The 106,895-nt window shown below is 42.2% G+C and overlaps 5 protein-coding genes, 1 long non-coding RNA gene and 1 pseudogene across 9 annotated transcripts; 3 read left to right on the plus strand and 4 right to left on the minus strand.

Moving 5' to 3' along the window:
- Positions 1 to 11,678: 11,678 nt before the first annotated feature.
- LOC307064103 lies at positions 11,679 to 46,843 on the plus strand. Of its 2 annotated transcripts, XR_013811274.1 has the most exons (7): positions 11,679 to 12,230; positions 14,368 to 14,452; positions 21,268 to 21,359; positions 22,811 to 22,927; positions 43,060 to 43,185; positions 45,292 to 45,361; positions 46,709 to 46,843. It is a non-coding gene; the product is annotated as an uncharacterized lncRNA (long non-coding RNA). The 2 variants fall into 2 exon arrangements; XR_013811275.1 differs by lacking the exon at positions 14,368 to 14,452 and having other exon boundaries at positions 21,263 to 21,359.
- Positions 24,132 to 28,293, minus strand: LOC307064755 (protein FAM170A-like; the record flags this gene model as incomplete). Its single annotated transcript, XM_079721459.1, has 3 exons — positions 24,132 to 24,958; positions 25,738 to 25,878; positions 28,224 to 28,293. The coding sequence occupies 3 exons, from the start codon at positions 28,291 to 28,293 to the stop codon at positions 24,132 to 24,134; spliced, it is 1,038 nt and encodes a 345-aa protein (XP_079577585.1).
- LOC307064101 (lipoyl amidotransferase LIPT1, mitochondrial-like) lies at positions 37,974 to 39,191 on the plus strand. Its single transcript, XM_079720588.1, has one exon. It carries the CDS (start codon positions 38,040 to 38,042, stop codon positions 39,159 to 39,161), a length of 1,122 nt encoding a protein of 373 aa, XP_079576714.1. The 5' UTR covers positions 37,974 to 38,039; the 3' UTR covers positions 39,162 to 39,191.
- On the minus strand, positions 45,613 to 55,818 carry LOC307064102 (MIT domain-containing protein 1-like; the record flags this gene model as incomplete). Of its 2 annotated transcripts, XM_079720589.1 has the most annotated exons (7): positions 45,613 to 45,708; positions 45,810 to 45,870; positions 46,623 to 46,738; positions 47,576 to 47,662; positions 47,746 to 47,882; positions 49,503 to 49,604; positions 55,668 to 55,818. In XM_079720589.1, the coding sequence occupies 7 exons, from the start codon at positions 55,816 to 55,818 to the stop codon at positions 45,613 to 45,615; spliced, it is 750 nt and encodes a 249-aa protein (XP_079576715.1). The 2 variants fall into 2 exon arrangements, with proteins under 2 accessions (XP_079576715.1, XP_079576716.1); XM_079720590.1 differs by lacking the exon at positions 47,576 to 47,662.
- A 474-nt stretch (positions 55,819 to 56,292) lies between these two features.
- On the plus strand, positions 56,293 to 72,807 carry LOC307064643 (large ribosomal subunit protein uL30m-like; annotated as a pseudogene). The gene is made up of 6 exons: positions 56,293 to 56,367; positions 60,733 to 60,810; positions 62,257 to 62,339; positions 72,143 to 72,289; positions 72,497 to 72,577; positions 72,656 to 72,807. The product of its transcript is annotated as a large ribosomal subunit protein uL30m-like (transcript).
- A 15,848-nt stretch (positions 72,808 to 88,655) lies between these two features.
- On the minus strand, positions 88,656 to 96,422 carry LOC307064153 (lysozyme g-like protein 2; the record flags this gene model as incomplete). Its single annotated transcript, XM_079720639.1, is given in 6 exon segments — positions 88,656 to 88,774; positions 90,146 to 90,278; positions 90,280 to 90,285; positions 91,169 to 91,365; positions 92,368 to 92,508; positions 96,413 to 96,422. Coding segments are annotated over 6 exon segments (606 nt in total).
- Positions 96,423 to 97,002: 580 nt separating this feature from the next.
- Positions 97,003 to 105,432, minus strand: LYG1 (lysozyme g1; the record flags this gene model as incomplete). Its single annotated transcript, XM_079720640.1, is given in 6 exon segments — positions 97,003 to 97,131; positions 97,339 to 97,453; positions 99,269 to 99,354; positions 99,358 to 99,404; positions 100,335 to 100,439; positions 105,390 to 105,432. Coding segments are annotated over 6 exon segments (525 nt in total).
- Positions 105,433 to 106,895: the final 1,463 nt, after the last annotated feature.

Here is a 106,895-nt window from a genome sequence, read left to right on the forward strand (position 1 = left end):
ATCTTCACTGGAGACTTGTCTATTCAAGTTCTTTGCACTTAAAAAATCAGTTATTTGTGGGTTTTTTTGTTGAGTTGTGGAAGTTCCTCAGATATTTTGGATATTAATCCCACATTAGATATAAGATTTTCAAATATTTTTCCCATTCCAATAGGTTGCCTTGTCATTCTGTTGATTGTTTCCTTACCTGCATGGAAGTTTGAAAATTTGATGTAGGCCTATTTGTCTACTTTTGCATTGTTGTATGTGCTTTTAGTATCATATCCCAGAAATTATTGCCAAATGTAATGTCCTAAAATTTTTACCCTATGCTTGCTTCTAGGAGTTTTATAGTTTTGGTCCTGTACTTCTTTCTTTCTTTTTTTTTTTTTTTTTTGCGGTACGCGGGCCTCTCATTGTTGTGGCCTGTCCTGTTGTGGAGCACAGGCTCCGCACGCGCAGGCTCAGCGGCCATGGCTCACGGGCCTAGCCGCTCCGCGGCATGTGGGATCGTCCCGGACCAGGGGAACGAACCCATGTCCCCTGCATCGGCAGGTGGACTCTCAACCACTGCGCCACAGGGAACCCCTGTACTTCGTTCTTTAATTTATTCTTTTGCAAGTAGATATCCAGTTTTCCAATATCATTTGTTTAAGAGATTGTGTTTTCCCCATTGTGTATTTTTGGCACCTTTGTCAAAAATCGTTTGGCCATATAAGCAAGGGTTAATTTCTAGGCTCTCTACTCTGTTAAGTTGGTCTAAATGTTTTTCTACAAGTACCATACCACTTTGATTGCTGTTGCTTTGTACTGTGTTTTGAAATCAGGAAGTGTGAGGCTTCTAACTTTGTTCTTTTACAAGATTGTTATGGCTACTTGACGCTCCATAAGAATCATAAGATATTTTTCTGCTAGTGGGATTTTGATCAGAATTGCATTCAATTTGTAGATTTCTTTGGGTAGCGTGGCCATTTTAACGATATTCCAGTCCTTGAGCATGGGATGTCTTTCCATTTATATACAAATACAATCTTCCTTGATATCTTTAAGCAGTGTTTTGTAGTTTTCAACGTACAAGTTTTTCACCTTCTTGGCTAAGTTTATACCTAAGCATTTTCTCCTTCTTGATGCTGCTGTGAGATTATTTTCTTAATTCTCTTTCAGATTGATCATTGTTAATGTATAAAAATGCAACTGCATTGTGTTTGTTAATTTTGTATTCTGCAACTTTGCTAAAATTATTTCTTGGGTTCAGCAGGTTTGTTTGTGTGTGTGTGTGTGTGCGTGTGTAATCTTTAGGAATTTTTGTGCCTAATATGTCATCTGTAAACAGAGATCATTTTACTTCTTCCTTTCAAATTTGGATGCCTTTTATTTTATTTTTGTGTGTGTCTGATTTCTCTGGCTAGGACATTTAGTACTACGTCGAATAGTAGTGATGAGAGTGGGTATCTTTTCCGTCTTCCTGGTCTTAGAGGAAAAGCTTTAAGTCTTTCACTGCAGAGTATGATGTTAGCTGTCAGTTTTTCATATATGGCTTTTATTATGTTGAAGTACTTTCCTTCTATTAATAGTTTGCTGTGTTTTTATCAGGAAAGGGTATTAAACTTTTGTCAAATGTTTTTTCTACATCAGTTGATATAATCACATGGTTTTGTCTTTCCTTCTGTTAATTTGCTGTATTACAATGATTGATTATCATATGTTTAATCATCACTGCATTTCATTTGGGCATGGTGTATAGTACTTTTTTGTTGTTGTTGTTGTTGTGGCCTCTCCCGTTGTGGAGCACAGGCTCCGGACGCACAGGCCCAGCGGCCATGGCTCACGGGCCCAGCCGCTCCGCGGCACGTGGGATCCTCCCAGACCGGGGCACGAACCCGCCTCCCCTGCATCGGCAGGCGGACGCTCAACCACCGCGCCACCAGGGAAGCCCGTATAGTACTTTTAATGTGCTGTTAAATTCAGTTCTCAAACTTTTGGGGGTTGTGAATCCCATTGAGAATCTGTGAAAGACATAGACTCTCTCTCGGGTAAATGAATTTCAGCACATAGAATATTTTAGAAATAACTTTGAAGGCTTCGTAGAGTGCCCGGAAGTTCTTCTTGGGGTCCTCTAAGGACAACTAACCTTTGTTGTCTGATTACCATGCTAAGAACTATGTGATGCATGTTACCTGAGTCATCTCAATTAATTCCAGCAATGACCTGATGAGACAGGTTCTATGTTATACTCATTCTATAAGATGAGGAAATGGAGGAAGTAAGCAGAGGAGCTGAGATGAAAACCTAGACAGTCTGGTGCCAGAGCTGGAGACCCATGGAGTTCAGTTTGAGACCCCTTGGCTTGGAGAATTTGATTTGATTCTAGGCTGAATTCTAATCTGAAGGAGCATCAAGAGTATTGGACAATGACGGGGGTTCTGAGTCCCCAAGGGACTCAACGGTGTGATCCATAGATGAGCAGCTTTTGACATCACCTGAGTGCTTGTTACAAATGCAAGCACTCAGTTAACACCCCAGAACTCTAGAATTTTAACAAGATCCTTCAGGAGATTTGTGTGCACATTAAAGTTTGAGAAGCATTGGCTTAGGCCCTGTGGCATTAACAATTTTGACACCCTCTGAGACCATTTCGAACTTAAAATTAAATTTTTGGTAGCTTTGGGTGATATTGCTTATTGGTTCCTGGTGAACTGACTGATAGTGATGGTTGTGGGGAAGGTGATATTGGGAGAGGTGGAGTCAGCCCTAAATGAGTGTGTGTGACAGCAACATACTTGCACCCAGTATGTCCCCCTTCTCCGAGGTCACTGTAAGATGTCTTTCGAATATTCTTTTAAAATGATAGCATTCTAGAATTGAGAAACAAATGGATGAAAGTGCCATTCTCACTTGTTAGCTGCATGCCTGCCAGCAGCACAGGCTGATTCTGGGTAGTACTAGGCTATGGAGAGCCATGAAAGCTTCAAAAGGAAAAGCTTTCATCTCTCGTGAATATTTCCTGCCAGGCACCATTGCTGTGGTAGGTCTTTAAGGACCAGTGGGGGTGTGTCACTCCTGGGGAGCAGGTGTCCTCTGAGCTGATTGCCTGCGGCCCCCTCCTGATACCCTTACTCTATGACCCGATTTCTGACCTCCAATGTTGGCTATTGTCTTAGAGCCCTGCTCAGCTTTGGCGTCAGTGCCTCCCTTGGAATCAGTTGCCTCTTGGATTGTTACCATCTTCAGTTGGATTCTGCAAGTAATCCCTTTCTTGTTTTTGAACTATAATAAGTTGAACTTCCTATGGCTAAGTGATGGCATATCCCTAAGCCAGAGCTTTTACCAAGCAGTAGTTCTTACACTCAGATCTCTCCTCATGTGGGACCTTCTTTGTCATCGAGAGCAGTCATTATGATTAATTCAGAGGATCACAGGAAAGGACTTTTTTTTTAACCCTTTCAGGTACATTCTGGAATGTAGGAACATCCTGTAGAATAGTGAGGTTAAATGAGTACAATGTCCTCACAGACAGGTTTTTTTGATGAGAACTCGAGTCCAGCAAAGAGTTTGTAGTTAATTTAATAGGTTCTGGGATAGAGATTGGACTTTTGTGATGATGAGTGAAGAGATTATCATTTGGATACTAGGAGAGCTGTGTGTGCTTTTCTTTCTCTGAGCATGGAGCGTGAAATCTATTTAGAGGTGTAACCATGAGCCCCAAATGAGAAGTCTCTTAGAACAAGAAACAAAAAAGGCACTGCTAATAATTGTGATTCCTGTACCAAGAGTGCTCTGTGAAAGTGGTGCTAAGAATTCCCCTTTAAAAGCATCATATGTCATTAGATTTTAAAGTTCAGTACAACTTCCTCAACTGATAAAGCTGGAGGACGCACTGTTTCAGAATGTTTAATATGGGGTTCTATATTTGAGTTAACTAGACGGGGAACACAGAGAGAAAATGGAAATTATAGACATTTATATGATTACCACTGAAGTATATTGATATTTGGCATGGAAATATTATCCCCTAAAATGCAAGGAAATGCACATCCTGGACATTAGACAAACACAGATACCATTGAATATGTGGGTCCTGAGAATTTTGCTTTTCCTTTAATTACTCATTTGAAACAAGTGATGACTGAAAGAGTAAGCAATATGTAGTCAGCTCTTCAGCTGGGGGAATATTTCAGTGTGAGATGTGGATCCATTAAGGTCTTTTGATGTGTAGATTAATTTTTTTTATTAATTAACCATTGTGCAGAAGTCAGAGCAAATGGCTGTTTTCCACAGGAATAGAGGAACCAGTGCAAACCTTGGAAATGTCAATGTGCCGACCACCTTGAAAAGGTTGTTCAATGGAAGGTCTTTTTTAAAAGAAATTTCGGTATAGTTGATGTACAATAGTATATAAGTTATGATGTAGTGTTTCACGATTTTTAAAGGTTATACTCATTTACACTTATCATAAAATATTGGCTATATCAATGGGAGATCCTAAATTGCCAGTTTACTTACAGTGCCTGGGAATGTTTCTTCATTGGGAAACACCTAATATAATTAAACTAAATTAAATTAATTCATACTCGGCTTAGTTCCAAAGAAGAGTCAAGCTATTACAGATGTTGCTTTCCTAAAACATAGGATAATTCAAGGTTGCCTAAGGAGACAAAGTGCATCAGTTGTGGAATCATCTATGTGTCATCTGCTGATGTTTCACTAGTGATCATTGAATCATTCAGAATTCTATAAACAATATTCTTCCACCAGGGTAAAGAAGTCCGCACTGCAGTTCACCGTTTCTTGGCAGTTGCGAAAAATGCAATCGGAGAAGTTGTCAGGGACCTTAATTAAAGCTCCCGGAGTGACTCTTTTGCATATGCAAATTATCCTCACTGGAGAAGCCTCTGTTTACATACTGAAGGGTCTGACAAATACTGATTGCAACTGTCCGTGTATTTTGGGGTGTTTGTCTCAAGTACCACAAACACGTTTATTCTGGTGATATTCTGAAGGGAATGGTATGAAAATAAACTCTCTAATGTTTCACAAGCTGATGTGTCAGCAGCCTTGAAATTGAGAAAAATGAGCTTTGAAAGGAAGAAATGGGTGAAGTTGGGGCAGGTGATTGGGGACCAGGAACAAGGGAAAGATAAAACATCAGTGAGTCACAGTGGTGGAAGGGCACTGACATTTGAATGGAAGAGAGTCCAAGAAAAAAGGAAATTAGAGAAACAAAGATAAATGAACAGAGAAGAAGTATTTGTCAATTTTTTCATCAGGATTTAAACTTTTTAAAAAGTATTTTTCTTTCCTTTTTGCGTTAATGTTTATAAGCACTTGTTGATGCAACTGGCACTGTACTAGATGCTTTATTTTAAATTTTATTATTACAACCCTGTGAGGAGGCTAATAGTGTTTAAATGTGTTTAATAATGATTAAATGTGTGAGCCCTAGAGTTTGATCGTCTGGAGTTGGAATACCTGAGGTGTCACCTATTGGCTGTATGATCTTGGGCATAGTAAGCTTTTTGTACCCCAGTTTCTTCATCTGCAGAATAGTGGCAATAATAATAATATATAATAATAATTATTATTAATAATAGAATACCAACATTATCATATTATTATGATATACTATATAACTGTATATTATTATTAACCTAATCTCTTAATATTATTATATTAGTAATACTATTATTATTATTAATATTATTATTACTATATCTCGCTTTCCGGGCGGCTGGGACGCAGGTGGGCCTGGCGGGTCCGCGCGGCCTCGGGGCCGGAACCCGGGGTCCCCGCCCACCCCAGCGTCCGCCGCGCGCCCGCCGCGCGCCCGCCGCGCGCCGAGCCCCACGCCCCGCGCTTCCGTCCTGGGTCTCGGTGGCCGGAGGCGCATCCGGCTCCGCGGGACAGGCGGGCGCCGAGGTCGCTTGTGTTGGGGGTAGTGGTGCGGCGAGGATCCGGCGCCTCCGCGGAGCATGGCGGGTCAGGGGCTGGGGGCGCCGCGCCTTGCTATGCCCTCCGCACTTTCCCGGCTCTGAAGCCTTGAGAACACGGCCAGGCAGCGGTAGTTTAATGGGGAGTTTGCCTGCTGGGAACTAGGGACCTGCTGGGGTCTCAGTTCTTGGCTGGCCCCGAACACGAGGTTGCCAAGCGTGTGACGGCAGCAGGTAGGAGTGAGCCGCTGGTGCAGTGATGAGCAGGGAAGGAAGGACACTGGCTGTTGGCCTGTGAACCTAGGCAAGAATGACCAGCCAACACAATCCAGACCAAGGTCCGTGGGCCCAGCTCGGTCCTGTGCGGCTGGTCAGTGGAATCGACCTGCAGGTGTGGCTCTTGTCACTCTAGGGCTGGCTTCAGGACAGATGAGGCCAGGGAACCGTCCTGGATTCTCCAGGAGGGTGCTCCGGAGTGGAGCCGGGGGGCTGTGCCCGGCTCAGCACGGTGGCCACGCACGTCCAGTCTGCCGGCCAGGGCAGTGGGGAGCCGGGGGAAGTCATGGCCTTGGGAGTCTCCTCCTGCTGTAAAAGAACCCGCAGGCTTATAAAATAACTTTTGTGTGGAATGTTGGTGGGTTGAAAAGCAGTTCTGTGTGCTTTTCCCCCTCAGTGTAGATCAGCAGTGCTGAGGCAGCAGGCGTCATACAGAAGTGTGAGCAGAGACCATCTGGAATCCCCGAACTCCAGGGAAACTAGAGGTGACAGCCAGCCTAGTGAAGAGGACAGGAGCTGGGGGCGGTGGCGCTGGCAGCAGCCCAGCAGGCACCCCTCGTCTCAGGGCCCTAGTCCTGGATCCAGCCGGGTGGTCAGGGGAGCTGCAAGGTCTTCTGGGTGAGCAGAGCCCACAGTCCTGAGCTGTTCTTCGCTGTGTTTGCGTCGTCTCCCCCCATCCAAGGGGAGAAATCTAGATGAGGTTTAAGAATCAGTGCTTTAAGAATGTGGATCTCATAGGTGAAACCTCGGAACACATGTTTTCAGCACAAGGTGTTAAAGTGAATGGAAGGATTCAATGCCTTTTCCAGGAGAGTGTCTCCATGTGGGCAGAATTAGAGAATAAATGGGTCTTGAATTAAAAATATATATATATAAATATATATATATATATATATGTATCATAAGGTTACGGTGAGGATTAGAAGGTTAATATATGCAAAGAGTGTACACATGGAAGCACTCAATAATGACTGGCCATTGTTATTACCATTTATATTAATATTCCAGTTAAGTGGTTGAGCATCAGAAAAATCAAGTCACATTCTTCAGGTACACCAGTTAGTTTCAGACCCAGTTGAATGTGACTTTAGTGCCTGTGCTTTTAATCACATCCCATAAGGAGACAGCAGAGCTATTTTCTAACTGCAACATTAACTGACTCTTTTTTAAGTTACTTAAACTCTCTGATTTTGTTTGGGTTCCCCCCTAAAGCAGATTCTATGACAAGGGCTTGATGAATGGTCCCTAGGGAATGTGATTTTTCTTGAAGTGTATATTAACGATTTATTAAATAACGACTGTAGCCAAATCTGATAAAGCAGGATAAGCACAGCAGATTGGGAAGAGTGCAACAGGGAAGAAAGGAAGCCAATCCAAGGATGCAGTTTTAAGAGGGTGGCCGGGTGCAGCTGGGGCTCAATGCTAGCAGGGCCGCACTGGAGTTATACAGAATATGCCTCAGAATGGTCCACCAGGGATGGGGAAAGGTGAGTGTTTATTTCCCAGTTCCTATCCTATGTTAATCAAGCGTTGCTCCAGGGGTGTTAATTTCCTTGTACTTACAGTTTTGCACATGACCCATCACAGCCCAGAATCTCAGTGGACAGAGAAGCTTGGGCCAGAAAGCAAGTGACGGGCAGTGCAGCAGAGGTGTGTCATTTTGTCAAAGGTTATATCTGCGGCACAGCTGGTTGCCACAGCCATTTGAGCAAAGCCGTGCGCCAAGGGGTTATAAAGGTGTTTAGCACCTTCTGCCTACTGGAATACACATATTGATTCCATGAGATATTTGCTTCACGTTTGCATAGGTAAATTTTCTGTCATTCACACTCAGTTATTGAGGTGATTCAATGAGATGTGTGTACAAGTGCTCTGAAAGCTATGTCATGTAGACTATTACACTACACATGTGATGTTGAGATCTCCAAAGCTGAAGGTCAAGCAGTGGTTGAACAATTTTTTTAACCCATTAGTCTGTAGGTACTTTTGAACTCAACACCTCTCTCATTTCATGTAAGTAATAAACCTTTCATACCTTCTTGTTGTGTGTCATCAGTCTTGACTTTCCAACCAGATTTTGGGTGGGGGGTTTATTCTGTTTCTTCAGAGTGGTTACAACACAAAGAAATCTGGATTTCAGCCGAAAAAAATCACCTCAAGACCGCAACAGGGCATACTTCACTGAATTCCAAACTGATTGCTGATGTGATCCTTTGGATTGGAAAAGTCCAAACAGTTCATCTGCCCCATCCCTGGTCATTTGGCTAGTGGCTGTCTTGGATGCTGGACCCTAATATTCTAAGGTAAAAATAGAAGAGCAGAGAATAAAAGTTTATGCTGACTAGGTTAAAATCTGAGCCAGTCTGGCACTTTCTGTCTTGAGTGGAAATCAATCTGTGTTCTACTTTCAGAGCTAAAATACAGTTATGAAATGTTGAATTTTCTTTTTTAAAAAAATATCTATCTATCTATCTATCTGTCTATTTATTTGGCTGTGCCAGGTCTTAGTTGTGACCTGCAGGGTCTTTGTTGCAGCGTGTGGGATGTTTTAATTGCGGCATGCGGGATCTAGTTCCCTGACCAGGGATTGAACCTGGGGCCCCCGCACTGGGAGCATAGAATCTCAACCGCTGGACCACCAGGGAAGTCCCGAAATGTTGAATTTTCAATGTTATTTTTCTGCTTTGTGTTTGAATTCTCACTTCTTCACTTACCTGCTGTGGGATGTTGGTCACAATACTTCACCTCTTTGGGCTTCAATTTCCTCATTGCAAACTTGAGATAATATTAATAGTAAATCCAAAGAACTGTTACGAGGATGACTGTAATGTGTTTGGAACATAAAGACATTCAATTCATGTTAGCTGCTAATATTATTGTTATTATCATTATATGTTTTGACAAAGATCTGTAGGTTTATTTTTTGAGTGTTTAAATGTAATGGTTATTTCTATTAATTGAATTTAGTGATGAGCTGCTCTAATCTGACATTTATATGAAATATAGAGGCTCTTAGAATTATCTTGATGTCTTGACTGAGAGAGAAGTTTAAATGCTTTTGACCCTCTGGGGAGCCCTCTGACATCATGAAATCACATATCCTTTCTAAAGTTGATTTTCTAAACAGAAAATTGATAGCCCGGTCCATAACTGATTTAGAAACAATTGGAAAATGTCAGGTAACTTGCAAAGGAATAATGATTTTGCTGCTGCTACTGTGGATTAATAGAGGTTGTTTCCCACTTAAAGAGCTGCAAGTGCCTTGTGTTCTTATTCCAGGTACTTGACATGTACCCTGTGAAGGTGATTTGGGCACACATGGTACCTATGTAACAGATCTCTATCTCATAGACTTATGTAAAAGAATGTAAGTGTAGCCCAGTGTAATAGTCTGACCGCATTTTTAAAGCATTTTAATTAATTTATTTTTATTTTTTAAAATTAAAAAAAACTTTTAAAAATTTAAAAATTTTTGTATCTTTAACGTTTTTTAAATTAAACAAATTTAAAAAATATTTTAGATTTTATTTACTTTAAATTTTGTCTGACCCCATTTATTTGATGTTTGCTGACATCTTAAACCTCATCCTTCCCTCCTCCCCTTGTGCCCCACTTCCGGGAAATCTGATAAGAAAGTCTGAGTGAGGGCTTCCCTGGTGGCGCCAGTGGTTGAGAGTCCGCCTGCCTATGCAGGGGACGCGGGTTCATGCCCCGGTCCGGGAAGATGCCACATGCCGCGGAGCGGCTGGGCCCATGAGCCATGGCCGCTGAGCCTGCGCGTCCGGAGCCTGTGCTCCGCGACGGGAGAGGCCACGACAGTGAGAGGCCCGCGTACCGCAAAAAAAAAAAAAAAAAAACAGCAAAAAAAAGAAAGTCTGAGTGCTTCCACCTTTGGTGTTGATGGGAGGTTCAAGCCACACAAGCCCCTGCCTGTGCACAGAGGCCCTCATACCAGCCTCACCCTCTAACCACCATAAAAGCCCCCGCAGGTCTTCTTCCAGCTCTCACAAACCATTTTCAGTCCAGCTTATGAAGGCTACCCTGCTCTCCCCAGAAAGCCTCATTAAGTAAGTAATAAACCTTTCATACCCTCTTCCTGTGTGTCATCAGTCTTGACATTCCAACCAAATTTGGGGTGGGAGATCCATTCTGTTTCATCAGAGTGGTTACAACGCACGGATATTGGCGTGTACTGAAAGGAACCAGGGTTTCTTGGAGAACTAAGTCCAGGTTTGGGGCAAGGACAATACAAGGTAAGTCTGGGATATCTTGTCATACTGTAAAGCAGGGAAGTGCTCCAAGACTAATGGGATCATGTCAAAAGAATAACAGAAGCCAGGATGAAGGGGCTTCCACTTGTCAAAATGGGACAATTTGAGCATTGAAAAGAAGAATGATGGTACGAGATTATATCACATTGAACATAAATCTAGAGTGATAGAAAGAAGAGGGGAAAGAGAGGGAGAGAGAAGAAATAAGTAGGAAAGCTCTTCTTTACAGAAGATTATAGTAAATGTAGAAAAAGGAGAGAATTTTTTTAAAAAATCACCATTTTGCACCTGAATGCAATTCAAGCAAAGATCATCAAAGAATACTAAAACTTTTGAGTAAAATGTTGGAGGTGGCAAGAGGTATTATCCCATGGATTATGTGTTTCCATTGCCAAGGAAAATTAACCTTTAGAATGGATACCTGACACAATGGGAGGCATACAGTGTTCCCTGTATGCTATGTAGTACTTATGCCAAAATATTTAACCTGATTCTCGTAGTGAAGAACAATTACATATAGAATGTGGGGCATAATATAGGACAACTGTCCTGAATTTTTCAATGTTGTGAAAATAGAAACAGAAACAAAAAGAATGCTCTTCAGGAAAAGATGTAAGATACTAAAAGACAGGGCTTCCCTGGTGGCGCAGTGGTTGAGAGTCCGCCTGCCCATGCAGGGGACACGGGTTTGTGCCCCGGTCTGGGAAGATCCCACATGCCGCGGAGCGGCTGGGCCCGTGAGCCATGGCCGCTGAGCCTGCGCGTCCGGAGCCTGTGCTCCGCAACAGGAGAGGCCACAACAGTGAGAGGCCCGCGTAGAGCAAAAAAAAAAAAAAGATAAGATACTAAAAGACATAATCAAAGGCAATGTGTGAACCTTGATTTGACCCTAGATTGAAAAAGTAAAACAATTAAAAAAAACAATTTTGGTCAACTGGGGAAATTTGAATGTGGATATATGAAAGTGATACTCTGATTATATAGGAGAACACTCATTCTTAGCAAATGTGTGATCTTTAGGGATGAACTGTCATGGTGTCTGGAACTTATTTTCAAATGGTAGAGCAAGAAAGTATATATATATATATATACATATATATTTTTTTTTTTTTTTTTTTTTTGCGGTACACGGGCCTCTCACTGTTGTGGCCTCTCCCGTTGCGGAGCACAGTCTCCGCACGTGCAGGCTCAGCGGCCACGGCCCACGGGCCCAGCCCCTCTGCGGCATGTGGGATCTTCCCGGACCAGGGCATGAACCCGCATCTCCTGCATCGGCAGGCGGACTCTCAACCACTGCGCCACCAGGGAAGCCCTGAGTATATAATTTTGAAAAGCTCCTCCCACCCAAGGAGTTTCTTCAGACCCCGAGGAAAAGTCTCTAGTTGGGAGGGGAGATGTTTTCCCGTACATGTATTGAGCACCTCATATGTAACAGGTGCAAGTCACCATTCAAAGCGTCCTTTATGTGTGTCATTTAATCCTTAATGATGATAACACACACTTGTATAGAACTTCCTCTGTGCCAGACTCTGTTCTAATTAGTTTACATACATTCACCCATTTAAATCCTCATCACGAAGTGTATGAAGTTGGTAATATAATGATCTTCCTTTTGCAGGTGACCACTGAACCTTAAAGGAGGAACAAACATAGTGCCCTAGGGCCTAGGGCTGATCTCAATATTCATAAACCAGGACAGGACAATCATCTTCTCTTGACAGATGAGGAAGATGGGGTTCTAACAGGCTAAGGAAAACTGCCCACAGTCACAGAACAAGTAAGTAGCACACTTGGAAATCAAACTCACGTCTGATTTGTTCCAGAGCCCCCATTCTTTCCATTTTGCTGCTTTGCCTCCCAGAGACGTTTTTGCTTTGTCATAAACCGCAGAGCAGAGCGTGGCACTTTTAACGAAGGAAGAGTTTGCCAAATGAAAAGCAGATTAATGAGATATTTGGGATGCTTTGCAGTAAATAAATCTCAGAATTCTCATGTTCTCCCACTCACATCGTTAAAACCATAACAGTAACAATTACCTCAGCCTGGTTGAGGCCGTGTGGGAGTGTCTGTCGCCCTGGGAAGACACTGGGGACCCACAAAACTTTCCTTGAGCTGACTGAGCCATAGGTCAGAAATTGGATATATCAGAGGTTGGCTTTCCCCGTCAGAGCCTCGCCTTGCCCCTCCTGTTTCTGGCTGTGTCTTGAAACGCGGTTACCTGAGGAGAGGAATAGAGCTTAAAATTGGGTCAACATTAAGAATATTAGAAATGTCAATGTCAACCTGTTCTCCGAGACTTAGAGCACCATTTGAACACGATTGCCCGAGACTTGAGTAGAGTCTATCTTTTTTCTTTTTAATAATAGGTAATCTTAGCTATTCCCTGGGAATTAAAAAATACCCCTTTGAAACTGAGAGGCCAGAGCAGAAATGTAATTATTTCTATATGATACACAACTGAATTTAAACCCAAATGCTCACATTTATATTCAAGAGGAATGTGCGTCTACTTAACGCTGGTGTTGAGGGTCTGGGGGATGTGAAGACAAGCAAGTCCCGGGCCCTTTGTCTAAGAGCTAGGAATCTACTAAGGGAAATGGGGTGTAAGCTGTAATAATCTGTGCTGCGAGGGGAAACATAGCATTTACTGCCCATCCGCCACAGGCCAGGCATTGTGTCCAGTACTTTATACAAGGCCATGGCAAGATGGATGTATTAGCCCCATTTCTAGGGGAGGAAAGCAAGACTCAGAATAAGTTGTCCTGGACCAACAGCACTTTATGAATATGGCTGAGATTCGGACTCAGGTGACTCTAATGACAGACCTGCACTCTTTCCCCTAGGATTTACTGTTAATTAAGCAGGATCCACTTAATGGTCTAACGTATTAGGTATCCTTCATGGGATTTAAAGATTCACGAAATTAGCTCACCGAGTTGCATAACGTTTTGAGATGACAATTTTTGACCTGGGGTATTTTTTTTTTCTTTCTTTTTTTTTTTTTTTTTTGTGGTATGCGGGCCTCTCACTGCTGTGGCCTCTCCCGTTGCGGAGCACAGGCTCCGGACGTGCAAGCTCAGTGGCCATGGCTCACGGGCCCAGCCGCTCCGCGGCATGTGGGATCTTCCCGGACCGGGGCACGAACCCGTGTCCCCTGCATCGGCAGGCGTACTCTCAACCACTGCGCCACCGGGGAAGCCCCTGACCTGGGGTATTTTGAGGAGTCTTGGGCGAATCAAATAATTTTCAGCTTTTTCCAAGGAATGTACAAAACAGAAAACTTTACCCATTTCTTGTGCTTTTATGTTGGTGGGGTGAGGCTTATGGATGGTCTTTGGGTGAGGGATAGAAGAGGTCTGGATAACCCAGATAGCTCCATTACTTGGTGAGAAATAATGGTTTTGAAGTCTGACTTGGCTACTTTAAAGTGGCTGTATCAGCTCAGTAGGAGTTAGCAGTTTGATGTGGCTACCAAAAAGCCAGTCTTAAGAGAAGTATCTCTGGTGGGGGAGGTAAGAACCCCACTCTGCTTTGCCTTGGTCAGACCTTAGTTGGAATACTGTGTTAAGTTCTGGGGACTGTAGACTAAGATAAATATAAAGCAACTAGGACACACATTCAGGAGAAAGTTTGGATCACAATGTGGAAATGAAATCTGGACGTTTAGGGAAATAGGGCTGTGCAGCTGAAGAAAAGACTTGAAGGGCTGAGATAACAGTCTTCAAATATTAGAAGGATTGTCTTGTGGAAGAGGAATGTTGATTTTTTTTTCTCTGTGGCCCTAAAAGATGCAACCAGAAGCCACAGGCTCTGGGGAAGTGGATTTGTCCTTACAAGGAAGAATTTTTTGTTCTATCTGCCTAAATCTGTTTTATCTGCCTAAATATGTTGAGGTTTTTTTGTTGTTGTTTTAGAAAGTGGTGGATTCCCAGTCCCTGAAGGTCCTAGGACAGGTGCCAAGTAATTACTTGGTGGAGCCATGGCAGAGGAAATTCAAAGGTACCGTGGATTGGATTTCACAAACATCAAAGTCCTTCCCAACCCTGAGCATCTCAGTACCTGTGGACTGTCCTTCCAGGCTTTGCCTCCACCTTTGTCACTAGGGTTGGGGTATGTTTTGGGGGGATGGATAGATGGATGGGTGACGGGGAATAGGACGAATGTACAATGGCAAAGCAGTTACTTGGTCCATTCAAATTTGGTCTGCCATTTTTAAATTTTGCCTTTCCTATATACTCATTTGCTTGCCCTAAACTCTGGGCACCTGGAGGCCTTTGCTGTAACTGCTTGTGATCCTCAACATCGTACCCCATCTCATGCAATTGGGTTCTTATAAATGTTATTTGACAGTGATTTTTATCAGGTATCAAGTATTGTCAGGCTCCAATAGTAAGCGAATCTAACTTCGCTGTATGTACAAACGCTAGGTTTGTAAAGCTTGTGGCTGCCTCCCCTCTCTGGGGAAAGACAGAAGCTGAATTCTTTTCCAAATTTCAGTGAGATGGAAATTTTGGGACACCCATGAGACAGAGAACCAGTCAAAGGGCTTCACACTTAAAAGTAGCCTTAAAAATTACCCATGTGCCAGTTGCACTACTCCCAGCTCCCTGTCAGGTAGCAATCTTCAACTGTTTTGAAAGATCTCTAGCTCTTTTTATCCAATTAAGGACTGCAAGTGATTGACAGAAGGTTTTTGCTCATAGTCTACAGCTGAACTCTTGTGTCAGCAGTAAATATTCCAGCAGAAGGAGTGGGGGTTTGATCATTTTACTGCTTTCTGCAGGGCAGACTCTGTGGGCTCATGGCAACATCTAATCTTCAGTGACCCCAGTTGTCACACCCAGGAGTAGGTTTCTCTCTAATCCTTTTCAGAGCTATGAACAGCAGGGAAACATGATTTATAGACCAAGAGGCATTTTCATCATGGGATTTGTGAGCATTTCATATCGCTTTCCTCATTATGGATACACTGCCCATCCTTTGGAAGAGACACTAAGGTGTTGGTCAGATCCTGTTAACCTCATTTACTTCCATGAATTCATGTCAAGTGTATTATGTTCATGGAGGAGATTTTCAAAACCCTACCAAATGGGTTTAGAGGAAGATGGGGCTAACTTCAGATGACTTCTTTAGGCCAGAGGTTTTCCTAGGCACCAGTAATCATCTGATTCTGCTTTCTAGGGCTGCTTCCCTTACTTACAATTCATACATAGAAGCTAAGTCCTTGATGCAAAGGTGTTCTTTACAGCTGTGGGTTTTACCTCAATCTCTGGGCTCCTTTAAAAATAAACTTCGAATATTCTTCTCAACCCTAGTTATTTGAACTCTCTGAGTCTCAGCTCAGTTTATTAACCTGATTAATTTGCAGTGGATCTCTATGTCTTATGTCCTTAATACATTGCTTCACACAGGGGCACCAGCTCAGGAAGATTTTGTCTGTTGCAAATTTATGAGGAAGTTGAATATTTATTTTTGGTACTTTTTCACCACCTCCCCAACATCTACCTCCTGATCAGATACCATTTCTTCTTCTTCTTCCTGTCTCTACATTTCCAATGCCATTAAAAAATGGCCCAATTCTCAGCCTGTTTTCCCCTAGTCCTTGCTAAAACAGTGGCTGATGATGGTTTAAGTTAAGGCACCACTTCTCATGAGGTTACTTGTATTTTAATAAAAATCTTTGAAGGGTAAACATTCAAAGTCCTGATTCTCTATGGTTAAATTTTAGGCAGTGTAAAAAATAGTTTTAGATGGAGAAGAAGGGAGTTGGGTGGATTACACAGGACATGGGATGAACAGGGCTGTCACTTGTTTTGTTTTTTGCGGTACGCGGGCCTCTCACTGTTGTGGCCTCTCCCGTTGCGGAGCACAGGCTCCGGACGTGCAGGCCCAGCGGCCATGGCTCACGGGCCCAGCGGCTCCGCGGCATGTGGGATGCTCCCGGACCGGGGCACGAACCTGTGTCCCCTGCATCGGCAGGCGGACTCCCAACCACTGCGCCACCAGGGAAGCCCGAGGGCTGTCACTTTTGTTCAGTTACATGAACATGGTGACAGGCAAGCATAAATGCAGAGATGGCATTCCTGTGCTGGTATGGGGAAAAGGAAGAGAGGCCACTGGTCAGGACATTGTTTTGCCTAGGGAGGAAGAAGATCCAGTACTTTGGTAATTTATTTAAGCTTTTGGGTTTTTTTTTGCGGGATAGAGGAGCAAGTAGGGGAGCTCATACTTGAAGCCGAATCCGGCCTCCGTACCCTGACACTGAATTAAATCTCAAGACAGAGTTGTGGGTGAAGTAGAAAAGAATAGCTTTATTGCTTTGCCAGGCAAAGGGGGCTAGAGCAGGCGATTGCCCTCAAAACTCTGTGTCCCTGACCTGGAGAGGGTAGTGAGGAGTTTTATAGTAATCGTTCAAAGAGGAAGGCATGGTCAGCTCATGGACATTTCTCTGATTGGTTGGTGGTGAGGTAAGTGGGTGTCAGCATCATCAACCTTAGGGTTCCAAGTGGTTCTGGGGTCTGTGTGTTTGTGGGTAGCACACCATTAACTTCTCCCACCTAGTGGGGGTTTCAGTATCTGCAAAACAGCTCAAAGATATTGTTACGTGTATCCCTTAAGGGGGAACCAAGACTCTGCCCCAAGGCTGCACTAGTGTTTCTTTTGACTATTCCTCCCTTGTCTCGCATCCCCTCCCTTCTCTAATTAGCAACTGTTTGAACCTGCTCCTTGGAACTCAGGGAAGGTCATGGAGGCTGAATGAAGCCTATTTCCTGTCATCAAGAAATGGGGGACACCGATACAGGCTTTGTGCCCAGGAGCCCACAGGGTCCTGCTAGGGATCATACTCAGTGCAAGGAGATGTGGAAAATGCAGAGATAAGGAATCACGGCCTCTACTTTCCAAGGGCTCCTACTCTATGTTGTGGGGGAAATCAGACACATTCATTAAGAGTCTGCCCGATTGAAAACTGGACAGGGACATGTAAAAGTATGAGATTAGATCATTCCCTAACACCATACACAAAAATAAGCTCAAAATGGATTAAAGACCTAAATGTAAGGCCAGAAACTATCAAACTCTTAGAGGAAAACATAGGTAGAACACTCTATGACATAAATCACAGCAAGATCCTTTTGGACCCACCTCCTAGAGAAATGGAAATAAAAACAAAGATAAACAAATGGGACCTAATGAAACTTCAAAGCTTTTGCACAGCAAAGGAAACCATAAACAAGACCAAAAGAGAACCCTCAGAATGGGAGAAAATATTTGCAAATGAAGCAACTGACAAAGGATTAATCTCCAAAATTTATAAACAGCTCATGCAGCTCAATAGCAAAAAAACAAACAACCCAATCCAAAAATGGGCAGAAGACTTAAATAGGCATTTCTCCAAAGAAGATATACAGACTGCCAACAAACACATGAAAGAATGCTCAACATCATTAATCATTAGAGAAATGCAAATCAAAACTACAATGAGATATCATCTCACACCAGTCAGAATGGCCATCATCAAGAAATCTAGAAACAACAAATGCTGGAGAGGGTGTGGAGAAAAGGGAACACTCTTGCACTGCTGGTGGGAATGTGAATTGGTACAGCCACTATGGAGAACAGTATGGAGGTTCCTTAAAAAACTAAAAATAGAACTACCATATGACCCAGCAATCCCACTACTAGGCATATACCCTGAGAAAACCATAATTCAAAAAGAGACATGTACCAAAATGTTCATTGCAGCTCTATTCACAATAGCCCGGAGCTGGAAACAACCTAAGTGTCCATCATCGGATGAATGGTTAAAGAAGATGTGGCACATATATACAATGGAATATTACTCAGCCATAAAAAGAAATGAAACTGAGCTATTTGTAATGAGGTGGATAGACCTAGAGTCTGTCATACAGAGTGAAGTAAGTCAGAAAGAGAAAGACAAATACCATATGCTAACACATATATATGGAATTAAAAAAAAAAAAATGTCATGAAGAACCTAGGGGTAAAACGGGAATAAAGACACAGACCTACTTGAGAATGGACTTGAGGATATGGGGAAGGGGAAGGGTAAGCTGTGACAAAGGGAAAGAGAGGCATGGACATATATACACTACCAAACGTAAGGTAGATAGATAGTGGGAAGCAGCCGCAGAGCACAGGGAGATCAGCTCGGTGCTTTGTGACCGCCTGGAGGGGTGGGATGGGGAGGGTGGGAGGGAGGGAGATGCATGAGGGAGGGGATGTGGGAACAGATGTATATGTATGACTGATTCACTTTGTTATAAAGCAGAAACTAATAAAAAAAAAAAAAAGAAAAAAAAAGAGTCTGTCCGATTGAAGGATGTGAAAAGAGTTATCACAGAGGTACAACTAACATGCTGGGAAAATGTGTGGTCCATTCTCACTGGGATATCTGGAAGGGCTTCCTGTAGAAAGTGGGATTTTAATTGAACTTAAAAACAATTTGTACTTTGAAAAATTATACTCTTGAAAGAAATGAGTTGAGCAAGCGCCTGTCCTCTGATGGAGGGAGGGAAGTCTGGCCTAGTTGAGGCGGGAAGGTGAGTGTTACGCTTAGTCTGGAAAACTCGGCAGGGTCTTCAGCCCTACGGGGCTTTGAACGTTCGGTTGACTATTTTTGGTTTTATTCTTCTCGCATTGGGAAGCCATTTAAGATTTAAGCAGGGGAATAATATTCTTCAAGAAAATAACTGTGACCAGGATGAATTGAAGGGAGGGAGAAACGACATACTCATTTATCTACAATTTGGGGAAGAGAGGAAGATTATCTCTAATTCATTAGATGTGCATTGTATCAGCAGGAGGGAAATAAGCAGCATATCTTGATACATAAATCCTCCTCCCATATATGCATTCTTTTTCACCAGGGAGCAAGTATTTGGCAGCCAAGTTATCTTTAAAGTAATAATAAGAAAGCTATTTGGAATAAATGTTTCAGAACCATTTGTTACTTTGCACAGACCTATGAGCAAATAGGATTGAGCTAAAGCATTTACAGTGGTATGTGGTTCTGCAGGGGCCGCCACCCTATTATATATACTTTTATCTTGGCTAAACTCCAGCTGTTGCCACTGCTATTAGTCAAAGAACTGAAGTGTCAACGAGCTAATCAAAATAGCAAAGTGGGAGTCGAGTTTTTCCGCCTGTTTCCTAAAGTCTTAGGAAGATTGTTTCCTTTTTATTCCTTATATTCAGAACATAAAAGCCTCCCAGACATCTAATCTTTACTAGGTCAAACATTTCAAAAGGCAGTGGGATTATTTTCCAGTTGCTTTTCAGTTTAAGGCAAGTGTTTTAGGGGCTTCCAAAGCCTCCCTCCTGAATCAATTTATGAAAACAAAAACAAAAACAAAAAATGAAGGAAAGGCATTATTAACCCAACTACATTGTCTTGGTGTAAAAATCCTAACATATAGCATAGTGGGAAAAGGTTCTGAATCATGACCTAAGAGATGTGAGTTCTAGACCCAGTTTTGTGAGTGCATAGCTTGGTGGTTTTGTCAAGTCTCCTATTTGACAGGGAGGGATTAGAATTTTTCTGTATGGTTTCTGTACTATTCAGTAGTATTGTTCACAATTACTTTTGCCTAAGGAGTTTAGAAAATGGAGAGACACATGATAATGTTGCAGGAAGAGGGACCTCTTCCAGGGCCCAAGAGTGGGCTCTTGTCTACCACTCAGAAAAGAATTTTCTGAGGAGACACACGTGCTGACAAAGCAACAGACTTTATTGGGAAGGGGTGTCCGGGCGCAGAGCAGCAGGGGAAGGGAACCCAGGAGAACTGCTCTGCCATGTGGCTCGCAGTCTCAGGTTTTATGGTAATGGGGTTAGTTTCTGGGTTGTCTCCGGCCAGTCATTCTGACTCAGGATCCTTTCTGGTGGTGCACACATTGCTCAGCTAAGATAGGTTCCAGCGAGAAGGATTCTGGGAGGTTGGTAGGACATATGGACAGGAGTCTCCTCTCTCCTTTTGACCTTTCCCTAATTCTTGCGGTTGGTGGTAGTTGGTTAGTTCCGCGTTCCTTACCAGGACCTCCTGTTTTAAGATAACTCGTGCAAGTGGTTACTATCGGGCCTGGTCAGGGCAGGCAGTTTTGGGCAGTGGTTTCCCTAAAAATAAGATTGTGGTCAACAATTTTGGGTGGAAGTGATGTGTGTTACTTTTGGGCCAGAACTCACACTGCCAGTGTGAGGCTCCAGAATTCTTTCTCTCTACAAAGATGACTGAGAGAGGTGGCTTTGTCAAGCTGGGGGCAGGAATAAGGAAAAGGAAGAGCAGAACTCCTAGGCAGCCCATGATGGGCATGTACAAGGAGCGGGAAATGAACCTTTGTTGTTTTAAACCACTGAGATTTGGAGGAATTATTCAAGCTTATTCCTTTTTCTTTGTTTGTTTGTTTCTTTTGCAATATGCGGGCCTCTCACTGATGTGAGAGGAAGATAATAACAATGACAAGTAGCAAAAGCTCTGAAATGGAGACTATACTCCATTATAGCCAATTAATGGGAGTGGGAAGCTCGGGCTCACTGTCCAGGACATAGAAATAAAAGGTGAGGATGTTCTGAGGGATCTCTTGGATCTCTATAAGCCTTCATCATTTCTTCTGAGTAGGGTTGACAGATAAAATATAGGCTGTTCAGTTAAATATGAATGTCAGAAAAACAACGAGTACATTTTTAAGATAAGTATGCCCCAAATAGTACATAGGATCTACTTATACTAAAAGTGATGACTTACTATTCATGTGAAGTTCAAGTTTAACTGGGTATCCTGTATTTTTATTTAGTAAAGGTGACAGCCCTACTGATGATCCACAATGGAGGCAGTTCAGGAACGGTACATGCTGGCTCTCGGACAGTCAGAAATGGCTTCAGCAGATCCAGGTACAGTATGAAATTCTTTTTGGATGTAGCTCAGAAGCCATGGCCAGCCCTTGACTGCAAGTACTGCCTCGGGTTTCCCTGAGGTGGGGTAAACCGTCCTCTTAATGGCCTTTTGGTAAGTCTGGAAGACCATATCCAAGGGGAGCCCCAAAGTCAGTTTCATCCTCACAACCATGTTTCCAATTCCTGGAATTGGCTGCATGTGACTCACAAGAGCTGAGGAGGTTTGTGAAAATTGGGAGTGTCATAGCTTGAACCCTGTGTAGGTAAAGTTTTGGTGTTCTGAGAGTTTTAACAGGAGCAATGTGAAAGACTCCAGGTCCCCAGGTAGATAGAAATAATCCTGTTCTACTTCTGTGTATGTGACAAGTCTCGAATAGTTCAGAGAGCAAGTATCTGGTCTTAGAAAGACTGATCCAAGCTTGGATGTTTCTGGTGACAAGGCAAGGTCGTGAGTTTGAAGTTGACCTTTTATGGTTGAGGAGACAATAAGGTGGTCAGAAGGTCAATCATGGAGGAGACCTTGGCTTCATCCATTGTGCAGGCTTGTATATGTGGTTCTATGTAGATTGTGTTTCAAAGGTGGAGCTTGTTTACAACTATGAACATTCTCCGATGTGCTTTTTGGACCTTCATACCCAGAGCGAGAGCAGTGCCGAGGCTCTAGAAATGCCCTGGATATTCTGAGCTGTCAGTGGCATTTCCCAGGTACTGTTCCCTTAGTGCCGCTCCTTGAAATGTCCAAAGGGATTATCATGTGTCTTGTGGCGGGTCCTAGCATTGTGAAAGGAAGCTGCTGCACCTGGCTCAGAGGATTTCGGATGTGGTGGGAGGAGTAGTAGTACTACGACTATAGATTGTATCACAGCATATCTCTTCCATCTTGAGAGTGGGGTTGGGGGGTTATGAAGGGGGACTTTTATTGTACTTTTATACATTGTACCCTTGAAACTAATTCAATTTTTAAAAATTAATTTATTTATTTTGGGCTGCATTGGGTCTTTGTTGCTGCTAACGGGCGTTCTCTAGTTGCAGGGAGTGGGGGCTACTCTTCACTGTGGTGCACGGGCTTCTCATTGCAGTGGCTTCTCTTGTTGCGGAGCACGGGCTCTAGGCACGCAGGCTTCCGTAGTTGTGGCACGTGGGCTCGGTAGATGTGGCACACGGGCTCTAGAGCGCAGGCTCAGTAGTTGTGGCGTGCGGGCTTAGTTACTCCGTGGCACGTGGGATCTTCCCAGACCAGGGCTCGAACCCATGTCCCCTGCATTCGCAGGCATATTCTTAACCACTGCTCCACCAGGGAAGCCCAATAATTCAGTTTTTTATAAAGAGAAGATTCCTAATATTATTCCAAAATTTTAAAAATATGTAGTTGGATAACACTATGAAAAATTAACTGATATATTCTTTTATTATTTCTCTTTGCTCCCTGGATTTTTCTCCCCATCCAGTCAGCTAGGCACTGTGAGTTCACTGCATTAGGAAGGTAAAGACTCAGCAGAAATGAGGGAGAAAAAAAGAAAATTCTCAGCTTTGGAATGTTCACAGCGGAGGCCACAGTAGAACAGGTGAGAATTCTGTGAACAAAAGATAAATGTCGTCTGAAATGTAAAAAAGTATTCTCTGCACTGGGAGGCAACAGAGGGAGGGAGGGAAGGACTGAAGGAGAGAGATCAGTGTGGCCAGGGACATGGAGACTGTGCTTGAGGACGATATGCCCAGGAAGAGAATCAGAATCTGGAGAAGATTCAGCCTGCACGTGATCATTGCCTCCAGCCAGCACCCTCATCTCAGACGTTGGGAAATTCAGACAGAGAGTGGGAGTACGTCAGGAGGGCCACGCGCAAAGTCTGTGTGGCAGGGGTTGTGGCCATTCCCTATTTGTGAGGAGTCCCCAGCAATTTGCAGGCCTCTTCTGGAAAATGCTGGCGGACGTCTCTCTAGTGCTTATGTGAAAGCTTGTTCACAAACCTTGAAAGATACAGATGTAGATGACAGATAGATGCATAGATAGAAAAATGTAATTAAATAAAAGCTCCAGGAAAGGTTTGGAAAATGCCCTTTATTGCATGAGACGTTTCTATTGTTATACGATGTTAGACTGAGTGCCGGTCCCTTCATCCTCCTTCAGACCACGGCATTCTGGCTGCTACTATCCCGAGGGTCCTTTCTTCTCCCTGGAAGGGATAAAACAAATGAGGTAGAACAGGAAGAGACAAGAAGCACTCCAAGCTCTGCTGGTCAGGGTTACCCTCCAGCATTGCCTTAATGCTCAGAGCCACACACACCACAGTGAGCTTGGCTCCAGATCAACTACCACGCAACGAAGGTTCTGGAACATTTCCATATCTCGGGGGACCTCATTTCCACGTGACTCTCTTTCATATTCCCCTTTGTCACAGAAGGCTAGGTCCAGTGGTCAGGGTGAGATCTCGGCTCAGGCCCAAGGCTCTCAGACCTCAAAGTTGTGGTCCTGCAAGGGCCCCTGTCCTCTCTTCAGACCACTCCTGGCTCTCTCTGCCGAGAAGGAGCTGCTGGCAGTATGTCCTCTAAGAGTTGAGGTCCATCGTGCAGACCCTGAGAAAACTCCTAGGAAAAGGCTCCACATTCTTGTTGAAGTCAACAGAGCTCAATTCCTTTGGAAGTGCTGGGTGTGTCCCATTTGATGCAACTGCAGAGCCATTAGGTCAACCAGCACATGTGTGCGGCCCCTTCCCTTAGACTCCTCTGGGCCCTCGTGACATAGGCTCAGAAGACTGCCAGCCTCAAGCCTTACCTCTTCCAAGGCCACACCGTCTCCAGGATCTTCTGTCCCATGAATCTTAGTTGCTGTGTGGAACTCAAAAGAGAGAAAAGACCCTGCCTGCGGGGTCTCTTTGGGCTGGGGCCTTCTAGCTTCTCTTCCTCGTCCTCCTCGTCCTCCTCGTCCTCCTCGTCCTCCTCGTCCTCAGAGGTGGTCTCGGGTTCCACACTGCCCTCCTCCTCAGGGGTGCTCTCGAATTCCACATTGCCCATCCACTGGGCCATGTTGAGATGAAAGACACGGCAGCTGAAGCCCTCCAGGACGCCGCCCTTCACGTGCTGCTGGAGGATCTCCAAGGTGGGGAAGACCCGGCAGCAGGCCATGCACCTGAAGCCGGTCTCCATGGTCACCATCCAGTCCGGTGTCTTGGCCCTGGGTTTCTCCTGGACTGCAGGTGACCCTGATGGGCTGCCTGGCTCTGCCCTTTCCTCATCCTCTTTCTCCTCCCCAGTGGGCTCACTGTCAGACAGGAGGCTTTCGGTGAACACATCAGAGGGGTAAGTGCCTACTGTGCACGCATCCTCAGGAAGGGTCACTTCTTCTATCGTCAGCTGCTTTTCAGGCAACTCCAAGGGTTTCTTTGTCTTCCAGGAGACAGCTACACCCTTGTTCACTTGTACCTGCATGTAGTATATTTTCATGCCCCTTTCCTCTTTGTCTGGGTGCAGATCGTTCTTACAGGGTGAAGAGGGTGAGGAGGAGACACAGTGTGATGGGGGAGCGGTCTCTCCTTCTTCCTGAACCTGGTCTAGGGGTGCTGTAGGCTGGGCAGTGTCTCGATATGATCTCCGGATTCCTGAAAAAGGAAATTAAAAACATAATAACATGCATGGGCCATGCCGGAAGCTGAGGGAGCAGGTGTGGTAGACGAGAGAGGGACATTTGCATGACGTAGCTATGTCGTGAGCTTGGTGTCTGTTGGTCGTAGGACGGAGCGGTGTATCTGGTGTCATCTGTGGGCTTTTCATGTGCGTGGGGGGGAAACTGGAGCGGTGTCTGTATACAGGGGTGTGGAGTATGGTGTTGAGGGCTGTGGTATGTGAGCGATGCGGCTGGATGCGTGTACGACGAGGAGTGTGAGTTTGGGAATATCTGTGGTGCATTACTTGTGGAATGTGGCTGTGGTGCTTGGGGTTTCTGTGTGCACTGAGAAGGGCTGTGCCTGGAGGGCGGATGTATGTGTGAGCTGTGTGCACCTGAGCTGGATGGTCCTGCTCTCAGGCTGGAGGTCTATGATGCAGAACTCTGTCCTTCTCTGGAAGCCAAGGCAAAGACAAAGCCTACATTTTCCTCTGAAGATGCTTAATCTGGTCCCTCTTCCCTCCACCTCAAGCCCAGACCTTTCCGGCCCCTGCTCCTTGACTTCCCCACCATGGTAGTACCAGGATTCACACACACCCCCAGACTCAGCTGGCATCCACGCCCTCGGAACAGCTCAGCCATCCTGCCCAGGCTCCTCCACAGAGCCCTCATCACGTCTGATGACCCTGGGTTTCCTCTCAGCCTCCCTGGGATCTGTGTGCCTCCTGCCTCACAGCCAAGCACCCCCTCACCTGAGGAGCCCCGCGCCCTTACCAGCGTAGATGAGCTTGCGCCGAGAAGAAGCACAGGAGAAGTATGTAGAGGCAGAGGAGACCTTCCCTGCCCCTGGGCTGCAGCCTTGGGCGAGCACAGTGGATCCAAGGTGAGGGTGATCCTCTTGTGACTTCGAGATTCCTGAGGGAGGAATGAAAGGCTCAGGGTGGGTTCATCAGTCCTCTGTCCAGAGGTATTTACCGAGTGTCTGGCACGTGTCAGGTGCAGTGAATACACACAGTTGAGAGTGTGGTTCCCAGTGGATACTGCAGTATTTAATTCAAATCAGTACTTACTCTGTCACTGTCTTGTTGGTAATGTAGGCCTCGGTGGTGACTGTGAGTATGTGGGAAGAGTGAGTGATGTGTATCAGTTAAGTCTGTGGTAAGTGTAGGGTTGGCATGGGGAATACGGTGCAGATGTGTCTTATCTGTGTCTGTGGCCTTTGTGTGCATGGTTTCTGTTCACAAGTCAGGAATTCTGGGACATGTAACTTTTCCTCATTACATGGTGTGGCTTGTATTTATGGTGTGTGTTCATCCATTCATTCATTCACCAAGATTCATTAAGCAGCTACTCCTGTGTATCTGGCACTCTTCCATTGTTCTAGTCTCTGGTAATGCTGCACATTCTAGTAGGGGAAGACACAGACTAAACAAAAATACAATAAATATATAATACCGGAGCTGGTGGTAAGTATATAAGGGTTGCCAGACTAAGCAAAGAAAAATACAGGGCACCCAGTTAAATTTCAGTTTCAGATAAACCCAGAATAATTTTTTAGTGTAAGTATTCCCATGCAGTATTTGGTTTTACTTATTTTTAGTGTAAGTATGGCCCATACAATATTTGGGACATACTGATACTGAAAAATTACTTGTTGTTTATCTGGAATTCAAATTGAACTGGATAGCCCATATTTTATCTGGCAACCCTGACATGGGTTAGTGAGACTGTGGTTTACTGTGGTTTGTACAAAGCGGGTCTGGCATTACTCAAGAATGTGTTATAAGTGTGGTGTGTATGACACGTGACTGGTTCTTATAGAGGTTTTTAGAGATGGCTGAAGTTAGCTGTGTTTGTGCAAGAGTTGAGATACATATATATATAGTGTGTGTGTGTCATATATATATATAGTGTGTGTGTCTGTATACATATCTCATCTCCAGCGTTTGGTGTTGGAGGAGAGGATTGTGATACAGGTGGGTTGTATGAGAACGTAGTACAGAAGGGATGCATGTATATACCTCCATGTGCTGTGTGTGGTTTAATAAGGAAGTTATATGTGGGGTGTGTGATATTTTTGCTGTATCAGAGTGTACATGGGTGTATGAGTTACTGTCTCATAAAACACCCCTAACAAGAATTCTGTATACACTCTTACATACACCGAGTGTCATCTAGGTCCAGGCAGGGTGACAAGAACTTTACCACGCAGACTTTATATCTGGTAAGCACTCTACCCCCATTCATCCTGCTCTTCTCTGCACTACCACACACACACACACACACACACACACACACACACTCACACACACACACACACACACAGAGGAACATAGAGCAAAATATTTTGAATGGTCAGGGGCAGTCATTGCCTTCCCCAGCCTGTCCCAGGCACTGCCTGAAAATCTGCCTGCTGTCTAGAGCTCCATTCCCAGGGCCCATCCTACAGTCTCCAGGGCCCTGGGCCTGGTAGGAGCTTCTGGGCTCTATTCTGGGGCAGAGGCCTCTAGCTGGAGCTCTGGGGTGACCACCCCTCTCCCAGGGCAAGCTACTCGCCTACATTTAATGCACGCAGGCACCACGTGGCCCGTGGCTCTCAGAGCTCCCCGCAGGACCCTGAGGCCATTTGTCACCCCCGCCCAAGCGGTCTCAGTCTCTGGAAAACCCTTCCCTTCCCTTGATCTCCTTTGGGAAATTCTTCCTGTTGAAGGAATAAAACCTCCTTGCTTTCAATATGACACCATCCCTAGACAAACTGTCTTCTTTCGAAGTGCATTCCACTTGTCAAGATATTTTTCAACAGGGCCTTCAACTCATGGGGCTTCTCCTTCCACTTTGGTAAAAGAGGCCAAGCAACTCATGGGTCTCTCTCAGCATCCTTGCATCCTTCACATCCCCCACCTCATGACCCCAGGGAAAGATCCAAGAGAAAGAGAGAAATCGGGGACTGAGAAAAGCTGCACCTCTAGGTCTGTGCAAGCAGGATGCAGCCTGCTGTGAGTCCGACAAAGCTCCAGGCCCGGCTGCCCCAGGAGAGAGTCCTCAGACCAGCGGAGCTGACCTCCCATCTCGCAGGGGGCATCTGGCCGTTCTGTGCCATCTCACACCACAGGGACCCTCCGGATAGATACGGCAGCATCAGTGAGACAAGGTCTCTCGCTCCCTGCTTCACAGGTGACACGTTCTCAGTCCCCCGCTTCCTAGAGAAGGTTCAGTTTGGCAGAAACCCATGTGCCCCAGACAAGTTGCCCCCCACATACCTCCTCCGTTCTCGGCAGTTTCCTGGGACTCTTCATTTTCCAGATGTTTCCTCTTTTGTCGCCGTTCCATCGTCCCAACTAGAAGTCTCCCTTAGAAGATGCCTCAAGAGATGTCCAACTCCTCCTCTTCCCTACAGGTTGGCCCTTCTTGGCTCTTGGGCGATCCGTTGCAATGATTCAATGCAAATAAAAATAGTCAAGTCTCCTAAATGGCTGAAAAACTTGTACCACTTAGTGAACCAGCAGTACTGCCTAGTGTTCACCAGGGCTGTTACGTTTGCAGGGTTGCCAGGCGCACATCGGAATTCTGTGACCTCAGTGATGACATCAGAGCATTCAGTGGACCTAGGTTGAGCACAGTGTCTGCAATAGCACAGGCCCCATTTTCAAGAACAATTCCTTTTTCCCAGCCGAACCTTTCCCGTGAAAGGGAAAGGTTCATACCATATCTATTATAAATTGTATCATACCATGTCTATTATAAAATTCACATTTTGATTGGAGATCTTTTAATGTCTTTTCTAGAGAGATTTAATATGAATATTTTAAATGGTCTCCAGTTTCCCTGTGGATTATTGACATTTTAAACTCTGCACTTCAATTTTCCCTCAATACGTGTAATTTGGTCACGGCTATTTCTGTACTTAAAGATGAGGAACTATATAATTGATTTCTTCATTTTTTTCCCATCTCTTTCCAAGCTACTGCATTTGATTGTGTCTTATGAATGAGTGAAAAATGCTAGTCCTTGAGTCAGGACATTGGGCCCTTTACCAAGTAACTCAACCTATCTGGGCTTCAGCTTCTGTATGTGCGATCAAGAGGCTTGGACTGGCTGACTTTTCAAATGCTGTGTTTCTTTGATTCACTCTCACTTACTGATCTGCTACTTAAGAAGAGGGTCTGTTCTCATAAAGTAACAACAGTCTTTTCCTAACCTTGGGTTGGGCGGAGTTTAACTGTTCGTACTCAGTTTGTTAGTTATATTTCCTTCTACGTATGCTTAGGTCTAAATAATTTATATGGCTCTTGTGACTATTTTTGGATCTTCTTTTTTTCTTATTTTCTTTTACAGTTTCTAATTTGGTATTGCCAGTGTAGAGGAGCCTGATTGATTTTTAAAATTTATTGATCTTGTATGTGTGTGCCTTGTTGAACCGTCTTATTAGTTCCTGCTAGTTTATCTGTGGGTTCTTTTGGGTTTCCTAGATAAATGAGCATATTAAATGTAAATAATGTGTTCTTTGGATAAAGTTTATTTTCTTTTCTTTTTTTTTATTAGTTTCTGCTTTATAACAAAGTGAATCAGTTATACATATACATCTGTTCCCACATCCCTTCCCTCATCCATCTCCCTCCTTCCCACCCTCCCCATGCCACCCCTCCAGGCGGTCACAAAGAAACGATTTCTAGGGAAAAAAAAAACAGCTAGATGCATGGTGGTTCCCTGGGGGAAAGAGCTTGGGAGCATGGGTTTTGGGCATACCTGTTTCTAAGGCAGACAGTTCCATGTATGGAATGAAAAAATACAAATTTTGAAGTTATATACAGAAATGGTATCTGAAGCTATGGGAATGAAAGAGGTTGCTTATGGTGAATGTATAGTGTGAGACAAAGCAACTACAACACTTAGGAGCTGGGCAGCGCAGGGGGAGCTGGCTAAGGGGACTGAGGAGTTGGCAGAGTTGGTGGAAAAGCAAGACAGGATAATGTCAAGATTGCCCACAAAAGTCTTTAAGGTGGAGGCAGTCAGCTGAAAGTGTAGATGAGGACTTGAAAGGTCCAGTGGATCTAGCAACATGAATGGCACTAGTGACCTTAGCAAAACCACTTTTTTCTTTAATAGGGACTTGGCTCAAATATTTACAGACTGGTTTTTCACCTCCATGAATGTCCAACAGGACATTTGATAGTGTGTTGGACGCTGAATTTGGGATGTCCTTCATTGTATGTGATGCCCCATGCATTGCAGGATGTCAAATGTCATAGCACAATCCAGTCATTGAGATGATAACAAACGCAAACGTTAATTACTCTGATTGAGAACTACTGCTGCTAAGATATCAGAGAATTGGAATCCCAAAATCCAAGCCAAGCCATAGTTTTAGCAGCACACCTGGGAATGGAAATCCACAAAGACTTCCTGGAAGGGGTGGAATGGAACAAGTTTAATCAGGACAACAGCCTCACTTAGGTGTTTATTTGTTTCGTGGAAGAATTCTACAAGCAGAATCCTAAAGTGAACATTTTGCAGAGTTCTGCCGTTGTTTCTGATGAGAAACTTTCCATATAAAAATAATACAGTTCCGGAGAAATAAGGACATTAGGAGACCTTAGATTCAACATACCTATAAAATAAGACGTATAATACATGCATTGGTATTGCATCTAATGGTGTTGTCATTGATGCCAGTCACAATAGTTATCATTTACTGAGCTGTCGTGTAAGTGGCTTAGTTGTGATTCCCTAGAAGCTGCTTGAGACAAGGACCCAGATGCACATGATTTTTGAGAGTGTGCTCTTTAAGGTAAGCCTGTAAGGGAGTCAGGGAAGCAGAAGGAATCATCGAAGAATGAGCGCTCAGATAAATTCATGGCCTGACTCACAGGGTGCTCTGGAGGGATTATACTGCAGAGTTGTCCCACTGTCCCACTTTGAGGCAAGAGGTGGGACTATTGTAGCCCTAGGCCAGTCAGGCATTGGTTGCCGCCTCCAAGCCAAAGTCGGCAGGCTGGTGGGCAGGGAGGCAGGGTGAATCACTCTGGTGTGCCTGTGCCTGCTAGCTCCTTCATTCACACCAGCTGGAGAATGGATGATGAATTAAGGGTAAAGGGGACCTGGGTGGGGTGCTCACAGTCTTTATTACAATGCCAGACACCTAACATATATTATTTCCCTTTTATTTTGAAACAATCTCAAATTTACAGCAAAGTTGCAAGCATGGTACAAAGGGCTTTCCCTCTCCTCCCAACCATTTGAGAGTAAGTAGCTGACCTAATTCTCCATCATCCTTGAGTACTTTTTTTAATGATTTACAGAATTTTATTATTTAAAAAAATTTTTTTAATTGAGATATAATTGACATATGACATTATATTAGTTCCAGGTGTGCAACATAATGATTTCATATATATTGCAAAGTGATCACTGTAAGAAGTTAACATCTATCAACACATAGTTATTTTTTTTTCCTTGTGATGAGAACTTTTAAGATATATTCACTTAGCAACTTTCAAGTATACAGTACAGTATTTTTATAGTCACCATGCTGTCCATTTACATCCCCAGGACTTACTTATCTTATAACTGAAAGTTTGTACATTTTAATCATCTTCACCCATTTTGCTCACCCTGCAAAAAGCACTTTTGGTGGAATAACAGGACAGAATCCATGTTGGAGTAGGTTGGAAAACAAATGGGAAGTGAGGAAGTGGATACTGGATGTGTAGCAACTCCACAAAGAAGCTCAACTCTGAAGGGGAGTAGACAGCATGAGAGATGGAAGATGAGATGGAGGTCGTGTTTGAGTGTCAGCAGAAGGATCGAGTGGAGAAGCTGAAGAAGTAGGAGAGGGATTAAGGATGACCACAGGATGGAAGTCTAGGAGCAGGGAGGACGGATCCATTCTTGAAATACACTTCGGTAGGAAATTAGGGGGGGAAAAATTGTACCACCTCAGATTCCAGAGAAATGGAATTTAGAAAGATGTAATATAAGCAAAGGGCAACAGAATTGCGTGGCTCTTTTTAATGATAACTTGGAAAACTCCTACTGGGACTAACTGCACGGAATCCATTCCCACCTGCATAATCCAAGAAAGACTAATTACTGAGAGTGACTTCAATCAAGAGGGTAATAGTAAATAAATAAGGAGCCACTGTGTCTTTATTGTAGCTTTATATGGAGCCCTGGTCATCGTATCGGCATCACCAAATTGTGAACACTGGAGCTTCTTACTCCAAGATGCAAGCCTTGATGGTTTCTATTCTAAGCCAAAAGAGAGATTGATTTCTGTGGAAGACTGAACCAGATGAGCACAAATTCTTTGGGCTCCTTCCATCAAGAGGTGGGGTCCATTTCTCCACCCCTTGACTCTGGGCTGCCTTTGCTGGTGCTTTGGACAACAGAATGTGGCCAAAGTGCTCCTTCCAAGGCTAGCCCTGAACGGAGGTGCCCCATCAGCCAGCCAGCACCAGCCGCCAAGGGCGTGAATAAGGCCGTCCTGGACCACCCCGCTCAGCCAGCCTGTGCTGAGTGAAGGAAGCCACGTGAGCAAGCCTTGACCATATAAATGTTAGAATAAATCGTTGTGTTAAGCCACTGGCGTTTGAGGCAGTTTGTTACGCAGCTATAGTTACCTGGAACTTTGCCTGTCGGGGGAATTTCCCATCTGGCTAAGCCACAAGAATTTTCTTGCCAGCTGCACCGAGGGACACCCCAAGTGGTAACGTTCATTGCCCTCAGTGTGTGTGTTCTCCAACCCACTTCTTCCTACCTGTTACCATCTCTGTATTGGGAATACCAGCGTTTATTCCTTTAAATGCCATTTAACTTTTAAAACCGATTTTAGTTTCGTCCCCTTCCAAGTGGAGTTGCCTGCCCTTTGGACTATGAGACGTGCAAAGCCCCGCGCAATGCCTGGATGTTCAGTAAAGAACATCCGACCCGACTGCTCTAGGTACCAAGCGGGCTCCTCTCCAGACTGACTCAACCCCGCTCCTACGTGTTCCCCGCTAACGCTCTGGGCTGTCACGCAGGGAACCTCCATCTGCCCTGGGGCTCTAGGACTTTCCATATTGTTGATACTATTATTCGAACGTGGGCGGCGTCCCTGCCTCTCCTCTGGTTCGGCGCCAGCTCGGCCGGTCAGAAGGACCCTCCGGCACCCCCCGGCCCCGCCCCCAGGCAGCGCTTCCGGTGCCCCGCCCTCCGCGGGCCGGGGTGACGGGCGGGTCGGCTGCGTGCGCAGCAGGACGGGACTGTGGGTCGCACGCGTCCTTCCCCCAGGGGCCCGCGCGCTGCTTGGCCGCGACCGGAAGCCTCAGGTGCGTGAAACCGGAGGCGGGGCAAGGCGGGGCGGGGCAGGCAGCGTGGGCCCCGAGGACGGGCAGCGGGCGGGGAGCTGAGACCCTGGGGCGGTGCGCACGGCTGGCGCTGCAGGCCCTGAAGTGTCCGGTCAGAGCTTGGGAAGACCTAGCTCCACGGTTAGGAACGGATTATCCGGAACACTGGAGGGTCAAAAAATTAGACATGTTGGGTGCCAGCCCTGTGCGCGCCCACCGAGAACCAAAAAGGCGAAATCAAACAGGCACACGGCTGTCCTGAGACTGGCTAAGTTCTGTACTAAGAGGTGGCAAGATGGCAAGATAAAACTTGGGGAGGATTTTTTGAAGGAGCTGGGCCTGCCTAGGAGGGTAGGTGGGGTCCTGTTATTTTTTGCTTTCTGTTCGATGATGGAGAAGCAGGTTTGGTAAATGCAAAGTGGTGGTAGAAGTGTCCCCGCCACCCCTGAACATGGAAATATGATTGTCCTCTGATTAAAAAACGCTAAAAATTAATAATTAAAAGGTAAGAGTAGAGATATGCTAAGTTAAAGAGACAGAATTTTATCAGGCCTTCAGGACTTGACAGTATCCTGCCAACTAAAAAAAGACTGTACGTCATGCAGCTGGAGGTCTGATCTGTTTTTGAAGCATGGAGTAAAAGAGAGGTGCGCCTGACCGGATGAATCCAGGCCTCCTCTGGGAGAGACAGGGTGTCCTGGCGTTAACAGTGGGATCTCTCCGGAGCCCAGGAGCTGAGAGGCGCTTTCCTCAAGGCTCATTCCACCAGACAGTGAAGTCGTATAACTCCATCCTTTTGTCCGGATTCAGTATTCACCAAGCAAACTTACGATGAGAGGGTAGTTGGACAGGCCGATCTGAATATCCGGTTGATAGCCTATAGTTCTCTTTGTAAATTAATAAATTGGCATTTAGGTTTTCTCAGACATCCCTGTGTTCCCACTTTCTCTCACTCTGTGTGTGATTCTTTCTCGTCCTACGAGGCTCAGTGGAAATGTTACATCCTCACAGGGTCCTATTTGTTTATGTGTTCAGGTGCCTAGAACAGTTTCTGGCACATAGTAGGCGCTCAGCCTAACTCCCTCGACTTTCAGTCTGCTTCTCTCTTTTTTTTTTTAATTGGAGTATAGTTGCTTTACAATGTTGTGTTAGTCTGTGCTGTACAGAAAAGTGAACCCGCTATACGTATACATATATCCCCTCTTTTTTGGATTTCCTTCCCATTTAGGTCACCAAAGAGCACCGAGTAGCGTTCCCTGTGCTATACAGCCGGCTCTCATTAGCTGTCTGTGTTATACGTAGTCGTGTGTATATGTCAGTCCCAATCTATCCCACCCCCCCTTTACCCCTTGGTGTCCATAGGTTTGTTCTCTACGTCTCTGTTGATATTTCTGCTTTGCAGATAAGGTCATCTGTACCATTTTTCTAGATTCCACATATATACGTTAATATACGATATTCGTTTTTCTCTTTCTGACTTACTCTCAGTCTGCTTTTTTGGTCACTTTTTTGATGAAGCCTAGCCTGACAACCCTATATGAAATTGCAGCCTGGGGACTTCGCTGGCGGTTCAGTGGTTAAGGCTTGGTGCTTCCACTGCAGGGGGCATGGGTTCAATCCCTTGTAGGGGAACAAAGATCCCGCATGCCTCGTGGCCAAAATAAATGAATGAATAAATAAATAAATAAATAATAAATTAAATTAAATTAAATAGCAGCCCAGTTCCTCTCACATACACGTTTCCTACGTTCCCTTTCCTTTTTCATATGGTCCTCATCACCTTCCTGGATTTGGTTTACTGAGGAATCCCAAGTGCCAAGAACAATGTCTGTTGCGTAGTAGATGCAAGCTCTCTTGAATTAATATCTTTGCTGTGTTTCACTCACACCGTATCCACAATGCCTGGATGAATACAGATATTTTGAGCACTATTAATACATTAATTGGATCAATTCTGGAGCCCTTAGTTACCATCTCTTCAGCTCTGTGCCATTGGCTGCTGGTAGCCAAAGACTCTTAAGTTCAATGCAGTCAAAACGGACCAGGTATCTTCACCCCATATCTCCTCTTCCTATGAAATCTGTCCTAGGAAATGTCACCTCTTTCCACCCATTTCCCAGGCCAGAGGTCAAGGTATGCATAAAATTAATAAAAGAGGTAACATCCTGTGTACTTTCTATGTGCCAGGCACTCTCATAAGCACTTTACATGTATTAGTTCATTTAATCCTGATATGAGTCCTGTCATTACCCACATATTACAGATAAGGGATCTGCGGCACAGAAAAGTCAACTAATCTGCCTTAGCTGGGAAGAGACAGAGTTGGGATTTGAATGCTGGCTCGTAATCATACCATAAAGGACCCTTGACTTCCTTCTCTCACCCTCACTGAACCAATTACCAAATAGCAAGATTCTCCCTGCTTAAATCTCTAGGCAATGTCTCTGAAGTATACATCTGTAAAACTCTTCAGCACCTCCTCATCACCCTCAGGGTGAAGTTCAAGTATTTAACATGGATTTTTTTTTTTTTTTTTTTTTTTGGCCGGAGGCTTGTGGGATCTTAGTTCCCGGACCAGGGATCAAACCCATGCCCCCTGCAGTGAAAGCACAGAGTCCTAACCACTGGACCACCAGGGAAGTCCCTAACGTGTATTTTAAGTCTCTTCATAATCTGATCTCTACTTCTGCCTCCTTATCTCTTGCAGCTCCCCATTCCTGCACTCTTAAATACCAGCCAATTGAATTAAATTCTTCGAATTCTTTGAATGGGTCTTCTTTTCCTCCAAGCTATTGTACTTTGTTGGAATACTTTTCCTTACCCCTTCTATGTCTCAACTTCAATGTCACTTCCAATCATGAGAGGGTTAAATGGCCTTCTAATGTACTTACCCTGTCATAGCACTTATGACACCGTATTTGAATTATCACCTTCCTTGGATTTTAGTGTCTCCCACTAGATAGTGAGTTCCTTGAAGGCAAGGACCAGTCTGTGACCTTAATGTTCTTGTGTCCATCCCGTCTCAGTGTCTGCTACCCTCGTTCAGGCCCTCATTGTCTCTAACTGGGACAACTGCATGGGTCGGTTAAACCGTCTCCCTGCCCCTAGTCTATCTGTTTTTAATCCATGCTCAACACTGCCAGCAGAAGCAGTTTTGTATAATGGCTGACTTAACACTTTCCCACTTAAAACACCTCACTAGATCCAGCTGCTTTTAGAAAAAGGCCAAATGCTTTAGAATTACATGAATTTGTCTCCTCCCCTTCTTTATTCTACCTTGTGCCTAGTAGGCACTCCATAAACATTTGTTCCGTGAAGGAGGGACTGTATCAAATTGGGTCAAACAGAACCAAGAACAAAGAGTTTAACCAAAGAAACGGCATCTGGCTGCAGAGGCTTCCTAGGACAGCACAGCCAGAGATTTCAGCGGAGCTGGAAGACTGGTAGTGGAACTCCTTTGAGGAGGGAGTCCCCAAGACATGCCTTACTGTTGGAGGACTGTCTTTGCATTTGCCTGGAACATGCTACTCCCATCAACGTGGTAAAAACCAGATTTCGAGACTCAGTTCAAGTATCCCTTCCTCTGTTACACCTCTCCTGACCTTTCTAGATAGAGTGTAAATTGGTTCAGCTTTTCTGTAGCGTTATTTATCAAGATATGTCAAGAGTGATGAAAATATGAAGACTTGTTACCCTAGGAATTGTGCATCTAGGATATAACTACAAAAGAATGTGGCCTAGTTCTGGGCTTTAATAACCCAGTCCTTCCCAGGTCTGTAACCTAAAGGAAAATTATGAGCATTCTAAGAAATGAAATCGGAATAGAATGGTTTCTTTACAACCATAACTAGTCAAAATACTTCATTATTATAGCTAGTATTTTCAGCCTTTTCATCAGCACTGCTAACACAAATAATGTGTAAAGTGTCAAAACATAATAAAATTGTTCCTAGCCTTTCTATTTAACCTTGCTACTCTGACCACCTCTCCCCTGACTTCAGGGGGTCCATCCTAATATTAATCTAAATAAAACAGGCTGCCAGTAAACATGTATCTCAAAGTTAAATAGGAATTATTTTTAAAGTACTCCAAGGACATAATTAAAGCTTTTCAGACAGATGTTCATGAATACATTGTTAATAACATAGAAAAACTAGAGACAATCTAAACTTACAAACTGAGAGATTGGTTGAGTAAACGGTGGTGTTATCTTGACAATGGAATGTAACACGACATTAAAACAGATGTAAAAATAGGTTTAACATTGAATGAAATGAGTATGGTTCCACTTTTGGTGGGGAAAAGTGTGTGTGTGTATTTTACACATGCACATAAAAAAAATGGGTACACACTGAAGTGTTAATTGGGATTTTCTCCGGGTGGTCATGTTATGGTTTCTTTTATTTTGCTCTTTTTGCTTGTCTGTATTTTCTCATTTTTCTCAAATAATGTGTATTACCTGTGAATTCAAAATAATTTGTTTGTCTTTGAGATATATTACATAATATATTTTCAGCTTTATTATTTGAAAAATCTGTGCCCTTATTCCATTTCAACTAAAACAGTTTCCTTTGAGTACTCTGTTGTACAATTTTTGCTAAAGACTAATGATAAGGCTAAAAGGCAAGAAAAGCAACCAGACTGGATACTTAAATAAGTTTGGATTAAATAACCAAGAACTGATAGCTACAAACTAGAATTTAATTTTCTTTTTCTCAATCATTAATTTGTTTGTCTTCCATTTTTAAAAGCATGCTGATCCCATTTTCAATGAAGAATTGCTTCCAGTTACTTTGTAACCTCAAGGTCCCAGCAGCTGGTTTTAAAGACACAGTTAAAAGTGGGCTCATTTTACAGTCAGTTTCCAATGATGTTTACCAAAACCTGGCTGTAGAAGACTGGATCCATGACCATATGAATCTAGAAGCCAAGCCGGTTCTTTTCTTTTGGAGGAATTCTCCCTCTGTTGTAATTGGTCGGCATCAGAACCCTTGGCAGGAATGTAACCTGAATCTGATGAGAGAAGAAGGTGTAAAACTAGCTCGGAGGAGAAGTGGAGGAGGAACAGTCTACCATGATATGGGTAACATCAACTTGACTTTTTTTACAACCAAAAAAAAGTACAATAGGATGGAAAATCTAAAATTAGTTGTGAAAGCTCTGAAGGCTGTCCAGCCGCAGCTGGATGTGCAGGCTACCAAAAGGTTTGACCTTTTACTTGATGGACAGTTTAAAATCTCAGGAACAGCTTCCAAGATTGGCCAGACCGCTGCTTATCACCACTGCACTTTGCTATGCAGTACCAATGGGACCTTCTTGTCATCTTTGCTGAAGAGCCCTTACCAAGGGATCAGGAGCACTGCCACTGCGAGCACACCTGCCTTAGTAAAAAATCTTATGGAAAAAGATCCCACTCTGACCTGTGAAGTAGTGATAAATGCTATTGCCACAGAGTATGCTGCATCTCATCAAATCGATAATCACATTCACCTAATAAACCCAACAGACGAGACACTGTGTCCTGGAATAAACAGCACAGCCAAAGAACTACAGGCCTGGGAGTGGATATATGGCAAAACTCCAAAGTTCAGTGTAAACACTTCCTTCAATGTGTTATATGAACATTCACACTTGGAAATTAAAGTATTCCTAGACATAAAGAACGGAAGAATTGAAATCTGTAATATTGAAGCACCTGACCATTGGTTGCCGCTGGAAATACGTGACAAGTTAAATTCAGGTTTTATTGGTAGTAAATTTTGCCCAATTGAAACGACTGTGCTTACAAGTATATTACATAGAACATGTCCAGAAGATGATGAACTACACAGTAAATGGAATATGCTCTGTGAAAAAATTAAGGGAATAATGTGATTCCAAGTAAATTTCTTAATATTGACAGTTTCATTGAGAGAATTTAAAATGTTTACAGTACATTGTATGTCTCTTAAAAAAAAAAGATCTAGTCTCCTTCAGTAACTTCTCCCTATTTGAAATTGTCTATCACCTATCCTAGTCCATATCTTCCATTGACCTCTAAGATACTCCCTCTCTGTCTTTATTGATTTTAATAACCTGGCTGCATCTGTATTTCACCTCCTTTCTCTGTTACCATCTTGGGGTTGTATACCATATGGGACACTCTGACCTCAGAGTTAGTTCTCTTTCTTACCACTAGGGAATATAACCTCCGCTTCTTGCCACCTGATACCTTAAACTCTAAAATTCTCCCATTTCGTTGTTTCCTTATCCTTCCATCCTCTCCCATTAAATCAAGCTTATTGCACTTTTCTAAGCCGATAACTTTTCCTCGGTCTCTTGCTTCAACTCCATTTCTTACCAGCATTCTCATTTGTTTCTCTTGACCTATCATAGCCACCCTTTTTTTTTTTTTCCAACAATTGATTTCCACTCCTATACCCAGATGGCAGGCAATGCTAGAAGAAAATTCACATCATCTATAGTTTTCAACTTGTATTTCTTTGTTCTGTTGGTGCCAGATTCGACTCACCTGTTGACTCCCCCTCATCCTTCAGAGGCCTTATTCATAAATGTTCCCACTCTTCGTAAGCTCAGAATTCCATTACTCTTAATCTGGTCACAAACCTTGATTTATAATTTGAGAGTGGAGGCTTTCAGAAATGAGCTCCTTCAGCGTCCCCATGTTCTCTACTTCAACTTTTCTCATTTCATTCAATCTCAAAGAATTGGCTTGAGAATTGGCTTGTGGCTTTTCTCTCCAGCCTGTTTGTGCTTTGTATGTACTGTCAGTTATTTATCTCCTTTATCTTGCCTAACTCTCTCTCGACTTTTACTGGATCTTTAGCCTTAGTGAATAGACACGCTCATGTCTCCCCTTTCCCGAAGACTCCTGCTCAAGGCTTTACTCTGTTTATCTCCTACTCTCTTTATCTCTATCACTTCATTGCCAAACTCCTTCAAAGGGTACCACCACTGCCAACCATTTCCTGTCTCTACAGTTCACTCACATACTCCTCTTATTTCTACAGTAGTTCCTACGTGTTTATTGAGTGTCTACTCTGTGCCAGGTACTTTGCTAGTTGTTGGATGTTCATGGTGAGTGAAAGCGACATGCTCACTGAGCTTAAGAAGTGACAGTTTATAGTAGTGGTTTCAAACTTTTTAAAAACTGGAGTAAAAAATGTATTTTATACTGTGCACCAGCACACACATATGTTGCCTATACCTAACAAGTTTCACAATACGATGCTTATCCTTTACTACTTACTTATCTGATATTTTATATTCAATTTTATTTCTTTAAAAATTGACTTTATGACCCATTAATAGGTCAAGACTTGAGTTTTTTAAAACTAGGGAAAGAAATCAGTAAATGCTTACAAAGTGAGAAAAGTATGAAAGAAAAGTCCGGGCAGTTAGACAATATGGGCTCCCTAGCTAGAGCGATCAGGGACCTGACATTGAAGCTGAGCCCTGAGGAATGAGAAGTGGAGCAGGCAGGAGAGTAATACGGATTTACCGGTTATCTATTGCTACGTAACAAACCACTCCAAAACTTGGTAGCTTAAAATAACAACAGTCATTTATTCAGTCCAAGATCAAGGTGACAGCAGGTTTGGTTTCTTCTTTTTTTAAAAAATTATTTTTTAATTTGGCCACACCTGGCAGCTTGTGGGATCGTAGCTCCCTGACCAGGAATTGAACCCGGGCCCCAACAGTGAAGCGCCAAGTCCTAACCACTGGACCGACAGGGAATTCCCAGGTTTGACTTCTTCTGAGGCCTGTCTCCTTGGCTTACAGGTGGCACCTTCTTGCTGTGCCCTCACACAGTCTTTCCTCTGTGTGCGTATCTGTGTCCAGATGTCCATTTCTTATAAGGACACCAGTCATATTGGATTAGGGCCACCCTAAAGATATCATTTTAACTTATTTCTTTGAAGACCTTATTTCCAAATATGGTTACATTCTGAGGTACCAGGGGCTGGGATTTCAACGTGTGAATTTCTTGGGGGGGGGGCTGCGGTTTGCACAATTCAACACATAACGGGGGTTCCAGGACTCAGAGACCTTCAGACATCTTCGCCTGAAACAACCAGTGTTTGGCTATCACATTAATTTCAGACCTCTTAGGAGATCTCCTTTCATGTATCTCAGTGGATCCAGATCCCATCCTTGTTTCTGAGTGGCTGTGGGGAGCAGGGGTGGACATACAGGGTTTTGCTGCAGCTGGTTCTCTCAAAATGGGAGCAGGGTAAGGGAAGGGGATTTTTCAAGTTGCTCCTGGGACAAACACAGGTGCCAGGCTAGCTGTTCTTCATCTGAGGCAGGTTTCATGGGCAGGCCCCATTGTTCTTTGCAATATTAAATACCAAGTAAACACAATTCTGAAGGGGTTGTTCATGGGCCCGTTTTTAAGCACTACATTTGTCACAACAACTGAAAATTATTTTCTAAGAAAGGTATAAAAACCCTGACATGATGTGCTTGGTGCCATAAAGCAGCCATGATTTTCTGATACCCTTTGTTTCTCGAGAGAGAGGATGACATCAGGTGAAGGCTGTTAAGGGCTTCAGGTTCCAAAAGGGAAATCTGACGGGCATTCCTGGAACACATGGATTAAAGGCATGTTTTGCAGGTCGATTCTGCAGAACTTTCTGTATGTCTGCATATGAGGATGAAGGGGAGGGAGGAATCAAGAATGACTCCTAGATTTCTTACTTGAGCAACTGGACGGATGGGGGTACACGGGAGCAGTGGGGGAGTGTGTATCCAAAGTTCAGTTGGGGCCTGTTATGTTTGAAATGCTTGTGTGTTTCTGAGATGCCAGGTGAAATGCCAAATAGGCAGCTGAATATGTGAGATTAGAATTCCAAGGAGGAGTCTTGGCTTAATAGGAGTTGACAGCATATAAAGAGTATCATATATCATGAAAATGGATAATTGTGGACTTTTGTAATTCATCTAAAGTTTAAAGTGTTTAGCATCCAAGTCCCCTATGTTTGGGGAATCCTCCAACTTACAAATCTTGGTGGGAGGTGGAGCCCACCTTTTGGAGGAGGCCATCAAGAGGATGTGACCGCCAGTTGTCCTTCAAACTGGACCCAGGCAATCAGAGGCTCCTAACCTCCTCCCCTGTCCTTGGAATGTATGTTCTGCCCACTGTACCTGTACCAGGAGCCCACCAGGTCTGGCTTAACTCAAGCTTTCCCCTGCTGCCATGCAAAGCAGGCTGCCACCGTAAGGGCATTAGAGAAGCTGAGTACCATTTATGGATACCCTTGTCCAATAGACAGTGACTGGGCAGTCACATTTTAAAGGTCATGATATGCAAGTGTAAAACAAAGAATGTTGCCCACCATCCAGCTCTACAAGGCTCAAGTCATTAGCCACTGCAGTCGCTGACTGATGGTGCACCCTGAGGAATTCAGGACAAAAAACAGGATGAGAACATATATGCTTTGGAAAAACGGGCCCCTTAGATAGTTAGATATACCTCAGGAAGATTTTTAGAGAACCCAGATTCTTGCATCTTCGCATACATAGAAAAAGCACTAACATCAGTAACTAATATATCTGTTCCTCATGACCAGCACTAACCTTCTACTGAGATGTATACTTGACTGCACGGTTTCCCTGGCCAAAATTACGTATATACTGGCTTCTTCCCCTGTGTCTTGGGGAGCAGTCCCCTCTGGGCTACCAAGAGGCTGTTTCCCAGGCTATAGTCCTCACTAAGTTTTCCGAATAAAACTGAAACTAACAACTCTTATGTTGTGCCTTTTTCTTTCAGTCAACATAAGATTGGGTGAAGGAACATGACACTGATGGAGGTTCTGTCTCTCCTACAAGCTACAACCAGCAGAGTCGGTAGAAAGGAAGAATGAAACATTAAAGCAGCAGATTGAATTACTAACAGGTAAAACCCACCTTGGCCAGATGGACTAAAGTACTATCCCAGGCTTTAAGACATTTGAGTGATCAAACAGTAGGGCCTGTTGCCCCACAGGCCAGATGGGAGACCCTTGCTTAGACACACGATACCCACATTAAGGTATGGAAATTGCAGGAGACAGCCATTTCCCTCTCACTGTGGATCTACGAGCTATGCTGCTGAGAACACCAAGCCCCATCACACCTGGGAAGGGAGTTTGCAATGGGATTTGTAAAGGAACCTCCCACCAAGATGGGTGAGTTACTTTGCATCCCTGTTTGAGGAGGAATGACTCATTCTCCACTGGGATGCTGATGTCCTGCTGCAAACCAGACCCATCCAGGTACTACACCTGGAACAGAACACACATCTTTGAAAAAGGGGAGAAGGTGGGAGTCCTGGTCTGGCAGTTCCTGCCCCGTCCATCTCCTCACACCTGATAGTGCTTCCTCCCCCAGCCAACATGGAAGGTACACACAACTAGGTCAAGTTTCTAAAGCTGCAGCCACATTAACGTCTAATTATCAGGCCACAAGTGTAATTCTTTTTTACTTATTTATTAATTTTTTCCCCACAAGTGTAATTCTTATAGGGGAAGACCTCCGCATACAAGTTCCTACTAAAAAAAAGGTTACTATCTAGTACCTAGTTTAGGAGAACTCCAATATTTAAAAGGTAGGGTGGAGGAGAAGCAAAGTGTGTTCCATGGAAGTTGAGATTCAAGAAGGGAGCGGCCAGGGACTTCCCTGGTGGTGCAGTGGTCACCAATCCGCCTGCCAATGCAGGGGACTTGGGTTTGAGCCCTGGTCTGGGAAGATTCCACATGCTGTGGAATCCTAAGCCCATGCGCCATAACTACTGAGCCTGTGCTCTAGAGCCCGCGAGCCACAACTACTGAAGCCCGCGCGCCTAGAGCCCGTGCTCCGCAACAAGAGAAGCCACCGCAATGAGAAGCCTGCTCACCGCAACGAAGAGTAGCCCCCGCTCGCCGTAACTAGAGAAAGCCTGTGTGCAGCAACGAAGACCCAATGCAGCCAAAAATAAATAAAATGAAATATAAATAAATTTTAAAATGGTGTGAATTCAGAACACAATGATAAAAAATTACAAAAAAAAAAAAGGGAGTGGCCAGCTGGGTCTAATATACTCCTGAAACAAGTAACATGAGGGTTAAAAAGTGTCCATTGGATATGGTGGTATGGAGGTCACTGCTGACCTTGATAAGAGCAATTTCAGTGGCGTGACTGGGTAGCCGGATAGAAGTGAATTGAAGTGTGAATAGGTGGTGAGGAAAGGGGAAAAAACTGTATAGAGAACTCCAAGAAATTTGTTCATGAAGAACAAAGAAACAGGGTGTATCTGGATGGGAATGTATGTACCGCAGGAACAACCCAGTAGAGATTGCTCAAAGGACCAAATCCTTGGTCAGGTCAAACTTGCTGAAAATGTGGCAATATTCCTTATATGTTAGGACCATTAACCCTTTTCCTATATGTTGTAAATTTGATCTCATATGTTTTTAACTTTTTTATGGTTCCCTTTATTCAAGTTTTAAATATTTATATGATTATTTGCTCTTTACTTTCCTTGATAATTCCTGGGTTTTGTGTTATGCTTAGTACATTCAGTGGAGTTAAAAAAAAAAGTGTTTGGATATTTCATTGCATTAGCTCTTTAACCCATTTAGAATAATTTCTCTATGTGGAATAAGGTAGAGATCTAATGTTACCTTTTGCAAACTTTTATTGGCTCGTCTACTCGTTTCCCACTAATTTGAAAGACCTTTATTATCTATTATGTGCCCATACACACATCCACTTTCTCTCAGGTGTGTTTCTGGATTCCTTATTCTGTCCCAGTGACTTATCTGTCCATTCTTATGCCCAAACATTAATATATATATATATATATATATATATATATATATATATATATATATGTAAATGTAAATAGGTAAATGTCTGCTAAAGACACTTAATTGTAACAAAATTATCGGTGGTTATTTTTTTCTGGTTGTTAGGCTCACAAGCCCATCTGTCTCTTAAGAGTACTCTAATTCATGATTTTTCTTCCTGGACTCTACATTCTCAGGGACAAGATTAAAGCATCCAATTCATCTTCTTAATAGGTGCTCATTACGTGTTGATTCACTCTCCAACAGGCAAGTAGAGAAAATCTGGTAAAATGTTTAAATTAACCATATGACTTGAAACACTATAACTCTACTGAGTAATATATTTATAAAAATACTTAGGGTTGGTCACACAACTGAACAATGAATCCATAAATTAGTAGGAATGTAAAACTTTATTGTTAAATTCATACATTATAGGAATGATCTGTCCAAAGTAAAAAAAAAATTGAATATTCATTTAAAATAGAAATATATAATGTAAATTAGGCTACTACCCATCATATTTTTTGTGTGTGCTTATTATGAAAAATGTCCACTGTTGTTTCATGACATGGTCTTAAATCAAAATCACAATATCCAAGGGAAAAACGACTCTTAAGAAGAGGAGAAGAGAAATTCTTTAACAAAAAGGACCAAAGCCATTTTGTTAAAATAAAAAGAGTGCTACACAGTCACTCATAAGACTATATCCTACCTGTGGTTTCTTAAAATAATCAAGTCCCCTTCCGATCTTAATCATCCAACCATTGTTGAACCTATTGAAATTAGTATATAGTATTACATTCCAGACATTTAAGTCAGACAATGACCAAAGCTATAATGTACTAAGTGTCAGCTAAATTTCCCCCTAACAAATAAAATCACTTCCTCCAGTGGCAAGAGTTGAACCAAACCTGGGTTTACCTATGGGCTGTGTCTACAGTGAAACAAAACATCCATTAGCTGATAAGGAGTTTAACAATTCAATTAAACCTTCCTCCTGAATTTCACCTTGCTGATAAAGCTTCCCAGTTCTGCTAAGAAGTGGCTTCCAAGTGTACTCAGGCAGACTGTGGTGATGTTTCAGGGGTTCCCCTGCCTAGAGGTGGGGGACATAAGCAGGGGGAGCCCTGGCAGGCATGACACAACGTCCTGTCATGCCTACTAGAATATTTAAAAGACCATGAGAAGTAAAACCACATTAAATAAATATTAGTATCACTAGAAAAGGAAATTATCCCAATGCCATAACACTGTGTATAGCTGAATGACAGAAAAGTACTTCCTCTTCTCACATGACACAGAACATGTAAATTTTATTCCATTAGGAAATAGGAAACTCACATACAGGACAAAATAAGCCAGATTTTTTTTTTTCTTCAAAAGTGAAAACATATGAAAATTGAGCTTTATTTAAATCTTTAATATTTAAATTGAATATTGTATGTAATTATATATAACTTATTATGAGAAATAAAAGTAAGTATTTTTCAACTGCATAAAAATTAAAATATTACTATACACTAACCTAATTTCCCGGTCGTGTATCAAAGAAGAGTATTCTAATTCCAACTGCACTCCATGATTCCTGAGTGACTCTCTTATTTCTTCCAGGCCACTACTTTGCTGTTCTTTCCCACTGCCCTGTTAATAGGAAAAATACAACTTTTTGCCTCAGTTATTAATATTTTAAATTATTCCTAAACAATGCAATGTGTATCATAGGTGAATTAAAATGAAAAGATTCTATACTAGTTTCATTGTCCATTATTGCAAACAAGCAACCGAAGAAGATGAAGTAGTTTAAGAGCAACTGTTTTTATCAAAATAATTGTTTTTTTCTCTAACGTGAACATAACACAACTCTGTCCTATCTCCTAAAATGTATTTTATTACATTAGCATTCTGTGGCTTGGCAAATCCGTAAATATTTTTTATAATTTCTAGAGATGCATGTTTTTTCATAGTAAATTTCTCAGCATGGCACAGGACTCGTTTACTAATAAACCCAGATATCTTTAGTTTTTCTGTAAAAGGAAGTGAAAGTGAATAAACCTATATTCAATTAAAGAATAAATAAAATATATTTTAATGGTGCTGTTTCGTTATTCAGATGGGGCTTCCTTCTTCTCAAATTAATCATAGAAATATGAATTCTTTAGAGGCATTCCTATTTAAATCAAAATCAAGATGACAGAAATTGTCAGTAATGCAGACAGTGTGATTGCCTCATAGAATATCCAAGAAACTGAGAAACTACTTGAACAAGAGAGTTTAGCAAAGTGGCCAAATACAAGATATGACATACTGAAATCAACAGCATTTTTCCCAAGGTGTTTTATGCCGGTTGTTAGAGAATAAGTTCATTCCCAGTGAAACAGCTCTAACTGAAGCATGATGTCCAGGTTTGCCTTGAACTACACTCTGCAACTGAGTAAAGCTCATGACATTAAGAGACAGTAAATGCCTTCAGATACCTACCTCATCCAGAGAGGTGAGGAGATGAATAGTTTTTATCTTACATGTTCTCTTAACCAGCATCTCACAAAATCGAAAGAAGTTATACAGCTGAAAGACATTAGGAGGCGTTATTACTAACTCGTACATTTAAAACAATAACGTTTCATCGTACGGGAGTACATTTCACCTACCTGATGAGTGTGTCTAATGTAAGGATCTTCTATCCAAACTTCCGTAACTGTTTCATTCAGGTATTCTTGAAAAAGTGACTCATAACTGAAACCTGTTGCATTCTCTTCTATTTTAATTTGCTTGTGATATTTTCCAGCTACAAAACACAAGCTTCAATAATAAAATCAGGGACTACTTCCTTTCTTTTTAGACATACTATATTTACACCCAGTAATAAATCAGCATCAGATACAAGTTAATTTTTTTTTAACTCGTGCAGTCAGCAAACATTTTCGAATGCCTACTCCATGCCAGGCACATTGCAAGATGCTACACATGCAAAGGTAAATTCCATGTGGGATTTTTTGCCTTCAAGGAGGCCGGGCAAGTGGGAAAGTCCAGAGATTTCTTGGAACAGGTTCTTGAACTAAATCCTACAGACCAGGCAGTTTATTCAAGAGGGAACCATATGTATAAAGATACCTAATATTCCTGCCACCATGAGTAGAACCACAAGCTATGATTCAGTGGCCATCTGGTCCTTCTCTTCAGATTTAAGTCTTTTTATGACTTGCAACTGAATAGCTGAAGTATTAAATATATAAATGCAATATAATATGGAGTCTAGGAGTCTTTCTTAGAACTTGTAGAGACCGTGTTAAGCAGAAATTTATAGTACTTCTTAATAACCCAAGCCAAAGCCTAGAATGCCACAGCGTCAGCAGGGTAGTTCCATTGTTTTTGTTTATTCAAAATGGCTAATTATTGAATAAGTTATCGAAGACCTTTACGGCTTTTTTTAAACATATGACCCTTAATGGTAGTTCCTAATTTATATGGTGGTTGCATTTTTAAACCTTGTTTGAAAACCAGTAGCTTGGATTCTGTTCCTAATATTTCCAAAGATAGAATGTTACCAACCGTGCATCGGTTTTCAAGCCAAGCTAGCCACACAGGTTAATTTAACCCACAGTATTCAAACCACAATGCTGATGGTACTATATTTCATCCAAGTTTTAGAGGGAAATTGCATTGTAGATTTCAATTTGGGGTGAAGGAAACAATTTTATTCCCACTCAACAGAGGACCTCAATGCGGGTAGTCAGGATGTGCGCTAGTACAGAATACCAGGAAGAGGTGGGGAGAGGGCTGGAGTAAAGAGCAGCTGAGGGCCGGGGGCACTGGGTTTTTTGAGGGCAGTAGTTCCACTGACTGTAGAAAGCAGCAGCTGTGCCCTTCAGGTGGCAATGGCCATTTGTTTCTATATGTTTGTAAACTGGATCCTCAGGAGTAGAGAACCAATTATGAATAGGGAACCATACCTCCTGCACCTCTAATCATTAGAAATACCTAACTCCTGAACTGTTTTGACTCACAATGAAAATCTCAAAGAAGTCCCAGGAGTTTCTTGAGCTACTTTAATATTTCGGTCATTTTATAAAGGGAAATACAAATAAAATACAGGATTTATATTCAGTATTCCTCTGTAGTATTATTGAAACTGGAGTCTACACATAAGCTTCACGGGGATCTATGAACTCCTTAAAATGGCATGCCAAGTTCTGCAGTACGTCGAGCTGTCCTCAGATTCTCAGGAGGGTATCTGACCCCCACCTTCCCCCGACCAGGGAAGAAAAAGGTTAAGAACAGCTCGTGTGCAGACGAAAGGAAATGCAGAGTAGACCTGCAAGCTCCAAAGGGCACAGCCAGAAACACTGGGTGAAATGGGCTTTATCACAATAGCACATACACACACTCTCCAAAACAGCCTCTTTACCTTCTTTTTCTTGATCCAAGTATTTCTTTATGTTTTCTGCTCTATCCATGTAGTCAGAAATTCTTTTTCTGAGATTACATTTCTTTGTTACATCTTTGGTGCCTACAAATTTAAAAAATACACTTTCAAGTTTCAAAACAGGCTTCCCATTTGGTACAAGCAGTATTTCCCATTTCCCAAGTTTTCCACGGATTTCCTGTCCTTTGGCATGGTCTGTCTTGGTCCTAAAATGCACAGATAATAGGCCCAAATTTAGCTTGATCATGTAGGGCCTTCATTTTTTTCACTAAGCATTTGAAGCAGCTTTATTTAGGAGTGGGGACTCAGACACCATGTCTCACTGCTGAGACTTCAAATCTGGTGAGGAAACAAAGGTGGCTTATTACATGTCACTGAGTCTGAGCACTATTTTGTCCTAATTACCCATAAGTTTGAAATCTAAGCATAATCAAAAGAGAGCAAACAATCAAAAGAGAGCAAATAATATCTATCTTTCTTCCAGAAAACCAGTTTCTGTTCCAGACTTCCCCTTTATGGTTTATGCTGAATCATTTTCCCAGCCACCCCAAAAATGGAAGGTATTTTTGAATATACATTATCAAATAAAGTCTTACTCCAAGCCCCACCCCCAATCAGTCACCAAATCAATTCCTGGCTCCTTCCTTCCTCCCTTTTAATATTGCTTTTATTTTCCATTATAATTTCATTTTTAAACCCTGAGTTTTAAAACATTTTATTTTGAATTAACTATGTATTTATGGAAAAGCTACAAAAATGGCACAGAATCCCTTCACCCAGATGCCCCTAGTATTAACATATCACACAACCATGGTACAGTTATCAGAGTAAGTAACTTAATATTGACACGACACTATTAGCTCATCTACAAACCTAAAGAAAGTTAGTGGGAAAATCCGTTTTCTGGTCCAGGATCCCACATACCATGTAGTTGTTATGTCTCTTTAGCCTCCTACGATCTGTAACAGTTCCTTTAGTGTGTCTCTGCCTTTTATGACCTTGACATTTAGGAAGAGTACGTGGTCAGTTATTTTGTAGAATGTCTCTCATTTGGGGCTGTTGTGTTTTCTCATGATTAGACAGACTGAGGTTATGCATTTTTTTAGCAAGAAAATCACAGAAGTGTTGTGCCCTTCTCAGTGGGTACACGATGTTGATGTGTCTTATTCCTGGTGACACTGACTTTGATCACTTGGTTAAGGTGGAGTTCACAGATTTCTCCACTGGAAAAATCATTATTTTCTCTTTTGTATGGAATCACTATCTTGTGGGAAGATATCCTATCTCTCTCCACTCTTCATCCGCTAATTTTAGCATCCGTTGATGGTCTTTGCCTGCAACAATTATTACTGCAGTGTTTGCCAAATGGTGATTTTCTATTTCCATCATTCCTTTTTAATTTATTAATCGGAATTCCACTGTAAGGAAGAGCTGCCTCTGCTCTCCCATCTACTTACTTATTCAACTAATGATTTATATCAATATGGACTCATGGATATATCTTTTATTCTATGGGTTGTAATCCAATACTATCAATATTTTCTTGCTCACATTTTCTTGCTCAAATTTTAAGAGTTCCATCATGTTGGCTCTTTGTCCTTTTGACGTAACCCCTCATTTTTTGAGCACTTCCTTACTTTTTGGTGCAAAATGTTTTATTTTCCCTGCCCCAGCCCTGGAATCAACCATTTCTCCAAGGAGTGCTGGTTCCTTTTATTGGAGAATGGTATCAAGAAATCATATTTTGGGTACTAACTGCTACTCAGGGAGTCTTATCACTACCTCTAGACCCTTTCCGTCAATGCAGGTAGAAAGTACGTGGAGGTTTACTAACACACACATACAACTCTATTTCTATGTCTGTCCATCTGTATCTACATTAAAAACCATGAATTCATGCTGATAACTTTGATCCCACAGGGTTCATTCTAGCCTTCCTCCTTTCCTTACCTGTAACTTCTTTTATTATCCACAATATATTTACTGGCTTGTTCAAGCCTAGTATAGACATAAAATAGTTTGAGAATTCCTAACCCATACTGTTGTGAGAAAATAATTTACCAATTAAAATAATACAATGTTTGTATACTGTTCACTTTGTCTTTAACTTTACAGAATACAGCCAAAATACTATTTTCCAAAGATGCTTAGGTTACCTATTTCTTTCGCTCTCCTTTATGTGTAACAATTGAATAACTTAGAGAAGTTATTCACTCCCTCCTCATCCTGCTACCCTACTCCCATTTCCCCTTTCTTTCCACCTCTTTCCCACCCACCGCATATTAAGTAAGTAATTTCATTAGTTTCTGGTTTTATCCTTCCTGTGTTTCAACAAATGAGTAGACACATGAAAATCTTCTTATATCTTTGTCTTTACATGCAGATTACCATACTATAGCTACTCTTTGTCCTTTGCAGTTTTCACTAAACAGTATATCCTGGGAATCACTCCATATCACTTGACAAAGATCTTGCTCAACCCTCTTTACAGCAGTATAGTACTCCACTGTTTGGCTGTACCATGGTTTATGCAACCACTCTCCTACCCAGGGGCATTTAAGTTGTTTCCAACACTTTGTTGATATCCATATAATTACTGAAATCTTTCCCTTTCAAGTTCTTCTACTGCCAAAATTAATATCATTTAGACCCCCACTTTCTCATGCCTATACTACAGTAGCATAAGAAAATCTTAATATACCCATATATCATCCATAAATATCTTGTGGAGAATCCTGTTTTTTTGTCCTAAGGTGATATGAGAACTCACACTCTTCCACTACGTTGATATATGTGCCTCTAAACTCAAAAACTTTGAACTTTTTGTCAGGATTCAGCATTTTACGGACTCTTTACAAAGAGGCAGTATGAAAAGTGGTTAACAGCAAAGCATCTGGAGTCAGGCTGTTCTAGTTCAAAACTTGCTTTGTCACTTTTGCCTATGTGACCTTGGCCAGTTATTCAACCTCTCTGCAACCTCATCTGTAGCACAGAAAGAGTAACAGTACCTTAGAGAGTTGTGGAGATGATTAATTATGAAAGAGACTTGCATGTAGGAAATACTCAATAAATGTTGTCAATATGATTATCATCTACATAATTTTTTCCATACACCTCCCTCTCAGCTTCCTTTAGAACATTTTATCTAACATCTCTTTTCTTAAGCTCTACTGTTACTGTGCTCCTGCCTATAAATATACTCTATTTTCCCTGTCCTCTACAAATATAGTACTCCTTTCTTAATCATCATCCTTGATCAGAGTTTGATACTATAGACCCATTCTTCAAACATGCCTTGGTTTTCCAGGCTTGAAATCATACAGCCATCTTCAATTCCCATTCCAACATCTAATCATGTGCCAGTGCCAGTAATTCAATGTCCAAACTGTCCCCTCCCTTTCCTAATACTGGTGTCACCCCCCTGGTTCATTCAGGCCCTTATCACCTCTCGTCTTGACTTCTGCAGGAGCTCCTTAATTGGTCTGCTTGACTTCAGTCTTCAGGTTAATGTCTCTCCTACGCTCTTGCCATATTCACTCATTTACTCAAGAAATATTTACTGAGAACTTACCACATGCCAGGCATTGTTCTAAGCACTGGAGACGTAGCAGTTAAGTCCTCCCCTATCATTCAAATGAGAGGAAAGACAACAATAAAAATAAATTGGTAGGACTTCCCTGGTGGCACAGTGGTTAAGAATCCGCCTGCCATGCACAGGACATGGGTTCAATCCCTGGCCCGGGAAGATCCCACATGCCACGGAGCAACTAAGCCCATGCGCCACAACTACCGAGCCTGCGCTCTAGAGCCCGCGAGTCACAACTACTGAGCCCGCGTGCCACAACTACTGAAGCCCACGTGCCTAGAGGCCATGCTCCACAACAAGAGAAGCCACCACAATGAAGCCCACGCGCTGTAACAAAGAGTAGCCCCCGCTTGTCGCAACTAGAGAAAGCCCACGCGCAGTAACAAAGACCCAACGCAGCCAAATAAATAAACAAATAAATAAGCAATGGGAAATTCACAATAGGCACAAGGTAGAAGCAATCTAAGTGTTCACTGACAGATGAATGGATTTAAAGTAAATAAATAAATAAATTGGTAAAACACGTATGTTAGATTGTGGTAAGTGCTATATAAATAAAATAAAGCAAGGAAGAAGGATAAGGGAGTCCTGGGATGGGGGTTGTAATTTTACACTGGGGTCAGAGAATGTCCTCACAAATAAGGTGACATTTGTGTAAAGACCTGGAAGAGGAGCGGGAGTAGGTCATGCAAATATCTGGGAGAAAAGCATATTCCTAAGAGAGCAGAGCCCTGAAATGCAACTCTCATTACATCACTCCTTTGTAAAAACTTTAAATGGTTTCTCCTTGTCAATGGAATGAGTTAAAATCTCCTGGCAGTCAAGGCTATCCGCAGTGTGCTCCAAGCCCCAGTCTACCTTTAATCTTTACTTCTCACTCTTTCTCCACACACCTATGCCAAAGCGAACTGAACCACTTATTTGGTAAAAGAGTACAGACAGAACACTTTCAGCTGAATTTCTGAAGTTCTACTCATCCCTCCAAAACCCCTATCAAAAACCACCCACACCTTTCCATCCCCCAATGACTGTTAACTGTTTAAATCCTCATTGCACTTGTCCATATGGCTCCTGGCACTTCTTCCCTGTGTTAGAGTTATTTGCATTTACATCTTAACCTGCAAGATCACGTCACTGTCTCTCTAAGCCCCACAGGATCAGTGGAGCACACAGGCGCAGAACTCCTGTGATGCTGCTGCTTCAGCGTCGAACGATGTACACCATCTCTCTTTCTGAGAGTCAGTATAGTAGAGTCTTTAAAGCCTTGGGTTTCAACTGTGACTCTACCAATTGTGGCAGAACTAGAAAGCGAACTTTGCTTTTTATGCTGTAAAATGAGGATAACATCACCTCCTACTTCATAAGGCAATTGTAAGAATGAATTGAGATCATGCTTTTAACGTGCTCTGCACACTGCCTGGCACTCAGCACTTACAAATGATGTTACTCTCATTATCATCACCGTCATCACTGTCATCATCATCATCATATCGTCCCTGCCCAAGGTAGAGTTTTACCATTCTGAGAAAAGTGCTGAACATTGAAAAGCAGCCTCTACTATCTCAAAGCTTCTGAAATCAGAAACACTCAGGCTAAAAAGCACAGAGGGGAGATCTGAGGCCAGACTAAGAGCCCCAGGGGCTGGGGAGCAGGGGCTGGTCTTAAGTCAATTTAATACATAATTACTAGGTGTTTACTACCTGCCAGGGATTGTACTGGGTGTTAAGGGTTACCTGTGTACCTCTCAACATTGAATAACCATGTAACAGGAAGTCTTAACTGTCTCCTCTCACAATCCTATACATTTCTCACACCGAATTTCAGTATACCCATTTCTCATTAAAAAAAAAATCTTGTTTTTAAACTTTTAATGAAGGGACTTCCCTGGCGGTCCAGTGGTTAAGACTCCGTGCGTCCAATACAGGGAGCGCGGGTTTGATCCCTGGTCCGGGAACTAAGATCCCACATGCTGCGGGTCACGGCCAAAAAAAAAAAATTTTAATGAAAATGTTTAATGAGAAAAGTAAGAAAAAGGGTGTAACGAACACACTTATTACCCTCCACCTAGATTTAAAAATTGTTAGCATTTTGCCATATTTGCTTCAACTTTCTTTTAAAGTAAAATCAAATTCAGACATCATGACTATTCTTCCCCAAACACTTCTTCAGGCTACATCTCTAAAATTAAGAACAGATTTCGAAAAATACCATACTGCCTAACAAAGTTAATTTAACTGCTACCCAATCCATAGTCAACCTTTCCAACTTGATCCCAAAATGTCTTTTACAGTTCATTCAAACCCAAATCCTTTCAAGGCTTATCTATTACATTTGGTTATGTCTCTTAAAATTCTAGGATAGTAACCCCTCTTTTATTGACGACATCAATCTACTAAAGATATCAAAGAAATCAGTCCACCTGTCCTGTAGACTACCCTACGTTCTGTATTTTAAGGCTTTCTCGCTGTGCACAGTAAGCGTTTTAATCTTTCACTCCCGCCCAGACACAGCAGATTGCAGCTCCTTTTCCTCTAGTCCTCCCTCCCCGGCTCACTGCTCACCTTTCAGAACCTGCAGGAGCATAACAATCCCCTCCTGGTAACACAGCAGAGCCTGCGGGTACCGGGACTCGGACTCTAGTTCCAACCACCGCTTTATCACAGTGACTGCAGCTGTGCTTCCGGAGTCCTGGCCCAGGAGAGACCCCGCCATAATGCCAGAAACTCCCTTCCGCCCCAACCTCCCCCTAGGCGGGCGGTTCTGCAGCGCTCCCGGGAGCGGTCACGTGACTCCAGTGCTCCTGCGCTCTCTTTTTATGGCGCCTGGGTGGGAGGGACTCGGCCGGAACTAAAATGCCAGGGTGTGTGCACTGTGAAGGCCGGGTTTGAGTGTGCCACTCTGTGTCCTTTCTCTGCTCCGGTTCCCCTGAGTGGTGAGCTTCAGGCTGAAAGACACTTAGGAATTGCTGGTGAGTGGGGAATGAGTGGCCGAAAGTAGTGCATTTTTGCCAGGAGTACATATCTGGGAACCCTGTGCAGGTGCGGATTGATTTTCTCCATTCAGTTCTGTGTTTACGGGTCACAGTAACCTGAATGGAACTACGTCCAGGTACTGTCCCTTGGGCTCCCGAAAAGCCACTGGCCGGCTGGATCCCGTTTCCCAGTTTGTGGAGTCCCGGGACGCGGCATGTGGAGCCCCGCCTCCTGGAGCTCGAGGGCAGAGCCGCCTCGGCTGGGCAGTCTGGCGGGAAAGGGAGTTCAAGTATGTTTTAACATTTAATGTGCTTCTGCTTTATGCATAACTTCGGCTTTCCTCTGGGGTCAGCCTAACTTGAATTGTTGATGGAGATACAAAATTGCCTAATTTAAAAATTGCCGCATTTTAGAACGTAAATCCTCTGAAGTTGGCAGTTAAAATATTTACCGTTTTACTAAAAGCCGTGATTTTGCAACCGCGTTTTGATCGCCACCTACCCAGAGCTGCTTTTTCCGCGGTTTTTTTGTTTAGTTCTGTTTATTCCAAGAGGCACTTCGGACGCCTACCTAGAAGGCATTAGGAGTTCAAAGAGACATTTCTTGCCTTCAGAGTTGTCGCTTTATTGAAAGGGAAATCCTATGTTCTGCATTTTCAGTAGTGCCCCCCCATTTACCATTATGTCTCTTTAGAAAAGGAATTAGTTTTTTTTAAAGAACAGTTACACGCATGGTCGTTGTAAAAGAGTAACAACAAACCTATCAGACATTACGGGGGTGTGGGACGTCGGGGAGGGGCGGAAATAGCCCTGGTAGCCAACCCTCCTCTCCCTGGGTATGCTAACGTTTCTCTGATAGCCTTCCAGAGTTCTTCTCTGTTCACACACACATTCACAGACATCTTTTTTTTTTTTAATTAATGGAAGTGGGATCATACTTCTCATATGGTGCGTTTATTTTCCTGTTTTTGTCTTTGCAAGAGAAACTTAATTGTATGGTGAAAGACAGTATAATTGCTTCAAGGTCCAAGAGTTATGTGCCTAATTATTAAGAATAACCTTTATTGAAACTTACAAGTTTTGACTGTCACACATTCTGAAGTATGTAAATGACACTTCATTCATTCAGCAAAAATTAATTGAGTGGCTGCTACGTGGCAGTGCTGCTTTAGGTAGATGCTTGGGATACATCTGTGAATAGACAGAGCAAGCCTAAAACGAAAGAAAATTTTAAAATCTTTGTGCTTGTGGAACCAACATGCTGTTGGGTGGGAACAGACAGTAAACCACAAACCTAACAAAAAATTAAATTATGTTAGAAGATGTTAAATGCTATGGAAAGAAAATCAAGGAGAGTAAGAGAGATTGGGAGTGCTGACAATTGTAGTGTGGGTCAAAATGTTAAATAATGGAATCAGGGTAGAACTCATTGAGAAGATGAGATTTAGGCCAGAAATTGTAGGATGTAAGAGAGTTAACTATGCGGATAGCAGGGGCATTCCAGGAGAGGGAACAGTCAGTCAAGGGAGTATGCCTGCCTGGCAGGTTCCAGGACCTGCAACGGGGCCAGTGTGTGTAGCGATTGAGCAAGAGTATGGAGGTGAAATCCTCAAGGCGCGGGTTTAGCACTGGCTGTCACTCTGATTGAAATGGAGAGGCATTGGAGCTTTTTAGTCTTGTAATAAATAAACTTTTAATTTTGGAATAACTAGATTTATGGAAACGCTATGAAAATAGTATGGAGTTCCTACATACCCCCCACACCAAGTTTCCCCTTTTACTAACATCTTACATTAGTATGGTACATTCGTTATAACTGATGAGCCAGTATTGATACATTATCAACTAAAGGTCATACTTCATTCAGATTTTCTTAGTTTTTACCTGATGTCCTTTTACTGTTCCAGAATCCCATCCAAGATACCACATTATGTTTAGTTGTCAAATGCTTCTCTTGACTATGACAGTTTGACTATGACTTTCCTTGGTTTTGATGATCTTGACAGTTTCGAGGCAGTCAGGGATTTGAGGAGGTCCTAGTCAAGTATTTTGTCCAATGTCCTTCAATTGGAGTTTGTCTGATATTATTCTGTTAGAGAAGTGTTAGGGGTTTTTGGAAGGAAGACATAGAGGTGAAGTGCCATTGTCATTCCATCATATCAAGGATACATGCTATCAACTTGACTTTTATCACAATTGATGTTAATCTTGATCACCTCCATGACATAGTGTTTGTTAAGTTCCTCTAATATAATGGTATTTTCCCCCCTTTCTATACTATATTCTGGTAGCAAGTGTTTAAGTATAGCCCATGCCTCAGGGTTGATAGCTTTACTCCACCTCTTTGAGAGGGGAGTATCTACATAAATTATTTGAAATTCTTCTGTAAGGGAGATTTGTTTGTTCTCCCTCATTAATTAATTTATTCATCTATTGATATCAGTATGGACTCATGGTTAGTTTATGTTTTGGATTATAAACCAATACTTTGTTACTTATTTTGTTGCTCATATTATTTCAGCTGTAGCCACTGGGTAGCTCTTTTATTTGGCTTCTGGTCCCTTTGACATACCCCCATCATTTTGATTTTTTGAGTAGTTCCTTTCTAGCACTAGGTGCTCCAGACTCATCATTATATATTCCCTGCTACAGCCATATAATCAGCCATTTCTCCAAGGAGTCCTGGTTGTTTTTTTTAGAGAATGCCATTAGAAACTAAGATCTGGGCACTGGGCATGCTCATCGCTACTGGGATGCCATTGCCTTTAGGTCCTCTCAGCTAACAGAGCTAACCCATGTGTGTATATGTATCTATAATTATTTCTATATCCAGCATATCTATATTAAGCTAAACATGAGTTCCAACACTAATCCTCTGTCATTGGATCACATGGATCATTGTAGTCTTCCTCTCTGGCCTGTGTGTAACCTCCTACTCTAATAATGAGAAACCTGGCTCATTGGAAGGTTTTGAGCTGAGGAGTTGACATTATCTGATTTCGGACTTAATGAGATGATTGCTGCTGTGGAGAAAAGACCTTGGGGAAGTTAGAATAGAAGCAGGAAGGCCAGTTAGGAGGCTCTTGTTGAAATCTAAGTGATAAGAGAAAGATTTAACAAAGAGTGAAGCTAAATAAGTTGGGTTAGTACCTAACGCTTAACTTGGGAGGAATGAGTATGGTAGAGAAAATAATTTAGCATTGTCTATTTGATTGGAGGGCGGGAGGATTAAGCGTCTCTTCTAAAGAAGCCTTGATACAAGGGATCTAAACAACCGGCCAAGCAAACTGGATGATTTGAACTAGAAATTGCTCTGCTGTTTTGTAATGTGTGAGGTCTGAAGTCTGAATGGCAGTTATGAAATTCTGATGTACTTCTGAATTCTGAGTTGAGCGGACCATGGATCTAACCCATTAACTGATTCAGACATTCATCAACAAACACTGGGTGCCTACTCTCCATCAGATGGTGTGCCAGATGCTGAGAGTAGAAGACGAACAAGACAAAATTCTTGTTTTCAGGGCGCTAAGGATATAGTAGTTAACTCTTCTAAAACTGATACGTAATTAGTTTTGAGGGACTGGTTCGGTTGCTGAGACTTTTTCTGAAGTCAGGCCCTTCTAATGGGACATCTCGCATTGATTCCAGTAGCTTCATTGCTTTGTCCACACCACAGGAAAGACCTGCAGAGCTTGAGTGAGCCAGAATCTGGTGGGCACTGAAATACAGCACTTGCCCTATTTTGGCATGTTAGTGTATTCTTATTATAGCTTTGTAATAATTTAATGATATTATAATAGTAAAAACTACCATTTATTGAGGGCTTCTTATGTGCCAAGTACTGTTTTCGGTGTTTTCAGAGTACTTCATTTGCAAGATAGGTATTATTTTCTTTCTGTTCTTTGGGGGAAAAAAATTGAAACATACAAATTAAGTAACCTGTCCAAAATATACATGTAGTTCATGAACTTAATCTTTCTGCATTCAGTTTAAGTTTAAGTCAGTAGGCTATAATTGTTTTTTGTCTAAATAAACATGACTTTTAGTTTATAAATGCAATGCATGTTCGTTAAGAATAGTCTAAAAATATAAATAAGCAAAAGAGAACATTCTGCTTTATTTAACAGAAGGGTGTTATGATTTAGTGAAAATGTGCTGTATTAGGTATTAGGAGGTTTGGGTTCCAGACCATATACTCTCTTGAAAGCTGGATGCCCTTCGGTAAATGATTGAACTCTCTGGGATTCATTTTCCTCATAAATAAAGTAAGAGCGTTGTCAGTTCTAATTAGGAGTTTGGATTTCTTCAGTCTCTTCCAGCTTTTCAATTTTTTTTTGATTCTATAGCAAAGCATTCTTTATATCTGCCCTTGCTGTTGAAGATTTTTTAAATGATAGTAACTTCCATTGCCTATTTTTGTTGAATCAGCCTAGGGTGTAATTTAACTCTTTGGTGAAAATGGGATATGGTTAATGTATAATTACTTCCTATGGTTTTCTTGAACTCTCAATAAAACATCTATTGTAACTTAATTCTTGTCCTTTGTGTATTAAAACAATCAAGATTTTGCTGTTAAACTTCATCCAGTTTTTCAGTTTGAGCTATCCATTTCTAAGACATACCTGACCCACAGATCTGTTTTCTACTTCTCACAGCCCCTAAGGAGAACAGTCACCACACTCATGGCAGGGATTTTGCGCTCAATAGTTCAGAGGCCCCCAGGCAGACTACAAGTAAGTATTTCTTTTCAAGAATTATCTTTTTTTTTCCTATTCCTTAAGAACTTTTTCTCTCTTTTCTAATTAACAAAACATACAGGCAAGTTAAAAATTTAAGTTTCTTATATATATATATATATATATATATATATATATATATATATATATACTTTTTTAATGTCAAGGGTTAATTTTATTTGTGGTATATCTGCTGTTTTATCCCTAAAGATCTGAAATCACAAAAGACCTTTTCCTGGAGACAATGCTGGTAAAAAATGTCTAGTGTTGATTCCCCATGGCCCACCTTAATCTTTTGAAAGTTTTAGATGTTTTTTTTCCTTCAGTTATGAAAAGTCCATTTTCAGTAATAGAAAATTAGAAAAATGTAGAAAAGCAGAAAGAAGAGAAACAATTTCCCAGAGACCATTAATGTTTGTACTTTCATGTATTTCCTTCCAGTCTTTCTTTTAGAAATTTCAGTGGTGCAGCCTAATCTATTCATGAGGTCCAGAGTCTAGATAGGACCTGCTGCTGCCTTTAGATAATAATAATGCCAGGTGCTTTACGCACTTACCTTAACCTCAGATTAATCCTGGGTGGTAAGTATTATTTCCTTTTTATAGCCTAGGAAACCGACCTCCGAGAGGATAAGTATCTCATATGTCACAGCTGGTACGTACAGAGCAGGATTAGAGGCCCAATGTTCCTGGTATGTCAAAGCCCATGTCCTTCACCAGTCTCCCCCTAACCCCCAATTCCCTCCTGCTTATTCTCCCATTGTTGATACCATCTCTGCAGTACAGGGAGGGCATGAAGGGAATGATTATTTCCCACCCAGAGGAGTTTCCTGGTATGAAGGATTAGCAGTGAATCCTTTTTCTTCGGCAGCCTGAGAGAAACACAACTGGAAGATTGTAGAAAGGGAACAAGAGATAGGAAATAGGAGTTGATGGCATTCTTGGGACTAGAAAGAAAACTGGAAACTCATTTTGGCTTTCTTTTACCCTGTATTGCTGAAGCTGAATTATTGTATATTGTCTAGAGCACACTGACAAACTACAACCTACAAGCCAAATTCAGCCCACCACCTATTTTTGTAAAAGTTTTATTGAAACATAGCCACACCAATTTGTTTACATATTGTCGACAACTGCTTTCGCCCTCCTGTGGCAGAGCTGAGACTTGGCTGTGGAAACTGTGTAGCCCCAGAGCTGGAAATATTTACTGTCTGGTTCTTTACAGAAGAATATTGCCAACTGCTGGTCTAGAAGTTTATATTTTATGTGCTTTTTCTTTATGTTAGTGGTAAGATGAGATGTATTCATTCAGCTAGGGGGCTGAGATAAATGTTTAATAATTACAGGTTAGGTGAGAACAGATTTTGTCACCTAAAAATTGGTAGGTTATGATTTCTGCACTAGATAGAGTTCTAAAAATCAAATGTTTTATGGCATATTTTAGATGATGACAAAAGGTGTGGAGCCCCTTGTTTGTACAGATTGGATTCATCACAAATTTACGAGAATTCAAGAATTCCAGATAAAGTAAGTTTTTACGTTACTGTTTTTGAAAAACATGTTACTGTTACCGAGTCCAAGCTCATTCTGCTCACCGCGGGACAGGCCAATAAATTGGGAGATGAGGTGTTAGGGCAAGGAATAGCGACTCTTATTTGGAAAGCCGGCAGACCGAGAAGATGGCAGACTAGTGTACCCAAAAACCATCGTATTGAGGTCTGGATGCCAGTTTCTTTTATAGAACAGACAGGGGGAGGAGGTGAGGAAGTAAAGTAAAAAGGCCATTTGTCTTGGAAAATCTCCTCCCTGGACCTGCATGGGGAAGGGATGTGTTAATTTCTTCTTTTCTGTAGCCATTCACAGGTGGGCAGGGTCAGAATATCTGTCTGTGAGCTGAACAAAGGCCTTTTAGTTTAACAGGCAGAGGGGCAGGGTTCCTTGTGGCAGGCCATTATCTATGCTTACAGCTATAACAAAAGCAACGAAACGCAAAGGTTAAAGTAAAAGAAACAGAACCAACATGGAGTCAGAATTCTCTCTTCCCTGTTACATTATGTTTTGAAGGTACCGATTTTTGTAATATTGAAAACTTTCACATTAAATTATTTGTGGGTATAGGTAGAAGCGTAGAGTTTAAAATGTAGGATTTATGTGGGAGGGATAAATTGGAAGATTGGGGTTGACATATACACACTACTATATATAAAATAGATAACTAATAAGAACCTACTGTATAACACAGGGAACTCTACTTAATACTCTATAATGGCCTATACGGGAAAAGAATCTAAAAAAGGGAGTGACTATATGTATATGTATAACTGATTCATTTTGCTGTGCACCTGGTATTAACACAACGTTGTAAATCAACTGTACCCCAATAAAAATTTTAAAAATAAAAAAAATTATTTTTAATTAAACATAGTAGGATTTATGTAAATGATTATTAAAAATAAATATGTGCCACTGACCTTTTAAGTACTGGGTTTTGGTCTCAGAATCTGTTTAGTCCTGCTTATGGCTTCTCCCTTGATATTTTGTGTTTTCATATCACCATTGTCCTGAGAAAACAGTGTTTCTTCCTCCTGCTCAGACTGTCTGTGTGGCTCTTGGTTTTCACTTTCTCTATCAGCCATTGCTAATTTGGATCTTCTTCTCTGCTAGATTTGTGTCTACCTATCATTCTTTTAGAAAACACTGACTAAGCCCTCAATAGATTTCTGTTTTGTTTTGATTTCTCCAATTTTTTTTGTACTGTGGTAAAATACATGCAACATAAAATTTAAACACTTTTAAGTGTACATTTCAGTGGTATTAAGTACATTCATATTGTCTTGTGACCATCACAGCCACCATCTCCAGAATGCTTCATCTTGCAAAACTGGAACTCTGTACTCATTAAACATTAACTCCCCATACCTTCTCCCCCCAGTCCCTGGTAACCACCATTCTCCACTGATTTTTTTAAAAGCTAAAATAGTACTACCATTGACTATTTAGATACCTTTAATGTGCTTGATGTTCTTTTATCAGAAATCTCTTTTTTTTCAAGTCATCGTCCACAACTGCATTGTCTTATATGTTTTCATGTTTCTTAGACTGTAAACTTCTGGAAGAAATGATAGATACAGATGTTAGCATTTGTTTAACATGTCGGGGGAGTGATTTTGATCGCTGGTTATAGTGAGCCTGAAAACTTTTAAACTTTATAGAAATGACTCTGAGATTTGCATCTCCAGCCCTTTGCCTATCTTCTGAACTTACTCCTATATTCTCCTGTAGTTTCTAGACCTTGCTGCTTAGATAACCTGTAGGTATTTCAAGTTATCCAAAATTAGACTCATTGTCTTACAAATGAGGTTGTCCTCCAAACAACCAAACTAAAAGAGGGTGCTTGTCCTGTATTAGTGATGTCAGTTAATGCTACCATCCTCTACCTGATTTCCCAGACTAGAAGCCTCTAAGTCAATCTCAACCCTATCTTCTCCCTCACCCACCACAAATCCATCTATTTTATTACCTGAAGTCCCCAAATCAGCCTCTTTCTGTTACAGCTGCTGTAATTCAGACTCTTAAACCATGGCTCTAAGTGCTTCCTGAGTTTCCTTGTATCAGTCTCCACCTCCAGTTCATTTGAAAGAGTTTTCTTTCTGAATCTATTTTTGAAATGTCATTTTGCTTCAAACCTCCAATAGCCTTATATCCATTCTGGAAATTTCTATAGACTCAGCATAGTTAAGCTTAGTTTAACTTCTCCCCGTGCATTGCTTTTCCTATTTTTTTCTACCTTAGTCACACAGAACCACTTACTTTTCCTGAATATTTCATGCTCCTCACACTGTTTCTTTAATTCTTCTCTCCTTTTCTTTGGCACACCTACCCCATCAAAATCTCTAGAAAAATACCCTTCATCCTACCCACCTGGAGGCAAATACTGCTAACACCCTCCACATACTTTTCTGTTAAATATTTTTGAAGATGTGCATCATCTTGGCTATAATGCTTCTCCAGCTGCTTTCATCATTTAGCAATGTAATGTGAACCTTCTGTGGATAAGTTAATGATTGAATAATATCTTTTTTGATTAAAGTACCGTCTTTTTTTTTGGCCTTTCTCAGTCTGATTCCCCAAAGGTATGACTCTTGACCTAATGTTTTTGACACCTTTATACATATAAGGATAAATATATATATATATATGTATATATATATATATATACACATACACACATACACACACATATATATATAATTCTTAGAATCATATTTAGAATTTAGGGGAGAGACCTTCAAGATGGCGGAGGAGTAACACGTGGAGATCACCTTCCTCCCCACAAATACATCAGAAATACATCTACATGTGGAACAACTCCTACGGAACACCTACTGCACGCTGGCAGAAGACCTCAGACTTCCCAAAAGGCAAGAAGCTCCCCACATAACTGGCTGTGTGGCTGACAGGGTCTTCATGCTCCGGCCAGGTGTCAGGCCTGTACCTCTGAGTTGGGAGAGCCTAGTTCAGGACATTGGTCTACCAGAGACCTCCCGGCTCCACGTAATATCAAACAGCGAAAGCTCTCCCAGAGATCTCAGTCTCAAACCGAACACCCAGCTCCACTCAACGACCAGCAAGCTACAGTGCTGGACACCCTATGCCAAACATCTAGCAAGACAGGAACACAACTGCACCCATTAGCAGAGAGGCTGCCTAAAATCATAATAAGGTCACAAACACCCCAAAACACACCAGCAGACATGGTCCTGCCCGCCAGAAAGACAAGATCCAGCCTCATCCACCAGAACACAGGCAACAGTCCCCTCCACCAGGAAGCCTACACAACCCACTGAACCAACCTTAGCCACTGGGGGCAGACACCAAAAACAACGGGAACTATGAACCTGCAGCCTGCAAAAAGGAGACCCCAAACACAGTAAGTTAAGCAAAATGAGAAGACACAGAAACACACAGAAGATGAAGGGGCAAGGTGAAAACCCACCAGACCAAACAAATGAAGAGGAAATAGGCAGTCTGCCTGAAAAAGAATTCAGAGTAGTGATAGTAAAGATGATCCAAAATCTTGGAAGTAGAATAGAGAAAATACAAGAAACGTTTAACAAGGACCTAGAAGAACTAAAGAGCAAACAAACAAGATGAACAACACAATAAATGAAATTAAAACTTCTCCAGAAGGAATCAATGGCAGAATAACTGAGGCAGAAGAACAGATAAGTGACCTGGAAGATAAAATAGTGGAAATAACTACTGCAGAGCAGAATAAAGAAAAAAGACTGAAAAGAATTGAGGACAGTCTCAGAGACCTCTGGGACAACATTAAACTCACCAACATTCAAATTATAGGGGTCCCAGAAGAAGAAGAGAAAACGAAAGGGACTGAGAAAATATTTGAAGAGATTTTAGTTGAAAACTTCCCTAATATGGGAAAGGAAATAGTCAGTCAAGTCCAGGAAGCGCAGAGAGTCCCATACAGGATAAATCCAAGGAGAAACACTCCAAGACACAAATTAATCAAAATATCAAAAATTAAATACAAAGAAAAAAAAGCAGCAAGGGAAAAACAACAAATAACATACAAGGGAATCCCCATAATGTTAAGAGCTGATCTTTCAGCAGACATTCTGCAAGCCAGAAGGGAGTGGCAGGACATATTTAAAGTGATGAAAGGGAAAAACCTACAACCAAGATTATTCTATCCAGCAAAGATTTCATTAAGATTCGACAGAGAAATTGAAGCCTTTACAGACAAGCAAAAGCTAAGAGAATTCAGCACCACCAAACCAGCTTTACAACAAATGCTAAAGGAACTTCTCTAGGCAGGAAACACAAGAAAAGAAAAAGACCTATAATAACAAACCCAAAACAATTAAGAAAATGGTAATAGGAACATACATATCGATAACTATCTTAAATGTAAATGGATTAAATGCTCCAACCAAAAGACACAGGCTGGCTGAATGGTTACAGAAACAAGACCCGTATATATACTGTCTACAAGAGACCTACTTCAGACCTAGGGACACATACAGACTGAAAGTGAGGGGATGGAAAAAGATATTCCATGGAAATGGAAATCAAAAGAAAGCTGGAGTAGCAATTCTCATATCAGACAAAATAGACTTTAAAATAAAGACTATTGGGGGGCTGCCCTGGTGGCACAGTGGTTGAGAGTCCGCCTGCCAATGAAGGGGACACAGGTTCGTGCCCTGGTCTGGGAAGATCCCACATGCCGCGGAGCGGCTGGGCCCTTGAGCCATGGCCACTGAACCTGCACATCCGGAGCCTGTGCTCCACAATGGGAGAGGCCACAACAGTGAGAGGCCCGCGTAAAATTAATTAATTAATTAATTAAAAATAATAGTAAAATAAAATAAAATAAAGACTATTATAAGAGACAAAGAAGGACACTACATAATGATCAACGGATCAATCCAAGAAGAAGATATAACAAGTGTAAATATTTATGCACCCACCATCGGAGCACCTCAATACATAAAGCAAATAGTAACATCCATAAAAGGGGAAATCAACAGTAACACAATCATAGTAGGGGACTTTAACACCCCACTTTCACCAATGGACAGATCATCCAAAATGAAAATAAATAAGGAAACACAAGCTTTAAATTATACATTAAACAAGATGGACTTAATTGATATTTATAGGACATTCCATCCAAAACCAACAGAATACACTTTCTTCTCAAGTGCTCATGGCACATCCTCCAGGATAGATCACATATTGGGTCACAAATCAAGCCTTGGTAAATTTAAGAAAATTGAAATTGTATCAGTATCTTTTCTGACCACAAAGCTATGAGATTAGATATCAATTACAAGAAGAAATCTAAAAAATACAAACACATGGAGGCTAAACATTACACTACTTAATAACCAAGAGATCACTGAACAAATTAAAGAGGAAATCAAAAAATACCTAGAAACAAATGATAATGAAAACACGACCCAAAACCTATGGGGTGCAGCAAAAGCAGTTCTAAGAGGGAAGTTTATAACAATACAATCCTACCTCAAGAAACAAGAAACATCTCAAATAAACAACCTAACCTTACACCTAAAGCAATTAGAGAAAGAAGAGCAAAAAAACCCCAAAGTTAGCAGAAGGAAAGAAATCATAATTATCAGATCAGAAATAAATGAAAAAGAAATAAAGGAAACAGTAGCAAATGCAGTAAAACTAAAAGCTGGTTCTTTGAGAAGATAAACAAAATTGATAAACCATTAGCCAGACTCATCAAGAAAAAAAAGGGAAAAGACTCAAATCAACAGAATTAGGAATGAAAAAGACGTAACAACTCACACTGCAGAAATACAAAGGATCATTAGAGATTGCTACAAGCAACTATATGCCAATAAAATGGACAACTTGGAAGAAATGGACAAATTCTTAGAAAGGTATAACCTTCCAAGACTGAACCAGGAAGAAATAGAAAATATGAACAGGCCAACCACAAGTAATGAAATTGAAACTGTGATTAAAAACCTTACAACAAACAAAAGTCCAGGACCAGATGGCTTCACAGGTGAATTCTATCAAACATTTAGAGAAGAGCTAACACCTATCCTTCTCAAACTCTTCCAAAAATTGCGGAGGAAGGAACCTTCCGAAATTCATTCCATGAGGCCGCCATCACCCTGATACCAAAACCAGACAAAGATACTACAAAAAAAGAAAATTAAAGACCAATATCACTGATGAACGTAGATGCAAAAATCCTCAACAAAGTACTAGCAAACAGAATCCAACAACACATTAAAAGGATTATACACCATGATCAAGTGGGATTATCCCAGGGATGCAAGGATTCTTCAGTATATGCAAATCAACCAGTGTGATACACCATATTAACTAATTGAAGGATAAAGACCATATGCTCATCTCAATAGATGCAGAAAAAGCTTTTGACAAAATTCAACACCAGTTTATGATAAAAATCCTCCAGTAAGTAGGCATAGAGGAAACTTACCTCAACATAATAAAGGTCATATATGACAAGGCCACAGCCAACATCATTCTCAGTGGTGAAAAACTGAAACCATTTCCTCTAAGATCAGGAACAAGACAAGGTTGTCCACTCTCACCACTATTATTCAACATAGTTTTGGAAGTTTTAGCTACAGCAATCAGAGAAGAAAAAGAAATAAAAGGAATCCAAATGTAACAGAAGTAAAGCTGTCACTGTTTACAGATGACATGATACTATACATAGAGAATCCTAAAGATGATACCAGAAAACTACTAGAACTAATCAATGAATTTGGTAGAGTAGCAGGATACAAAATTAATGCACAGAAATTTCTGGCATTCCTGTACACTAATGATGAAAAATCTGAAAGAGAAATTAAGGAGACACTCCCATTTACCATTGCAACAAAAAGAATAAAATACCATGGAATAAACCTACCTAAGGAGCCAAAAGACCTGTACGCAGAAAACTATAAGACACTGTTGAAAGAATTTAAAGATGATACAAACAGATGGAGAGATATACCATGTTCTTAGAATGGAAGAATCAGTATTGTGAAAATGACTGTACTACTCAAAGCAATCTACAGATTCAATGCAATCCCTATCAAACTACCAATGGCATTTTTCACAGAACTAGAACAAAAAATTTCACAATTTGTATGGAAACACAAAAGACCCCGAGTAGCCAAAGCAATCTTGAGAAAGAAAAATGGAGCTGGAGGAATCAGGCTCCTGGGCCTCAGACTATACTACAAAGCTACAGTAATCAAGACAATATGGTACTGGCACAAAAACAGAAATATAGATCAATGGCACAGCATAGAAAGCCCAGAGATAAACCCACGCACATATGGTCACCTTATTTTTGATAAAGGAGGCAAGAGTATACAATGGAGAAAAGACAGCCTCTTCAATAAGTGGTGCTGGGAAAACAGGACAGCTACATGTAAAAGAATAAAATCAGAATACTCCCTAACTCCATACACAAAAATAAACTCAAAATGGATTAAATGCCTAAATGTAAGGCCAGACACTATAAAACTCTTAGAGGAAAACATAGGCAGAACACTGTATGACATAAATCACAGCAAGATCCTTTTTGACCCACCTCCTAGAGGAATGGACATAAAAACAAAACTAAACAAATGGGACCTAATGAAACTTAAAAGCTTTTGCACAGCGATGGAAAATATAAACAAGATGAAAAGGCAACCCTCAGAACGGGAGAAAATATTTGCAAACGAAGCAGCTGACAAAGGATTAATCTCCAAAATATACAAGCAGCTCATGCAGCGCAATATCAAAAAAACAAACAACCCAATCCAGAAATGGGCAGAAGACCTAAGTAGACATTTCTCCAAAGAAGATATACAGATTGCCGGCAAACACATGAAAGAATGCTCAACATCGCTAATCATTAGAGAAATGCAAATCAAAACTACAATGAGGTATCACCTCCTACCAGTCATAATGGCCATCATCAAAAAAATCTACAAACAATAAATGCTGGAGAGGGTGTGGAGGAAAGGGAACCATCTTGTGCTGTTGGTGGGAATGTAAATTGATACAGTCACTATGGAGAACAGTATGGAGGTTCCTTAAAAAACTAAAAGTAGAACTACCATATGACCCACCAACCCCACTACTGGGCATATAACCTGAGAAAACCATAATTCAAAAAGAGTCATGTACCACATTGTTCATCGCAGCTCTATGTACAATAGCCAGGATATTGATGCAACCTAAGTGTCCATCAATAGGTGAATGGATAAAGAAGATGTGGCACATATATACAATGGAATATTACTCAGCCATAACGAGAAACGAAATTGAGTTATTTGTAATGAGGTGGATGGACCTAGAGACTGTCATGCAGAGTGAAGTAAGTCAGAAAGAGAAAAACAAATACTATATGCTAACACATATATATGGAATCTAAAAAAAGGGGGGTTTTGAAGAACCTAGGGGCAGGACAGGAATAACTGCGCAGACATAGGAAATGGACTTGAGGATGTGGGGAGTGGGAGGGGTAGGCTGAGATGAAGTGAGTGGCGTGGACATATATACACTACCAAATGTAAAATAGCTAGCTACTGGGAAGCAGCTGCATAGCACAGGGAGATCAGCTCGGTGGTTTGTGACCACCTAGATGGGTGGGATAGGGAGGATGGGAGGGAAATGCAAGAGGGAGGAGATATGGGGATATATGTATATGTATAGCTGATTCACTTTCTTATAAAGCAGAAACTAACCATTGTAAAGCAATTATACTGCAATAAAGATGTTGAAAACAATAAAAAATAGAACTTAGGATCATATTCTTAGAATTAGTAGTTACAGAATATATCATATATACACACTCATCATGGTGTAGAAGAAAGAAATACAAGATCCTGTTACACAGTGGTGTGGAAATTTGGTTTTTTTGCTCAATATATTATGACCATCCTTCAATGTTAGTACTTACAAAGATAGTAAACCTTATTTGTTTTAATGGTAGCATTATAGCCAGTAGGATTCATCATAATTTATTTGCATCGTATTTTATTTAGTTATATTATTTTTAGTTTTATTTAGAATGTATGCATAATTTATTTAGCTATTCTCTTGAGGAATATAGATCTGGCCTTTAAAATTTTCAGTATTGGGCTTCCCTGGTGGCGCAGTGGTTGAGAGTCTGTCTGCCAATGCAGGGGACACAGGTTCGTGCCCTGGTCTGGGAAGATCCCACATGCCGCGGAGCGGCTGGGCTCGTGAGCCAGGGCCGCTGAGCCTGTGCGTCCGGAGCCTGTGCTCCACAACGGGAGAGGCCACAACAGTGAGACGCCCGCTTCCCACAAAAAAAAAAAAAAAAAAAAATTCAGTATTACAAATAGTGTTATACATACATCCTTATTTGGGGTTGCAGTGAATACGTACTTTTTATAATACTCATGTGTTATTGTCATTGTAAGTTTTTGTTTGTCCCCCTACTTGAATGGGGGAGGGGATGCAGCCCAAGGCCCAGCTCATAGAATGCAATATATTCTCTTGACATTTGAACTCTTTAGTGTCATCTGGTTGCTCCTGCTTTTCTCTTAATAAAAGCAAAACATAACAAACCCTTGCCTGTGTGGTATTTTTCTTACAGTATGAAATTCTTAGACTCCATCTATCTGAGTAATCAGCCTGGTAGAAATGTTCAATTTGAGGGTTAGGATTATAGAGCTATTAGGGATGAAATCATTATGTAGTTGTTTGAAGTGTTTTTAAGGAAAAAACAATAAAGGAGGTACATAGAAGCTGTGTAAATTGAAAATTCACCGTTTATAATTCTTCCTTTCCAGGTTTTTCAGCCTTCACCTGAAGATCATGAAAAATATGGTGGGGATCCACAGCAACCTCATAAACTGCATATTGTTACCAGAATAAAAAGTACAAAAAGACGTCCATATTGGGAGAAAGATATAATAAAGATGCTTGGGTTACAAAAAGTATGTAACTATTTTAGTCATCTTTAGTGTTGTTTAAATTTGCTTTAAATTTTCCACTTTTAAAACTTTCTTTAAATGTATTATTTCATGTAATATATTTGGAAGTTTGATTTAGACAGAATGAGCCTACACCTTCACCTTTTCCTGTAACATGGGACCATCTGTGCTTTTGAAATTGATCCATAACATTGTTTCCTTTGTTTGTAGGCACATACTCCTCAAGTTCACAAGAATATCCCTTCAGTGAATGCAAAACTGAAAGTGGTTAAACATTTGATACGGATTGTTGTTTGTTATTCCAGCAGTTTCTTAAGCCGTGTTACCTAGTATAACTCTAAAAGCATTCCCTTATGTCACAGAATCAAGCCCCTGAAGCTGCCACAAGGTCTCCCAACAAAGGAGGACATGTCCAGCACGTGCCTCAAGAGCACTGGAGAGCTGGTGGTGGGGTGGCTTCAGAACCCCACGGACCAGGAAGTGAATAAGTCCTGATGGCCTCGCAGCTTCAGAGTAAAAAGTGCAAGTCATTTCTATTTAAAGATGGTGAGAAAGTGTTCTCATTAAAATATGTTTTAAATTCTAGTCATTTTCACTGGCTAAACATGGTGTGATTCGTCCTTAGGTAGGCTTGGAGGTTTTAGTGCTATTAATTGGTTTAATTCTTTCCCCTTTCCCTCCAGTAGTTTCACTGGAAAATGGGTAAGGATGGCAGTGTTTGAACATGTGGGTTCAGATGTCACCTTAGCAATCGTTGTTAACTTTTTTTAAAAATTGTTTTCTCGTTTAATTGAATTCAACACATTCTATGAGTGGCCCTTTGAGTGAAGAGTGTGTTATGTGTTGGAGAAATCCAGAGCTGACCAGAATGCGGTCCCTGCCCTAAAGGAGCTTAGTCTGTTCCCCTGGAGAACAGAGATTCAGCCAGAAGCATTAGACACTGGGTGCAGCTGGACCAGCTGCTCTGTGCTGTGGTGTCTATAAATACGTATGTGGACTTGGCTTCATTTTATCCTTAAATTTAATACCCAAAACAGTATCTGTTTTCTAATTATAAATCTCATTTGGCCTAAACTTTATTGATGTTCCTTGAATTCCTAGAAACCTCTGCCAACAGTTGAGGTTGCTATTTAAAAGAAAGAGAAGGGAAAAATCATCTAGGGAAAGTTGTTTTATTTCCTTTTATTTCTATTTCAGATACCTGGAGGGGTGGGGAGAAGTAAGAATTTTAAGAGAGGTTCAGTACTGGGAAATTCTGTGGCAGCTAACTAAAGATGATGCTGAGGACTCAGGATTCTATTGCTCTTTGTTTTCCTTGTCTCGTAAAATTTGGCTCAGGCAGCAGTGACATTGGCATACTCACTGCTTGTGGTCCCAGCATCTGTCCTGTCATAGAGTTTTGGCATCAAGGAGAAGTGCTGTGTGAAGTGAAGCCAGATATCATTAATTAATAAGCTTCAAGGCAATCACACTTTCAATTCCACAATTATTGAATATCCAGTATATGTACGGCCTGGAGAGGATATAAAGCAGAAGGACACTAACTTCGAAGGGCTGGGTCTAACTGGAGAGAGACCTGTGTGCCTCAAAAGAAGCTGTCCTTGCTGGAGTTGGATTGAGGCCAGCTGTATAAATATTGATAAAAGCAGCCCCTGCTAATGTTTTGCTGCCTCTTTTACTAGGCTAATATTAATGTTTAAAACGGGGAAAAGACAGTTGCTTAATTTTTACCCAAAGAGTCTAATAAAGTTTTGGTAAGTAATTTTAACCTCTGCTGCTCATGACTAGAGGAAAATACCTGAATGTTAAGTTGGATATTTAGAAATGAAATTGCCCAGAAGAGGAGAAGCCTGTAGGGAGATGAGCATAGGCTAGAGCATTTGTTTTCTGTTGTCACGTAACGTATTAACCACAGTCTCAGCCGCTTAAAACCACACGTGCTCATCACCCTGCTGTTTCTCTGGGTCAGGACTCTGGGCACAGCTTAGCTCGCTGATCTGCTTAGGGTCTCACAAGGCTTCAAGAAAGACCTCAGCCAAAGCTGGGTTCTCCTCAGATCCTTGACAGGGCAGGTATCTGCTTCCAAGTTCTCCCAGGTTGTTGGCAGAAGTCATTTCCTTGTGGTTATAAAATTCATGGCAAGTTGCTTCTTCAAAACCAAGACTGGAGTGAGAGACTTTAATAAGATGGGTGCTACCCTCTTAGGTAATCATATAAATGCAGTGGCCTAGATTCTGTCTCCTTTGTTGCATTCCATTGGTTGGAAGCAAGTCACAGGTCCAGCCCACACTCAAGGAAGAGGGGAATTCCACAAAGGTGTGCCCACCAGGGGCCAGGATCAGGGAGGCCTCTGTAAAGTCAACCTGCCAAGCCCAGTCAGTCCATCCTTAAGTTGGATCCAGGGGATTCCCCAGAATGGTACTCCTTTGCCTCCCATCATTTCAAACCTTACAAGGACTTCTTCTGTCCTGTCTTTGTGTCTCAGAGAATTGCTTTATTTCAGAAGGTTTTTCTGGCCACTCCTAGGTGACCATTGGCCTTTGGTCAGGCTCAGGGGAGACAAAAAGTTACCCAAGCACTATTTTTAAGGGCCATTCCAGTTCTCAAGGTCTTCTCAATCTAAATGGTGCCTCTTTCAGGCCAAACACGTGTTTTCTTCATCTTTTCTTGTTAACAATACTAACTAGTATGCTTATCATTCTGTCACAGTTTCACCAAGGACAATTTGGAATTGCGCTGGCCATTTTAGGGAGCTTTTGACACGAGCAACATTGTATGTTTGGGAGGTACTTTAGAACAAAAAAGAACAAAAAGTGAAGAAACCTCCATGAAGACATTATTTGTTTTTCTTTAAAAAAAAAAAGACCATTTTATTTAATGTAGAGGATATTTAATATCCTCTCCTTCCTTTCTATACTTTGAGGAGTATTAAATACTGGCTTCTTGATCACACAGCTTGATAAAAATATCAAGGGTCCAAGTTACTGTCTAAACCATCTGTTGCTCTCTTTTTATGTATTTGTGTCAAAATCTGTTTTATACATTTAAACTTTTCTCAGCTTTAAGACCTTGGTAAACAATTAATTAATTAAAACTGGAAGTCTGGACAGTTTCTAAATAAGAAACTGATATAAAACATTAGTCACTAAATAAAATTTTTACCCTTATTTCTCAGAATGGCAATCCATTAACAAACGATGAAAATGCCTTTGAATAATATTATTTATGTTTCTTTTTCCCTCAAAATTATTAAAATGATATGAAATGAGTGCTCATGGGGAAAAAAATAGCCAAACAATTCATTTTCTGTTCTCTAATTTTCTTTATTTTCTGGAGAAAAGAAAAATAGTTGATCACTTCAGTTAAAGAGGATATAAACAGTTAATTATACCAGGCACAGTAATTACAGAGAAATACAAATATGTATTTAACATAATGGATATGATTTTCTGCTTATTAACATGGTAAATTTAGTGATATGTACATTTTTTATTTAATATACTGATAAATTATGTTTTAAATCTATAGGTATTCAATATAAGCTTTAAATGTCTTAAATATATTTACACATGCCTAAATACTTGCATATAAAGGTATATTAGTAATGACTACAATCTGTGCATGAACAATGTAAAATAAAAGTAAAAATAGAATTTGGATAAACTAAGGTATTTTTCATCAAATTATTTCCTATTTTGGGGTACTTATCACATATCTTGTCTTCTATAAAAACTAGTCTTGGGCTTCCCTGGTGGCGCAGTGGTTGAGAGTCCACCTGCTGATGCAGGGGACACGGGTTCGTGCCCCGGTCCGGCAAGATCCCACATGCCGTGGAGCGGCTGGGCCCGTGAGCCATGGCCGCTGAGCCTGCGCATCCGGGGCCTGTGCTCCGCAACGGGAGAGGCCACAACAGTGACAGGCCCGCATACCGCAAAAAAAAAAAAAAAAAAAAAAACTAGTCTTGATTTTGCCTTTCCCAAAGTCATATCTAGATTCAAAATAATAAAATTGTTAGGATGAATTTTATGCCTACACTATCTGTGGATTTTCTAAAGTGGCCATTAGATGGCATAAATAAAGATTTGCTGTTAACCACATAAAAGTAAGAGCAATAGGAATGATTAAGTCTGTCCAAAGTTTCTCCAAACTTCAATTCTATTGCAAGAATTTTTGTCTACCAAGCTTATTTTCTTTTAATTAATTAATTAATTTATACTTTGGCTGCGTTGGCTCTTCGTTGCTGCGCACGGGCTTTCTCTAGTTGTGGCGAGCGGGGGCTGCTCTTCATTGTGGTGCGTGGGCTTCTCATTGCGGTGGCTTCTCTTGTTGCGGAGCACAAGCTGTAGTCGCACGGGCTTCAGTAGTTGTGGCACATGGGCTCAGTAGTTGTGGGTCACGGGCTCTAGAGTGCAGGCTTAGTAGTTGTGGCGCACGGGCTTGGTTGCTCCACGGCATGTGGGATTTTCCTGGACCAGGACTCGAACCGTCCCCTGCATTGGCAGGCAGATTCTTAACCACTGCGCCACCAGGGAAGTCCCTACCAAACTGAATATTAAAACAATCGTGACAAATTAAAAAAGGAGTTGATCTTCCTAGGTTAGTTATATATAAGTAAGGTCTATTAAATATCTTTCAGTGAATATGTTTTTCAAGTTAAAAGAAACATAGTCCTAGGACACAAAGACTGGTACAATCAAACTATCTTCCAAAAGTTTCCTCCATTGTTCTGGATTCACAAATCCTCCTCTTGCCCCACCCCCTTTCCTTTTATTATAAATCTGAACAGGCACTAGGGAACTGCTTCAGTTAAATGGAAATCACCAGAGGCCCTTTGCTTATCTCAGTCTTTCTTTAGCTCCAGTAGCCAAAACATATATATATCCATCTTGTCTAAGAACCACAGCAGTGACAACAAAAGTGTGAAAACTTCAGCTGGTTTAGTTCTAGGGTCTCCACTCATCTTAATGGTTTCCCATGCTGTGCTGTATAGATTCTTCCATTGACAGTAAGCTCTCAGCATCTTTCAGCTAGTCACCTAACCTATGAAGTACTGGTGCTCTTCTGTCACGCATCACTGCCCCGCTCTAAACCCAGCCACCTCCTTCCCTCTCCCACAAAGGGACAGCCCATAATTGCTTGCCTCAGGGAACTATCCATACCCTGCACTGACCTTCTGAAGACTCCCTTGGATAACTCTGATTTAATTGTGTATGTAGATTATTCATACTTAGAAAGTAAAATTAAAAGTGTCATCAGACTCAATTTACCCTTGAATTATAAGGTTTTCTCAAAAATTGTACCCATTCAATACCCTCTCCCAGATCTGCCAAATAACAAAAGTAAATATACTGATAGGATACGTAGATGATTTGGAGATAGTCCATGACATTGAAATGCTTTAGAAACAAATGCCCAGGGCCTCCCTGGTGTAGCAGTGGTTGAGAGTCCGCCTGCCGATGCAGGGGATACGGGTTCGTGCCCCGGTCTGGGAGGATCCCACATGCCGCAGAGCGGCTGGGCCCGTGAGCCATGGCCGCTGGGCCTGCGCGTCCGGAGCCTGTGCTCCGCAAAGGGAGAGGCCACAACAGTGAGAGGCCCGTGAACAGCAAAAAAAAAAAAAAAAAGAAAGAAACAAATGCCCATCACACGAGCCCCTATAAAACTGACAGTGAATTAAAGAGCTTTGACATGCTTTTCTATATGTAAGGAGTTGACCATGATAAAAAGTGAAATTTAGCAAATATTGTGATATTAAAAATATCAAAAAGTAGTGATATTACCCATAAAGCAGAGAAAAATTGGCAACAGTATTGAACCAGCATTAGTAGGGTAACTTTAAAGATACCACTGAGGAGTTTTCCACTGCATATCCTACCTGCCAACAACACAATCCTGACAAGACTGGACAGGATGCTCATGTCCCCTTTGAACACCTTGATTTCCTCTAAGCTGGTGGAGGGTGGTTTGTACTTCTTGCTGCATTTATGAACTACAGGGCAAGCACAACTGTGGCTATTAGGATAAACAAAAAATCCATCCGATTCTCTAAAAGACCCAGCTGGATTCTGGGACATGCTTTCATTGCCTGGGTTTTATAATCTGGGACCCTGGCTTTAAGTCTTGTCACAAGACTCATGATCCTTTTGCTTCTGGTCATTGCCTGTGTTACAGTTGGTCAGTGTATCCTGTCCAACAACTTAAATGCTGCCGTGCAGTCGTTGGCACATCAGATAACTCAACAACTCATCCTACAACTAGCCCTAGTCCAACAAAGACTATGCCCTCTGGACATCCTCCTGGTCTTAACTGACAAAATCTTGACCAGCGAAAATCTGGACGTCGTGGATTAATGCCTTGTGGTCTGACTTTGTCTGCCCTTGACTGAAGAGGGGCATTAGAGAAGAGCAGCTCTGACAGCCAGGAGCTGGCCTGGAAAGCCTCGGTGTGTCTAGGAGACGACTCAGCACTGACAGGTGTTTCCTACTGAACGTAAGCAATTTCACAGGTCACCAACATCAGATGAAGCTGCTCTGTGACTGATGGATCAAGGCGAAAACAAGCTCACTCCATAATCACATCCGAGTGCAGACGAAAACACAAGCAGTGTTCAAGCTGGAAAAATGAGGCACATCCCCTATTCCGGGTAATGTGGGGCCTGCTGCTCCTCGTCACACAGCTTTAGCCTCGCTTCATTCCTCTCACCTTCTAGATGAGATTCATGAAGACACCAATCATAGAGCCATCTCTCTTTTCCTGACAGCATCCACTCCAGAGCAAACCGTGCTTCTTTGAACACTCATCAAAATCATCTAATAAGAGCCCAGATCCTTTAAAGTCCATCCCAAAGAACTTTTCATGAGATGCAATAAAGGGAACTTATCCAGCTCCAGGTGTGTCTGGTGGTCTGTGGCCAGCCTGCACTCCCGATACTAATTCTTGTGGCTCTCGGGTCTAAGCTGCTGAGGATCATTCTACTCAGCCTCGAACTCCTTAGAGTATCTCTTTGCTCCTTCCTTCACCACAGGTAACCCAGTCTGCTGGTTTCCCAGCCTGGAGAGCTTGCCAGAAAAAAAACTCAAGTGGATTTGTTATAAAGCAGAAACTAACACACCATTGTAAAGCAATTATACTCCAATAAAGATGTAAAAAAAACAAAAAACTCAGGTGGCACCAGTCCTGCTTTCTCTTCTGTGCAGGAGGTCATCATTTCCCTGCTTTCTGTGTTCCTTTTTCCCAGGAAGGCTGGTACAATTCCAGGGCCTCAGGACAGCTTGGCCTGACATGTCAAGGGAATCTCTAGGGAAGAGAATGTGGGATAAAGCCTTGGGGGTGAGAAATGGGGTGCGGGAAACAGGACAGGAGAAACCGTCAGGTTCCGCTACCCCGGCCAGGACACCTTGCCCCTGTTCCGCCCTAACTGAGGCTTGTACCCTGTCCCCTGCAGCCCCAGGGAGTCCCGGGCAAGCTCCTTGATAACGGCAACTGTCAGCAACTGTGTGTCGTTATCCTAGCTGTGAGGTGTTTTCATATATGTACATGTACATTGTCTTCCAAAGCTGGCATTCTGCTATTTGGGGAGCTTGGAGAAGATACTGCATCCTCTGTGCCCACTTCAGTGTTCACGGTCCTCTTTCTGAGCCCCCATAACCCCAGCCTCCACCTTCTCAGAGGGCACTACAAGGTCTCCCAGCCTCTGCTGGTGTGCCTTCCACAGGCCCGTTTCCCTTCACTGCAAACGTCCAGGCTCCCGGCAGGTCTCCCTCACTGTCTCCCTCCTCACCGGCGGGCCCTGCCCCCTACCACACTTTTCCACTGCATCACTGGCTCTTGTTCTGCCGCCAGGGCCCTCTCTGCCAAGGCCCCTCCATTTTCACTGGCATTCCTACCCCCACGACTCGCCTTAACACTTTGCTCGGGAGTCCCCTGGCCACTGTGTCCTCATAATAGTCACTTGTCCTCTTTCACTCCCACTCATCCCCACCGGCTTCTTCGTCTTGGCCACCAGGGTCTTCTCTGTCCTTGGACCCACCTCCTCTCCACTTTCCCCTTGTTCACCATCAACCTTAGGCTTCTTTCTGACACCAGAGCCCTTCTGGCCCCTGGACCACCGTCCTAGTGGACCATCTCCCCAGCTCCCACCAGAGCACGCTCTTGTTCCCCAACTAGACACCACTTTGTCTCTGGGGCTCTATTCTGTAACCCCATGTTCATAGCAGCATTATTTAACAATAGCCAAGACATGGAGACAAGCTAAGTGTCTATCAATGGATGAATGGATAAACCAAATGTAGCATAGCTATACATATACATATATATATATACATACACACATTATATATATATTCAATATATATATATATTATTCAGCCATAAAAAGAAGGAAATTCTGTCATTTCCAACAAGATGAATGGACCTTGACAGCATTATGCTAAGTGAAATAAGTCAGACAAAGACTAATACTATATGATCCCACTTATGTGGAATCTAAAAAGAAACCTCATAGAAAAAGAGACCAGATTTGTTGTTACCATAGGCAAGAGGTGGGGGAGTGGGAATTGGATGAACGTGCTCAAAAGGCCTAAACTTCCAGTTGTAAGACAAATACTAGGGAAGTAATGTACAATGTGATGACTCTAGTTAACACTGCTGTGTGATGTATTTTGAAAATTGGTAAGAAAGTAGATCCTAAAAATTCTCATCACATTAGATTCTTTTTTGTGTGTGTACATCCGTATGAGATGACGGATGTTAACTAAACTTTTTAATCATTCCACAATATGTGTAAGTCAAATCATTATGCTGTACACCTTAAACATACAGTGTTGTAGGTCAATTGTATCTTAATAAAACTGGAAAAAAACTGAACTAAAATGAATAAAAGAAAAAAAGAAATGTAGTCATTGAATTAAGGCCTTGAGTCTTCAGGAATACCCAGGGAAGGGTCAGCTGTTCAGAAAAGTTACCTCCAAGCCACGGTCTGCTCTCCTCAGGTCATCAATTCAGTCTGATGGGGGAAGCAAGTGGGAAAGTGATGGTTCTCAGGGAGCAGCAGCCTGTCTGGAGCACAGAGAGAGGTGGTGCCCCAGGAAGGGAGCTGGGATTGGGTAGAAGAGGTGCAGGGCAGAGCCCCTGAAAGAGGGCACCTGGAAAGGCACATTTTGCCCACCTAAAACTTGCCACAGAGTATGCGTTGGGATCATTTTCGTGCTATAAAATAAAACAGTCCCTTAATCTCCTGTGATGTTTTATAGCCAAAATCCAACAGCCAACTGAACCAGCCTGTACGGCTTTGCTGTCCTACCTGCATCAGCCCGAATCCCAATCCGTTTCCTGTATCTCCCCAGGCATCTCTGAGGACCCGCCCAGCATGGCTCTCCCAGGAGATGATGGCCGCAAGGGTCGTTGAGTCCACACAAAACCATTACCCAGCTTCTTGGATGCTGGCTTTGCTGGCTAACATCCTTCGAAGATCCTTTGCTTCAGTCTTTCGGAGGCAGTGACCCCTGAGGACAGGAGAAGAGAGAGGGTGCTGTCTCCAAAATGGAGCTTGCATACCCAAGGGAGAGAGCATGGTACACTGGGGTGTGGGAAATAAGTACTGGAAATTCTGTTTCCATTTGTTTTTTCATCAAATCCTTCAAATTTATATTTTTGTAATATTTCATAATGTATGTAAAATATCAGAGTACAGGAAATTTGTAAAATGAACAAATATATTCGGGTGTCCTTAAAAAATTCTTCACTAGTAGCGATGTGCAATTAAAGTTTTGATGTATGTGCTCTATGTAATCTGCTTTAAAGAGCCCATCTACATGAGGGCACTGAAGGAAACATACTGTCACCATTACTAGCAATAAAAACAATGATAGCTACTGTTTCTGGGCATTGAATCAGTTGCTTTATATTTATTTCCTCATTCAGTTCCCATGATAAAAGTTCAGTATGTTTTCTTCAGAGTCACCACCCTGGGAAGGATCCTACTTAGTCCACCAGGTTGGAAATTCTTCCTTTGGGCCGGTGTGGTGTCCATCTGAGTTAAATCAGGCTCATTAAACCTCTACATTTGAACGAAAACAACCTTGCCTGGGTTAATCACCTGGTTCTTTGCGTGTTAGCTTTTTGCAACATGTGACTCCAAAGACCTTTTGGGGGTTTCCAGATATCACCTCTACCTTCACAGGTAATCTGCCTTCATGGGTGATATTTTAAAATTTCTTCCTAGGCAATTCCAAAAGAAGAATGTTTTAAATTATGCTGGAAGTTTCCAGGGTAACTGATCGAAGGGGTTGGGGGAGGACAAGGTTTCTTTGGGTTTATAATCGGTTGTATTTTACATTTCAGAATTAGCCACAACATTATACATGTCTGAAACCGAGTAGGCCTTTATCTTACATACAAAATGAAGGAGGTGAACGAGGGAAGAAAAGATTCAGAGAAAGAATTTCCAACCAACATTTGATTGATCCCTTGCATTACTGAAGACATTTAACCAGCCATGTACCTTATGGGGTCAACTAGAAATTGTGAGGGCAGAGGTGGGAATTGGTGAATCCATGATGCAGACAGAACACTGTTACTACACACATAGGACATCACGGGGATTAAGGGCACATGCTCCAGAGCCTGGCATCCCTGGGTTCAAACCCTAGTACTGGCTGTGGGAACTTGGCAAGTAATTTAACTTTGCTGTGTCTTATCCATTTTCTCATCCATTAAATGAGGATGATAATAGAATTTTTATCATGGGAATTAAATGAGGAAATACATGTAAAGCAGCTGATTCAGTCCCCAGAGATAGTAGCTATCATTGTTTTTATTGCTAGTAATGGTGACAGTATGTTTCCTTCAGAAATGAACACAGTCACTTAACCTTTTTATACCATTTGACCTCTGCCCCTAGCATATTAAGGCCCAGGCTATCAGTGAATCCAGGCTGCTGGGGAGAACTTGGACTGGCCCCTACTTTTGCCAACATGTTGAGGAAGGCAATGAATTTTAAGATTCCTTGACGTCCTAGCTTGGGAAGTAGGCCTCCTTACTCTCCCGACTATTAGCACCTGGGAGGCAGACGACACCTGCTAGCACTGGGCTTGCCCCCAGAGTAGGGCTCACTTCCTGAGTGATTATGCAATTGAATGCGTAACCCTGCCATGTCCTTAAGAATTTGATCTCACGGGAAAGACTTGATTTGAAAGTTTTGCAAAGTGGACTCATATCTGTGTGCTGATTTGGGGTGTCCGGTGCCTAAAATGTTTATGCCCCTGTGCAAACACGATAGTCACTATTCAAACCTGAGATCATTTTTCCCTCTCTTTGGGAGGTTATCACTGATGCTCCCTTAATCTCGCACTTGTGTAGATCACCAAAACACCCATCCAGTTCCCTCCTTCTCAAACACCAGCTGAAAATTAGGCAGAGAAATGAGAGTGTGTGTTGGCCGGGGCAGAGTTGCTCTCCTCAGGGCCGAACTTGCCTACTGGGAATTCCGGGAAAGTGGTCACATGGAGGTTTCTGGACCCAGCTCCAGACCCCCACATTGCTCCAGAAGGGAACAGACCAAGACTTTGAGGCCAGGCCCAGAAAAGGGAAGAAGCTGCACACAGAACAAAGAACGTCTAAGCGAAATGGTCCATATCGTACCTACGGCAGCTATGGCTCAGTTTTCTTCATCATCATGAGTTTTAATAATTGAATGTACTTTGCCATTAAGGAGGTCCTCTATTGGTCTCTCCTGTTGTTTCAACAGCAGCTTTGTGTGCAAAGAGGTCTTACTAGTAAAGGTATGCAGATGGATTCACTCATTGAATATTGATCAATGCTGGTAAATTAATCTTATTCCCTAATGGATGTACTCCATACTCTGGTCTAATTCATGTCCTCTGACCACCCCCCGCACCGCCGTGCTGAGCCACCTCCCACAGAGCACGCACTCTCGGGTGAACCTTCGGCTCTTGGCTCTTCTTTGAGCAGAAGGCTTCTCTCTTTTCAGAATGAATCTTCCATACTCTGAAGATACCTGTGGCTCTCACAACTTCCCCCTCCAACTCTGCTCTCACTGTGGGTACTGGACCTCAGGACCTTTCAGAGGTCTTCACTGGTGATGACAGTCAAGATGTCCTGAGATCTCCACAGAGTGGACACTCTCTCCAGATCCCCCAAGAAGACCCCAAGACCCAGAACCATCCACAGACTCCACAGCCTCATGCTCCTCACCTGTTTTCAAAGTATGCTGAGAAGGAGACAAAATGAGAACAGACCCTATCTCTTAGCACTACTCTGTAAATAAGAGCATAGATAGATAGACAGATAAAAACTAAAACAACCCATGCACTGCACCTAGGGGAAAGTCTTTGTAAGCACCATGGTGTTGAGCAGCTGTGAGGAAAGCTGTGTTTTCTTCTCCCATAAACCCCACAACAATACCTTCAGAACTGTATTGCATTTAACTTGTATCTTCTTCCCCTAAGATACTCTGACAAAACATTCTAGAATCCAGGACAACCCCAAGATCAGTTCATTATATTCTTGCAAGAAAATCAAAGTAAAAATGTGTGTACATAATCAAATTTAACCTAATTATTATGCTTTTATAACTTTCATAAAGTATAAGGACACATATTGGAACACATTGTTCTATCTGATCATTTTTATTTTAGATCCGTGGACACAAAGCTCAAAGGACACCTGAGCAGGGGACTCTTTTCTTTAGAGAGAACTTCAAACAATTCTCAAAGATGTAAGTGATAAGGAATTTTTGTTCTTTACTTGTGAAAATGCTAATCCAGATTCTCTGGCTCCAATTACTTAACTTGGAAATAACACATAATAACAATAACTTAACTAAGAGTTCACTTTGTAAAACATCTTCGTCTTCATTTTAGGATCCAGTGCGGGAAAGAGACAGGAAGTAGTGACAGATGGCTGGGAAATGGAGGCAGCGGGAGGGGATGCCAAGCCCATGGCAGAGCCTTAGCAATGGAGAGGTTGGTGTAGACCCAGGAATTCAGAAGGGGCCGACGACCTGGGGAACAGGTGGGGGAGCATAGATCCTGCAGAAGGAAGGACCAGGATGTGAGCGACGGAGTGAAGGACATGGTTGGAGAGAAATTTAGGCAGGAGAGAAGAGGATGTGGTTAGGAATGGAGCCATGTAGAGCCACGAAGAGAAGCCAAACCCATAGCTTTTCATGGCGTCGACTTGGTGTGATCAAACAGGTGAGACGACATGCTCACAGCCATGGCTCCTAGAGCGCTCCATATAGTTTGGCCAGTTTCAGATTACAGCGAACAGCACACAGCGACTTACTTCATTCTTTAAAAATGAGAAAAGCTATTTTTCCTACATTCAAAATGGATTTGGCAAAGCCAAGCCCTGGAGTGGGGTTGCTACTCTTTGCTGCTCTTAAATTAGAGCTTGTCAATCAAGTAGGAATCACCCCCAGACAACCAGCAAAGAAAGACAAGCAGGTGGAACAGAAATGAGCAGCAAACCGTCCGTACCCAGACTCCGCTCGCTCCCTGTGTGCAGCTCATCTCAGGATGCCAGAGCCTGCGGGTCAGGCAGGCGCTTCAAGCTCAAAGGCACAATCAGAAACCACGCCTCTCCCATCCCTTTCTGCCCTTCATATTTTCAAAGCTTCATCCAAGTTTTAACTTTTCATCTTACTAAAAGTAAACGGCATAGCTTTTTTTGAGGAACCTATTGAGTGAACCCAAGCAGCAGGAATGTCCACATGGCATGATAATTCCTTTGAGACTTTAATTTGTGTTTTTTTGTGTGTGTTTTCTCTCCCTCATTGGCCAGGCCTTTCTTTGTGTTCCTTTGACTGAGGTCAGCCTCTGTTCCAGGTATTTGTTTTTAAAAGCGTGAAGTTATTAAGGGGTATTAAGCTAGAGGGAGGGAAGAGAAGTGTTTTAAAGAGTGGAGAAAAGAGAGGCTCTGCACCGCACACCCAAGCAGGCGCCTTCCTACATCCCTAGACATTTCAGGATGCTCAGCTGATTTCCATCTGCCAGGATCTGCATCTCGGTGTCAACGGTCTCATTCCCTTGGAAGTTCAGAAAAGTGTGCCACCTATTTGCATGGCAGACCAAAGGAGCAAAGAATTAAGCTGCTCTCCTCCCAACAGGCAGATACCCCAGTCAATGGCTCTTAGAAGTTGATGTATAAATACCCCAGCTTCTTGGCCCTTGTGTATAATAATTCTGCAGTGTGTTTTGCACAATCCCTCAACGTTTGCTTGGAGGATTGAGCTCCAGTGCCCACTGTGGTAGCCGGCTTGATGACACACATTTTATTGGCTTTCTTCCCTTCCCTGTATCCCCCAGCCACTTCATATCAGCATTCTGTGAACCTCTCAAATGAACCACCTGCACCTGAACTTGTTTCAGGGTCTGCTTCTATGGGAACCAAACTAAGACACCTTAAATATTGACTCTCCTCTAGAACATCTGGTATCTCAGTCATAAAAAGAATACTGGGGGAATAGATTCAGAGTATGAGTCATCATACTATTTCTTGTTTTTCAAATTATTTGGAAATTATCTCACCTGGGTGTACTTTTTTGCTTCAGTAGTGACATTGAAGGAGTTGGCAATTAGATGGAGTACATGCTGTGGTTTCTCCCACAGAAGAAATCATTCTTGAGCGAAGTGAACATCTAAAGAATGTCCTGGATTGCCCACATGCAGAGATAATAATCAAAATATTTAACCGGTTCAGCATGGTCCTCAACCAATCATAAAAGATGCTGGTCTACATGCTGCAGGGCTGCCTCACCAGCTGACCATAGGCTCTGCCCAGTGAAACACAGGGGTCCCAGTTCTGCCTGGGTCAAATCTGCAGGTAGAGTTGAGAGGTCACTGAACAGAGAAGGGTTTACTTGGCTTTCTCCAAGGGGGCTCAGAAGTAGGTGGGTATGATTTTGATTCCTCCTCAGAAAAAGAAGTGACGTGTAGAAACATTTATTGAACATCTCTGAAGGGAGCTAAAGGCCCAGCAGGGGCCACATCGGCAGGGACTTTGAGAGTTTTACATTCCAACATATTATTTGTGTTTTCTTCTGAGTATGGAAGTAAAGCCACAAACTGCATCAGGTTTCCTTCTGGAAGAATGTCTCTTCTCCATTGTGGTGGTCTGGGCAAGACTAAAAAGCAAAGCAGCCAGCCTGTAGGTGTGTATATGATCCAAGGTAAGTCCATCAGTCTCTCCTGGAACTATAAAAGTGAAGCAGAATGATGAAAGGATGGGAGAAAACGTCGTTGGTTTTCATTTACGCAGTGCGAGTGCTCATTCATTCATGCAGTAAGGATGCTATAAAGTATGGTCAACTGCTTCCTGCTACCCAGACCCCAGAGTTGCCTGGTTACTCTTCTTGTCCTTGACCCTCTCATTGGCTCTGTGAGCCTTTTGATAGCCTTTCGATAGCCTTTCGGTAATTTCCTTTTACTGCTTAAAATTTCCAGAGCTGGTTAATTTTACTTACACCTAAAGAACCATAACAAAATTGGCTCCTATATGCTTATCTTCAGCCATGTTTGGTGGAGAATGGACCTCTTGAAAGATTGTGTGGCAGCAACTACTGAAAAGGGAAGAAAAGAAGCCAGTCCCTGGATCTTCAGCAAACAAGAGGAAGAAGACACAAGAGGTAGGTGTGGGCCTGAGGGACACAGTGTACGTCCCTTGAGGAAGATCAGCTTCACCACAGTTGGCTCTCAGGTACTCAGGGAGCTAGAATTCCACCCTGGGTTCTCCATGGCCTCCCAGGTTGACTGGCTTGGGAGTCAGGCATTCCTCACAAGCAAAGCCCTAGTAGCTTGAGCAGATACTAGGAAAAGGACAAAGGCTCAGATCAGGCTCTCTTCTTGTTAGCAATTCTGGTAAGACAGGGAGTAGGTGGGCATTGAAATCATGGGCTAGGAGTTCCCTGGAAGTCCAATGGTTAAGGCTCCACGCTTCCACTGCAGGGGGGTATGGGTTTGATCCCTGGTTGGGGAACTAAGATCCCACATGCCGTGTGGTATAACCAAGAAAAAAAAAAAAAGTAAAGAAAAGAAATCATGGACTAAAATGAGGCCTTGCTGCAATATGTAGACTTACTCTTAAGAATATGCTAAGAATATGTCACTTACTATGATATTTACTGCACAATAATTATGCATATGTTTATGCATATTTCATGGGAACCATAATGTGAACTGGGTGGATTTTCCTTTTTTATGCTTATTTGCATGAAGAAAAGTGAGAAATGAATTTTCTGTCATAAGTGCAACCATTCCTTTGCCAGTGTTGGGTACAACACAACCATATCAAACCCTCAAAGAAGGGCCATCTGAGCACCTGCCAACCTGGCCCACCCACAGAGCTTTGCCTAGAAGCCGTGTCTCTTATAGAATTTAGCTCGAGCTATAATATCACCGATGAAGTCACTGTCTATGTCCACGGGGGTGGCAATGGCTTCAGTTCCTGACTTGAAGGCTGAGAGACCACCTGAAATGAAACCAGAGGTTCAGATTAAAAGATTAACTTTCAGCAGAAATAAGATATGAGCATTCCCGGGATGTCAGCCCTCCAGGGAAATCTTCCAAAGCAGACAGTCCCAGATCCTCTTTCCCCCTTTCCTCTCCTCCTGAAAGGATCCATTTCCTCAAGAATCACTGAAAAAATTCCAGATTGGTTTCCTTCTCTTTCTCTTTTTCTGAAGACTTTTGTTTTTCTTGCTGCAAAAGTCAGATTTGTTTCTTATTTAGTGCAGGCCTGGCAAAACTAGATCCCCAGTAAATCTTCAGTCTAAAACTGCTTGTAACATTCTCTCAGTCATTCAAGAACTCACTCATTTATTCATTCATTCATTCATTCAATAAAATTTTTTAAGCACCTACTATGGACCAGGATGTGTGCCACACTGAGTGCACGGTGCACAATGATGCTCAAGACATACTCATTCCTTTGTAGGTGTATGTGTGCAATATGCATGTTTGTTCATACGTGTATTATCCCCTAGAAGGTTAATCTTCAGTAGTTACTCATGTGTTTACCATAATTGTACTCTGCTCGGATGTCTAGAGATAAAGACCCCTGGTCCTGATCCCTGCCTTCAAGGACTTTGAAGTAGAAAATAGAAACTGTTTATTTGAAATTAAGGCCATAAAATGTAAAACTGTTTATTTGAAATTAAGGCCATAAAAGGAGAGAGGTATATACATACCATGGGCCTATAGGAGGCAGACTTAATAAGAATTGGTATGGCTGGATGTGAAGGGAGAAGGAACCAGAGAACCTAAGAAAAAAATGTTTTTTCTGGCTGGGATGACTGGGTATATTATAGTGCCTTCCTTTCACAGAGATAGAAAATACAGAAGAAAAAGCAGATTTATAGTGGGAGGCTATTGAGTTAGTTCAGTCTGGGAGATGCTGAACCTGAGGGGGTCTGTGATCAGCCGAGCAGGGATTTCCACCTGGACACATCATGGTACCTAAAGCCCTGGTGTCACTGAGGATGCTCAGAGAGTGAAAACTTGTTCAAAAAATTCAGAAAGTGGGTAACAGCTTCTTGCACCAGGGGGAAAATAACCCATCAGAGGAAGGCAAACATATTCTTTGAAACAATCGCACTAACTCTCAAGGTATCACTCAATGGCTCAATAACCAATGAGATGTAATAAGAACACCCAACGTCTGGCAGAAGGGGAATGGAAATTGGGAATGAAGAACACTCTAAGGAACTCAGTGCTTCAGAGAACACTAGGGGTCCTCCCAGGCCCACTGCTGACCCTATGGACACAGGCCCAGGGAGGCCCAAGGTACACCCGGCCTTCTGGGCTCTCACTCACTGCTCTTCTAAACAAAGCACTGGTCTACCTTTAAGGTATTGAGCCACACTCCACGTGGGGAATTTTTTCTGGATTGCCTTAATTCTGTCTGTGAGAATCCCAACAGCCTGCAAAAGGTGTTCTTTGCTGTCCCAGGTACCAACAGATTGATGGATTTTTTTTATCAAGCTAGAAAATTCAGATAAGAATGTCAACATCTGGATGGAGCAACACATTTTTCTGCTGTCCTGATTTCTCCTCTTTATGTTCAAGGTCATAGACACTGGCCTTATCCCTTTTCTTTATTCCCACAGAATCAATTCTAAAAGTCCTTTCACAGAAAAGAGAATCAGAGAAACACAGTAAGATTTGGGAGAAGTGTATGTGGCATAGTTTTAGTTAAGCACTCAAATATAGAAAAAAAAAGAAAAAGTTGTTTCAAAACAAATAATGAGCACCCAAAGTCTAGATATTTGCAGTCAAAAATAACTGGAAGGCTAGAAGTCTGGGTTTCTCAGACAATTTAAAATAAAGCCTGGGGGAGTTCCCTGGCGGTCCAGTGGTTGGGACTCAGTGCTTTCACTGCCGGGGCCTGGGTTCAATCCCTAGTGGGGGAACTAAGATCCCTCAAGCCGTGTGGAATGGAATAGTATAGAATAGGGGAAAACCTGGAAGCAAATATCCTGATAATTTGGGTCCCCTTCCTCCAATTTGCCTAAAGGACAAGTTGGTTCAAGTAGGGTTTCATTATAATGTTTTGATCTACATGGATGAAATTTACTATTTCATGAACCTCAAAGGGATACCTGTAATAGTACCCTTTATAAAATTTTCTCAATTTAAGTACATTGCATAATATTAATTACAAATTGTAATTACAAAACTCATAAGATACTTTAAAAAAAGGATATCCAATAACTGGTATATCTTGACACGTTACAGAAATCCCAGTGGCAATTATGCAAATACCAGTGTTTTGAAGCCTAGGATAAATGCAGATAGATTTCCAGTTTGGGTTAGCTTCTGTGAGGAAGCATGAAGTGGGGCTGATAGAAAGTTTCTAGCTGAGTACCTGCATCAAGCCAAATTTAAGTCCTTTGTGGTCCCAGGCATCTTGCCAGACGGTTCCACCATGGCTTTCTCTGGAACTGATGGCTGCAATGAGAGCAGGGTCCATGCAGTGCCTCAGCCCAACTTCTTTGATTAGAATTTGGTAAGACTTGAAGACCTTCAAATCCATCTCAGCAAACATTTCAGAACCACGGATGCCTACACCAATAGAAAATAAACTGTTTCCTCCACTCCAGAAGAGACCCCTTTTTCAAAGTTTAATAAGTTAGCCACAGGTCCTGACTGTGGCCCACAGGCTTGGGACAACCATTTTAGGACATTTTTTGATCTCTGATTGCATAAACCCAGAAAGGTCCTCAGCCCCAGATGGATACCACTTCTGCTTTCTTTCTTGTTCTCTTTTCTGCCACATCTGGTGCATTGGGAAAAGTCTTGGACTAGAAGTCAGCCAACCTATGTTTGAGTTTGGTTCTGACACTACCTAGCCCTGGGCCCTTGGGAAGTCTCTCCTCCTTGCTGAGCCTCGGTTGTCTGATCTGTCAACTGGGAAGGTAGGATTAGATTGACCTTGTAGTTGCTTCCAGCTCTGACATGCTAATACTGAGACAACATGAAGAAGACTTCGGATCAGAATTACACAAGAGAGGACATACAGAGAGCGTTGCTTAAAATGCTCATGCTGTAACCTGAAGTAGACACAACAACAAATGAGAAAACAAAGCCAGAATTTGATACTTTATTTAAGCAATCATTTCAATATGTAGAAATAAACACATCTTGACCAGGTTTGGAAAGGATGAAGGGAAAATGAAAAGAAGCAGCTTGATAGGGGAGTCAGGGTTCTGTTTTTCTCTCTCTCTCTTTTTTTTTTTTTTTTTTTTCCGATACGCGGGCCTCTCACTGTTGTGGCCTCTCCCACCGCGGAGCACAGGCTCCGGACACGCAGGCCCAGCAGCCATGACTCACGGGCCCAGCCACTCCGCAGCATGCGGGATCCTCCCGGACCGGGGCACGAACCCATGTCCCCTGCATCGGCAGGCGGACTCTCAACCACTGTGCCACCAGGAAAGCCCTCTCTCATTTTTAATTTTGATATTACTGCTATAATAATGAACTTCTCAAAATTAAGCTACTTCCTAAGAAAGAATCTGAAAATGATGAAAGGGGGCTAGCCAAAGGCTTGCCTGGCTTTACACTCACTGCAGGCAATCAACCTGGTGATATCACAGGTAGCACCAGAGGTCTCCATGGTCATGATGTCACTGTAGCAACCATGGTACAGGCGGGAATGCAGGCGAGGGTTCATTGAATGGGTGAAGGAGCGTGAGCCCCTGGAAGTGCCTGCGGGGCACAATGATCATTCACATGAAGCCTGCGAGAAAATACTGCTCGGAGTTGCTCTCATGAACATCACTCAACCAACAGCAAAGCCATAGGCTTAATCCTCCCCAAGCCCCTCCCCAAGACCCTCCCCCAAGACCCCCAGAATGGCTCACCAGACAAAACAGAAGATTCCCCCTTCCCACTCCAACCTTAAAAAGTTTAATACAGCACTTAATTCTAAATGTTGTGTAAAGTATTATGACAGTCAGTTCTTATAGGTCTCAAAAACATTTGCTGCAATCTTGATCAGGGTGAAAATTGCCAGTAGAGCTTTTGTTTCTTGTTTTTTGGGTTTTTTTATAATTGTATACACACACATACATACATATACATGAAATATTTTATTGTTGTTAGCTTTACAAAAACAGGGTCATATTATTCACACTTTTCTTTTTTTTTGAATTTTATTTTATTTATTTTTTTATACAGCAAGTTCTTATTAGTCATCCATTTTATACACATCAGTGTATACATGTCAATCCCAATCGCCCAGTTCATCCCACCCCCACCCCCACACCCCACTGCTTTCCTGCCTTGGTGTCCATACGTTTGTTCCCTACATCTGTGTCTCAATTTCTGCCCTGCAAGCCGGTTCATCAGTACCATTTTTCTAGGTTCACATATATGCATTAATATACAATATTTGGTTTTCTCTTTCTGACTTACTTCACTCTGTATGACAGTCTCTAGATTCATCCACATCTCTACAAATGACCCAATTTCATTCCTTTTTATGGCTGAGTAATATTCCATTGTATATATGTACCACATCTTCTTTATCCATTCATCTGTCGATGGGCATTTAGGTTGCTTCCATGACCTGGCTCTTGTAAATAGTGCAGCAATGAACATTCGGGTGCATGTGTCTTTTTGAATTATGGTTTCCTCTGGGTATATGCCCAGTAGTGGGATTGCTGGGTCATATGATAATTCTATTTGTAGTTTTTTAAGGAACCTCCATACTGTTCTCCATAGTGGTTGTATCAATTTACATCCCACCAACAGTGCAAGAGGGTTCCCTTTTCTCCACACCCTCTCCAGCATTTGTTGTTTGTAGATTTTCTGATGATGCCCATTCTAACTGGTGTGAGGTGATACCTCATTGTAGTTTTTTTTTTTTTACATCTTTATTGGAGTATAATTGCTTTACAATGGTGTGTTAGTTTCTGCTTTATAACAAAGTGAATCAGTTATACATACACATATGTTCCCATATCTCTTCCCTCTTGCATCTCCCTCCCTCCCACTCTCCCTATCCCACCCCTCTAGGTGGACACAAAGCACCGAGCTGATCTCCCTGTGCTATGCAGCTGCTTCCCACTAGCTATCTACCTTACGTTTGGTAGTGTATATATGTCCATGCCTCTCTCGCGCTTTGTCACAGCTTACCCTTCCCCCTCCCCATATCCTCAAGTCCATTCTCTAGTAGGTCTGTGTTTTTATTCCTGTCTTACCCCTAGGTTCGTCATGGCATCTTTTTTCTTAAATTCCATATATATGTGTTAGCATACGGTATTTGTCTTTCTCTTTCTGACTTACTTCACTCTGTATGACAGACTCTAGGTCTATCCACCTCATTACAAATAGCTCAATTTCATTTCTTTTTATGTCTGAGTAATATTCCATTGTATATATATGCCACATCTTCTTTATCCATTCATCCAATGACGGACACTTAGGTTGTTTCCATCTCCTGGCTATTGTAAATAGAGCTGCAATGAACATTTTGGTACATGACTCTTTTTGAATTATGGTTTTCTCAGGGTATATGCCCAGTAGTGGGATTGCTGGGTCATATGGTATTTCTATTTGTAGTTTTTTAAGGAACCTCCATACTGTTCTCCATAGTGGCTGTACCAATTCACATTCCCACCAGCAGTGCAAGAGTGTTCCCTTTTCTCCACACGCTCTCCAGCATTTATTGTTTCTAGATTTTTTGTTGATGGCCATTCTGACCGATGTGAGATGATATCTCATTGTAGTTTTGATTTGCATTTCTCTAATGATTAATGATGTTGAGCATTCTTTCATGTGTTTGTTGGCAGTCTGTATATCTTCTTTGGAGGAATGCCTATTTAAGTCTTCTGCCCATTTTTGGATTGGGTTGTTTGTTTTTTTGTTATTGAGCTGCATGAGCTGCTTATAAATTTTGGAGATTAATCCTTTGTCAGTTGCTTCATTTGCAAATATTTTCTCCCGTTCTGAGGGTTGTCTTTTGGTCTTGTTTATGGTTTCCTTTGCTGTGCAAAAGCTTTGAAGTTTCATTAGGTCCCATTTGTTTATTTTTGTTTTTATTTCCATTTCTCTAGGAGGTGGGTCCAAAAGGATCTTGCTGTGATTTATGTCATAGAGTGTTCTGCCTATGTTTTCCTCTAAGAGTTTGATAGTTTCCGGCCTTACATTTAGGTTTTTAATCCATTTTGAGTTTATTTTTGTGTATGGTGTTAGGGAGTGATCTAATCTCATACTTTTACATGTACCTGTCCAGTTTTCCCAGCACCACTTATTGAAGAGGCTGTCTTTTCTCCACTGTACATTCCTGCCTCCTTTATCAAAGATAAGGTGACCATGTATGCGTGGGTTTATCTCTGGGCTTTCTATCCTGTTCCATTGATCTATCTTTCTGTTTTTGTGCCAGTACCATACTGTCTTGATTACTGTAGCTTTGTAGTATAGTCTGAAGTCAAGGAGCCTGATTCCTCCAGATCCGTTTTTCGTTCTCAAGATTGCTTTGGCTATTTGGGGTCTTTTGTGTTTCCATACAAATTTTGAAATTTTTTTGTTCTAGTTCTGTGAAAAATGCCAGGGATTGCATTGAATCTGTAGATTGCTTTGGGTAGTAGAGTCATTTTCACAATGTTGATTCTTCCAATCCAAGAACATGGTATATCTCTCCATCTATTTGTATCATCTTTAATTTCTTTCATCAGTGTCTTATAATTTTCTGCATACAGGTCTTTTGTCTCCTTAGGTAGGTTTATTCCTATACATTTTATTCTTTTTGTTGCAATGGTAAATGGGAGTGTTTTCTTGATTTCACTTTCAGATTTTTCATCATTAATGTATAGGAATGCCAGAGATTTCTGTGCATTAATTTTGTATCCAGCAACCTTATCAAATTCATTGATTAGTTCTAGTAGTTTTCTGGTGGCATCTTTAGGATTTTCTGTGTATAGTATCATGTCATCTGCAAACAGTGACAGTTTTATTTCTTCTTTTCCAATTTGTATTCCTTTTATTTCTTTTTCTTCTCTGATTGCTGTCTAGGACTTCCAAAACTATGTTGAATAAGAGTGGTGAGAGTGGACATCCTTGTCTTGTTCCTGATCTTAGTGGAAATGCTTTCAGTTTTTCACCATCCCACTGTCTTTTAGAGATCACACACCTGGTCTCAGGACTTAATGAAGCTCAGGTTCTTTATGTCTCATTGCAGAAAGAATTCAGTGAGAGGCAAAGTGATAGGTTATAATTAGATTTATTTAGAGAGGTACACATTCCATAGACAGAATGTGGTCCATCTCAGAAGGTGAGAATGGCCACAGGGCATGGGGTCATCTCAGTAAGTGAGAGCAGCCCTGGGAGAAACACACTCCACGGAGTGTGGGCCATCGCAGAAGATGAGAGGCCCCAAAATATGGTGTGGTTAGTTTTTATGGACTGGGTAATTTCATAGGCTAATGAGTGAGAAGATTATTCCAATTATTTTGGAGAAAAGGCAGAGATTTCCAGGAATTGGGCCACTGTCCACTTTTTGACCTTTTACGGTTGGCCTCAGAACAGTCATGGCACTCCTGGGTATGTCATTTAGCTAATGTATTACAATGAACATATAATGAGGCTCAAAGTCTGCTGAAAGTCGAACCTTCTGCCATCTTGGACCTCGTTGGTTCTAACCAGTTTTTGTCGTGTCCTCAGTGGCCATGTCATTTTTATAAAGGTTGTGCCCTTCCCTCTTTTTGCAAAACTATCCCCCCCAGCAGATGGGACTGGCTACCCTCTTACCCTTTTTCTCATCAAAAGTTTTCTATTAAAATTTGAAACTATGATTTTTATCAAAGAAATTAGTGATAGAGTTGCCACATAAAATAACCATATGCCCAGTTATATCTGAATTTCAAATTGACAATGCATAATATTTTAGTATAAATGTCTTCTAAATATTGCATGGGACTTACACTAAAAAAAATATCATTTTTTATCTGGAATTCAAATTTAACTGGGATTCCGATATTTTTATTTGCTAAGTCTGACAATGCAAGCCAGTGAGACACAGGATTCATTTCACAGAAGTCCACATTACAGCTCACATCCATGGAAATACCTTTAAAGAGACACAGCCTTTTATTTGCACACACCAGACCGCAAAATGCAGATAATAATTCTTTAATGTGATTCATGATATTTTGATGACATTTGGGTCAAACTCAGAATTGCTGGCCTCATTGGCTAATTTTATCTGTGTAACAGCTGAAGCTGCCTGCATGATAATGATCTTGGGTCTGAGCTGAAGCGCTGGAAGCCCTGTCTTTTGAAGTATTTGGCTCGTGCAAGGACATCATTGCAGAAGCCACAGCTCAGGTCCTGGCTGCTTCAGGTGTAGTCACAGAGTCCACCTGGAATTTGTGAGATGGGTTAATGCCAAGCCCACAGCCCCTCGCTGTGGCAGGGTGCTCAGCAGTTAACTCAGATTCTCTTTCCTAGTTGCTTTTTAGGAGGCAACTGAGGTTTGGGAGAATCTGGTGCAATGAATTATGTTTGTACCTATTAACTCCATGCTGGGAAACCAACCCATGGGTTACACAAAGCTCTCAGGTGCTGGTCAGGGGTCCAGGTTGGAAACCTTCTCTGGATTTCTTTGATTCTAACAGTCAGGACCTCAGTCATCTGGGAAACCTGGGCCTTGCTGATCCAGGAGGTGGGGCATGAAGGCCAGGGTCCTGTGAGGAGAGAGGCCGAGGGTAATGCAGCTTCCTGGGATCAGGGCTACTTTTTCATTTCCCTTTTTCTCTCCTCCCCTTTGGCAGAACCATTGCCACCTTCAATCTCCCTGAGGATAAATAGTAAAGCTACAAGTTTAGGCAAAGGAAGGGACGAGCAGACATTTCACAGCTGTTTTCAGGGTAATGGTGGGAGACAGAGTTGGAAACCAGAGGCGACAGATGTAGCGTAGGGACCAGTCTGATGCCCTCTTTCAGTGCTGTAAGCATAAACCTTCTAAACAGATCAGAAAGGGGATTTTCTATCTGGACTTGTAACTCTCCTTTCAGATAATCTGAATGTCTAAAGGTAACTTTTCTACACTTTCTTGTACACCATGTGGGTTTCACCATATGTAGGAGAAATGTCTGACTCTGGGGAGTTCTTTCTTCATCATCAAAGGAGATGGACTCATCCTTTACAAAGGAAGCAGAACAGGGCAGGAGAAATGATGCCTGCCCTGACATCACCAATGATGTCCTCGGTCCCAGTACTGCATTTTCCAGCTGCTGGGTGACTTTGTGGCAATGACTTTGTCCTCGCAAATCCACTTCCTCACTTGTAAAGGGCAGATGACTTGCCTCCCCCACCGACTTCATCTCATCAGTTTATTGGATGGGTCCCCACATCAAAATAAGGTAAAGTATTTGAAAGTACTTTTAAATTGTCAAGCGTCATGTACTTTGGGAAGCCAATTTAAAGATCATTGAGGAGTACATTTTCCTAAAAGCTTAAAGTATGAGTGCAATACTTATAAGTTTCTCAACGGCGACAACAATGTGAAATGCATAGGAAAAACATGTCCTCGGGCTTCCCTGGTGGCGCAGTGGTTGAGAGTCCGCCTGCCGATTCAGGGGACGTGGGTTCGTGCCCCGGTCCGGGAAGATCCCACATGCCGCGGAGCGGCTGGGCCCGTGAGCCATGGCTGCTGAGCCTGCGCGTCCGGAGCCTGTGCTCTGCAACGGGAGAGGCCACAGCAGTGAGAGGCCCGCGTGCCGCAAAAAAAAAAAACAAAAAACCATGTCCTCGTTACGTCCCTTGCATCACCAATTCAGGCAGCACAGAGTTTATTCGGCAGTGGGGTTAATGAACAACCTGTTCCCTGGAAGTTTCTATCAGGCAGCAAGTGATACCAGGCAGAATTATTGCAAATCCTCATAACTAAGAATTGTGTAGAAATAAGACAAGGGAAAGGGAATTCAGTATTTGTTGAGAATCTACCAGATACCAAGTGCTTCTTCACATTATTTCATTGAATCTTCATAACAATTCTCTGAGATGGCATTTTTCAGATGAGGAAACTGAGACCTAGGGAGAGTAAATGATTTATCCAAGGTCACATGGTTACAAAATAACAGAGCAAGGATTCAATCTGTGATCTCTCTCCTGCACAATCACCTTACTGGAAATCCAGAATAGGGTTTGGTTGCTGACAGCCTGGAAACACAGCATAATTTACTTTGAAAAGAAATTGTGGCTCTAAACGAAGCAGGAATGTTGCTGTTCACATCTCCCAGGTGGAGCTGTGGTTCTCACAACTCCAGGGAGCATCTTTTACTCCGTATTCTGTGGAGCGGTGCTCCAGGGATGCCATCAGCAATAACGAATGTGAAGGAGTCCCTTGGGGTTGTGACAAGCCACACGTCATGATTGGTGGCAGGTTACCTGCACCACCCTGGCTCCATCGCCCATACTGTCCGCATTGACCAGGACGTTACCACCGCATTGACCAGGACGTTACCACCATGGTGTCCTGGACAAGACACCAGCGATCACGGCACGGTCCATGCAGTACTTTAGGCCAACTGTACACATGATGGGTTGATATCACAGGAGGTATGGCATGTCTATTTCAGCCAGCCTTTCAGAAGCATGAACTCTTAAAGCAAACACAGAAGGAAGGAGGCAGCTTGGTGTGACTCGTGCTGAGACAGGAGTTCAAGAAGAGAGAGAAAATACACTCCAGGGACCTGGTCAGTGGTCTAGGACTGAGAAGCCCAAGTTTTGGTCTGAAATCCCTTGTGGCCATCCCTAGACCTGAGATTATGAGTCTCCTCCTTTGAGCTTGCGTCCACATCCCCTGAGGAGTGTCCTTTGTGCTCCTCAGCTGGGCTCTCAGGGGCTGCTCTGGCCCACCCTGGAAAACTCCATGGGCACAGACACCATCAGCTCCATCCTAAGCATCCCAGAGTGACCCAATAAAATGTACCTGTCCATCAGCTACCATGTGACAGAATAGGAGAGAAAAGTTCTCCCAACTCTTCAAGGAGTCCTTAGAGAGTTTCCCTGGCAGGTTTCCTCATGCCTGGCCACCTTTCTGCCCTAAAGTGACACCCAGAATCACGTGAGCTTAAACTTTTATGAAATAACAAGAAATGGCAAAATGAAGACCAGTGCTAATTTACCTGGCTAGCCCACTTTCCTGGTTTCACAAGCACTCTCATCCACCTTACACCAAACAAAGCTGTCAACACTGTAAAGTAAGGGCTATTCTCACCCTTCCAGTGGATGCTCAGGAGACCTGAGTGACTTGTTGAAACCCCAGAGCTAACACTCAGACAAGCTCTGTGGACCCCACGTCCAGTGATCTCTCCATCACTCCGCTGCGTGGGGCTGTGGGAAGTAGTGGGAACCTAAAGGATATGCTGAGAGGATCAAAACTGTGGGGAAGGACAGGGAGGCTTGGGGTGGCATCTCAAGGGAAGGGACAAAATCCTGTGGAAGCCACGCTTGCCAAAAGGAGTCACCTTCTGAGAGAAAGAGGAAGAAGAGGAGGAGGGCGAGGTGGACAGTGAGATGATCAATACCACAGTATTTCAGACCTCGACATCTTCCAATCCCGCAAGAAGCCCCAGGGATGTAGAGGGTCTGGAGGTCTCCATAGCGTCCCCAACTGCTGCTTTCAGATGAGCCTACAAATGGAGAAGATGTCAGCCTAAGACATTGAACTAGTAGTTCTGATCCTGCTTCTATCCATCATGAAGTGATGTTAATAAAAATAACTGGGGCTTCCTTGGTGGCTCAGTGGTTGAGAGTCCGCCTGCCAATGCAGGTGATACGGGTTCGTGCCCCGGTCCGGGAAGATCCCACATGCTGCGGAGTGGCTGGGCCCGTGAGCCATGGCCGCTGAGCCTGCGCGTCCGGAGGCTGCACGTCCAGAGCCTGCGCGTCCAGAGCCTGTGCTCTGCAACGGGAAAGGCCGCAACAGTGAGAGGCCCACGTACTGCAAAAAATATATAATAATGATAATAACTATACTAAAATCAATGACAACAGGAACTCAATTTGCCATGGAAACACTTTTGAAATTTACAGTATGGCAACTAAGTGATCACAGATACTAACTTCTTACCTCCTCTTCCATGGACTCGACAACAGTTGGAGCAGTTATACTACTTGCAAAGCTCTGGGGCTGAACAGTGCTGTTGGGTGGGTGTCTTAAAATCAAAGCAGAGATTCTGTGTTCCCTGTAAACTAGTCCTCATCTTGTGTCTTAGGTGAGCTCGGCACTTCTCCCTCAAATACTCCTAACTCATTGGTCTGGTGAGATACTTGTGTTTGCTCTGGAGAGACATGTAGTATGTAGCCTGGTCCTCCCTGGGATCTCAACCCAGACCCAAAGTAAAGGCACAGCTGGTAAACTGGGACTTGGAATTGGCTTCCCCTGCTCTTGTGTGCACTTCTAGGTGGGAGCCTAAGACAACAAAGGGGGGAGGATACGTTGTGAGGTCCAGGACCAGGTCTCTATGCCGGGGCTCCCTCTTTCCCTTTCTTCCCTTTCTCTCTTTGCCCTTCCATCTCTCTCCCTAACTTTCACTGTCATTCTAGTCACTGAAGGGGAGGGCATTCTCTAGAATTTATAATTCACACCACAAGGAGGGCACGTGAGCCAGCAACAAGTTACCTACAGGGGCCAGGAAGCTGCCCCTTGACAGAATCATCTCACTATAATCAGCCTGTAATGACTTCTCATTAGATTACTCTTTTAGATTAATTTAATCTTTGACTAAATTAGATTATATCATCAAATCTTAATGATATGCAGATCTTTGGAAATATATCTGTTGCACATCATCATCTGTGTACTGTAGGTTTATGTAAATGCATTTTAAAGTTCTGTGTTCTTACTAAGAGCTTCATGGGATTGACATCTGAAAATACTGGTATTTTGGAGTAAATACTTCTATTTTAAAATCTTGTGATGAGTAATCTAAGAGAAATGAGGAAATGAAATGACTTGGTCTTTTATGAGTGTACTAAAAATTAAATGAGCCAACAGTTCCTTGTTTATTTTTTAATCAGTGCACTTTTTATCTTTATAATTGGTGACAAATACCCTTAATAGTAGTTGGTTGTATCACTCATTACTCCTTGCCCTGTAGTCTCTCCCTAATCACATTATATGCTCCCCAAAGTTTCTTTTTCTTTTCTCTTGTAACAGTCTTTATTTTAAAGTCCATTTTGTCTGATATGAGTATTGCTACTCCAGATTTTTTTTGATTTCTATTTGCATGGAATACCTTTTTCCATCCCCTCACTTTCAGTCTGTATGTGTCCCTAGATCTGAAGTGGGTCTCTTGTAGATAGCAAATATATGGGTCTTGTTTTTGTATCCATTCACCCAATCTATGTCTTTTGGTTGGAGCATTTAATCCATTTATGTTTAAGGTAATTATTGATAATGTATTTTCTGCCATTTTGTTAATTGTTTTGGATTTGTTTTTGTAAGTCCTTTTTCTTCCTTTCCTCTTTTGTTCTCTTGTGATTGTTGACTAACTTTAGTGTTGTGTTTGGATTCCTTTTTCTTTTTTTGTGTGTATCTATTATAGATTTTCGGTTTGCAGTTACCATGAGGATTTGATATAGCAGTCTGTATACAAGCAAGATTGTGTTAAGTTGCTGGTCTTTTAATTTCAGATGCATTTCCAATATCCTGCATTTGTGCTGTCCTCACAATTGCTGATTTTTTTTTTTTTTTTTTTGGTACGCAGGCCTCTCACTGTTGCGGCCTCTCCTGTTGCGGAGCACAGGCTCCGGACGCGCAGGCTCAGCGGCCATGGCTCACGGGCCTAGCTGCTCTGCGGCATGTGGGCTCTTCCTGGACCAGGTCATGAACCCATGTCCCCTGCATCGGCAGGCGGACTCTCAACCACTGCGCCGCCAGGGAAGCCCAACAATTGCTGATTTTGATATCAAATTTGTGTGCAGATGATTTCCTACCTTTACTGTATGTTTACCTTTACCAGTGAGCTTTTCCATTTGTAATTTTTGGTTTCTAGTTGTGGCCTTTTATTTTCCACCTAGAGAAGTTCCTTCAGCCTTTGTTGCAAAGCTGGTCTGGTGGTGCTGAATTCTGTTAGCTTTTGATTGTCTGTAAAGCTTTTGATTTCTCTGTTGAATCTAAATGAGAGCCTTGCTGGGTAGAGTATTCTTGGTTGTAGGTTCTTCCCTTCGATCACTTGAAATATATCGTGTCACTCCCTTCTGGCCTGCAGAGGTTCTGCTGAGAAATCAGCTGAAAACCTTATGGGAGTTCCCTTGTACATTATTTGTTGCTTTTCCTTTGTTGCTTTTAATATTTTTTCTTTGTCTTTAATTTTTGTCAGTTTGATTACTATGTGTCTTGGCATGTTCCTCCTTGGGCTTATCTTGCCTGGGACTCTCTGCGCTTCCTGGACTTGGGTGACTATTTCCTTTTCCATGTTAGGGAAGTTTTCAGCTATTATCTCTTTGAATATTTTCTCAGGTCCTTTCTCTCTCCTCCTTCTGGGACCCCTATAATGTGAATGTTGGTGCACTAGATGTTGTCCCAGAGATCTCTCAGACTGTCCTCATTTATTTTCATTCTTTTTTCTTTATTCTATTCCACCACAGTGATTTCCACCATTCTGTCTTCCAGCTCACTTATCTGTTCTTCTGCCTCAGTTATTCTGCTACTGATTCCTTCTAGTGTATTTTTCATTTCAGTTATTGTATTGTTCATCTGTTGCTTGTTCTTTAGTTCTTCTAGGTCTTTGATAAACATTTCTTGTATCTTCTTGATCTGTGCCTCCATTCTTTTTCCAAGATTGTGGATCATCTTTATTACCACTACTGTGAATTCTTTTTCAGGTAGATTGGCTATCTCCACTTCCCTTAGTCGTTCTTCTGGAGTTTTATCTTGTTCCTTCATCTGGAACATATTCCTCTACCATCTCATTTTGTCTACCTTTCTGTGATTGCAGTTTCCTCCACAGGCTGCAGGGCTGCAGCGTTTCTTGCTTCTGCGGTCTGCCCCTGGTGGATGAGGCTGTCTGAGAGGCTTGTGCAGGCTTCCTGGTGGGAGAGACTGGTGCTTGCCCACTGGTGGGTGGAGCTTGGTCTTGTCCCTCTGGCGGGCAGGGATGTGTCAGGGGGTGTGGTTTATTGGACAGCTGTGTGTTCAGGAAGACTTTCAGCAGCCTGTCTGCTGTTGGGTGGGCCTGTGTTCCCACCCTGTTGGTTGTTTGGCCTGAAGCATCCCAGCACTGGAGCCTACAGGCTGTAGAGTGGAGCCAGGTGTTGGTGAGAAAATGGTGGCCTCCCAGAGGGCTCACACCAATGAGTACTCCCCAGAACTGCTACTGCCAGTGTCCTTGTCCCTGCAGTGAGCCAGAGCTGCCTCCCCCACCTCCACAGGACACCCTCGAATACTAGTAAGTAAGTCTGGTCCAGTCTCTTATGAGGTCACTGCTTTTTATCCTGGGTCCTGGTGTGCACAAGACCATGTGTGCACCCTCCAAGAGTGGAGTTTCTGTTTCCCCCAGTCTTGTGGAATTCCTGTGATCAAACCCTGTTGGCCTTCAAAGCCAGATTCACTGGGGGCTCCTCCTCCCATTACCAGACCCCAAGCTGGAGAGCCTCATGTGGGGCTCAGAACTTTCACTCCTGTGGGAGAACTTCTATGGTATAATTATTTTCCAGTTTGTGGGTCGCCCACCTGGAGTGTATGGGGCTTGATTTTATCATGATTGCACCCCTCCTACTGTCTCATTGTGGCTTCTTCTTTGTCTTTGGATGTAGGGTATCTTTAACACTTTTTTGTTGATGGTTGTTCAGCAGTTAGTTGTGATTTTGGTGTTTCCATAAGACGAGGTGAGCTCATGTCTTTCTACTCTGCCATCTTGTCTCCTTCACCCAAAGTTCTTTATAGTCCCAAAATTCCTTGTAAAATTTTAAAAAATATTTGTTGAATGGATGGTTCAAGAAAGAAAGGAATGAATGTAAGGCTGGCCCTATCTGAGAAGTTTTTAAAATTCAGAGCCAGGAAAAAATTTGCTTCTCTTGAGGAACTATGCTTCCTACTTTTCTTTGTCCAAAAAAAAAAAAAATTACCTTTTCCTCTTTGCCCCAGTTGCAACGAACCTTAGGACCAAATCTGAAATTCAAGCATGGCAACGATGTCAGCCTCAGTGGTTAGCTGAGTCCCATCTCCTTGATCCCAGTGTTGCTAGTTTTTTATTGAATTACATTAGTTTTACAATGGTAAATCACGTCAATGCTTCTGTAGAATTATATGGTCTATTAATAAATTCAATAAATACTTCTGGTGAAAGAATTTTTATAGAGAAACAGTGAGCATTTTTCAATAATATGGATTTAAAGTCTGGCCCAAGCAATGCTGCTGTAAGTCCACCCCACATTCTGGAGAACCCCCTCCTTTTGTGAGGCACCTGGCAAGAGGCTGCTTGTCAGTGGCTGTTAGCAACTCCAGGATTTGTTGAACAGCTTGGTGGGAAAAAGAACATTTCCCACTGCAGTTTTAAGTATCAGAAGTACCACTGTGTTCCCATGCTTATCTTTCCCATCTCCAAGGTCATTTGGGAAAAATACAACACACTCACCAGTAAAGGCAAGAAGGCCCAGAAGTAGCCACAGCACCGACATATTGAGGACTTGGCACTATGGATCCTAAAATGATTTTAAAATAGAAATTAGCTCAAAGATATGAAGATATCAATTGTTGTCATAACATTATGTAGTGTTTCTATGGAAAGATGTGAAAAGAATGAATGTGTGTCCCCCTGTCTGAACTAAGAAAATTAATTATTTGAATCATAATGAAATAAGCCAGAGTGGGACATGTACTCCATCCATCCTTTTAATTAGCTTAAAAATGATGAGACTCCTGCTCAGCCCACAGGGACTCAACATACTGTCGAGTTACCAAATACAGGTTCTTTTAGGAAACCAAGATACGTTGATTCTCAACGATGAGAAATATGGTGATCTGACTGCAGATCTTGAAAAGCCAATTTCTGATGCATGTACCTTATCCCAGTAGCCTCTTCATTATCAAAAGATAATACCAAAAGTAGAATTTCTTATCAGTGCTTCTCTTACTTTGGGTTCTTTTTCCTTCAGTTAAGAGGAAAGGTTACACTTTCCTTGGTGCCTAGCCATAGTCTTTGTTTGGTTAGAAGGAGTTGGAAGACATTCCCCACTGCTCTAAGCCCCCAACCTGGGAATCTCAGACCCCTTTTGTCACCTTGAGCCATGTTTCCCATTCTCCCTCTGTAGGACTCCTAGGCAGGAACAAACCTGGGCCAGAGCCTGGGGAGACCAATAAACAGGCTATGTCCACCAGCAAAGTCAAATCCTCATGAAGTCAGGTCATGATAGGGGTCCAGGATTGAACTCATATGGGGGTCAGCAGACAAGAGAACTGGTCACCATCAAGCGCTTGCTCTCAAATACTTTCTCATCCCAGCCATTCCTCTAATCACCTTCCTCGTGTACAAAGAGCCCTGGTTCCCCCACTAGCTACCAAATGAATATACAAATGCCACCCAGAATAGCTTGCCGCTGACCCCAGGGGATGCCTGAGGAGCCAGCCACCTGCCCCCAAAGCCTCCACCTTCCATGAGCCCCTTCTACTGCTGGCTGCTCCCATCATCTCCCTTGGTCAGCTGAGCTTGGCTACGATCCTTTTGAGTTATTACTATCATTACAAGTGGGGTGTGTATATTGGCACTTTCATAATGCTTTTCTCATCTCTTTTGTTTGAAGGTTAGTATTATGGGTGGTTCCTTCCAAACACCCAGGAAGAGAATATGTCAAGATGAAGAAGAGGTATTAAGGAAGTCATTTGGATTAACAAAAAGCCATGCTTTTTGTTTTTCTTCCCTACAACATTGAGATGGTCTATCTGATTTCCCTTAGTTGAGTAGAAAATGTCGTGCCCAGTCCAGAACACCAGAAAGATACAGGAACTTTGAATTTTAGCTGTGTTTACAGGAACTCTCAGATTCAGTCACCTAACAGGAATCACCCACTGAGCCCCCAGCACTGAATGAGAGAGGACACTCCATCCCAGGAAAAAGAGCAGAGAAAGAGCCATGTAGGTACAG

The sequence above is a fragment of the Hyperoodon ampullatus genome (assembly GCF_949752795.1).
Source record: "Hyperoodon ampullatus genome assembly, chromosome: 15".
Lineage (NCBI taxonomy): Eukaryota > Metazoa > Chordata > Mammalia > Artiodactyla > Ziphiidae > Hyperoodon > Hyperoodon ampullatus.

Excerpts from the sequence above, each read along its gene's own strand:
- LOC307064101 (XM_079720588.1), top strand. The coding sequence starts at position 38,040 with ATGCTGATCCCATTTTCAATGAAGAATTGCTTCCAGTTACTTTGTAAC.